Genomic DNA, 144,179 nt, shown 5'->3' on the forward strand with positions numbered 1-144,179 from the left:
ACATTTTCACTTAGGGGTGTACTCACATTTGTTGCCAGCGGTTATACAAGCTGTACACTCACTACTTTACATTGTAGCAAAGTGTAATTTCTTCAAGGTTGTCACATGAAAAGATAGAATAAAATATTTACAAAAATGTGAGAGGTGTACTCACTTCTGTGAGATACTGTATATTGTACATTCACATCAGTCCCTGCCCTCAAGGAGCTTACAATCTAAGTTCCCTAATACTGTATGTACTATATTATTGAAATGTTTATTTTTGTACAGTATGGTTCATGGTCTGTGGATTCTCTTTCACTTCTTTGGTTTGATTAGTGTTGAATTATAGAATATGATCACTGAAACTGTACTTCAGAATTTTATTTTTTGGTTTGGAAACCACTGTGGCCCACCGTAACTGCTTCTAAGTCACTGAGATCACCCATTACTTTGAACAACCAATAGGGAGCTGCAGAAGTGATTGGAGGGAGAGCCATTGACTTTTGCAGAGAAGTATAGATTTGCATATTACAGAGCTCTGGGTTGGAGAGGTCCAGTGAGGGCGTTGACAGTGGCATAACAAAAGGTACGTGCAGAAACCTGAGGGAAAGACTTGCTATCAGCCAAAAACTATACACAATTTCGGGGGCAGACTGACCATTTGGAAACTCGGGCACTGCCCGAGGGCCCAGGACCAGTAGGGGGCCCCATGAGGTGTCCCTGGTTCCTTTTTCATAGGCTTTTTTGAGTTTGGGCAAGGACACAGGGGCCCCATGATCCCCTATTGTCTGGGGGCCCCATGAGTTGTCAATCCGCCCCTGCACAAATTTTAACCACTGGTTTATGTGTGGCATGTCTTATACAGTTTTTTGTCATTGCTAAAGTGACTGGTGATCCTGTGATATATTTATGAGTAATTCTCAAATGACTCAATAAATATAAACAGAAAGAATCATTGGACCACAGTCCATGGACTTTAAGGGCATCACACAAGGTTTTTATAAAAAAAATTTACAATCTTTATCCACAATTAAAACAACATTAAAACTCAATTAAAATACAACACATAGTAGCATCCTCTTATGACGCTTAGGGTGCTCACGTGAATATTTTACATGAACTGCAACTGGGACCTAATACCGCGGCTTAGTTCAGTTTACTTAGAAATGCTAGGCTTAAGAGAATATGATTCAGCAGCCATTTACTAACCAGTTAACAATGTAAAAGTAGCTTTAATGCAACCCGTAAAGCACACTTCAAGTAAACCTGTCAGCAGATTAGTAAAGTGACTGCCATTACTGGCCTTCTTCCAAGAATGCTATTTGACTGGCTGTTATGCTGACCCACTAACTTTATTACTTTATGATTCAATGATCCGTTAAGAAGAGTTATTGAAAAGTCAGAAGTCCTGATTCACATATTTGTTCCAGATCTGTAAATCAATGTATTGAATGCGGTTAGCATTTATGCCTTGCAGCACCAGAATCGTTGGTTTTAATCTCGGCAGGACATTATCTGCATGGCGTTTGCCTGTTTTCCCTGTGCTTTTCTGGGTTTCCTCTCATACTTCAATAACAAGCTGATAGGTTGTCTCCAGTCTAAAATTGGCTCTAGTATTGGTATGTGGGGCTATACAATCCCAAAAGCGGCCTTCTAGGCAGAACCTCACCACAGTTTGTTGAGTAGCTAATGCAACTCTGGTAATTATTTCAATTATAGAATCACAGAATAAGCCCATAAATAAAAACAATGTTCACAATGCAGCCATGGTAGTCGGATAGATGGGAAGCAAGAAGGTCAGCATGAGCCCCAGGCGAGGAGAGACCAGTAAAGGCAGCCCCCTGGCTTCTCCTATGAGTGGTTTACTTTCAGCAACACTCTGGAATTTCTGAAAAAATTGACCTTAAAATGTACCTCTAGCCAAAATGTTTGGGATGGGGGTTAAAAACCCTGTTAGAATTTTTTGTTGTCTATGTCCTCTGTGATAGGAAAGGTGTTCCGACCATCTCCCTTCAGGCAGTTTTATTCCTGTCAATTGGGACACAGCGGCTACATGGGCACAGGCGCTGCTCCCATTTTGACAGCCATATGGGTGAAGGTGCGTGTTCCCGAACATGGATAGTCTACATTCAGGGATCCGCACTTGCATGGATGTCAGCTGTGTCTGTCAGCTGCTAGTGTACATCCCAATTGACATGAGATTGCCTGCAAGGAACTAGGCCTAACTATTTCCCAGCGATACCCAAATATTTCTCAAAAAATTATGCTTTATTGAAAATTATGCACATGTTTAGACATTTAGGTAAATACCACTGCCATGTAGCATTTGTCTCAGAACTATATAAATACCATCAGATGGGAGGTCAACCAGCCACAGCTTAACCAGTTGTCAACCGCAGATAGTCAAATGACAGCTTCACTGAGGTCGGCCAGTTCTGGGAAAGCGTCATATGACATCCTCCCAGAACACGCTCTCCTGCACACCCCGGGGTGCGCACCCGGTGATCTTCGTGATCGCTGTGTCCTACCGACACAGCTGATCACGTGATGTGGTAAAAGGCCAATCACAGCGGCCTTTTACCACGTGATCAGCCGTGTCCAATGACACACTGATTCTTGTGAATTTCTTTTCACATCCCCCCTCTTTTGCTGCTTGGTTTTTGGTTACTTAGCAGATAAAATACATTCAGCGATAGTGATAAATATGTATGGCTTCATGCTCTCTTGTTACTAGTCTATTAACTACTCTATCCAAATCTAAAAGAACTCTGTCTTTAGATATACCTTTATATCTTTATATTCTTAGTCTATAAAATTTCTTAACCTTTTTACCAGGGACCCTAAAATAATTTTTAGGTCTTAAGAAATTCCTACAAAAACCAATTAATTCATGGTAGTCAGCGGGAAGAATTATCCTTACAGTGGTGGTTAGAATGCCACCCTTACAGACCGCTAAAAAGATAATTGGTGTCATACAGCTGGCTCTGCCATGTAGCATTTGTCTCAGAACTATATCGATACCATCAGATGGGAGGTCATCCAGCCACAACTTAACCACTTGCCGGCTGCAGATAGCTGAATGACAGCTTCACTTCGGCCGGCCAGTTCTGGGAGGGCGTCATATGACACACTGATCACCGGGAAATGCAATTGCCAGTTATCGGCTGCACTTTCCTCATGCTGTCACAGCGTGAGGAAAGTACTGCTGAGAACTGGCAGTTGTCAGAGGAGGGATCGGCAGTGTCCTGATGATCAATGCCCAGCAGTGCCACCCTCCAGTGCCGCCCACAAGTGCCCAGCAGTGCTGCCCACAAGTGCCCATCAGTGCCACCCACCTGTGCCCATCAGTACCCATCAGTGCCGCCCAGCAGTGCCACCCATCAGTGCCCAGCAGAGCCGCCAGTCAGTGCCCAGCAGTGCCACCTATCAGTGCCGATCATCAGTGCCACCTCATCAGTGCCAGCTTATCAGTACCGCTTATCAGTGCTGCCTATCAGTGCCCATCAGTGCTGCCTATCCGTGCCACCCCATCAGTGCCGCCTATCAGTGCAGCCTCATCAACGCACATCAGTGAAGGAGAAAAATTACCTGTTTGCAAAATGTTATAATAGAAACAAAGAAAAAGTTTGTTTGTTTTTTAATTTGTTGCTCTTTTTTTGTTTATAGTGCAAAAAATAAAACACCCCAGCGAAAAAAATGATAAATATATCATATGGGTACAATGTTGCATGACTGCGCAATTGTCATTCAAAGTGTGAGAGCACTGAAAGCAGAAAATATGCTTGGTCACGAAGGGGGTATACAGTAAGTGCCCAGTAGGCAAGTGGTTAAGGAGCCCGTAGCACTCTCTGGAGAAACTCTAGTTCCTTAATATTTAAGGTTTTGGGGAGAGTAGTGAGGGATTGGAACCCCTATCAGGTTTTTGGGGTTTCTTTATGTTTTGTTGTCTGTGACCCAGCTATGGAGAGTTACTCTCTTTATTTGCACTGGTAAAAACTAGCACATGTACAAAATATGAATGCAGATCCAAAATGTGGTGTTCTCACTAGAACAGGAATTGGAAAAATTCTCCAATGGAAACATTTGTTCCAGTGATAACTAAGAATGGATTTCCATTGTGTCAATGGTATCAGTGGGACTTCACTTTGAGATGCTTTTGAGATCATTCAAAATTCACTGAAATTTGGAGTTGATCTGCTTCTCACTTGCATTTGATGTGCTTCAACTAGGTTTTGCATCACCCTGAACTTGTATGGGAATGCAGAATCCATCTTGATCCACTAGGGCACAGGCCTAATTTGGCCAGTTTAGCAGGAATTGGACAACTTTTGGTACATGTGCACCGCTGTCTGTTTAACAGAAGCTGGTCTAATGACAGGCTTCTGACAAACAGTTGCAAGTGTTGATCTGTGTATTTTGGCAGAGGGGATTGCCTGTCAAAATAAAGTAAATCAGTGGGAGAGATCTCTGCCTCAAAGCCTGAATTGAGGTTAGTGTTTTCTAAAACATCCTCTCTACATCCAACCGGATCATTTCATTGTGACTGCAACTGCATGCATGATTGTTCAAGCCCTGAAGATGAGGGAGTCTTTACTCCAAAAATGTGTTGGCGGTATCTGTTGTTCCTAATAAAGATTTTAAATGCATTTCATGAGAGACAGATTCTTGTACTAGGTGCTCCTAACCACACACATAGGAGTTGTTCATGGGAATATGGTGATCAGAAAGGCAATAGCCTAAACCCAGAATCAGGTCTTTACCTTCACTATAAACTAAGCTCTAAGAAAAATGCCTCCTATATTTGATGTATTTGGATTAAGCTCCAACCCATGTTAGTTTAGAGCTATCATACACCTATCAGACCTTCACCAGTGAGGATAAAAGAAGGATGGAAGTGAGGCGCTGCACACAGATCCTCAAAGCAGAACTTTACCCATAACAACTTGATCAAAAGCAATGTTCTATAGAAAGAAACACAGTCCATGTTAATAATTCTGCAACCAAAATTAGTGTGTGCTGTAAATTGCAACAAGAACAGCATTGTTCTTATTTCTTCTTGCTGGAGGCTGCCATTTTCCTGAAGCCCAGAGCCCTTGAGCAGCAGTAAATCTTTAGGCTGTCAGCAGATTAGCCTTTACATTTTAGGCACAGTGCCAAAAATAGAGAGCAACTGAGCAGAGCAGGGTGAGACAGTGTATTAGATTTTAAACAGTATAGGCACTTATTTTTAATGTTGTACATAGCTACACCTGCACACGGGGACCAGCCTAAAGTGGTCTAGCAGAACTTAATTTTCTGACTAAAGTTCTATTTTAACCTCTAATGAGGAATCATCAGTTATTCCTAATGGATTAGCTACAGCAGATCTCCACAAGGCAGGGGCCCTCCATAAGTAAGGGGTCACCCAAATTCAGAAGTCCACGTGAAAACACAAGAGCTCTAACCAATTGTCTCAAGATGATTAACCACTTCCCGATCGCCCTATAGCAGAATTACTGCTACAGGGTGGCAGGGCTTCACAAAATCATGTATATACATGTGATTTTGCATTACTGGGTGGGGGGTGCACGCACACGCAACCCTACCCGCGCCGTCATTGGCGGCTACAGATGTTGTTCACTGGGTCCCGGCCGGAGATTCCCCATCGCACCCAGCGATCGGCAAGTATCACTGACAGGGGAGAGTCTTGAGTGTAAACAACACAGGTCTCATGCTAGCAGTAACACGCTGCTGTGTATTTCTCTGCACAGCAGAGAAATACACAGCAGTATGCAGGGGCGGACTGACAACTCATGGGGCCCCCGGGCAATAGGGGATCATGGGCCCCTGTGTCCTTGCCCAAACTCAAAAAAGCCTATGAAAAAGGTACCAGGGGCATCTCATGGGGCCCCCTACTGACCCCGGGCCCTCAGTTTCCCGGGATCAGTTTCCAAATGATCAGTCTGCCCCTGGCAGTATGTTTCCCTAGTAAAACACACACAGCACATTATGTAAAACAGCACACAGTTAACCCTTTGATCACCCCAGATGTTAACCCCTTCCTTCCCAGTGTCATTAGCACAGTGTCAGTGCTTGTTATTAGCACTGATAACTGTGTCATTGGGATGTCAGTGGCAGTTAGTTCTCACCCAGTGTCAGAATGCCTGCCGCAGTCCCGCTATAAATCGCTGATCGCCGCCATTACTAGTATAAAAAAAAATTACAGTATATACACCGCCATTTGTAGACGCTATAACTTTCACGTAAACCAATTAATTTACACGTATTGGGATTTTTTTTAGCAAAGACATGTAGCAGAATACAATTTGGCCTAAATTTATGACGAAATTTGATTTTTTAATTTTTACTGGATATGTTTAATAGCAAATAAGTCAAAAATATAGATATTATTTTCAAAATTGTATATAGCGCAAAAAATAAAAAACACACAAGTGATCAAATACCACCTAAAGAAAGCTCTATTTGTGGGAAAAAAAGGAATTTTGCTTATGTGCAATATTGTGTGACCGCACAATTGTCAGTTGAAGTAACGCAGAGTGTTGCAAAAAATGGCCTGTTCAGTAAGGGGGGGGTAAATCCTCTGCAGGGCAAGTGGTTAATATCACACATAACAGGGAGGCAAAAGAAAGCTAATGCGGTTTGGGGGCCTTTATCAGGGCTTGAATAATGTATAAAAAAGGTATCTATTGGACTCGAAGCAAAAGCTCCTCAATATAAATGTCTGACAGAATTGGGCCCCTATTCATATGGCTGTAATTTACAATGTGTGGGCACAAATAGTAAAATATGTCTGTAGTTGTGGTGCCCAGGAACCATGTGGACTAGTACACGCTTAACCACCAGCAGCAGTGTTTACTCACACGTGCACAGGGGCATAGTTTTCAATGTAAAATATTATACTTTTAAAAATACATTTCTACGCATGTGCATGTAAATGCTAGTAGTTATGTGAGTATAGATGCACACAACGTTTTCTGTGATACATTCCTATGGACAAAATACAGGTTGGGCCTTAGATGCAGGAACCATTGAATATTAAAGTCTTATGCACAGCAGAGCTTTGGCCAGTATGCATCAATTTCCAGAGTTTTTGTGACAGGCTGTAACACACCATGGCTGGATGCTGTACCAAGTGGTACTCAGATTTAGGGCCATATGCATGCAGGGACTTAAGCCCCAAATACAGATTTCCTGCATCCCTGAATCCATTCAGCCCTATATGCGAGTACTACTCAGGATTTGATGCACAAGCATGAGGCCTGATTCTGTCTCCAGTCAGACATTTACATTAAGGCTCATTTACACTTGCTTCAACTTTAACTAGCATTAAAGTGCTTACCACATCACCTTACTTTTTTGATGCTTCTGTCCTGCTTTTTTTGAAGCTTTAATGAAGCTTGGCAAATGCCGTTTATTTTTTGTTGTAAAGGTCCTCAGTAGAATGCTGGTTCATTAGTAGCCCACTCAGCAGATCCCAGCTCATTAGTGTCCTGTTCAGCAGATCACAGCTCATTGGTACCCTCATTCAGCAGATCCCCAGCTTATTAGTACCCTTGCTCAGCAGATCCTCTGCTCAGTAGTACCCTAAGCTCAGTTGATCCCCCACTCAGTAGTACTCCCAGCTTTGCCGATCCCCTGCTTAGTGGTAACCCCCAGCTTTTCCGATCCCTGCTCAGAAGTAATCCCCAGCTCTGCTGATCACTACTTAATAATAACCCCCAGCTTTCCTGAACCCCACTCAGTAGTTAACGCCCAGCTCTGCTGATCCTTCGCTCAGTAGTAACCCCCTGCTCTGCTGATCCCTCACTCAGTAGTGACCCCCAGCTCCACTGATCATCCGGTTTGCTGATCATCCTCTCTCTCTGGTCTCAGTTCACCTTCCACTATATTGCTCCGATTCTGAGCATCATGTGACGTTGCTAGTTTCTCCTGCTCCAGTCTGCCGATCCTTCCCCACTCTGTCCTTTCTTACCTTCTGTTATAGCATTCCCATGTTGCACATCATGTGTGCTGTCTGCTAGTTCCTCCATTCCAGTACAGACCCTACTTACCTTCCTGCTGCTCCATGCTGCACACCAGATGTGAGTCTTCACCAGATACTCCCAGAATACAGTATATACACATGAACTGAAAGTGTCTGCAGATGACGTATTTTTGGTTTACTTGTTGGTTTCCCAGTGCATCATGAGATATATCCTACCATGCCTACAATGCCTCTAAAACAAAGCAAAACTCTAACTAGATAACTCTGAATAAAAGCCCCTCAAAAACTGCCAGTGCTGCTCCTGAGCTTTATCTTAGACTTCTATGGAGGCTTCGGAGATGCTTTTGAAGCAAATCAAGGTGTGAACAGGACTGTAAGCTTACTATTTTATGTTGTGACAGGTGCTTTGATTTGCATTCAGAATGATTTAAAAAAGCGTGTCCAATACTAATTTAAAAGCTCGTGTAAATGAGCTCTTAGGAAGCTTTAGCTTTGAGTCCAATGAACACCTTTGAAATGTGTTGGCTGTCTTTTTCTGGTCTGTTATGTGGATATTAAAGAAGAAATTCACTTAAAAGTGAAATTTCATCTCACTCTTCCCTCCCCCCACCGCCCAATCATTGGAAGTTTTTTTTTCTGAGAAGTCACGGCTGGCTTCCCACAGTCAAGATGGCAGGGCTGGGGATCCAAAGACTGAAGAACCAGCCCAGGTGAATACAGTGCTGGACTCCTTGACTGGTATGTGTCTGCTACTATTTGTAGCTGATGACTATTCATTTTTTTATACCTGACCTAAGCTCCTTGCCTTCTGGACCAATCTTGACATTTCTCACATACATGTTAAAATCAACATTTTTTTTTTGTTGCTAGAAAATTACTTAGAACCCCCAAACATTATATATTTTCTGAAAGCAGAGCCCCTGGAGAATAAAATGGAAAAATTTCAGGAAAAATTATGCCTAAAGGAATTTTAGCACACACAAACACAAAATGATTGGCAATTTTTACGTATAAAAATTATGTTGCAACAGATAGACACTAAACAGGTAAAGATTTAAAATAATTTAAATTAATTTTTTTACACTTTAAATATTTTTAAAATACGACTTTATTGTTATTACAAGGGATGAGCCACATTCCCTATGATAGCTTGGACAGGTCCCTTTTATGGAGAGATTTGGGGTCTATAAGACCCCTGAACCATCCTATACCCTCCAAGCCAGCCAATCAAACCAATATTGGTTTGATCGGGTGCCCCCTTGGCCAATAATGGCAGGATAAACAAAGAACCTAAACCTGAAGTGACTAAATCCTTGTAACTTCCATCCTCATTTGTCACAGAGAGGGAGGAATGGATGTTCCAGCCAACCTGACAGCTTGCACCAGTCCTAGACTCCCTGGTGGGATAGGAGAGCACAAGAATAGCTGTGGGGCCCCTTCCAAGCACTGTAAAAGTGATCAGGTGGCTGTAGGGCTGCTTGGATCATTTTTACAGTAAGGCCCCATTTACACTTCAACATTTTGCAGCTCAAAGCTCAGAAACACTCAACAAGCTCAAACCTATTGTTTTCAATAGCCCTTGTTTACATCTGAGCGTCCTGTCACTTGTAGCTAAACACCAGTCACTCCAGAAGTACATAAGCTTTTTTTCAGATGGAATTGAACATTTTTGTCCCCATAGACTTCAGTGGAAATGCATGAAAAGCGCAACATGATCTAATTTCGAGCATTTTGTTGCATGTTTTCTGCTCAAATGGCAGCTCTCTACTCCTTTATCAGCAGCAATTCACACCTTTTAGTTGAAAAATACCTGACAAAAACTGCAAAAATGCGTAATTCTGCTCCAAAAAAGACTCCGAAAAGCTTGAAAACGTGACGCTTCGGTCCCATTCACACTATGACATTTTAAATTGTGGGCAGAATCACCCTTGATTCTGCCTGTGATTTAAAAACACTTTGCTAAAAAAACAAATCACACAACAGTGTGTTCAGGTACCATTCATATTAATGGCACCTAAAAACAGGGTGCAGTTCTACCGTGATTGTCGTGCAATTGCGGCAAACTGCATGGAGCAAAGTGTGCCACCCAAAAGGAGCTCTTGAACTTATTATGGGCGATACGCTTTCTGCAATGCAGTTCGCCCCAATTTCAGCGCGATTTATCATGACAATTGCAGCAGAATCTCACCACATTTTTGAGTACCATTAAAATGAATGGCACATGAACACACTGTTGTGCAATTTGTTATTTTAGCAAAGTGTTTTGAAATCGCAGGCAGAATAGTGAAAATTCTGCCCACAATTCAAAACGCCATAGCATGAATGAGGTCTTAGGTGTGAATGTAGCACAAAACCCATCCCTTGACATTTGCAAAACAAAAACATTTGTTTTGTTTCTTTTTTAGACTAATTTTGATCATTCGATTTCTTAAGTTCATTTAATTTGTTTTCGGAATTTGCTTTGTTTCGTTTATTCGAATTTGACCGAATTCAAAAATAATTCTAACGTTACAATCCATATGTGTTTTTGATGGTACATTGCTCAGCATAAATGAGTACACCCCTTTTGAAATGTAAGACTTTAATATCTCAAGGAACACAAGAACAATTTCCAAAATTTTAACAAAACTGAGTTTTTTAGAACATTTGTTTAGCTCATTACATGAAAGTAAGGGTAATAATATAACTTAGATTACAAAATCTTCAGTTTTACTCAAATTAGTTGATGCAAAAATGAATACGCCCCACAACAAAAACTACTACATCTAGTATTTGATATGACCTCCATGATTTGTATGGACAGCACCAAGTCTTCTAGGCATGAAATGAACAAGTTGGCGACACATGGCATCATCTTTTTCCATTCTTCAAGAACGACCTCTTTTAGAGCCTGGATGCTGGATGGAGAGTGATGCTCAACTTGTCTCTTCAGAATTCTTCATAGGTACTCAATTGGGTTCAGACCAGGAGACATACTTGGCCACTGATTCACTTTCACCCTGTTCTTCTTCAGAAATGCAACAGTGGCCTTAGATGTGTGTTTTGTATCACTGTCATGTTGGAAAAGTGCACGACGACCAAGCGCACGAAGTAATGGTAGCATCTTCTTTCAATATACAGCAGTACATCTGTGAATTCATGATACCATCAATGAAATGCAGCTCCCCAACACTGGCAGCACTCATGCAGCCCCACAGAAGGACACTGCCACCACCATGTTTCACTGTAGGCACCACGCATTTTTCTATGTACTCCTCCTCTTTGCGATGTCATACTGTTTTGAAGCCATCAGTTCCAAAAACATTTATCTTGGTCTCATCACTCCAGAGTCCCAGTAGTCTTCTTTTTCAGCATGGATCCTGGCAAATTCTAGGAGGGCTTTTTTTGTGCATGGGCTTCAGGAGAGGCTTCCTTCATGGATGACACTCATGCACACACCATTCCTCTGCAGTGTGCGCCATATTATGTCACAGGAAACAATCACCCCAGTTTGGCTTTCTTCTTAAGCTATCTGCAGGGAATTTGCATGGTGATTCTCTTCAAGCCTTCTCATCAGAAGACGCTCCTGTCGAGGTGTTAATTTCTGCGGATGGCCTGGATGTGTGTGTGAGATGGTCACAGTTCCATTTTTTTTGTATCACTTTTGCTATGATCAAATCAAAAATCTCTGTAAATCCCCAAAGAAAAGTAAATCTTTCACCCTTGAAAGTGCAAATATTATAAACCTTTTCTATAACCTTCCCCTAAACTCAAATCCTACCCCTCATTCTCAATAATATCAAAATGTCCATAATAAAGTCCAAAATCAAAAATAGTCCACACTCTCCAATCTTCCAACTGTGAAAAATATCAGATTCTTCGCTCCAATCCAAAATACCTCAAAGAAATAAACTAAATTTAGTGCATTATCTTTCACACTATAATATTAAGTGATATCATGCATAAGCACTAGTGATGTAAAACATAACGTAAACTATATAAAAATTAACACGTGAAGTGGAAATCCACACAACTCCACTAGTGATCTTGTGAAATAATCACTCCACTAAGTGAAAACAGCAAATACAAAGTTTGTGATCAGTGAAAAATTGTGCAAGACCAGATAAGTGCTACCACTCTGCGTTAGGATAACATGCTATTACCCCTTCAGCTTGCACAGGCATTTCACAAATCCCCATATGCCAGATGGCTTCCCTCTCAAGGGAGTATGCAGATGGCTTTCCTCTTATGGGAGTATGCAGTGTAATCCCTGTTCCTCATAAAGCAATGGGCAGTGGGATCCCCGTTCCTCACAGGGCAGAGAAGAGCAAACTCAGTGGAGTAATATGTATAAAACACAAATTTATTATCCGCTTACATTTCAGAAAACACCGTCCATCCTATGCTGAGTCCATCCTATGCTGAGACCATATCCAAAATGGCCACACTGCTCCTTCCGGTTTTGCGTCTGACGTCACGACCCTGACGCATTTTGTCACTTCCGACTTTTGACTGATAAGTAATGCTTTGCTGATCTTCTTGTAGCCTTCACCTTTCTTGTGTAAATAAATGATTTTCTTTCTCAGGCCTTGTGACATTTCTCTTCCATGTGGTGCCATTGCTGACAGAATAAAATGGGAAGGGGTTTTATTTGTTAAATAACACCCTTTTATGATCAAAGGTCTGCTGGACACCTGTTAATTGAATAATTAGACTCACCTGTAATTGAATTCTTGTTAATTAGGATTTTGTTGCCTAAAATTCAGCTTTGCTCCTAAGACTTTCATTGGGGTGTATTCATTTTTGCAACATGGTCTTCAATTTAATTTGTTAGGAAAAATACTATTTGGTGTTTGCAAATTAACAAACATGGTTTGTAACCAATGGCCCGCATTTGTGGGAGTTTTTTGTAGTACAGTGTCCCATAGAAAATATTGACTTTGAAAGGAAAGTAAAGGCTTTCTGACAAATCTGTTGGGGTGTACTCATTTAAGTTGAGCACTGTATATAGGCTATATGAAGAGCTGCGCAACCATTTTGGAAATTTAAATTTTTTCAGCACAATTTTCAGTGCCTTTGTTGTTTATTACTCATGTCACCATAGCGCAGCTCACACTTTTTATTGTTTTGTAAAGTATTCTATTCTTTTATTTTCTATTCTATTTAATTCTATTATTTTCTAAAGTATTGCTTTTGAATTCAAATTCACTCTATTCAAATAGTTATATTCTATTGTTTTTCTATTCTATCCTTTCATTTTTTTATTCTATTTTAATTGATTATATTCCTTTTTATTCTATTCCTTTATTTTGTTCTGTTTAAATCTATTATTTTATTTTCTAGTCTGTTTTTTTACTTTATTCTTTTCTATGTTATTATTTTATATTCTATTCAAATTCAAGACAGTTATACTCTATTTCAATCCATTCTATTGTTTATCTGTCCTGTTCATTGATTTTCTATTCTAATTGTTTCTATTCTTTTCTATCCTTTGATGTGCTATCTTAATCTATTCTAATTGATTCTTTTCTTTTCTATTCTAATCCTTTATTTTCTATTCTATTTTGATCTGTTTTACTCTATTCTTTTTTATTCTGTTATTTTCTTTTGTTTTCAGTTCAATTTTTTTTTTGTTTTTTTTTCCCCACTATTCTTTAATTTCCTATTCTATTCCTTTATTTTCTATTCTATTGCTGTTTTTGAATTCAAATTTGTTTTCTTATTTGGATTGTTTTGAATTTTGGCCAAATTTCATTTTATTTCAGATTTAAATTCGTTATTATTGTAATTTGGATACATCCGAATCTCTGAATAACAGAAAATTTGTTTAAATTCTGATTCGGAACTAAACAAACCGCTCATGTCTACCCATCAGTGGCTGAAGCTTTTGATACCAGTTTCATGATTCCAACAGCACCTATGATCCTGGAATAACCACTTCTCTTTCAGGATGTATGTACAGTATATGTACAATGCAGGGTGGATAAAAATCAATAATTTTTTTTAAAAAATAAAAAAAAATCAGATTTTTTTAAAATAAAATCCTTTTGGGGAAAATATATTACCATCCAAAGGTTATTCCATCATGAAATAAAGATTCATTTTTTAATTATGTAGAATAAGGCTGTATATGTTTAATTTTGTTGGTAAATAAATTCCATTAATCCATTCACAATGTCATGCTCTTCCAGAGGTTTTTGTAAGATTATTGGGCAGTTTCTCTGCCTACAAGATATTATCACAGATGCTTGGTTTACTTTTGCAGTTCTCAAAACTGAATTTGACTCAGCGGAGATCACATGCCTCTTCTTCACAGCAAAAATGTTATAACATGAACAGAGTTAGGAAAAAGACCTTAATCCTAACTTCTACAAACCTATGAATACAGAATCAACCCCTTCAGTGCCAAGTTTCAAGAAGTTCAGTGAATAGAAACAATATTTTTCTGATTGTTTGGAGTGGAATAGATCTGCACAAGAAGAAAGTGAAACTAAGTGTGAGGAGGAAGGGGCTGACAGTCTAAGTTTCTTAAAATATATATATTTTGTTTAGCCAAATTAATTAACAAACATGGATGTTTAAGCAAATAACATATGCTGGAATGTTATTGTTTCAGTTGAATAAATCTATTTAAATTGTTATTATTAAGGTAATGATTATTTTTCTCCTTCCTAAGTACAACAGAAAAGTTGTCCAAATATGAATGATTAACCTATTAAACTGGGGATAAAAAACTAATATGTAAAGTTGTTATTCTAAAAATCTTCATCTACTTGAATATTAAAGTTATACCAGCAAGAATTAGTCTTTATGTAAAAACCTAGGATTTAAATCAAGCCTTACTGACTAGTGATTTAAATCATGATTTAAATCAGTTTGATTTAAATCAAATCCACCCTGGTACAATGGATAGAAAGTGTACATAAAAGTCAAAAAAAGAAGGCGCACTGGCCTAGTGCATTACCTTAAAAATAGGGTTTATTAATAAAGAGTGAATACTCACAAAAACAAAATGGTGTAAAATTAAATAAATGCGGGAAGCATGTCACACTAGATAGCAGTATGGTACAGGAACCCCTGTGGAAGGTCAATAGCTCTGAAGAAGAGGTGTTTTTCCTCGAAACGCATCAACCACCTGCTATCCAGAGGCTTCCAGTCTCCCACCAGACCATCCACAGGGGTTCCTTTTCATTAATAAACCCTATTTTTAAGGTAATGCACTAGGCCAGTGCGCCTTCTTTTTTGTCTTTTATGCACAGTTTCTTTTGGATATCCCTGGTCCGTTGAGGGCAGCAAGGCCTGCATTACATTTCCTTTTCCATGTGGGGACCACCATAGCGGGGAGTCCACACTTCAGCACAGGAGTACATGCATTCGCACATTCCTCTTTAATGGATAGAAAGTGGTTAAGGAGGATTATTGGCCTCCGAAACATGTTGGCTATCTTTTTGGGTCCTGCCGTTAGGAATGATAATAAAGAACTTTAAGCTCCACATTAAAAATGGGGGGACAGGCAGTGCCAAATCTGAGGGAACTCTTGCACATGCGCGGGAGTGACATCATCTCTGCCTGGCCAATGACAGCAGTCGGTGAATGACACCAGGAAGCTGGCTGCCCAAAGATGTCAGCAGCCAGTGGTGGGTGTCGGGGATGTCACATTGCTGGATTCTACACGAGTATAGTTCTGCGCTAACAATGACGGATGTTGAAGACAATTGTTTGGCAATTTCTCCTTTTTTGTTGTCACCGGGGAGGAACTGATGCGTTTGTGATCTGATTCCACAGAATAACTTATGATTGGTAAGTGGTCTGCCGTGATCACGCCTGAGTGTAGCGGGAAGGTGCATTCTTGCTCACTTGTTTGCACATTTTGGAGTGTTTCCACTGTGCCTAGTAAATGGGCGGGCCTACAAGCAACAAACGCCTCGAAGAAGCTTCATAACATTTGTTTTGATGCAGAGCATGGCACATTTTTTAAACGGTGCATCTGCCATGTGGCAAACGCATGCCTGTTACCTGTGCTTGGCGTTCCATTAACAATTAGAGGCACCACAGGTGTGACGTGTTTTATGTGTGCTTTGTCATACAATCCGCAAACGCGAAGCGTGAACTGGGCCTGGGCGACTCCCACAGGCTGGCCATACTCTGTACAACCTTCTGTAGATTCACCCCAGGAATCTGGTCAGGCACTACATAGGAGATTGTACAATCTGATTGCACAGTGTATGGACAGCTTTAGGAGCTCCTAGAAATCTGCTGGCAGCTTGTTGATCCTTTTATTGTGAACGACGTCCAATGCGCCCCCTTCCAGCCTGCCCGAGGCCGTGATGGCGCTGCCCTAGGTGACAGCGCAGTAGGTTGGGGACGGGGGAGGAAGCAGAGGATCAGCTGAGGGGAGGGGGCGGAGCTCACAGCGGCCCCGCAACTTGACTCCAAACAGCTCGGCGCTGCCATGTCTGGATGACGAGAGCCGGATGGAGCGGAGAGCTCGGCCCGTCAGCCGCCACCATGCGGAGGGACAAGGGATGCGGCATGAGGTCGGCAATCGGCTTTCTGTCCCGAAGAGGCCTGCACGGAGAGCCGCTTCTGAAGGAGGACTTCCAGAGGAGGAGGCTGCAGGCCTGTAGGAACCTCTACAAGAAGGACCTGCTGGGCCACTTCGGCTGTGTCAACGCCATCGATTTCTCCAACCACGGGGGACAATTGCTGGTGTCAGGCAAGTCACGGGGCCCCCAACCTCTGCCCGACCGCACCCCGATATCCAGCGCCTCCCGACCCACAACCAATGTTATTACCCGGGGAGGGGGGCAGGGCTAACAGCGAGCCCACCAATCCCAATCAGCGGGTCAGAAATCATGGCAGACGCTGGGCACTCCGCTGCTGCAGAACCTCTGAGGGAGTCAGCTGTCAGTCAGATTTCCCACAACATGGCTGGTCTCCTTACTTCTACATTGTACCAATAAAGTCTACGGGGAGCCCACACTTCCTTGTTTTCATGGTACACCTCCCTGTCAGATCGTTGGGGAGACCTCCCTTCACTTCCTGTCCAATAGAAAACAGGAAGTGGGGATATCTCTCCAGAGAATTCTTCTCAGACCGTTGTCACCACAACAGGAAGTAGGGATATCTCTCCAGAGAATTCCTCAGACCATTGTCAAAACAACAGGAAGTGAGGTGATATCTCTCCAGAGGATTCCTTTCAGATCATTGTCCCCTCAACAGGAAGTGGGGATATCTCTCCAGAGAATTCCTCAGACCATTGTCTCCACAACAGGAAGTGAGGCGATATCTCTCCAGAGGATTCCTTTCAGATCGTTGTCACCTCAACAGGAAGTGGGGATATCTCTCCAGAGAATTCCTCTCAGATCGTTGTCACCACAACAGGAAGTGAGGGGATATCTCTCCAAAGAATTCCTCAGACCATTGTTGCCACAACAGGAAGTGAGGGGATATCTCCAAAGAATTCCTCAGACCATTGTCACCACAACAGGAAGTGAGGATCTATCTCCTAGAGAATGCCTCTCAGATCGTTGTCACCACAACAGGAAGTGAGGCGATATCTCTCCAGAGAATTCCTCTCAGACCATTGTCACTACAACAGGAAGTGAGGAGAAATCTCTCCAGAGAATCCCTCTCAGACTCACATCGCACAACAGGAAGTGAGGTGATATTTCTCCAAGGAATTCCTCTCAGACCATTGTTACTATAACAGGAAGTGAGGCAATATCTCTACAGAGAATTCCTCTCAGACCATTGTCACCACAACATGAAGTGAGGAGATATCTCTCTAGAGTGAGTGTTATTCCTCTCAGACCGTTGTTGCCACAACAGGAAGTGAGATATTTTTTCAGAGAATTACTTTCAGACCGTTGTCACCACAACAGGAAATGAGAAGATATATCTCCATAGTGAGTGATATTCCTCTCAGACCATTGCCACTACAACAGGAAGTGAGGAGATATCTCTTCAGAGAATTACTCTCAGACCGTTGTCGCCAGAGTGAGTGGTATTCCTTTCAGACCATTGTCACCACAACAGGAAGTGAGATATTTCTTCAGAGAATTACTTTCAGACCGTTGTCACCACAACAGGAAGTGAGGGGATATCTCTCCAAAGAATTCCTCTGACCATTGTTGCCACATTAGGAAGTGAGGGGATATCTGTCCAGAGAATTCCTTTCAGACTGTTCCACCACAACAGGAAGTGAGGGGATATCTGTCCAGAGAATTACTCTCAGACCGTTGTCACCACAACAGGAAGTGAGGAGATATCTCTCCAGAGTGAGTGGTATTCCTCTCAGACTATTGTCACTACAACAGGAAGTGAGGGGATATCTCTTCAGAGAATTATTCTTAGACCATTTGTGAGGGACCGCCGAGCGGCACCACTAGCACTCCACTGGTCAGGCGTGCCCAGAGCGCGGAGTCTAAGCCCCAGGGTACTTGTTCACCAGGGCCCCTGATGGTGGGGATGGACTTGTAGTACCCCGAGACCAGGTCGCCTCTACTGAGCACACCTGTCAGTGGTAGGGGTGTTCGCCAGGGGCTCCAACCAGGGAGAGCCAGATGTGAGGAGGTCGGGTGACCCCAATGGGATGGATGGATGGATGGCTGAGCAAGTGCGTAGTCAGACAGGCCGAGTCAGTAAAGTAGAGGACGGTAAGGTACAAGGGAGCAGGCAGAGAATCGTCGGGTCACACGCCAGGTCAGCAACAGGAGGTCAGATCTAATGGGGGGCATCCAGGGAGAGAGGTCAGGCAAGCAAGGGTCTGGGCAGGAGAAATCAGCAGGTCAATAAACAATCCGGGTCAATAAACTTACTAGGCACAGGTACAGGATCACAGGGAGCAGGTAAGACCAGAAGGCAAAGAAATGACAGCTCAGGTACCTTTAAATATCCCGCCCTGCGCTGCCATTGGTGCCCAGTGGGCGGCCGCGGCTTCTACTGCGCATGCGCGAACTCGAACGCCGCGGCCGGCCCGGACCTAGTGCCCGTGTACAGGGCGGAGCAGTGCGCCTGCGCCGGGACCATCGCGGCAGGGATCGAGGAGATCCCTGACATTGCCCCCCCCCTACGGGCAACCTCCAGATGCCCACCCGATCTCTCCACCACGGGTGATCACAAAGAAACCTCCGGACAAGTCTAGGTGCATGGACATTATGGGCTGGTTCCCACGAATTGTCCTCAGGGCCGTAGCCCTTCCACTTGATGAGAAATTGGGTCTGGCCCCCCCTTCGTCGGCACTTCAAGATTGCCTCCACCTCGAATTCTTCTTCCTCTTCAACCGTTACGGCCTCCGGGGGCCTGGATTTCCCGTTCCGGGAAGGCATCAGGGGCTACTGGTTTCAACAGGGACACGTGGAAGACAGGGTGGATCTTGAGTGTCTCAGGGAGAACAAGTTCATAGGCCACTTCATTGACCATCCGTTTGATGCAAAAAGGGCCTATAAATTTAGGGCCCAACTTTTTTGACGGGCAGAGCATCTTCAAGTTTGACGTAGCCAGCCAAACCTTCTCTCCGGGCTGCAACACCAGGTCCCCTCTTCGCTTCCTATTAAAAGCTCTCTTATAGTCTTCTTGGGCTTGACGGATGGCTTCCTGTAGTTTCTTATTGTTGGAGGTGAAGAAGGTCAGTGCATCCTGTGTCGCTGGAATCGGGCATTCCGGGACTAAGTCCGGGAGGAAGACAGGATGACACCCATAGTTGGCGAAGAACGGGGACTGCCCAGTTGCTGAATGGCAAGCGTTGTTGTACGCGAATTCTGCCAAAGGGAGAAGTGGCACCCAGTCGTCCTGAGAGAATGATGTGTAGCATCGCAGGTATTGTTCCAGGGTCTGATTGGTCCTTTCGGTCTGACCATTGGTCTGAGGGTGAAATGCCGAGGAAAGGGACAGCTTGATATCCAGGGCTTTGCACAACGCCCTCCAAAACCGCGAGGTAAATTGCACCCCTCGGTCCGAGACGATGTCTTCGGGAACCCCATGCAGTCTAACGATCTCTCGAATAAAGACTTGCGTCGTCTCGGCTGCTGATGGAGTCTTCCGTAAAGGGATGAAATGGGCCATCTTGGATAAGCGGTCCACGACCACGAGAATTGCTGTGTGGTCCAGTGAAGGTGGAAGCTCGACTATGAAGTCCATAGAGATTTTCTGCCAGGGCCGTTCAGGGATGGGCAATGGACGTAGCAGGCCCCACGCCTTATTTCTTGAAGGCTTGTTCCGCTGGCAGATGGCACAGGAGCCCACGTAGTTCTTACAATCCTTGGCCATGTCCGGCCACCAGAAGGAACGTCGGAGAAGGTCCAGGGTCTTGACCGGCCCAAAATGTCCTGCCAGTGGATGATCATGGCAATGTCCCAGGACTAAGGTTCGGGCATCCTCCGGCACCACAATCCGGTCCTCCCTCCATAGGAGTCCCTCCTTGTTCTGGAGGGGGGCCCCATCGGAGGTAGACATCGCTGTGGACGCTCTCAGGATCTCGGAGCGAAGGTTCGTCTGGAGGGCCAAGAAATTTCCTGCAGGAAGAATAGTGTCGGGTACTGGGATCTCCTTGGTGTCCTCGTACATGCGCGACAACGCGTCAGGCTTCGTGTTTTTCGAGCCGGGCCTGTATGTGATGTGGAACTGGAACCTCGAGAAAAACAATGCCCATCTTGCTTGTCGTGGGCGTAGATGTTTGGCCGTCCTCAGATATTCCAGGTTCTTGTGGTCCGTGAATATCAGGATGGGATGGGAGGCACCTTCCAGCAGGTACCTCCATTCTTCTAAAGCGGTTTTGATAGCCAGTAGTTCGCGATCCCCAATGTCGTAGTTCCTCTCCGCAGGGGTAAGTTTCCGTGAGAAGAATGCTACTGGGTGAAGTAATTCCTTGGCGCCCTTCCACTGGGAAAGGATGGAACCAACCGCGTTTTCTGATGCATCTACTTCTAAGATGTAGGGCAGGGAGGCGTCGGGATGACCCAGAATGGGTGCTGAGGTAAATAACCTTTTTAGTGCTTCAAAAGCTTCCTGTGCCTCGGGCGTCCATCTGAATCGCGTCCCAAGCTTAGTTAACTGAGTGATGGGGGAGACCAGACCCGAGAAGTTCTTGATGAACTTCCGGTAGAAATTTGCGAACCCAATAAAACGTTGGACGCTTTTCCTGTCCGTGGGTTCAGGCCAATCTAGGATCGCTGAGACCTTCTGAGGGTCCATTGCGACCCCCGTGGTGGAGATAATCAGACCCAGAAATGTAACGCTAGCCTGTTCAAAGCAGCATTTCTCTGCTTTAGCGTACAACCCGTGCTGCCGCAACCGCCCCAACACCTTTGTTACATGTACCCTGTGCTCCCCCAGGGAGGATGAGAAAATCAAAATGTCGTCTAAGTAGACGATGACAAAGATGTCCAGGAAGTCCCTAAAGATGTCGTTTACAAAGTGCTGGAAGGTGGCTGGCGCATTGCACAACCGAAAGGCATGACCAGGTATTCAAAATGGCCGAAACGGGTGCGGAAGGCCGTCTTCCACTCATCCCCCTCCCTTATGCGAACCAAATTGTAGGCTCCCCTTAAGTCCAGCTTGGTAAAAACTACTGCAGCTTTTAAGCTCTGGAATAATTCAGGTACCAGTGGTAACGGGTAACGATTTTTAATGGTGACCCTATTCAGCTCCCGATAGTCAATACATGGCCTCAAAGTCTTGTCCTTCTTTTCTACAAAGAAGATCCCTGCACCTGCTGGGGAAGTGGAGGGACGGATGAATCCCTTTCGGAGGCTGTCCTCAATATAGTCCTTCAGGGCCCCTAATTCTAGCTCAGAAAGGGGAAAAATTCGCCCGAACGGAATTTCAGAACCGGGCAACAGATCAATAGGACAGTCATATGGGCGGTGGGGGGGTAGAGCATCTGCTCCCCGTTCACTGAACACATCAAGAAACTTATGATAGGCTGCAGGAATCACTTGTTTTAGACTGTCATCCCCTTCAGAGCACAGGAGGACCTGGGGGACCTCCGGGCCCGAAGTTCGACACAGTTCCCGACAATATGGGGAAGGGAACGAGACAACCCCAGTTTCCCAGTCAATTTGGGGGTTATGGGCCCGCAACCAAGGGAGCCCCAGAATGACTGGGAAAAGGGGTGATGCAATAGCATCCAGGCGGAGGAGTTCCTGGTGCTGACCGGCAATGGAAGTCACAATGGAAGGGGTCTCCTGGTTAACTACTCCTGACTTTATCCGGGAACCATCAGCCAAAAAGATGTGAAACCCCTTCTCCTTTGGGCGGAGGGGGATACCCTGCTGGTGAGCAAAATTGATATCCACAAAACAGCTGCATGCCCCCGAATCAACTATGGCCGTCACCTCCACGGTCCTTTCTGAAAGCTGAAAGGAGAGGGGAACAACTAAGTACTGGGATGGATTCATATTGCCAACAGATAAAGAAGATGAGGTGAACTTACTCAGTTTCTGCGGGCAGGAACGCACCATGTGACCAGCTTCGCCGCAGTACAGACACAGATTCTGGGAGCGTCTGCGCTGGCGTTCCTCAGGCGATAGTTTAGGCCGTGCCAGGCCTAGCTGCATGGGTTCGGGAGCATCTTCAAACGGCAGGTTCTGGATGCTTGGCCTAGTATGTTGACCGGATCCCTGAAATGACCCCCAGGGATTTCCGCGACCCTGACCAGACCTCTCCAATCTGCGCTCCCGTAGCCTACGGTCAATTTTAATGGTGAGTGCAATCAAGTCCTCTAATGTCTCGGGCACCTCCACCCGGGCGAGCTCGTCTTTCAGAGCCTCAGAAAGGCCCATACGAAACTGGTGCAAAAGTGCGAACTCGTTCCAACGAGTGTCACCCATCCAGCGCCTAAAGTCAGAGGCGTATTCCTCAGCCGCCCGCCGACCTTGTCGGAGTGCGTATAATGTGGCCTCGGCCGAGGCCGCCCGTTGTGGGTCATCATATAAGATGGCCATGGCGTTAAAGAAGCTGTCGACCGTAACCAGGTGAGGATCATTGTTTCCCCTTAGTCGGTGGGCCCAGTCTTGGGGTTCACCCTGCAACAGGGAGACAACAAACCCCACTTTCACCGATTCTGTCAAAAAGGTCCGTGGCTGCAGTTCAAAATAGAGCAGACAGGAGTCACGGAATGACCGAAAGCGTGTGCGATCCCCATGGAAGCGCTCGGGTAAGGGTACTCGGGGTTCCGCCATAGGGAGTGATGTGGAAGGCCCAGGAGCCGGCTCGTGGGCTGCTGCGACCGGTGGTGCAGGAGCCGGGGCCTGTGAAACAGGAACAGATATGGTGCAGGCCTGAAACCGATTCTCGATCTGCAGACATCTGTCCTGTAATGTGTTTACTGCTTGCGTCAGGGTAGCCAGGTGCCTGCAAACCTCGTCCAACGGGGAGAGTCCTCCTCGAGGCTCAGTCATGGCCTTCTGGTACTGTGAGGGATCGCCGAGCGGCACCACTAGCACTCCACTGGTCAGGCGTGCCCAGAGCGCGGAGTCTAAGCCCCAGGGTACTTGTTCACCAGGGCCCCTGATGGTGGGGATGGACTTGTAGTACCCCGAGACCAGGTCGCCTCTACTGAGCACACCTGTCAGTGGTAGGGGTGTTCGCCAGGGGCTCCAATCAGGGAGAGCCAGATGTGAGGAGGTCGGGTGACCCCGATGGGATGGATGGATGGATGGCTGAGCAAGTGCGTAGTCAGACAGGCCGAGTCGGTAAAGTAGAGGACGGTAAGGTACAAGGGAGCAGGCAGAGAATCGTCGGGTCACACGCCAGGTCAGCAACAGGAGGTCAGATCTAATGGGGGGCATCCAGGGAGAGAGGTCAGGCAAGCAAGGGTCTGGGCAGGAGAAATCAGCAGGTCAATAAACAATCCGGGTCAATAAACTTACTAGGCACAGGTACAGGATCACAGGGAGCAGGTAAGACCAGAAGGCAAAGAAATGACAGCTCAGGGACCTTTAAATATCCGCCCTGCGCTGCCATTGGTGCCCAGCGGGCGGCCGCGGCTTCTACTGCGCATGCGCGAACTCGAACGCCGCGGCCGGCCCGGACCTAGTGCCCGTGTACAGGGCGGAGCAGTGCGCCTGCGCCGGGACCATCGCGGCAGGGATCGAGGAGATCCCTGACACCATTGTCACCACAACAGGAAGTGAGAAGATCTCTCTCCAGAATGAGTGGTATTCCTCTCAGACCATATCAGATGTCCAGCATTATCCTACTTTAATTATAATACCCCACCAAGTCACTTTAACCGTCCTTCCCCTGAAGTACATACATAAATCAATCAATCTTTAAGCACACTTGGTTACAGAAAACTCAATATTAGTGTATAAAATCCCAAAATCAGTCCCAAAAAATGTATATTAGTGTATAAAGTCCCAAAATAAGAGTCCAAAAATCAAAGTCCAAATAAATCCCAAAGAGATTATCTCTAAATCAGTACTTTCTTAAATCTTCGTGTCTCCAAACCTCCTTTTTGGTGTACTCCAAAAATAAATCTTCATATACCTCAAAGAAAAAAACTCAACATAGTGCTTTATCCAAATAATATAAAAAATATAATAAAAGTGCCACACGTGTTACATGCAAAAACACTACCGTGCCACAGCAACCGTGAGATCAAATACCTCTGCCTTAAATGTTATTCACTGCACACAAATAACAGAAGTGCATAATTACCCTCAAGGTAGTAACACAAGCCATAGATGAGATTATTTCCAACCTTTTTCCTTCAGCCTTTCCAACCACTTCCCACAGACCTCATAAACAGACCAGGGATCAGTGTATATAATAAATAATCACAGTACTTTATTATAGCAACTTACATTAAAATAAGAAGAGATCAGCTTCCACACACAAAGCGATTGATTCCACAATCGAGCCTCTCCTCAGTGGTGTTAAAATATCCTCAGCATACCACTGCAGAGAAGGGATAGGTAATTGGTGATAAGTTCCCCACTACCCATACACCTGTATGGAGGATTCCAGGGCATACACAGCCGCGTGTTCCAGGAACAAAAATGGCCGCCACAGCACTTCCGGAAGAGCGTCAGAACGTCACGTGCCCCGGACGCGTTTCGTCACATCCGGACTTTGTCAACAAGGATACGGAAACTCTATTTATAAATGGCAAGGAATAGTTGACACTAATCCCCAATCTAATATGTCATCTCCTGCTGTTTCAATGAGAGAGGTGGGAACAAAAGGAGTGGTGTCACCCCCGGGTAACAATACAAAGAGTAAAGTATCTGCCCCTAGAAAAATAGGACAGGATCATGGATCCGGGAATCTGAATAATACTTATTCGAAACCATCTAATTCGCCTTATCAGTCCTATAATATTCCAACCCAGAATCGGTTTCAACCGCTATCAGGGTGGAATAATGGTTACTATAATAGTCCTAGGAATTTTAGAGGGAGAGGTGGGCCCCAGAGGAATTTTTTTCAGAGGAATCCGAGAGGCAGGCCCCCGGGTCCCCCTGAGAGGGAACCATATTACCCCCAACAATGGGGGAATCAGGGTTCTTGGAATCCCCCTTACAGAAGAGAGGGAGAATATGGCCCACAACAGAACAGAGAGGAAGAAATCCCAATACAATGTCAAAGGATGGAGGAGTGTGCTCCACAAGGGGAGAACTTAAACAAAAGGAAAAGGAAAGACGTATAGGGGAGGGGATTTATAATTTGAGCTCTGTGGATTTTACGGATAATGAGATTCAATTACTGGATAAGGGTTTAAAGTTTGCGCCGAAAGGAAATCTGAATAAGTTTGGAACATTTATAGATATTAATAAATTTATTAGGAAATTAAATATTAAAAAGTATTTCTCTTCCCTCCCTGGCCCGACTACCGCAGGCAACTGTATGAGTAGGCCGATGTTTGTTCACAGCAATCTTAGGAATAGATCAACCTTTAATCCTATAAACTCTAGGAACCAATTTATTGAGATATTTAAACGTATGACGATTGGTGATCTATATGTATTAGAATATGAGAAGGCCAAGGAAGAAAAAGCAATATATCAGGGCATAAGAAGTTTGAAGAAGAGAAAGGAAATTGTTATCAGACCGGCGGATAACGGGGGTGGAGTGGTCGTGATGGATAGAGTGCAATATGAGGAGGAGATGTGTAACATATTGAAGGATTCCACTACATATTGTAAGATCCCCAAAAATCCTACTTTAAAATATAGAAAGGAGTTGAAAAAAAATAATTAAAATGGCAAGGGATGATCATATTCTAAGTGAAAAAGAAGCACAGTTTGTAGTTCCATCGGTTTGCCGTATTCCTTTTATGTATATCCTCCCGAAGATCTCACAAATCCTCCGGGTAGACCTATCATCAATGGTATTGGCTCGGTGCATTCTAGGATAGGCCAATATGCAGATTTCTTTCTACAGAATATTGTTAAACAGATGCCTTCATTTGTTAAGGATAGTCAAGATATAATAGAATTGTTAGAGGGAATGGAGGTTACGGAAGATACTTTGTTGGCTACCATTGATGTTAATTCCCTTTATACCAATATAAAACACTTAGATGGTCTGGAAGCCATCAAATGGGGTTTACAGGTTTTTTCTGAGCTCCATAGAAAACAAAGGAAATTTATTATACAGCTATTGGACTTCAGCATGAGGAACAACTATTTTTGGTATAAAGGAGAATTCTTCATCCAGCAGAAAGGCGTAGCAATGGGGGCGAAATTCGCCCCCAGTTTGGCCAATATTTTTTTGGCCAAATGGGAGGACTCCGAGATTTTTGGAAAAAACTGGGGAGGCCTGAAAGTGTGGAGGCGATATATTGATGACATCTTGGTAGTTTGGGACGGTACCGATACAGAATTTGACATCTTCCTAGATCATATCCGTATGAATAAATATGAATTAGGGTTTTCGATCAATAGGAGTAAGGAATGGGTTAATTTTTTAGATTTACATATGTTTAAATTTGGAAATAAACTGTGTTTCAAAACTTTCTTTAAAGACACCGATAGGAATGGGTTCATTCCTACCAATAGTTCTCATCACCCTTTGTGGATTCAGGGAATCCCAAAGGGTCAGTTCATACGTGTTATGAGGAATTGTTCAAGATTGGACGATTATATCATACAATCGGAGTTGATAAAAAATCGCTTTGTGTCTAAAGGATATGATCCTATGAAATTGGAAAGAATCAGATACAAAGTAAGTCAGAATTATATAGGGGATGGGAAAAAAAAGGAAATTAAGAATAAGAGAAATCATGGAGTTGAGGAGAATAAGGGAGTAGACTATGCTTTCATCTCCAAATTAAGTTGTCAGTACAAAGGAGTGGAAAATATTATTAGGAAACATTGGCCTCTATTGCAAAAAGATTTTACTCTGGGAAAGACCTTACCGGAAAAACCTCGCTTTATCTATAGAAAAAGTGAGAATTTGCGTAATCTGCTGGTAAGGGGAGTGATTTCCCCTCTTAGTAAACCCAGGATGTTTGGACTCCAAGGTTTTTTTCCATGCAAAAAATGTAAGATCTGTAAAAGTACAGGTATAAAAGAGAGGAAAATTACAACATTTAAATCATGTGTTACGGGAGAGATCTTTATAATTAATAAATTTATTACCTGTAATATGAAATATGTGACCTACGTATTAGAATGCCCTTGTAAAATCCAATATGTTGGTAGAACAAAAAGAGATTTAAAAATCAGGCTTAAAGAACATGTTGAAAATGTGAAAAAAGGGAAGAAAGAACACAGTGTATCCAAACATTTCCGTGAGTTTCATGACTCAGATCCAAGCCTTTTGAATTTTTGCGGTATTGATGTTTTGGAATCTCATTGGAGGGGGTGTAATAGGGTACAGGAGATATCTAAAAATGAAACTTTTTGGATTTATAGGCTGAACACTTTGAAACCCAGGGGTCTTAATATCGAGTTAGATCTCAATTGCTTTATCTCTGATCAGTAAATTGCATTGTCAGAGGGAATATATATTTGGGTTTGTAGGGGTTGTGTAATATTTCTAATTTTTTAATTCTTTATTATTATTTTTTTTTATATATATTTTTTTAATTTTTATTTTTATTATATTTTTTTAATATCTTATCCTGGGTTAAAAAAGTTATTGTTTGTAACTTGATTGAAATAGGGTATATGGTAACATTATGTACTCTAATATACAGTGGGGATCGAAAGTTTGGGCACCCCAGCTAAAAATGTGTATTAATGTGCATAAAAAAGCCAAGGAAAGATGGAAAAATCTCCAAAAGGCATCAAATTACAGATTAGACATTCTTATAATATGTCAACAAAAGTTACATTTTATTTCCATCATTTACACTTTCAAAATAACAGAAAACAAAAAAATGGCGTGTGCAGAATTTATAGCATGCACTGCCCCCTTTGCAAAGCTGAGACCTGCCAGTGTCATGGATTGTTCTCAATCATCATCTGGGAAGACCAGGTGATGTCAATCTCAAAGGTTTTAAATACCCAGACTCATCTGACCTTGCCCCAACAATCAGCACGATGGGTTCTTCTAAGCAGTTGTCTAGAAAACTGAAACTGAAAATAGTTGATGCTCACAAAGCTGGAGAAGGCTATAAGAAGATAGCAAAGCGTTTTCAGATGTCAATATCCTCTGTTCGGAATGTAATTAAGAAATGGCAGTCATCAGGAACAGTGGAAGTTAAAGCAAGATCTGGAAGACCAAGAAAAATATTAGACAGAACAGCTCGCAGGATTGTGAGAAAAACAATTGAAAACCCATGTTTGACTGCACGATCCCTCCAGAAAGATCTGGCAGACACTGGAGTTGTGGTACACTATTCCACTATAAAGAGATACTTGTACAAATATGGCCTTCATGGAAGAGTCATCAGAAGAAAACCTCTTCTACGTCCTCACCACAAAAATCATCATTTGAACTTTGCAAATGAACATATAGACCAGCCTGATGCATTTTGGAAACAAGTTCTGTGGACCGATGAGGTTAAAATTTAACTTTTTGTCCAAAATGAGCAAAGGTACGTTTGGAGAAGAAGGGGCACAGAATTTAATGAAAAGAACCTCTGTCCAACTGTTAAGCATGGGGTTGGATCAATCATGCTTTGGGGTTGTGTTGCAGCCAGTGGCACAGGGAACATCTCACGAGTAGAAGGAAAAATGGATTCAATAAAATTTCAGCAAATTTTGGATGGTAACTTGATGTCATCTGTGAAAAACTGAAGTTAAAGAGAGGATGGCTTCTACAAATGGATAATGATCCTAAACACACCTCGAAATCCACGGGGGATTACATCAAGAGGTGTAAACTGAAGGTTTTGCCATGGCCTTCACAATCTCCTGACCTCAACATAATTGAAAATCTATGGATAGACCTTAAAAGAGCAGTGCGTGACAGACAGCCCAGAAATCTCAAAGAACTGGAAGACTTTTGTACGGAAGAATGGGCAAAGATACCTCAAACAAGAATTGAAAGACTCTTGGCTGGCTACAAAAAGGGTTTACAAGCTGTGATACTTGCCAAAGGGGGCAGTACAAGATATTAACTCTGCAGGGTGCCCAAACTTTTGCAGACGCCATTTTTTTGTTTTCTGTTATTTTGAAAGTGTAAATGATGGAAATAAAATCTAACTTTTGTTGACATATTATAAGAATGTCTAATCTGTAATTTGATGCCTTTTGGAGATTTTTCAATCTTTCCTTGGCTTCTTTATGCACATTAATACAAATTTTTTAGCTGGGGTGCCCAAACTTTCGATCCCCACTGTAGGGTTTTAGGTTTTTTAGTATATTTTATAAAATATGTGTATGTATATTGGGCTGATATTGACTTATCATGCTATTATTTTATGTTTCATACGATAGGGGGTGGAGTAGGAGTATGCAGGATAAGTTTGATCTCCATCCCTTTTTGTGAATGTTAGGGATTTTTCATAATATCTGATGCATGGGGCACCCTCTGGGAGAAATGGCCACTATTGAAATATATAGGATTTGGGGGATGATTTTTTAATTAAATTTGTATTGGTATAATGTGAGTGCACAAGGTGGCCAGTATGGGATTGTTTTCCCGGTGCTCTGCTGGTCCAGGTGCAGCTTGTTTGTATGGGTAGAGATGTCCGGGCTTCCAGGTTGTAAAATGGCCGCGGCTGTATCCTCACCTCCTTGGTTAGTGGTATTTAAGGAGAGTGAGGAGACACGTCCGTATCCCTGTTGACAAAGTCCGGATGTGACGAAACGCGTCCGGGGCACGTGACGTGGTGACGTTCTGACACTCTTCCGGAAGTGCTGTGGCGGCCATTTTTGTTCCTGCAACACGCGGCTGTGTATGCCCTGGAATCCTCCATACAGGTGTATGGGTAGTGGGGAACTTATCACCAATTACCTATCCCTTCTCTGAAGTGGTATGCTGAGGATATTTTAACACCACTGAGGAGAGGCTCGATTGTGGAATCAATCGCTTTGTGTGTGGAAGCTGATCTCTTCTTATTTTAATGTAAGTTGCTATAATAAAGTACTGTGATTATTTATTATATACACTGATCCCTGGTCTGTTTATGAGGTCTGTGGGAAGTGGTTGGAAAGGCTGAAGGAAAAAGGTTGGAAATAATCTCATCTATGGCTTGTGTTACTACCTTGAGGGTAATTATGCACTTCTGTTATTTGTGTGCAGTGAATAACATTTAAGGCAGAGGTATTTGATCTCACGGTTGCTGTGGCACGGTAGTGTTTTTGCATGTAACACGTGTTGCACTTTTATTATATTTTTAAAATTATTTGGATAAAGCACTATGTTGAGTTTTTTTCTTTGAGGTATATGAAGATTTATTTTTGGAGTACACCAAAAAGGAGGTTTGGAGACACGAAGATTTAAGAAAGTACTGACTTAGAGATAATCTCTTTGGGATTTATTTGGACTTTGATTTTTGGACTCTTATTTTGGGACTTTATACACTAATATAGATTTTTTGGGACTGATTTTGGGATTTTATACACTAATATTGAGTTTTCTGTAACCAAGTGTGCTTAAAGATTGATTGATTCCTCTCAGACCGTTGTCACCACAGGTGTCCCCATTGGAATCTTTTCCTCACCCTGATAACACAGACATTCCCCACTTGTCTACCAAGGTATGTTCCTGAACAGCATGGGAGACAAGTGGTAAAATCACGGTGACATCAGTGAGCATGGTACGGGCTGTAGAGGGTTAGTTCACCTTTACCAATAAGCTGCCTATAGAGAAGGCAGGGGAGCTGTAGATAAGAACACACTGAGTTGCTTTAGATTTAGTTTGTTCTAACAGAGCGCTACACTTATTGATTAATAAAAACAAAAAACAACCAAAAACTTAAGTGTGGGGTCCCCCCAAAAATCCATATCAGACCCTTAACCAAACATGCAGCCCAGTAGACCAGGAAAGGCGAGACAGATGAGCCAGCCCCCCCCCCCCCCGAACCATAACAGACTGCAGGCCTTCAATATGGGAAGGTGCATATCAGAATCTGGAAGCCCTCTTTAACACCCAGATCCCACCCCATGCTGAGGGCATGTGGACTGGTATGGTTTAAGAGGGGGGTGCTCGCTCCTCTGTCCCTCCCTTTGCTGGCCTGCCCGAGCAGCATGCTCAGATAAGGACCTGGTATGGATTTGGGAAAGGGGGGGGGGCATGCTGTTTTTGTTTTTAAATGCCAGTTAAAAAAAAAAAAAAGGAAGAAAGAAAGAAAGAAAAGAAGAGGTATTTTACTGCAGTTATTAAAGTGGTAGATACCCATACATCTACCCCTTCCCCACTAGGACATTATATCCAGACAGCAGCACCATCAACTTGATTGAGGGAGAAAGAAAAATAAATCTGTCCCTCTGACAGTAAACAACTGCCCTCTAAACTGTTTTTCATGAAATCAGTTTACTGTGGTTTCCCTGCCCACTTGTAACTTCCTCTATGAGATCCTGAGCCTCTTCTCCTCCCTCTCACTTACATTTGAAACCACCAGTGCACAATATTTCAGATTATATGCACTCCTCTACACACTACAGATCCCATAGTCCAGGGGTACTGAATTAAAATTCATGGAGGTCCGGTTGGTAACATTTTCTTTCTGCAGAGGTCCAAAACTAATTTTTCTTCTATGACTCAAGTCTTTCACATCACAGCCCCCTTCATATTAATGTCTTCAGCCCCCCGTACATCACAATTCCCTTTCACATCAGAGCCCCACAACATAACCCCACTTCCATCACAGCCCCCCTTACAATCACAACACCACCACATCACAGCTCCCCCTCTCCTGACATCACAGCTCCTTCCTCTCACATCAGAGTCCCCCATATCACAGCTACCACCTCTCACTTCACAGCCCCCCCCACCCCATAATCTTCCCCAAACCTTAACACATTATGGAGGGCTGGAGGAATGGCGGGGTGGACTCCTGTTCTGTATGTACTCATCTGCCGCCGCTGCTGTTGAAGTCGCAGTAGGGAAGAGGGCAGGAGGAATGGAAGGAAAGACTCCTCATCTGAATGTACTGGCCTGCCGCTGCTGAACTCAGAGCAGGTGGGAAGATGTCAGGCATAGGTTTCCACTGAGGGTGGGAGCTGCCCAACTCTTCTTGGTAAAAAGCAAGTGACTCGCATGAAAGGTTCGCTCCACTTCCCCGCTCCTCTGTAGACCTGCTGTGTTTCCCACCCTCCTCCCTGGTCTGAGTTCAGCAGCGACAAGCAGGTACATTCAGATGAGGAGTCCTTCCTTCCATACCTCCTGCCCTCTTCCCTGTTGGAATTCAACAGTAGCTGCAATGACAGCCGCAGCAGAAGAGTACATACAGAACAGGAGTCTACCCTGCCATTCCTCCCAATTACTAACAGCTGCAGCAGCGGGAGGAGAGGAGTCCACTCAGGCTGCTAAGTGGTGTGGCTGTGGTCCGGACAGGACTGTCACTCGGTCTGTATTCGGACTGCGGTCCGCCATTTAGTAAGGCCCGTCATAGTCCATCCCATCAGCAAGCGAGGGTGAGTATGTCCCTCCATGCAGTGGGACCATGGAGAATGAACATAACCACCCTTTAAGAGGAAGCTGGACCAAAAGAAAGGGAGTTTGACGATTTGGGGGAGGCCAAGATGTTAGTGCCAAGACCGGTGACATCTCAGGGCTGGAGAGCTCCATTTTAAGGCCTCATGCACACGGCATATGACAATGCTCCAAATACACTGCCAGAAATAATGCCACTAAGGCCACATTTTTACACCCATATCGCATTCAGATGCACATGAGCATAAACTCATTCTATGGCCTAGAAGGCCAGATACCCTTAGCAGCAGCATTTTTTGACCTGTGCATGAGATATAAAGGGAAGTGTGTCATAATGGGCAGCACAATGGCTAAATGGATAGCACTTCTGCCTGGCAGTACCAGGGTCGCTGGTTCAAATCCCAACCACAGCACCACCTGCCTGGAGTTTGCATGTTCTCCCTGTGCCTGTGTAGGTTTCCTCCGGGTACTCCGGTTTCCTCCCACACTCCAAAGAAATGCTGGTAGGTTAATTGGATCCTGTCTAAATTGGCCCATGTATGTATGAATGCAAGTTAAGGACCTTCGATTGTATGCCCCTTGAGGGTTAGGGACTGATGTGAATGTAATATATATGTGTGTGTGTGTGTGTGTGTGTAAATTGACAGCGCTATACAAGTACCTGAAATAAATATTGTACTAGTGTGCATTAAGACCTCATTATGGCCATAAACTATAAATACGCATCTGCTATATCTATCATTATGGCCCTATTATATGTACATGTAAATTGGTTCTTCATCTTGTTCCAAGAAATGAATGTGGAAGTAAAGTCCACTTTGCAAGTTGTACCTACAGGTAAGCCTATAATAAGGTAGGGTGAATATCTCCTACAGGTGCACGGTTTAGGAGATATTCACACCCCATGCAGCTGGTGATGGCATACGGGCCGGCACAGCATGGTAGACCTTCAGAGAGCTCTGAGCTGCAACTGAGGTCTTCCACACACATGCACAAGAGAGACGTCATAGCGGCTCCGGCCATTCATACCGCAGGAGCTCATGAACCTGGAAGTAAAACCGGATGAAAATGGTGCTGGTGAGCTGTGACAGCGCAGCGCTGGAGGGTTCTGTGTACAGATAAGTCATAATGTATGTGGTGCGGTGCATACTAGTACATGATGACCTAGACCTGTAGGGGCCCATTGTATTTTGTTTTCGCGTGATTTACTACGCTTTAAAAGCCAGTAGCTACAAATACTGTAGCTGCTGACATTTAATAAAAGGACACTTACCTGTACTGCTTCTTCACCAGACTTTGGGTCCCTGGCAGGTTTACTGTGGGAAACCAGCTGTGATTCCATGCTACTTCACAGCCAGGTTCCCATTGAGGAAGCACTCGCTGCACTTTGTGAATGGTTCTGCAGCCTTCTGGGATCTGTGATTTGTCCCAGAAGGTTGGGGGGACAAGCGGAAAAAAAAGGAGGGGGGACATCTAGAACTTCTGGTGGATTCACTGTGGTAACTCCACCAGAAGTGGGAGCAGGTACCTGTCAAAACCAGGTAGCCAAAGTGACAAAAAATAGAGGGGGGGGGGCACCTTAAAGTAGAAGGGTAGGTAGGGTAGTATTAGAAGGGGGGCATAAAGTAGAAGGGTAGTAGTAGGGGTAGGTAGGGTAGTAGTAGGGGTAGGTAGGGTTGTAGTAGAATGGGGGGGCATAAAGTAGAACTCTTTTAGGGTGAAGTTTCACTTTAAGGCATCATACACACGTGCAGGGGCGGACTGACAACTCATGGGGCCCTCGGGCAGTAGGGGATCATGGGGCCCCTGTGTCCTCGCCCACACTCAAACCACACCCCAAAAAAGCCTATGAAAGGTACCAGGGACATCTCATGGGGCCCCCTACTGACCCCGAGCAGTGCCTGAGTTCCCCAATGGTCAGTCTACCTCTGCACACATGTAAAAAACGCTCCAAATATGCTGCTGGAATAAAGTGCCTCTAACACCAGCTGTTCATTTATTCCAGCCACGATGGGTGTTAATCACAATGGAAATCTTATCTGAATTTAGGTTCAAGGATTTTTTTTTTTAATCCCACTGAATACGGATCTGAAAATACAGCTACAAACGCCACAATACCGATACACACATTAGATCATCTAGAGATGCAGTCACCAGACATCCTTGGCAGTGACATGGCTTTAATGCCTGTGTGAATGAGGCCTATGGCACATCACTGCAGATGGCTGGGAAAAAAAAAAAGGGAAGAGGAGAAAGAAATAAGAGTTACTATTGCTTTAAGCGCCCCACTCACACAATCGGATTGTACAATCTCCTCCAGATCTAACAACCAGCACATGATACAAGGGTCAGCCAGATCACATACACATGGACTGGATATATTAGGCAGCTCCTCGTATTAGAGTCATAAAGTGGATTTTACAATGTATGGGCAGTCTGAAGAAGATTGTACAATCAGATTGGAAGGCAGACACATGGCTGGAGCAGAACTCCAGGTCCCCGCTGTCATACTACAGACATGGATGCCGGACAGCATGCTGGGAGTTGTAGTTCATCTTACATTACAAGCCTTAGCCTGGTGATCAGGAGAATCAGAGGCTTCCGGATGACACTGGGATTGTCAGAGAGAACAATGACAGCCCAGAGAGAATGAGACACAGCCCGTGTGAACTGAGGGAGCCCAAATGACAGCTCACCCTGTGCACCCCAATCATCGCCTCCCCACCAGGGGCGGACTGACAACTCACGGGGCCCCCGGGCAATAGGAGATCATGGGGCCCCCGGGCAATAGGAGATCATGGGGCCCCTGTGTCCTTGCCCAAACTCAAAAAAGCCACCAGGGGCATCTCATGGGGCCCCCGGGCAGTGCCCGAGTTTCCAAATGGTCAGTCTGCCCCTGCCCCCCACACAGCACCATTACCAGAGAGCAGCTTCCTCCGCACAGCCGGCCACTCCGAGACCGAAGAGATTTCAAACCAGCCGCGCAAAGTCTGCATGTGTAGCAGCAAGAGGAGTTCCTCCATGAACAGGTGTCCCTGACGCATCTGCGCATGTCACAGTTTCAGTCACGATCAATCGATGACTAAACTGCTGCATCCGACTTTCTGCAATTAACCCCTTCGTGCCAATATCTTTTCTTAACTAATTAATTCATAATAATGAATTAACTGTGCCAGTTCTGCACTATGGATGGCGATCGGCGATCGTCTACTGCTGCCGAAAACTGTGACATGCTCAGATGCGTCAGGGACACATCTTCATGGAGGAATTGATTCTGCCCCTACGCCTGTCTCGTCCAATCACGGAATTCAGTGGACATTCAAACCACCTGAGCGCGGCGATGACGGCGCCAAACATGCTCGGAAGGGCGGGGGAGGAAGAGGCTGCGGGAGGGACACGTCCAGAGTTTGTCTTGTGGTTGTCGGTATGATATTCTATCAGTAATACATGCGGGCGGTGTGTATAATAACTAAGCATTCAATGAGCCTCATTTCCCCAAAGCTGAGCCCTGCTGTGTGTGGGGAGGGTCAGTTGTCTGTCCTACACAGGAATCCATGGGAAGACATTCACAAGACAGCACAGTCATGTTTTAGCTGTGTAAGGATCAGCAGCGGACTGACAACTCATGGGGTCCCCGAGCAATAGGGGATCATGGGGCCCCTGTGTCCTTGCCCAAACTCAAAAAAGCCTATGAAAAAGGTACTAGGGGCATCTCATGGGGCCCCCTACTGACCCCGGGCCCTCGGGCAGTGCCCGAGTTTCCAAATGGTCAGTCTGCCCCTGGTAAGGACTTATTCAGGCCAGAAACTGTGTGTTTACTGCGATTTTCTGCAAGCGCATTGACTTGCATTTGATGTACATTTTTATACAGATTTGCGGTGCCGCTTTCCTAACCTTGCATTCTTCTTTGATCCTTTATGTACGCGGCCCTGCGTTATAGTGCGTATTTATGCGCTTAAATGCGTTCGCAGTACACAGAAATGGAGCTTGCCCTGTATGTTTTCACTGCAACATAATGGTGTGAACTATGCTCATAGGAGAACATGGACTATCCATGCCAGGCGTTTCTGAACACAGTTTACTGTCCTTCAGGCTTTAGGAGGCCAAACAGTGGCCTTCGGGAGTAGAAAATATCAGTGGGAGGAAACAATTCTATCATTGGTGTCAGTGAGAGGAATAGTGCCCCATCACTGGTGTCAATGGAAGGAATAGTGCCCCATCACTGGTGTCAGTGGGAGGAATAGTGCCCCGTCACTGGTGTCAGTGGGAGGAATAGTGCCCCATCACTGGTGTCAGTGGGAGGAATAGTGCCCCATCATTGGTGTCAGTGGGAGGAATAGAGCCCCATCATTGGTATCAGTGGGAGGAATAGAGCCCCATCATTGGTGTCAGTGGGAGGAATAGAGCCCCATCATTGGTGTCAGTGGGAGGAATAGAGCCCCACATTGGTGTCAGGGGGAGGAATAGTGTCCCATTTTTGTTTTCAATGAGAGGCATAGTCCCACATCGTTGGTGTCAGTGAGATGAATCGTGCCCCACGTTGGTGTCAGTGAAAGGAATAGTTCCCCATTGTTGTCATTGAGAGGGCTAGTGCCACATTGTTGGTGTCCGTGAGAGGAAAAGAACCCCACAGTGGTGTCAGTGAGAGGAATAGATCCCCATTTTTGTCATTGAGAGGACTAGTGCCACATCAAGCCCCCGTGACGTAGTTTGGAGATTGGAATGCATTCAAAAATGCATCCAAGTGAATCTGGTGTGAATGTGCCTTGTTTTCAGAAATGCACAGAAAAGCCTGTTTCAGCTTCAGGGTATGTACACCCGGATGTATATAGGCATAAAATACACCTAGCGTAAAAACCTCGAGGGGGCCACCCTGTCATAGAAGTGAATGGCTGTATGTCCCTGTACATTCACAAAAATACGCTGAGAACAGGGCTGCTGTTAGGCTTCATGCACACGGGCAGCTGCTAAGCATTTTTTTGCCAAAACTCCTAAACTCAACTGCATAAGACTGATGTGAATGTACAATATACTGTATATGTAAAGCACTCCGTACATTGAGTGCCTGTAATAAATAAATACCACATGGATGGGGGAGTTTGCTTTGAATATTAAAATGGATTGAATAGTGTTTTTGGTCTGTGGTGCTCAGATACAGTGTAGGTCTGTTTTTACCACTTGCCCTCCAGAGGACCAGGCCATTTTTTGCGATACGGCACTGCATTACTTTAACCCACCTCCCGTCCAGCAATTGTATATAAACGGCCAGACGGTGGCAGTGCAGGATCGGGTGACTGTTTATAAACGGCCTCCCCGCCCCCTGCTTGTGCACGCTCCCTGGGAGCGCGCAGCACCGCGATCCGGTGCCTACTGTGTCCTCCATACACAGTGGAACACCAATCGTCAGACGGGACCTCTGTGCGAGGTCCCGATCATGTGATCACTGATTGGCCAATCAGTGATCACATACACAGTAGTAAGCAAGATGTCACTTGTGACATCATTGCTTGCTACGTGTGAAATCTGAATGATCACAGAGGTCACATGGTACAACAGCCTTGTACCATGTGACAAGCTGTGACTAATCACAGCTCACACAGTAGTTCTCAATGGCTGCAAGAATGCAGTCAGAGAGAAATTATTGCTTTTACAGCCTTTATGGGTGTAAAAGCAATTAGTGTAAAAAAAAAAAAAAATCTTCATCACCCCCCACATGTAGTACAGTGTCACCATGGTGGCACTGTACTGCTACGGTGATAGTATGTAAAAAAATAAATTAATAAATATAAAAAAAAGGTTTAAAATTATACGTTTTGGTTATGGACTAATTTGGGTTATTTTTTTTACTAAAAAGATAACAAAATACATTTTGGCCAAGATTTATGATGAAATATTATTTATTTGCAAAGGGCAAAAGACTGAATTTGGAGAGTAGTGGTTATTGATTCATACTCTGAATGGTCTAGGGTTGTTAGTGGTGTACCCCAAGGTTCAGTGTTATGACCCTTACTTTTTAACCTCCCTGGCGGTAATCCCGAGTGTGGCTCGGGGTTAATTTTCAGTACCAAGAGCAGTAACCCCGAGCCACACTTGGGATTACACTGTAGTGTGATTTACCTTGTCCTGCGATCCCCCGATGTCCTCCCACTGTGTCCTCCAGCCGATGCCAGCATCCATCTTCTGGGTACCCTTCCATGCGAGCGTCAGGACGCAGGGGGGCACAACCGGCTGGAGATTAAAAAAAGTTAAAAAAATGACATACACACAATACATTGTAATCTGTTAGGATTACATTACTGTATCAAACCATTTCCATAAATTTTGTCCCTAGTGCTCTGTCCAGTGCCCTGCCTGCACTTTTACTGTTCTTTCTGCCTGGAAACTGGAGAACATCCATAGCGTCCAAAAAGTGTCCCTTTAAGTCAAAAGCGGTTTTAGCCCAGCTAGAAAACAGCGATAGTGATTTAGAATCACTTGCAGAATTGAACAATAGTGATTCGTGGAGAAATTCGTCATCAGATACTGAAAGTGACGACAGCGACAATTCTGCGACTAAGCTCAGTGATGTGTGAACTTGGTGCTCTATTTCACATTTCAGTGTTTTTGGTTTGATTACATTATTGAATTACATTTATTATTATATTATTTTTTTTTTTTGTAATTATTTATTATATTATAATTTAATGTTTCAAACTTCATCATACCCGGGAAGTTTACTAGACTCTTGTTTGGACAGATTTAAGTGAGTTGTTCCTTAGAATTACAGGTCTACAATATAAAACAACAAATTTCCATGCAAAACAATGCACCGCTTTGACAATCAGACCACCATGGAGGTTACTATATTTATAAATGATATAGGGTATGGGATTAGAAATCCCATTTCAGTCTTTGCAGATGACACCAAGGTGTGCCGTGGACTAACGTCCTTACAAGATGTCTCCAACTTACAAGCCGACCTCAATGCTCTGTGTAATTGGGCAACTATGTGGCAAATGAGGTTTAATGTTGATAAATGTAAGGTTATGCACTTGGGGGGCTAAGAATATGCATGCATCATACATACTAGGGGGGGGGGGTACAACTGGGGGAATCAATGGTGGAGAAGGATCTGGGGGTTCTGGTAGATCACAAGCTTAATAATGTCATGCAATTCCAAACTACGGTTTCTAAAGTGAGCAAAATCCTCTCTTGTATTAAAAGAGGTATAGACTCCCGAGAGACAGATATCATATTACCCCGGTGCACATCATTAGTAAGATCTCATCTGGAATATGCAGTTCAGTTTTGGGCACCAATTCACAAAAAGAACATTGGAGAACTGGAAAAAGTACAGAGAAGGGCAACCAAACTGATAAGAGGCATGGAGGAGATCAGCTATGAGGAAAAATTGGAGGAACTGAATGTATTCTCTCTTGAGAAGAGGAGATTAAGGGGGGATATGATCTCCATCTATAATACATAAGGGGGGATATGATCTCCATGTATAATACATAAGGGGGGATATGATCACCATGTATAATACATAAGGGGGGATATGATCACCATGTATAATACATAAGGGGGGATATGATCAACATGTATATTACATAAGGGGGGATATGATCAACATGTATAATACATAAGGGGGGATATGATCAACATGTATAAATACATCAGTGGTTCATATAGTGAACTCGATGTAGAGTTATTCACCCTGAGGTCATCACAGAGGACAAGGGGGCACTCTTTACGTCTGGAGGAAAAGCGATTTAATCTCCAAATACAGAAATGTTTCTTCACAGTAAGAGCTGTGAAAATGTGGAATAGACTCCCTCAAGAGCTGGTTCTGGTCAGCTCAGTGGATTGCTTTAAAAAATGCCTGGGTTCTTTCCTAGATACACAGAATATAACTGAATACTAACATTTATAAGTAAAGTTGATCCAGAGAATATCCGATTGCCTCTCGAGGGATCAGGAAGGAATGTTTTCCCCATGCAGGAGTAAGTTGGATCATGCTTTGCTGGGTTTTTCTTTTTTTTGCTTTCTTCTGGATCAACTGTGGGTGTAGGATTATAACTTTTTTTTTAATGGTCGAACTAGATGGACTTTTTTCTTTGTCTTTTTTCAGCCAGGCTAACTATGGAATTTACCCATTTGAAGACCATAGGCTTGTACCCCTTAGAGCAGGGCTTCTCAATTGGGATTCCGCCATTGCTGTGGATTGATATCCACCCAACTGTGGCTTCACTTTTTCCCATGCAGCTGCTGCTAATAGTTCCAGTATAGTTCTGCAGGAGGCAGAATGAGAAGAGCAGGCTGCACGGGGTGCAGGGATACTGACTGGCAGCTGGCAAGTATAGGTGTGTGTGTGTGTGTGTGCAGGGGCGTATTTACCACAAGGCAAACAAGGCATTTGCCTAGAGCGGCATTTTTTTAGGGGGGCAGTAGGGGCGGACTGACCATTTGGAAACTCGGGCACTGCCCGAGGACCCGGGGTCAGTAGAGGGCCCCATGAGATGCCCCTGGTACCTTTTCCATAGGCTTTTTTGAGTTTGGGCAAGGACACAGGGGCCCCAAGATCCCCTATTGCCTGGGGGCCCCATGAGTTGTCAGTCCGCCCCTGGGGGGCAGCACTGCCCCCTGGAAGAAGGGACATGTGCGGCATGGGGACCAGGTGGGATCTGAGAGAGGCTGCGAGCTGCTTGATGGTGCATGCACAGCCCAACTGTTGTTCCCGGGGATGTCCAGAGCTGTGAAGGTGAGTGTCTTTCTCTGTCGCCTTGGGGGGGTGGGGGTGTTAGTGGAAGGCTCTCTCAGAGGGGGGGGGCATGGGTGTTGATCACTGTCAGGTTCTCTCTGTGGGGGGGTCTGGTGTTGGTCGGTGTCAGGCTCTCTCTTTGCCGGGGAGGGGGGGTCTGATTTTTATGTTGCCTAGGGCAGCACAAAACCTAAACACCAGTGTTAGTGTGTGTGGACCAAGGAGAGCACATCGTCTATAGCTATGGATTTCCTGAGGCCTTGTTTACTCTTGTGGTTAGAGGGTGGTAAGAACATGCAGTGCATCCATGTTTTATTACTGCTCCCAGCCACTCTCCCAAAGGCAATGTTGCAAAGGCAGTGAACAGGGGCTTACACATGTGCTGCATTAAAAGCCAATATAAAAGGTGCAAATAGATGTAAAAAAGATCTTTTTCTTATACAACTCCAATTTAAGTCAGGGGTTCCACAAGGTCTTTAAATATATTCAAGGGTCTCTTGAGAGTAAAAATGTTGAAAAGGCTGTCTTAGAGAATCACAGTGTTACATTTTTTTCAGAGATGTGATGATTTCTCTTTTATCCCGGATTCACACCAGCGGGAAACGCTGCAAATCCTGTGCATTTCCCGCACCGCATTGCAATCACATCACATTCATGCAATCTGCTGCTGGTGTCAATGATAAATTAATCACACCCCGAAACAATGCAAAATGCGATGCGATTGCCATCCCATGGATGAGAACACCCACGCGATGCGATTCAGGTGTGGATTTATAAAAGGGTCCTGCACAAAATGTATGGCTCCTCCTCAGCCCTGCCCACTGGTTCTAGAATCTTCTCCAAGATTCTAGAGAAAGGGGAGGTATCAGGGAACTGACCTGCAGCGCCTCTCAGCCCTGACCTAAAATAACCCTCTTCTAGGGTTTCTGGCTGAAAAAAAACCTAATCTAGCTCCCCCTAGCTACTTAGGAGGGTGCTACAATTAGAAATATTTATTGTCCATTACCAAGTACTGGGTGCCTACAAAGTTCTTCTATCAACCTTTAAATATCTGTGACTGTTCCTTTGCAACAAAGAAAAGTAAATTTTGGTGCAGTTGCATTTTTTGTGTGTTGGACACATTGCTGATGTGTATTTCATTAATACTAATTTTATATGTCTGGCTTTTTGGATCCAGCTTAGGCCAATGTAAGTACTGTATATATGTACCGTACTTGTGGGATCCACATGAAAGCTGGAAATCACTGCAGTAGGCACCACTACTACACTCATCAATGTTCTGCACTGAGCGGCTGCTCTGCTGCACTGTGAACACAGGGGGTCACTTGCTTAGCACTGGCGCTATTCTGGGAACACTTTGTATTCTATCAGCAAAATATTTTCTAATTGGACAAGGTGAGGGGCAGAACAGTGATGTCAAAATCTCCTCCTCATCCAATCAGAGTTCAGTAAGTTCATAGTTCCTGAATTCAGTAAACACAGGTTCAGAGACTCAGAAGCTAGCAGCAATCACTGGTAGTGGTGCCGACTACAGTGTAGCTATGTAAAATATGTCATACCTGAAATTCAGCTTAAAATAATCAGCAAGTTCAGCTTACAATTAGGGGAGAGCAGAATGTCCACTCCTGAATCTCCAGGCACTATCTCACAGCTTACTTAAGTTGGGTAAGCAGGAGAAGGTCACTTCCAAAGTCTAAGGCTTCATGTACACTAGCCTACTCTGACCGGAGGCCACTGGGAAAGACAAATCGCAGTAAAAATGCGGTACTGCGGTTGCCGCGTTTTCCCAGGTCAGCGGTCAAAATGTTCCTACCCTGAACACCATTCTTTTGTGTTCAGGAGAGGGAGGTTTACCCTCACCTATAGGTGGCAGCTCTTAAACGCTGCTAAAAGTCTATGTGTACATGAACACATAGGCTTTTATGGAGTTGAGTTTAGGAACTTTGGAAAAAAAATGCCAAAAGCTCCTAAACTCGAGTTTAGAAGCTGCTTGTGTAGATGAAGCCTTACTCTTGTTTGAAAATTACTGTTTCTTCAGGTATGGTTCCTTTTCTTTTATGGAACAGATTCTACCAGTAAATTTTTAGCAACATTGTTACACTGAGTTTTCTTTTTCCCATGGTTGTAATACATTCCTGTTACAATGATTTCCCCTAGTGGCAAACTCGCAACATGTTGTTTCTTTTCATATTTCAGAACTCAGTGGTTTAGGTTTTCCAGAGTTTTTATTATTATTTTATACATTAGAGTAATTCATAATATAGAGGATTTTTTTTTCCATTAACGCAGTAATGAAAGTGAATTACCCTACTTAAATTTGCAGAAAAGCCTAACATTATTCTTCAAAACATTCCCTTCCCCCTCCTACCTATCCTTATACCCCATGTAAAAAAGATCTCTGTACTTTTTTATTCATAATCTGGTCATATGATCCTGTAGCTCTGGCTTCCCTATGTAAGGAAACACTCGAAAACCGCTGTGAATTCCAGGCCCTGTGATGTCACCCATAGTCTCCCATTGGCCTGCCCTTGTTGGCGCTCCCTCCTCTTTCTCCAGCCACTCACTGATGCAGGGGAGCTGGAGGTGCAGGATAAAGTGCCTGGACCAGAGTGGATCAAAATTAGGCAAGTACACAGATCTTTTTTGTTTTTGTTTTTTTACACAGGATAGGTAGGAAGAATGGGGAGGGTTAGCATTTTTAAAAATAGTTAGTATTAAACTCTTCTAAACACTTAAAAGTATAACTAAAGTCAAAACTTTTTTTTCATTAGTTTTGAATAGAATGGAGATGGATTTGAATGCTTGTCAGTTTTTATTGCTATATGTGCCCCTGTTAAGGAGATTCACCCTATTTGTCCTGTTCACCATTATCATTGAAAGTAAAAAAATCCCAAATTTTGGGTTGTTCTCAGGGTGATTGTAGCCGTATTAGTGCATTTGCGACAGATACAATTACTGGGTGGGTTGTTCTCAGAAAACTAATAGTTTGGGAAATCTCCCAATGGAGACACTAGTTCTGGTGACTTTGGGGGTCCTGGGGGGCAAGGGATTCACCTAATTTGCAGGGATTTCCTCTCTCTTCCTGTTTGGCTGTGGGACAGGAAGTAAAGGGAAATCTCCAAAATAGGACACAGAAGGCAAAAAAAAAAATCTTACAGGGATTATAACACTCCCTTGCTTTATCCAAAAGGAAACCAAAAGTTTTGCCAACAGTTCTACTTTAACCCCTTCAAGCCGGTGCCTCCCGGCCCTTTAAGGGGTTTCTGATGCCGGTAGGCGGGGTTTAGGGTCATGTGACTGCTGTGATTGGCTGTCATGTCAGTCACATGATCGGAAAGATCCCAATCACAAAGACAGCTCGGGACCTTTCCGCGTGATGACACGTGCTAAGAGCGCACAGGGAGCCAAGAGGCCGCATATTTGTGTACTGTCGGCGTGAAGAGGTTATGCCGGTTTCACATGTTCCCATTAATGTCTATTAGGGAACATGTGAAACCATCCTCTGGAACTCACTGCCCCAATCCATCAGACTGTCGCCTTCCCTATTCACATTCAGGCGCTCCCTCAAAACCCATCTCTTCAGGGAAGCCTACCCCACCCTCACCTAACGGCCATCCTCCCTCATTCCTCCCACCACTTCATCCCCCTCAGCCACTTCCTACTGTACCTTTTACCCCCTCCCTCCTAGATTGTAAGCTCGTAAGAGTAGGGCCCTCTTACCCCTCGTACATTGTTTGTTGTTGTTGTACTGTGCCATGTATTGTCCCCCCTTATTGTACAGCGCTGAGCAAACCCTTTGGCGCTATATAAACTCGTAGTAATAATAATAATAATAATATTAGGCCTCTTGTTTGTGCCACATTTTCTGAAAGAGCACCAAAGATGTGTCATGCAGGAAGGTTAGTGTGCTTTCAGAAAACAAGGCAAAAACTTTTGACCCAATAGAACTTGAGGAGACCTCAGCTTAAAAAAAAACAAAAAAAAAACCCCAAAAAAACCAACCAAGCAAAAAAAAAAACACCACACAGGTAAAATGCTGCCAAAAAACAGCACACCACTGTGAACCCAGCCCAATTGTACATGGCCTTTTTTTTATAAAATTAAACAGGAACTGTGCATGCGTAGCCCAGCCAGGACACTTTTCATGAAAAGGCTGTGAGGATCCAAGCAGACCACACAGTGAAGATCCAGAAGAATCTGAGACAGGTAATTGTAGGATTTTGTGGCTTACAATTTAACCACTTCAGCTCTTGTACCTGTTTTCCCCTTCAGGACCAAAGCAATTTGCACTATGGACTTGTTTACTTGGCAACTGTAATTACTTATGACAACAAATACATACATTGTTTTATTCTTTTGGCAGTCTTGTTTTGAAAAACTTATTTTCTATGGAATCTATAGGCAAAACATGTAAAATGTGAAAAAATTAAACTTATTTTTGTTTTTGACCAGTGTTTGCTTAATAAAAGAAAAAAAATGTTTTACTGTAAATAGAAAGTATACATTTTAATCTATCAGCCAATAAATGCCGCAGTGGGGAGTGGAGAAGAGAAAGAGAGAGATGGATTTAAGATGAATTCTAAAAACTTTGTTGAAGTGTTTTGGGATGCATCTCTTATGTTGAAAATACTCAAGGCCCCTTGCACATTTATAGCCTTGTAGCTTTTTTTTCTATTATTATTATTTTAAAGATCTGAACACAGGTGCATTTGTCTTGGAAATTCGCTTTTAAACGAATTTCTCCTTACCATGAGTACTTGCAGTTGGATGCGCAGCAATTCCCCATAAAGCTGTGCGAATCTCGCTTACCACGATTGCAGCTAAACGCCACGATTCCTGCACCTCCAACTGGGTTAGCTATCTCGAGATGTGGGGAAATGGAGCTCCAGTTACCTAGGAATGATCAGGCGACACTCTCAGATTGCTGTTGGAATTCACAAAGAGACGGATCCAACCCCAGCCTCCGATTTTTATTTACAAGCAGACACACGCCCCCCACATGAATAAGGTCAATCCCCTCCCACAGAACAATGCATGGGGAATGCCTATACACAGGATGTACATTCCGATTGGAGCGTAGCCTTTCCTCTTATCTATCACCGGTCCTCCCCCCATGAGCCCTCTGAGGTCAGCAGACTTCCTCCCCTCCCCTCATGAACTCTCTATGGAGAGCATACTTCCTGTCCTAGCTCCTAGTGGTATGTAAATTCTCTGTACGAGCATCCCCTAGATTAAACATCAGTCTGTATCTGAATGGGCCCGATACAATCTTTATTAAAACACATCCATCCAGATACAGTTCAGGTCGGTAGTGGTTGTAGAGATATCCATGAGCCTACATGCGGAGTTCGCATTGCCTGTTGACTAGACATACGAAGTCCACGTGGTACTATGTTGTTGATATGTGGATACAGGCCCGCGGCCTACCGCCGGCGGCATTCGCATCGAATTCCGTGGCGGTATACACGCCGGTCTATAAGCGCAGATCTGCCATCTCATCCATTACCGAGCTGAGTAATGTAATACATACATTGCAAATGCGCATGGCCCAATTGCAGCCTTCAGAGCTTTAATTAAGCCACACGAGAGACATATGAATAACACTCATATATGACACATTTAAAGTTCAACCAAAAATACAAAATTTCCATGACATTCCCTCCTGTTTTATCATATTCTCCTCGTGTCCCTTCTTGATCTCCTTCAGCTTGATGGGTGTAGTCTCAAAACCTCAAAGAGTTGGTCTTAGACCAGAGTTCCTGTAGTTGTCCCTGAGAATAAAGCTCCACGGGGTACCTGAAACAACAAGACTCGACGCAAACAGGCTTGATTGAAGCGATGATCCTCAAGAGCGTTGGAACCTTCACTACAGGAAGGCTCTTGCAAAAATCACAAACAGACTTGTGGTATGAATAAGGCTTGTGATCCCACAGTGGTCTGGGGAGATCCAGCAGCAGATTCTCAAATTGCCCCTGCAGACGGGGCCACACAAGGCTGGTCTCGACCCAGACAGTTTTCCAAATTGCAGACACAAACCATGATGAGGCTTGAAGCTTGCTTGGAGGTCTTGGAGAATGTGGTCTTCAGGGAGATAAATTAGAGGGAAGCCAGGACGTAATCTGCAGAGAAGGTGGTTGGTTGGTGAGGTCTTCCTCCCATCAATGGCTGGAGTGGGATCCCAGGAGCGGGCATGGAGATGTGGTCGTCTGCCCGAGCTTGGTTTACACGGTCGATGAGGCAACAGGAACATCTCACCGCGGCATATAAGAGGCAGAGGAAAAAGAGAAGCATCAGAACATACACTCCCACTTCCTTCAACCAAGATCCGATGGAGAACAAGAAATCTCCCAATCCTCCCAAACCCTTGAACAGATTCCAACCCTCACTAGCTATAGCTCTAGGTTTTCCCTGTAGTTCACTAACTTTGTCCATATGGGCCTGGACCTTGTCATCGGTGTCTTCTATCCAAGTACAACAATCCTCTCCGATGAACTCACAGAACCCCCCTTTGGCGGCTAAAAGGTAATCAAGGGCCATCTTCTCCTGAAGCACTAAAATTCCCATCTGCCGTTGTTCTTGGCCAATTTCTCTGACAGCCTCTACGGTCTCGTTAAACATACTATCCACGATGACAGAAAAATTGTTCAGGCGCTTCATAAGTTCTATTCCCTAACCTGTCCATGAGGGAAACCAAGCCCATGCTTGGTCGCCCTCAGAGAACAGCTCCCTGCAAACTCTCCCTGCCATCCTTATCTTCTTGTGGACCATCAACTCTTCATGATCCATCACTACATAGGATGCGGGGACTAGCTTTATGAGGGCACACGAACCTTTTGCGTTCTGGGGAAATGTTCTATAGGCTGCCGAACCACACAGAAAATAGTATGGACCTGTCAGAGCAGAGCAGGAGGAGTTCCTCGTTTGGCCTCTGGCACTGAGCAACAGTTGCACAGAGTGGGGGATTGCTCCCTCAGTCTGCACATCACATCCGTCCTTCCAACAAATGTGGTCTGGTCGTTCAGTGTGGTTACTCAGAAGGGAAGTCTGGTTAGTCAGATTGACAGTTATACCTCCCTCACAGGTGGTAGTCCCAACAAACTTGTTACCTGTGCCAAAGCTGATGTTAAAGCACACCTGAGGGCTGCCTAGCTGTCCAGTTACCCATAATGGACTAATGAGTGCCCTACAGGAGCTAGAGCTAATATTGGTGCTAAAACTGATGTTACCTGCTAAAAATGTGTCATTAAGTTCTACTGACAAATGTCTACGTGTGGGCTGACCAGGGGTCCCTGGCTTTTTCATGCCGACGCGGATGTCATATAGGGCATGAACAGCGGCCATTGCGGACATGTGATGACTGGGTGGGGGATTAGAGCATACGCAACAGTTGGTTTTGTTGGCGGTTCTGGCTAAACACAGATGCATTTTAAATAAAAGGTTGGGGTATATGCCGTCTTTTCCTCCGTTCACACACGTGAGACATACAAACAAAAAGAAAAAGGAAAATGACACCCCTCATTCTCTGGTGTAGCTGAAAAGCTTCTTGCAGTGGCTTGCGTGCACCAGTTGTCTCGTCCCTCGAGCTTGAGTGAGGTAGGTGTCGTCAGCTGGACTTGGTATGGTCCGGTGAACTGTGGCTCGAGTCCGGTTCTTTGATGTTTCTTTATGACAACCCAATCACCTGGCTCAATAGAAAGAACACATGTTATTGCATTTGGATCGGGGAGCGATTCGCGAACCCGATGGTGTATCTTCTGCAGCTCCCGTTGCAGAGATTGCACGTATTCTGTTAGTTGTGAATGTAAGGACGACAACTGTTGAGGAAAGTACAACACTGTTTTGGGAGGTCCCCCAAACAACACCTCATAGGGTGACAGCCCATGTGGTTGCCGAGGGGCATTCCGGATGGATTAGAGGGCAATGGGGAGACACTCAGGCCAAGGTTTTTTGGTATCGGCCATGATTTTGGAGATCCTGTTTTTAAGGATTCCGTTGAGACGTTCAACCTTACCGCTACTCTCGGGGTGATACAGGGTGTGTAGCCCTTGGTTGATGTGAAGGGCTTTACATACCTCTGCAAAGATCTGTCCAGTGAAGTGTGACCCCCTATCGGACTTGATGGTTTCAGGTAGACCCCAGCGGCACACAACCTCAGACAGGATTTTCTTTGCCGTGGTACTAGCGTTGGCACACGTAACGGGCCACGCAACTCCCATGCCCTGGCTAGTGCCCACAGCTCAGCTTCCTGAGCCAACATATGTGCGTTCAAAGAGCCCTTTTCCACAACTAGTGTGTGGCTTACCGTCTTGGGTGTAGTACCTGGACCCATCGACAAAAAGATTTTTCGCTTCCGGTAGTGGCGCTTCCTTCACTGGGCTGATCACCGCTGACTCCAGTTCCATCAGAGAAATGCAGTCATGTCCTTTGGAAGAGAGATTAGTAGTGGACACAGAAGACATGTTAGCAGAAGAGGTGTTAGTATCGTTAGTCAGGTTGCAAAATTCAGCACTGTCGTTGCTGTCCTCCCCCCCTTCTCATCTTCCAACACAGGAAGAAGAGAAGCTGGGTTAAGAATAGTGCATCGTTTGATAGTGAGGTTAGTATGGGTTAGGAGGGCTTTCCCCTGAGAGGGGTACCTTGCCTTGGATGTCCTGTTTTTTTGCAAGACCGTTCTGGCTGCACTGGTGTCGGTGAGGCAAGGGAGGGGGTTTTTAATTCCTCTAGAAAAAGATGGACCTGGGCCGACACCGATTTGTCAACTTCCTATGAAAATTCATAGGAGTTACTTACCATGGTGGTGACAGGGGCGGAGGACTCATCAGGAATGAACTGCCACCGACCTTTAGGTAATTGGGGACAGCTCCTCCTAATGTGCTCCGCTTGGTGGCACTGAAAACACCTGGGAGGGGACCTATCCTTCCTGTGACCCAGATCCCTTGGTTTTTCGTGTGGGGTCTGGGACATAAGAACTTTGGCCTTGTCCTGTTTTCTCCTATCCATTTCCCTCTCTATTGCCGCAAGAATGGAAAGGATAGCAGGGATAGACATCTCATTATATTCGGGTCGGGCTAGAACCAGCCTTTCCCGAATTTTAGTATCGATACCTTCCAAAAATTTGGCCCGCAACAGAATGTGCATCGTGGTCACCTTTACCCCGTCAGTTGGAGCATCAGGTCCAACTTCCAGATCCGCATCCAGTGCCGTCTGCTTGAGACGTCGCCAGAAGCAGGCGCTTTCCTCATTAGGACCCTGGGTGAGCTTCATCATGTCCGTAGTAGAGGTAGCACCATACATTTCTGGAAGCTTTGCCTTTAGTTGTGCACAAAACTCTTTGCCCCCTGAAGTCATCTCCTCATGAGCACCCTGCAATCACTGCACTGGCCACTTCCATGCCCGCAGGATCTGTGCACAATCTGACCCGCTCATACCATAGCTGAACTGGTTTTGTCCAAACATTCGAGCAAATCCTCCCGGATTGACTCGATAGTCCGGGAGCTCAGCCAGAATAGTGCGGATCTCTGCCGGGGTGAAGGGGACATGCCAAACTACCCGTTCCCCTAAAGTTCGCTCCCCCTGTGCATTGGGAGGACCTTCAAATTGCTGCACCCTGACTGGATAGGCCTCGGTCCGGGAAGAGTGCAACGGCTGGCCCAGCTTCATCGGTGGGCTTAGATTAACCACCTTGCTTACTGCACCTTCAGGTTTGAGGTCCCTCAGATCAGGGTATAGCTGGGGGGGCAGGGGTCTGATCAGTGGCTCGTAGCGCTTTGATGCAATCCGCCCTGTTTCTTAACTGGGTGTCTATTCCCCTTGATTCGCAGATAGTCTGCAAATCGGTTGTTGAGAAGACTTCGTAGTTGGAAACATAAGGAGCTGGGGTGAAGCAGGGAGAAGGGAGATGTAGAGGTAGAGGCTGAGGCATAGATATAGAAGACACGAAAGGTACGTTAAGAGTGACGTCACTAGCAGAAGAGACAGGTGCAGTTATACTTATCTCAGCAGACCCTGACCCTGCCTACCTTAGTAGAGTCAGCCCTGAAAGAGCTTCCTCCACCTCTGACACCGGATCCTCCTGTTTTATTCCCTCTGGAGGCCAGGTATACCTCACCTGGTTCTTCCGGACAGACACCAGTTTATGTATGCCCTGCTTCCCTAATCGGATTGACCTGTGAAGCCATAGCTGTGCGATCTCTAGTTCTGACGCCTGCATCCGTGGTTCAAATTCAGAGATGAATTTTTCCCACCTCCATGCGTCAAATGTACCTTCCTGGGGAATTTCCCATCTGGTACCCTTCGACCATTTATTCCACCTTTTGAGGGGTTCTGTAGACTTCCCCCCCAAACTCACCTTCATCAGTTGTGCAGCTGTCCTTACCCTGAAGAGGGCTGGTTCCCCTCTCTCTCTTCATGGACTGACTACTGCCCATCATGACTAGTCACTGGTATATATCCCGCGTCCGGGTACCTGTTTACCCCCTGGAGCACTCGGTGGGATCCTACCGAGAGGCCTGATTCCACCACTTTCCCAGCACAGCGTAATTTATGTGATTCTTATCGATCACCCAAAGCGCATCAAGTGGCGGTCAGACTGAGAGCACACCTCCCACAGCGCAATTTATGTGATCCTGACCACCCGAAGTGTTTGTGGTAACCAGGCTAAGCGTTACACTTCCCTGGACCGCCCACTCGCACAGCGCAATTCATGTGGTTCTCATCACCCACTGTGTTTGGCAGGGCACACCGCACAATGATGAAAGTGGCTTTTCTCTCCCTGCACACAGTAGCTAACACAAGTCAAACCAAAAGGAGGGGTTCTTGGATGTTACTTAGGGGTCACTGGTTGCCCGGGAACCTGCTAACTGACCCTTTAGGAAAATTGTGTAAAGAAAAAAACTTCCCTAATTACACAGAAAAACCCCTTTTCAACTTGAAAAACCGTTAAAAAGGACAAAGTGGAGCCTGATGGAAAACACGGGACATTTTGCAGTAAAACAATTACACAGAGGTGAACCGAAAAACTGCTCCAAAAATAACCCCTGTCGCTGACGCGAGAATCACTCCTACTAGCGCCGCTAAACGATCCGCACTACACCTGCGATCTTCGCTGCAACCACCTAAAACCGTTTACACAAAAAGTCTGCTGGATGCGAAACACGCAACGCAGCAACTTTAAAACAAACCCGCTTTACAATAAGGAACTACTTTTAACAAGAAGAACACAAGAAAAACATAATCACTATACAAGAAATCTATGTGCAAAAACCCAGACTTCACCGCGCTCACTAAATGTGGAACACGTGAGGGAAAAACTCGCTTAACACACTTTAAATTGGCTGGCAATACGCAAATTTAAAGCTAAAAGCAAACAAATTAAACTGTAAAAATTTGGATTAAAAACATAAAATGGGTCAAATGCATATAGAAAACTACATATACATTGCACAGAGATTGCTGCACATGTGGTAGTCAACAAAATGGCCATCAGAGAAAGCACATGGCAGTCAGTAAAATGGCCACCAGAAAAAGCACATGGCAGTCAGTAAAATGGCCACCAGAAAAAGCACATGGCAGACACTAAAATGGCCACCACCAGAGAAAACACACGGCAGACACTAGCCTCAAAATTGCCTCTAACCTCTTACATAAAACAGACTTTTGGACAAAACATACTCTGGACAATTACACAACAATATGCAGTACACATACAACACAATTTGGCACAATCACAGAACAGACATAAAACACCTACATATCACACTAACATGCACATGTAACAGGACCCACTGCTGCATGCTTGCTGGGAGCAGTAGTACAGACAAAACACGGCACAGACTATATACACACAAAGATCTTACAACAGTTAATGATTAACCTAAACCTTTCAGCACTGTAATAATTACTTCACGTGGAGGGAGGTAAAGCAATTACCACAGTACCTACAACCCTCAAATACTTACCTAACACTATGCAAAAAAACTTTTACCCGCTAAAACATATACCCGTTTAATTTTTGGTTGAAAGATTTTTAAACTTGACCAAATCCAGCCAACCAAACCCACCCCTCTGCTGCTCTCAGCAGAGAAAAACTCTTGTCTTTCACCCACAAATCAAGATTTTAGAACAACTAGGTCCTTGCTAAGTGGAATTCACGTTAGCTAACAGAGAGCGAAATCAGCCACACGAACACGCAACTTCCCCCCTCAAACTTGGTTAGCTATCCCAGAATTCGCATTAGTATCCACTGGCTCGCCAAACTGTCTTGGAAATTCGCTTTTAAACGAATTTCTCCTTACCGTGAGCACTCGCAGTTGGATGCACAGAAATCCCCCATAAAGCTGTGCGAATCTCGCTTACCATGACTGCAGCTAAACGCCACAATTCCTGCGCCTCCAACTGGGTTAGCTATCTCGAGATGTGGGGAAATGGAGCTCCAGTTACCTAGGAATGATCAGGCGACACTCTCAGATTGCTGTTGGAATTCACAAAGAGACGGATCCAACCCCAGCCTCTGATTTTTATTTACAAGCAGACACACGCCCCCCACATGAATAAGGTCAATCTTCTCCCACAGAACAATGCATGGGGAATGCCTATACACAGGATGTACATTCCGATTGGAGTGTAGCCTTTCCTCTTATCTATCACCGGTCCTCCCCCCATGAGCCCTCTGAGGTCAGCAGACTTCCTCCCCTCCCCTCATGAACTCTCTATGGAGAGCATACTTCCTGTCCTAGCTCCTAGTGGTATGTAAATTCTCTGTACAAGCATCCCCTAGATTAAACATCAGTCTGTATCTGAATGGGCCCGATACAATCTTTATTAAAACACATCCATCCAGATACAGTTCAGGTCGGTAGTGGTTGTAGAGATATCCATGAGCCTACACGCGGAGTTCGCATTGCCTGGCGCCTAGACATACGAAGTCCATGTGGTACTATGTTGTTGATATGTGGATACAGGCCCGCGGCCTACCGCCGGCAGCATTCGCATCGAATGCCGTGGCGGTATACGCGCCGGTCTATAAGCGCAGATCTGCCATCTCATCCATTACCGAGCTGAGTACTGTAATACATACATTGTACATGCGCATGGCCCAATTGCAGCCTTCAGAGCTTTAATTAAGCCACACGAGAGACATATGAATAACACTCATATATGACACATTTAAAGTTCAACCAAAAATACAAAATTTCCATGACACATTGTTGTCTATAGGACAATGCACACAGCTGCAAAAAGCTCCATAAAACGTTATACAGCAAAAACATTGGGGTGAATGTACTAAAGGCAAATAAACTGTGCACTTTGCAGATGCAGTTGTTCCAGAGCTTAGTAAATGAGATAAAGCTCTGCTGACTTCCATCATCCAATTATGTGCAAGGAAAAAAAATGTTTTTATTTTCCTTGCACATGAAACTTCATCTCATTACTAAGCTGTCAAGCAAGTGCACAGTCTATTTGTCTTTAATCCTATTATGTAGCACTACAATGCAGGAAGCTTGTGTATGCACTAAGCAAATCTACCTTTTACCATGTTCATTTCATTACAACCTATACATTGATACATACTCATAAGATCTACATGAATCAAATCTCTTTAACGTGTATCTAAACAAAAGTATTGAACTATACCGTGGCTTTAAAATAATTTTTTTTCTCCCATGTTCTTTATGTTCACTGTTATCTGTGCGCCAGCATTGAATGCAAGAAAACATGCACTTTCAAAGAAATTTCTTTGTTCACATCCTCACTGTACTTTATTTGCAGCAAATATCACACATAGGCTATATAGAGCTAAAAACTAATGGCAGAAAAATAAAAATTCTGTGAAAACAGGTAATGTTAGGAGAAGTAGCCTACACTTGAAAATGCTAGATCCATGTCATCCATATCAGTGTCTGACTTCACTACCTTTAAGTCTCAGAACAAACATGATATACATTAGTGCCAGTAAAGTTTCAGAAAGCCTCATTTGTAGCTGTTCCAAGTTAGTGACTCAAAGTCAAAGTATCAGAATCACAGCCAGGAAATATTCTAATAAACTAAAAGGAGAAGTCAGCAATGGCATCCTCCATTATTCATACATGACTGTGTCCCTATAAATGTTAACAAGAAATAGGTCAGTGCAGATCAACTGAAATGCAGAATAAAATGGCCTAATTATTCCCAATTACTGGTCAGTGCATTGGGATTTAAAATTAACCGGAGAGGCGAGAAAATCCAGAGGAACACAATTAACTGCTGATACAAAGCCATACTACTTTTTTATTTGAATGATTATTATTATTACTACTACTCTTACTACGCTGGGCACACTGATGGAAATACGAATGGTAAGACTGCGAATGAGGAGGTGATAATTGCTCATCAAGCATTTACATTTTACCATTTTTTTAAAAAGTTATCTAAAGTGGACTTTTTAGCAACTTTTCAGGTCTGCATATTAAAAAAGGTCCACTTTAAAGATGAACTCTAGAATAGCTGTCAATTTACTTCATTGAAGTAGGAAAAGCTACAATAAACATACATTAACCACTTGCCTACTGGGCACTTCTACCCCCTTCCTACCCAGGCCAATTTTCAGCTTTCAGCACTGTCGCACTTTGAATGACAATTGTGCGGTCATGCAACATTGTACCCATATTAAATTTTTATCATTTTTTTCACACAAATAGAGCTTTCTTTTGGTGGTATTTAATCACCACTGGGTGTTTTATTTTTTGTGCTATAAACAAAAAAAAGAGCAAAAGAAATGTGAAAAAAATGTCTTTGTTTCTATTATAAAATTTTGCAAACAGGTAATTTTTCTCCTTCACTGGTGTGCGTTGATGAGGCACTGATAGGCAGAACTGATGGGCACTGATGAGGTGGCATGGATAGGCGGCACTGATGGGCGGCATTGATAGGTGGCATATGATTAGCTGGCTTTGATGATGCTGCACTGATAGGCAGCACTGATGGGTGGCACTGAGGGGCGCAGGTGGGCGGTACTGATCAGTGCCGGTCCCTTCGCTGACAATTTCTGGTTCTCGACAGTACTTCCCTCATGCTGTGGCAGCGTGAGGAAAGTGCAGCTGATAACCGGCAACTGTATTTACCGGATGATCTGCTGTGTAATTGGACACAGCTGATCACGTGGTAAAAGGCCACTTTGATTGGCCGTTTACCGTATGACGTGATCAGCCGTGTCCGAAGGACACAGCGATCACCGGCGGCACTGGGAGGCGCGCATCCTGGAATGACGTCCATAGAAATTGTCCCAGAACCAGACAACCGCGCTGTAGCCGTCCTTCAGCTATAGTGCGGTTGGGAACTGGTTAAAATGGTGCTTACCCTTTGCCCTGTATGAAATGTACCATAAATTACAATGTAAATGCCTTTAAGCTTTTCTAAGAGGTTACGTGACCTCAAAGCTCTGACTCCTTAGTGTAAACCTGCATTTGCTGCACATTAATGCTCTATCTCGCACAATGGCTAGAGCAGTGGAAGCCCACGGGTGACATCATTTAGCCCTGTTGTCCGTTTGCACATTTACATTGAATTACTGAGGTACAGCTTTGCCACCCAGTAGTTCATGGATATGCTCTTTATTCTTAAATTAGAACTATATGCAACCTTCCCCCCCCCCCCCTTTTGGATAGAGTAAAAGAAACATTATAACCCCTAAAAGTTTTTTTTATGCCATTTGTATCCCATTGGGGAGATTTATCTTCACTCCTTGTCCCATAGGCAAAACAGCAAGTGAGAAGAAACCCCTGCAAATTAAGGGAATCCATTGGGGGTCACCAGAACTACTAGTGTCCCCCTTGGAAGATTTCCCCTCTGTTATTGATACGGGGACAACCCATAGTTTGGGATTTGGTTTTTTATTTCACTTTTGATGATAACGGTAAGTAGGTCAAATAGAGAGGGTGAATCTCCCTGAGGTCAGAGGTAGCAACAAAAAAATATATATATATATATGTGTTCTAATCCCTCTCCACTCTATCCAAAACAACAAAAAGTGTAGCCTTTAGTTATACTTTAAGCCTGACCTCTTCCTCCTGTGTGTTGGTTACAGCTCTGCCATCCCTGCCAATGTTTGAATAGGGTAGGCAGAGCTGCTGTTAGAAACCCCAATACAGCCAACCTGACAGCCCCCCCCCAAAAAAGCACAGTTTATTATGCTTCAGTTATGAATGGACACAGTGAATGGTCAGTACTGATCAGTCATTGTGTTCATTCAGGAATGAAAGGGACTGGTAAATGTGACATATTTACTGGACCCTTCCCCCACTCTCCATCTTGAAGGATCCTATTGTGTGCTTCCAGCTGCCGGTGGGAAGGAGAGGAGGAAAGCCAGCAGTGCTGCGGGAGTGGGAGCATACAAGGGCACCTGGACAGCAGGTGGAAACAAATGGTGCACAGGAAGAGTGATGGGTGGGGCGGGGTGGGCAATTCAGGAACTGATCCCCTGCATGGCTCTCTGCAGCAGCTAAAAGCCAGCGGGAGGGATAGAAGAAGCCAGCTTTCAGCTGCGGGGGAGAACCATACAGGGGATAGGTTCCAGTAATTGCCCCCCTGCCGTGTCAATTCCCCTCTCCCTGCCCACATCCAATTCACCTAGCTGCCTGGGCCCCCCCTGTTGGCCAGGGACTAGTACAGGAGGACTGGTAGTACCTTATCCACAGTCCTGAGAGTAAGAGTTAGGAGTGTGAGCCAAACTCACACTCCTGCCGCTACTGCTCAGCAGGTCTCGATGGTGCTTGTGCCATCATTGCCAGGTGACAAGGACAACACTCCTCACTTTGAACCAATTGGCAGCTGACATGTTCATGGTGCTAGGCAGTGGCTAGGTTCATCTGCTTAGCCTTCTCTTTCATTTAATGGCCAGTGGCCACACCCCCCTGCTTCTTTTTGCAATGCCTGGATTGGTCGCCCTTATTTGGCACCTTATATAAGCATCACAAGTCCTCTGGCTTGTGATAGCGCTCCTGCTTCCTGGCTCCCTACCTGTATCTCTGCCAATCCCTACTTTGGATTACTCTTTCTGACCCTTACTCGGATTACTGACTACTGAACTTCCACACCTGCTGCTGTATTTAAAGTGGTTTTAAAGTCAAAAGTATTTTTTTTTAATCCTAATGCAATAAAGCGGAACTTCACTCTCAGTGAGCAAGGACAATGTGTGACCCTTAGGCTGCTAGCATTAGTAAATAGATAGGAAAGTATATCATATTTACTTGTTTTAAATAGTTTTTACATTTCTTTAGTTACTTCCTGGTTTCCATGCCTAGGCAAATGATGTCATACATCCCAGGAGTCTTCAGGAGGGGAGCGTTCTCAGCTCAGCCAATGCCTGAGCTAAGGGCAGATGGATTCCAGAAAGTAAATGCTACATGAATCATCTACCCTTTTTCAAGATGGCCACAGCCAGAATTGCTAGGGGGTGTTTTTCAAATGATTTCTCAGCAAAATATAGCATTGACACATCTTAGATTGTAAACTCCAAGGAGCAGGGCCATCCTAACCCTCTTATATTGAACTGCATCATTGCTGAATTGTCTCCCTTTATATTGTAAAGCACTGAGCAAATTGTTGGCGCTGTATAAATCTTGTATAATAATAATAGATGGATGGGGGAGTTTGCATTAAATATTAAAATCGAATTAAATAGCATTTTTTGTTAGTGGTGCTCAAATCTTCCTATATCATTCCTGCCCCCTCCTCCTAAACACTTACTTACCTCCTTTCTTTATCCATTGCTGTACACATCTGCACCGGTACTGGTCCCTCTTCCTGCAATCACAGGAGGCTCTGAGAGTAGCGGGACCATTGGCCCTTGCTGCTGTCAGCAAATCCTGAGAGGAGGGAGGAGCGTGGTCGAACTATGCTGTGTGTGTCTATGGACATTGTCATGGAAATTTTGTTTTTATAGGTTGAACTTTAAATGTGTCATATATGAGTGTTATTTATATGTCTCTCGTGTGGCTTAATTAAAGCTCTGAAGGCTGCAATTGGGCCATGCGCATTTACAATGTATGTATTACAGTACTCAGCTCGGTAATGGATGAGATGGCAGATCTGCGCTTATAGACCGGCGTGTATACCACCACGGCATTCGATGCGAATGCCGCCGGCGGTAGGCCGCGGGCCTGTATCCACATATCAGCAGCATAGTACCATATGGACTTTGTACCGCCAGGCGCCAAGCAGTGCGAACTCCGTGTGTAGGCTCATGGATATCTTACAAGCCATTACCGACCTGGACTGTATCTGGATGGATGTGTTTTAATAAAGATCGTATCGGGCCCATTCAGATATAGACTGACACTGTTTAATCTAGGGGATGCTTGTACAGAGAATGGACATACTAGTAGGAGCTGATAGGATGGGAAGCCTGCTCTCTACAGAGAGCTCACCATGGGAAAAAGGGAGGGGAGAACTGGTTTCCAGTATAGATAAAAGGAAAGGCTATGCTCCAATCAGGATGTACATTCTGTGTATAGACACTCCCCATTGCATTGTTCTGTGGGAGGGGATTGACCTGACCCCCCCCCTTGAGTGGGGGGGGCGTGCGTGTGTTTGTAATAAAACCAGAGGCTGAGAATGAAAACGTTCTCTATGTGAATTCCAACAGCAACCTGAGAGTGTCGTGTGATCATTCCTAGGTAACTGGAGCTCCATTTCCCCACATCTCGAGATAGCTAAACCAGTTGGAGGCGCAGGAATCGTGGAGTTTAGCTGAAGTCGTGGTAAGCGAGATTCGCACAGCTTTATGGGGGATTGCTGCGCATCCAACTGCGAGTACTCACAGTAAGGAGAAATTCGTTAAAAGCGAATTTCCAAGACAGTTTGGCGAGCCAGTGGATCCTAACATGAATTCTGGGATAGCTAACCGAGTACGAGGGGGGAATGAGCTATCATGAACTAGCAAAAAGTATGCCGGCACATTTCAGGTCTCTCTACCGTTAAGAGGATCGCTTTTTGCACGTTTGTGTGGCTAATTTCGCTCTTTGTTAGCTAACGTGAATTCCGCTTAGCAAGGACCTAGTTGTCCTAAAATCTTGATTTGTGGGTGAAAGACAAGGGTTTTTCTCTGCTAAGAGCAGCAGAGGGGTGGGTTTGGTTGGCTGGATTTGGTCAAGTTTAAAAATCTTTCAACCAAAAATTAAACGGGTATATGGTTTAGCGGGTTAAAAGTTTTTGCATAGTTTAGGTATTTGCGGGTTGTAGGTACTGTGGTAATTGCTTTACCTCCCTCCACGTGAGGTAATTATTACAGTGCTGAAAGGTTTAGGTTAATTGTTAACTGTTGTAAGATCTTTGTGTGTATATAGTCTGTGCCGTGTTTTGTCGGTACTACTGCTCCCAGCAAGCATGCAGCAGTGGGTCCTTTCTGTTGCATGCGCATGTTAGTGTGATATGTCGGTTTTTCTATGTCCGTTCTGTGATTGTGCCAAATTGTGTTGTATGTGTACTGCATATTGTTGTGTAATTGTCCAGAGTATGTTTTGTCCAAAAGTCTGTTTTATGTAAGAGGTTAGAGGCAATTTTGAGGCTAGTGTCTGCCATGTGTTTTCTCTGGTGGTGGCCATTTTACTGACTCCCATGTGCTTTCTCTGGTGGCCATTTTGTTGACTACCACATGTGCAGTAATCTCTATGCAATGTGTATGCAGTTTTCTATATGCATTTGACCAGTTTTGTGTTTTTAATCCAAATTTTTACAGTTTAAGTTGTTTGCTTTTAGCTTTAAATTTGCGTATTGCCAGCCAATTTAAAGTGTGTTAAGCGAGTTTTTCCCTCACGTGTTCCACATTTAGTGAGCGCGGTGAAGTCTGGGTTTTCGCACATAGATTTCTTGTATAGTGATTATGTTTTTCTTGTGTTTTTCTTGTTAAAAGTAGTTCCTTATTGTAAAGCGGGTTTGTTTTAAAGCTGCTGCGTCGCGTGTTTTGCATCCAGCAGACTTTTTGTGTGAACGCTTTTAGGTGGTTGCAGCGAAGATCGCGTGTGTAACGTGGATCGTTTAGCGGCGCTGGTAGGAGTGATTTTCGCATTTGCAACAGGGGTTATTCTTGGAGCAGTTTTTCGGTTCACCTCTGTGTAATTGTTTTACTGGAAACGTCCCATGTTTTCCATCAGGCTCCACTTTGTCCTTCTTAATGGTTTTTCAAGTTGAAAAGGGGTTTTTCTGTGTGTATTAGGGAAGTTTTTTCTTTACACAATTTTCCTAAAGGTCAGTTAGCAGGTTTCCGGCCAACCAGTGACCCATAAGTAACATCCAAGAATCCCTCCTTTTGGTTTGACTTGTGTTAGCTACTGTGTGCAGGGAGAGAAAAGCCACTTTCATCATTGTGCGGTGTGGCCTGCCAAACACAGTGGGTGATGAGAACCACATAAATTGCGCTGTGCGAGTGGGCGGTCCAGGGAAGTGTAACGCTTAGCCTGGGTACCACAAACACTTCGGGTGGTCAGGATCATATAAATTGCGCTGTGGGAGGTGTGCTCTCAGTCTGACCGCCACTTGATGCGCTTCGGGTGATCAGAATCACATAAATTACACTGTGCTGGGAAAGTGGTGGAATCAGGCCTCTCGGTAGGATCCCACCGAGTGCTCCAGGGGGTAAACAGGTACCCGGACGCGGGATATATATCAGTGACTAGTCACGATGGACAGTAGTCAGTCCATGAAGAGAGAGGGGAACCAGCCCTCTTCAGGGTAAGGACAGCTGCACAACTGATGAAGGAGAGTTTGGGGGGGAAGTCTACAGAACCCCTCAAAAGGTGGAATAAATGGTCGAAGGGTACCAGATGGGAAATTCCCCAGGAAGGTACATTTGACGCATGGAGGTGGGAAAAATTCATCTCTGAATTTGAACCACGGATGCAGGTGTCAGAACTAGAGATCGCACAGCTATGGCTTCACAGGTCAATCCGATTAGGGAAGCAGGGCATACATAAACTGGTGTCTGTCCGGAAGAACCAGGTGATGTATACCTGGCCTCCAGAGGGAATAAAACAGGAGGATCCGGTGTCAGAGGTGGTGGAAGCTCTTTCAGGGCTGACTCTACTAAGGCAGGCAGGATCAGGGTCTGCTGGGGTTCCCGAATAACCAACAGTGGCTGAGATAAGTATAACTGCACCTGTCTCTTCTGCTAGTGACGTCACTCTTGACGTACCTTTCGTGTCTTCTATATCTATGCCTCAGCCTCTACCTCTCCCTTCTCCCTGCTTCACCTCAGCTCCTTCTGTTTCCAACTACGAAGTCTTCTCAACAACCGATTTACAGACTATCTGCAAATCAAGGGGAATAGACACCCGGTTAAGAAACAGGGCGGATTGCATCAAAGCACTACGAGCCACTGATCAGACCCCTGCCCCCCAGCTATACCCTGATCTGAGGGACCTCAAACCTGAAGGTGCAGTAAGCAAGGTGGTTAATCTAAGCCCACCGATGAAGCTGGGCCAGCCTTTGCACTCTTCCCGGACCGAGGCCTATCCAGTCAGGGTGCAGCAATTTGAAGGTCCTCCCAATGCACAGGGGGAGCGAACTTTAGGGGAACGGGTAGTTTGGCATGTCCCCTTCACCCCGGCAGAGATCCGCACTATTCTATCCGCACTATTATCGAGTCAATCCGAGAGGATTTGCTCGAATGTTTGGACAAAACCAGTTGAACGTCTCAACGGAATCCTTAAAAACAGGATCTCCAAAATCATGGCCGATACCCAAAAACCTTGGCCTGAGTGTCTCCCCATTGCCCCCTATTCCATCCAGAATGCCCCTCAGCAACCACATGGGCTGTCACCCTACAAGGTGTTGTTTGGGGGACCTCCCAAAACAGGGTTGTACTTTCCTCAACAGTTGTCATCTTTGCATTCACAGCTTACAGTTTACGTGCAATCTCTGCAACAGGAGATGCAGAAGATACACCACCGTGTTCGCAAATCACTCCTGGATCCAAATGCAATAACGGGTGTTCTTTCTATTGAGCCAGGTGATTGGGTCGTCCTAAAGAAACATCAAAGAACCGGACTCGAGCCACGGTTCACCGGACCATACCAAGTCCAGCTGACGACACCTACCTCACTCAAGCTCGAGGGACAAGACAACTGGGTGCACGCAAGCCACTGCAAGAAGCTTTTCAGCTACACCAGAGAATGAGGGGTGTCATTTTCCTTTTTCTTTTTGTTTGTATGTCTTACATGTGTGTGAACGGAGGAAAAGACGGCAGATACCCCAACCTTTTATTTAAAATGCATCTGCGTTTAGCCAGAACCGCCAACAAAACCAACTGTTGGGTATGCTCTAAGCCCCCACCCAGTCATCACATGTCCGCAATGGCCGCTGTTCATGCCCTATATGACATCCGCGTCGGCATGAAAAAGCAAGGGACCCCTGGTCAGATCCCTTGTGAAAAAGTCGGAAGTGACGAAACGTGTCAGGGTCGTGACGTCGGACGCTGAGCTGGAAGGATCAGGGCGGCCATTTTGGAATTTCTCACAACAGTGAACGGACTAGAGCGAGGATGGACGGTATATTTTAAGATGTAAGTGTTGAAATAAAAGTGTGAATTACTTTTTACTCCACTGAGTCTGCTCCTATTTTCCGGTGAGGAACGGGGATCCCGGTACCTATGACCTGTGGCTATATGGAAAAGAGATCCCATGGTATATGACCGAGAGGAAGAGGCACCTACTAGGAATGTTATCTTGTGGCATAAAGGAATCCTATATGATTTGATTTAACAGCAAGAGGGTAATTGCATTCTATCCCCTAACAGAGTGTGGCACTGTATTTGGCACTACTGTCACGGATCATTGTCTCACGGATCACGCTGTGTGTTTTGTGATATGTTTCACGGTTGCAGTGTTGTCTCACTGGACCACTAGCGTTATGGTGTATTCACTTTAATTTTGTATACATTATTTATATCACGAGTGTGATTGCATGGTACCACTTGTAGTAATTTTGTATTTAGGATAATGCACTATATTTTACTTTTGTTTTTTTGAGGGTCTTATGGATTGAACGGGAAGATTTGGACACATTTGGAATATTGTTGTTTATTTATTTTTTTTGGTGACTTTGGACTATGGACTATGGTTTGGACAATATATGAGTAGTATAAGACTGTGGGAGAGGGTATTTTTGAGATTTTATGAAAAGGTTTATGTTGCTATTTTCTGTGTAGTTCGGCAGCCTATAGAACATTTCCCCAGAACGTGAAAGGTTTGCGTCCCCTCATAAAGCTAGTCCCCGCATCCTATGTAGTGATGGATCATGAAGAGTTGATGGTCCACAAGAAGGTAAGGATGGCAGGGAGAGTTTGCAGGGAGCTGTTCTCTGAGGGCGACCAGGCATGGGCTTGGTTTCCCTCATGGACAGGTTGGGGAATAGAACTTATGAAGCGCCTGAACAATATTTCTGTCATCGTGGATAGTATGTTTAACGAGACCGTAGAGGCTGTCAGAGAAATTGCCTAAGAACATTGGCAGATGGGAATTTTAGTGCTTCAGGAGAAGATGGCCCTTGATTACCTTTTAGCCGCCAAAGGGGGGTTCTGTGAGTTCATCGGAGAGGATTGTTGTACTTGGATAGAAGATACCGATGACAAGGTCCAGGCCCATATGGACAAAGTTAGTGAGCTACAGGGAAAAGCTAGAGCTATAGCTAGTGAGGGTTTGAATCTGTTCAAGGGTTTGGGAGATTTCCTGTTCTCCATCAGATCTTGGTTGAAGGAAGTGGGAGTGTATGTCCTGATGCTTCTGTTTTTCCTCTGCCTCTTATATGCCACAGTGAGATGTTCCTGTTGCCTCATCGACCATGTAAACCAAGCTCAGGAAGACAACCACATCTCCATGCCCGCTCCTGGGATCCCACAATCACTGATCAGAGGAAGACCTCACCAACCAACCACTTTCTCTGCAGATTACATCCTGGCTTCCCTCTAATTTATCTCCCTGAAGACCACATTCTCCAAGACCTCCAAGCAAGCTTCAAGCCTCATCATTGTTTGTGTCTGCGTGTTGGAAAACCGTCTGGGTCGAGACCAGCCTTGTGTGGCCCCGTCTGCAGGGGTAATTTGAGAATCTGCTGCTGGATCTCCCCGGACCACCGTGGGATCACAAGTGTCAGAGCCTGGGATCGAACCTGGTCCTTCTGCAGTGAGAGGCAATGTCTCTTCTCACTGAGCTATCTGGAATGCTGGACAGCTCCCTTGACAATTCTTGGATAATCCTGCCTTGTGCCTTGATTACTCATGAAACTTGAACTCCTTGCTCCTCCCATGAACTTCCTTATAAAAGCCATGTTCATGCACTTCCTCCTTGCCAGATTATTGTGCCTTTCCAGCCAATATCCCGCTACTGTTCCTGCTGCTGTCTACACCTCCGCTACTGACCTTCGGCTTGTTCCTGACCAAGATTTCGTCTCATCCTAACGTACTACGATTGATCTGATACCATTTGTGACCGACCCTTGGCTTGTGACTGACTCTGCTTTCGTCTGATCCTGTCAAGGTCCTACCTTTTCCCTGAGGTTTTGTTACTCCATGTGCTGGTGTCCATCTTGGATTCTGCTGTGCATGGTGGGAATCCTTTTATGCCTTCAGGTCTCTGAGGTCCATCCCCCAGAGGGGTGTGGCTGATGACATATAAGCCTGTGGCCCGCACATGCTCTTTGCACTTGTGTCTTTGTCTTCCTACAGCTCTGTGTATATGCTCGTGACTCTTCTGGTATTCTGACTCGGCTTGTGATTAAGACCATTCTCTGTGTTTTCCTTCGATCTGACCTTCCGTTGCTGAACCTGGCCCGTGACCTGTGATTCTCTGTCTACTGTTCTGTACCGTTTTGTCCCGTTGTTGTCGACCCAGCTTGCCTGACTACGCTATTGTCATTCTCACCAGCTACACGCCATTGGCGGCGGCCATTACCGCAGCCGGGGTGTCTCGGGGGCCGCGACCTGGTTCCTGGCTGCGTCAAGTCCATCCCCACCATCAGGGGCCCTGGTGAAGGGCAGCCTGGGACTTAGACTCCTGAGGGACTTCGGTCTGTTGGTGGTGGTTGTCGTCAGCCAGTTCGTTACCCTGCCACTAGGCCTACCTGTCTGTTCCACAGCCCCGCCCTGACAGATCCCTAACCTGTTGATCCGCTATTGGTTCCCAGTCTGCTCATTCCCTGGTGGGGTGATCCTGAGATCTGCGACCTGGTATTAACACGCAGCCCAATCCATCTCCACCATTAGGAGCTCTGGTGAATACCGGTTAATACTTAGACCCCGCACCTCAGATGAGCCTGCGTCATTCCCAGGGGGATCCGCTGGTGTACCTATACTGCTGGTTTCAGGTAAGCCTTTTACTGCTATAGCAACTGGTCTCTGAACCTGACCTTATATCGTGACAACAAGCCTTATTCATACCACAAGTCTGTTTGTGGTTTTTGCAAGAGCCTTCCTGTAGTGAAGGTTCCAACGCTCTTGAGGATCATCGCTTCAATCAAGCCTGTTTGCGTTGAGTCTGCGTCGGGTTTTGTTTTTTCAGGTACCCTGTGGAGCTTTATTCTCAGGGACAACTACAGGAACTCTGGTCTAAGACCAACTCTTTGAGGTTTTGAGACTACACCCATCAAGCTGAAGGAGATCAAGAAGGGACACGTGGAGAATATCATAAAACAGGAGGGAATGTCATGGAAATTTTGTATTTACAGGTTGAACTTTAAATGTGTCATATATGAGTGTTATTCATATGTCTCTCGTGTGGCTTAATTAAAGCTCTGAAGGCTGCAATTGGGCCATGCGCATTTATAATGTATGTATTACAGTACTCAGCTCAGTAATGGATGAGATGGCAGATCTGCGCTTATAGACCGGCGTGTATACCACCACGGCATTCCTGTATCCACATATCAGCAGCATAGTACCACATGGACTTCGTACCGCAAGGCGCCAAGCAGTGCGAACTCTGTGTGTAGGCTCATGTAAATCTTACAAGCCATTACCAACCTGAAACTGTATCTGGATGGATGTGTTTTAATAAAGATCGTATCGGGCCCATTCAGATACAGACTGACACTGTTTAATCTAGGGGATGCTTGTACAGAGAATTTACATACCACTAGGAGCTAATAGGAGGGGGAAGGTTGCTTCCCTCAGAGAGCTCATGGAGGGAGGGGAGGACTGGTGATAGATAAGAGGAAAGGCTACGCTCCAATCGGAATGTACATCCTGTGTATAGGCACTCCTCATGCATTGTTCTGTGCGAGGGGATTGACCTGACTCATGTGGGGGGGCATGTGTGTGTTTGTAATAAAAATCAGAGGCTGGGGTTGGATCGGTCTCTATGTGAATTCCAACAGCAACCTGAGAGTGTCGTGTGATCATTCCCAGGTAACTGGAGCTCCATTTCCCCACAATTCTGAGATAGCTAAACCAGTTGGAGGCGCAGGAATCGTGGAGCTAAGTTGCAGTCATGGTAAGCGAGATTCGCACAGCTTTATGGGGGATTGCTGCACATCCAACTGCGAGTACTCAAGGTAAGGAGAAATTCGTTAAAAGCGAATTTCCAAGACACTACTCTAGTATACATTTGGTATATGGTTGGGTGCTAGCAGACCCCCCCCCCCCCCCCCATTCGGCAGCATTGTTCATTTAGTAGCGCAGGAGGCTTATACTGTAGTTGAACGGCCATGTCTTGGTAAGTTTTCAGTTGTGCCATACTCTATAAAATTTTCGGATGATGGATTGAACAGTGCTCCGTGAGATGTTCAAAGCTTGGGATATTTTTTTATAACCTAACCCTGCTTTAAACTTCACAACTTTTTCCCTGACCTGTCTGGTGTGTTTCTTGGCCTTCATGATGCTGTTTTTTCACTAATGTTCTCTAACAAACCTCTGAGGGCTTCACAGAACAGCTGTATTTATACTGAGATCAAATTACACACAGGTGGACTCTATTTACTAATTAGGTGAAGGAAATTGGTTCCACTAGATTTTACTTGGGGGTATCAGAGTAAAGGGGGCTGAATACAAATGCACACCACACTTTCCAGATATTTATTTGTAAAAAGTTTTGAAAACCATTTTTCATTTTCCTTCCACTTCACAATTATGTACCACTTTGTGTTGGTCTATCACATAAAATCCCAATAAAATACATTTTTGGTTATAACATGACAAAACGTGGAAAATTTCAAGGGGTATGAATACTTTTTCAAGGCACTGTACTTTTACATTATGACAAGAGCTGTAGAGATCCTCTTTATACTCTCATTAGTTAGGAAGCTACAGTCTTGCAATTACAGTATATCCAGTTCCTGATTGCCCCATGCAGATATTCTGCTGCAAGGCAGCCACTGTGTCCTGGATCATGTATCTGATACTGTACATAATCAGCGGTTCCGGGGGGGGCGTGCACATGTGATTTGTTACAGCACAAGCCGATCAGTGGATCCCAGCCAATGACTAATTGCCAGAACCCGCTGATCCGTTTAGTGATGTGCGGAACAGAGCTCTGTGATTGTAAACAACACAGAGCTCTGTACAGTAACGGGATCTTGCTGTCTTTTTATTCCTGGCTAAGCAGGGAAATAAAACAACAAGATCCCTTAGAAACCCCCCCCCCCCATTTTACACACATTAACACTTGTTAGGCACAGTTAAACCCTTGATTGCCCCTAGTTGTTAACCCCATCCCAACCAGTGTCATTAGTACAGTGACAGTGTACAGTGTATAGTATTGGCACAGATCACTGTATTACTGTCACTATTGATGTCAGTCAGTCAATCAGTTAGTGTACCTTCCAGCCATTGTCAGCTAGTGTCAGATTGCCCACCGCAATATCACAGTCCCACTATAAATCGCTGATCGTTGCCATTACTAGTATAAAAAAAAATACATAAAAATTCCAGTATATATACCACAGTTTGTAGACACTATAACTTTCACAAAACCCATTAATGTATGCTTATTGGGATTTTTTTAACCAAACACATGTAGCAGAATACATTTTGGCCCAAATTTATGAAGAAATTAGATTTTTAAAATGTTTTATTGGATATGTTTTATTGCAGTTAAAAATATTGTTTGTCTCCTAGATTTTTTTTTTGTTTATATAAAAACAAATAAAAACCCCAGTGGTAATCAAATACCGCTAAAAGAAAGCTCTATTTGAGTGAAAAAAATGATTTGTCAGTTTAAGTAGCGCAGTGCTGAACAGCACAAAATGGCCTGGTCATGAAGGGAGGTAAATCTTCCGGAGGTCAAGTGTGTATAGGAAGAATCATTATCTGCAGTGAGCATGCACTTGTATATCTGTGTTTCCTACAAAGAGTTGTTAGTGGTCTGTTGACACAAATTGAACTCAGCAGTTGTTCTTCCAATTTAGGCCTTAGACTAGTTTCACACCCATGCAGGTTGTGTTTGAGCCCTTTCTGCATTGCGTTTTGCCGCGTTTTGGTTTTTTTTTTATTTTATTATTTTTCTTGTTGCTAGGCAAATTTAAAACACAAAACATATTAAAAAAAACATCAAAAACATGGCAAAAACGCATCAGAAATGCACTACATGCTTTTCTGCAGCATTTCCATTGAAGTCTAAAGAACCAAAAACGCAACTTTTTGCGTTAAAAAAAAAGTCCCTGACCCATTCCAAAAAACACATCAGGTGAAAATGGGGAGATGTGAACATGTCCCATAGGAAATCATATTAAATGGACTGTACTGCGTTTCTGCAAAACGCTGCAGAAAACGCTTAAGTGTGAACATAGGGTTATGGCTTGTTCACACTGCTCTGCAGTTCAAACCGCTGCTGTCTGCACAGCATTTAGTGCTGGAAGGCCGTGCAGCTAGGGGCACACTGCTCTGGATTGCTGTGCTCAGCCATCCAGAGCAATGTGCTTACAGTGAAGCATCAACACACTGTCCCCTAGTAAAACACTCCCTGCACACAGTTAACCCTTTGATCTCCCCTCATGTTAACCCCTTCCTGCCCAGTGCTATTAGTACAGTGTCAATGCTTTTTTTTAGCACTGATCACTGTATTGGTGACACTGGGGATGTCAGTGACACCAAGTCAGTTGCACCCAGTGCAGGGGCGGACTGACCATTTGGAAACTCGGGCGCTGCCCAAGGGCCCGGGGTCAGTAGGGGGCCCCATAAGATGCCCTTGGTACCTTTTTCATAGGCTTTTTTGAGTTTGGGCAAGGACACAGGGGCCCCATGATCCCCTATTGCCGGGGGCCCCATGAGCTGTCAGTCTGCCCCTGCCCCAGTATCATAGTGCCCATAGTGTTTTGCAGTCCCGCAATAAGTCGTTGATCGCCGTCATAAGTCGCTGATTGCTTCCATTATTAGTATAAAAAAAATGCCAGTATCTATACTGTTACTTTCCGCAACAGTTGTTTCCTATACTGCCATTTGTAAACGCTATACCACGTAAACCAATTAATTTACACGTACTGGGATTTTTTTTTAAGCAAAGACATGTCACAGAATACAATATGGCCTAAATTTATGACGAAATTTGATTTTTAAATTTTTTTTACTGGACATGTTTAATAGCAAAAAGTCCAAAATATTGTTTTTTTCTCAAAATTGGCAGTCTTTTTTTTTTTTCATAGCACAAAAAATAAAAAACACACAGGCAATCAAATACCACCAAAAGAAAGCTCAATTCGTGGGAAAAAAAGGACGTAAAGTTAATTTGGGTGCAGTGCTGCATGACCGCACAATTGTCAGTTAAGATAACGCAGCACTGTAACGCAAACTGCTTCTTTAATATTGCACAGCTCTGGAATGCAGTGAAACACCATGTTCTGGTCTGAACAGGACACACAGAAAACTATTGTTGTCTGTGTGTCATTGCAGTTACCTGCATTTTTCCAGGAAAACTGCAGATAGCAGCACCTAGTGTGAATGGGCTACTTTGCATATGAGTAGAGAAAAGCCTCTTTTAAAGGCATTTTTCATTTTATTTATTTTACCTCTGAACTCTGTTTCAGTTGAAGTGTCCACATAAATTGCGGTGTTTAGATTCATATATAGGGTGTTAAATAATGCCACAAACCTGCGTTCACAAAGTAGCTTACTGGTATAATTTATGCATGTAAACATGAGCAAATAAAATAATTCTAGTGGCCAGAACAAATGAATATTCTAGCCAACACAATAAACTGTCATGCATGAGCTTCTAAATTCTATAGACCAATGGTCTCCAAACTGTGGCCCGGGGGCAGGATGCAGCCCTTTGCTTGCCTTTATCCGGCCTTTGAGGCAATTATTCCTTTCACTGACACCCACACTGGGGCACTATTCCTTCCACTGACAGCCACACTGGGGCACTATTCCTTCCACTGACCCCAACAATGGGGCACTATTCCTTCTAGTGACCCCAACAATGGGGACTATTCCTTCCACTGACCACAACAATGAGGCACTATTCCTTCCACTGACCCCAACAATGGGGCACTATTCCTTCTAGTGACCCCAACAATGGGGCACAATTCCTTCCACTGACCCCAACAATGGGGCACTATTCCTTCTAGTGACCTAACCAATGGGGCACTATTCCTTCCACTGACTCCAACAATGGGGCACTATTCCTTCCACTGACTCCAACAATGGGGCACTATACCTTCCACTGACCCCAACAATGGGGCACTATTCCTTCTAGTGACCCCAACAATGGGGCACTATTCCTTCCACTGACCCCAACAATGGGGCACTATTCCTTCTAGTGACCCCAACAATGGAGCACTATTCCTTCCACTGACCACAACAATGGGGCACTATTCCTTCCACTGACCACAACAATGGGGCACTATTCCTTCCACTGACACCAACAATGGGGCACTATACCTTCCACTGACCCCAACAATGGGGCACTATTCCATCTAGTGACCCCAACAATGGGGCACAATTCCTTCCACTGACCCCAACAATGGGGCACTATTCCTTCTAGTGACCCCAACAATGGGGCACTATTCCTTCCACTGACCCCAACAATGGGGCACAATACCTTCCACTGACCCCAACAATATGACACAATTCCTTCCACTGACCACAACAATGGGACACTATTCCTTCCACTGACCACAACAATGAGGCAATATTCCTTCCACTGATCTCAACAATCGGGCACAATTCCTTCTAGTGACTCCAACAATGGGGCATAATTCTTGCTACTGACATCAACAATGGGGCATCATTCCTGCCACTGACACCAACAATAGTGAACTATTTCTTCCACTGACACCAGCTATGGGATATAATTCCTCCCACTGACAGCAACAATGGGACACTATTCCTCACAATGACACAAATGATAGGGCAACAAACCTTGCACTGACACCAACGATGGGGCACTATTCCTCCCACTGACACCAACAGTGGGGCCCTGTTCCTCCCACTGACACCAACAGTGGGGCACTATTCCTCGTACTGACACAAATTACTTCTAACCCTAATACCAAAGATAGGACATTGTTTACTCCCACTGGGCACAGTCTGGCCCCCTAAAGTCTGAAAGATAGTAAACTGGCCCTTTGTTTAGAAAGTTTGGAAACCCCTGGTTTAATTACCTTTAATTACACACAACAAACTTTTTTCAAGGTGGATTTTTTTTTGCCAGCCCCTGGCAGAATGATGCGGTGTAGATAGGAATATTTTGATATTCCCCGTTGTTGGATTTTAGACACATACAATACTTCTTTTAGTATCTTGAGGCAATTATGAATGAAAGAGCCATTGAAATAAAAAATGAAGTGTGATTTTATTCTATCACACAATGGTATAAAATAACAATGTAAAGCGTATTATGAACAGTTCCATGTAGATAAAACTACTGTAGAAATAACAAGCAAAAGTTGAAAGATAAGTCACCATTATTTGACATAGAAGTCCAGCCATGTGCTGTTCTGTCTTCCATGTTCTTGTCCTTCGAGACTTTGTTGAAGAAGCCGGAAATAGATGGAAGTGAGGAACTTTGACTTCAGTAAGCACCTGTTCCAGCTTCTCATACGTGTGTGTGCATGTGTGACAAAGTGTCAGTGTTATTGTGTGAGTGTCTTTCTTGTCCGTTGTCTCATGGTCTTTTATGAGGCAAATTTACATCATAGTTAGTGATCTTAATACCTTCTATGGAAATTATTACTGTTTAGCAAAGCCATTTCATAAAAGGAAGGGGATGCTATACATATGATGTTTTTGATGGACAGGAACCTATGTTTGCTGATGTACATAATATTGTAAGCAGATGATGTAACCCTCAGCTATATATTTAAAGAATAATATAGCTTAAGAACATATCAATGTATAATCACTAAACTATATATGTATCAATGTTAGAAACGTATACTAAATACACACAGATACTATTAAAATACATAATGTAATAGTAAGTCACTTCTAATACCTTTGACATTATACTACCAGATACTTTTAGTTTAGCTAGTCTCAGCTAACTCATTCATATTTACTGTCTCAGCTTAACTTATATATCTTTTAGTCTCAGTTATTTTATTGAAGAATTAAATAATATCATCGGTTTAAGGCAACAATTCACACATATTAATATTAATTATGATTAATCATAAAAACCAAATATTTTGCAAGCTTGCCATCAATATAAGTGCCGAATCATAATTTTGATTTCTTAACACCCGTGCATTATTATTAAATCATCCAACAGAATATTGATGCATTCTTTTTGACCTTGCAGGTCATTTCTGTTAGGATCCATGACTGCCCTCTAGTGTCAATTTAGTAAAATAACTAATTTTTACGAAAAGAAAAGCTAGAAATGTTGCATAGATATACAGTGTGGTTTGATTGGTGCGTAAGACTATTGTTTGTTGTCAGGATGAGAATCTCAAAAATGAGTATTCACTGTCAGGCAAAAGATGAAAAACTATTGCTCATTGTGAGGAACATGGCGTCCAACCCCTGCCCTTCTCACAAACTCGTGACAAAGGACCAGCCAATCTCACATCGCTCTGTCACTTGCATAACAATGCCACTCTCAGTTTCACCCTGCACAAATATTTTCCAGCTTGCGGGACCACAGTCTATGTGCTTCCAGCCTGAGAGCAATTGTCACTGGGTTAAGTTAATTAGCAATTAACCGTTTGAACTGCCACCACCACCTTTTTGCCAAGAAGGAGGAAACTCACAATCTTAGCAATAACAACTATAATTTTAGCATCAAAAATATATATCCCAGCGCCAAAAAGAAAATACTAAGTGATTATGCAGCTGTGCAACAGTGAAAAACACCAATAATAAACAACAAAAAAAACAGCGCAAAATCTACAAACAAAATTACACAAGTGAACAAAAATAAAAATAACAATAAGTGTCCATGTGAAAATAAGTCCTTATTCCCATCAAGACCAATAGTAAATTATTCAAAATGTGCTTCCACCTGTCCACCACGTGAAAAATAATATTGACCGCACTCATCAGATAGAGGTGAGTAATGAGCCTTATAGGAAATAAGGGATCCTATAACCCCTCCACAAGAGATCAAATCTTCTTTTTCACCCTGATTGGGAATATTAATCGCCTCCAGTTTATTCCTCCATGGAATCCTCAATGGTGTATAGAGAAAGAAACTACATAGTGTAATACTGCCACTTAATATAGAATATAAAGATAGAATAAGGCCACTCACATGTTAAATATACTTAAAAGCCTTGTTTAATAGCCTAGATGGCTTCAAGATAACCAATTTCCACAATTGCAAATATAGGGATCTCATGCTTCTGTAGTATCTGCAGAGGATGAACAGCCTTCCACCACTAAGATGGCCTCTTGAACCGCATCACTCAGCGTGCGTTCCAAACACCAGAAGTGACGTGAGCCAGAATGACAGTGGACCGGAAGTGCGTCAATGCGTTTCGCCCCACCCACAGGGCATACAGAAGCGTGAGATCCCTATATTTGCAATTGTGGAAATTGGTTATCTTGAAGCCATCTAGGCTATTAAACAAGGCTTTTAAGTATATTTAAACATGTGAGTGGCCCTATTCTATCTTTATATTCTATATTAAGTGGCAGTATTACACTATGTAGTTTCTTTCTCTATACACCATTGAGGATTCCATGGAGGAATAAAGTGGAGGCGATTAATATTCCCAATCAGGGTGAAAAAGAAGATTTGATCTCTTATGGAGGGGTTATAGGATCCCTTATTTCCTATAAGGCTTATTACTCACCTCTATCTGATGAGTGCGGTCAATATTATTTTTCACGTGGTGGACAGGTGGAAGCACATTTTGAATAATTTACTATTGGTCTTGATGGGGATAAGGACTTATTTTTACATGGACACTTATTGTTACTTTTATTTTTGTTCACTTGTGTAATATAATTTTAGCATAAACGTCTGCAACACACACTGTCACCACAGACAGGTATATTCAGAGGAATTTTATATACAGTAGCTGTCACGTACCTGATAGAAGTCTGAATTGACGAGGTCAGCCTCTCTTGTATCTCCAACCCAGGCCCCACTGAAGGTGAAACAGATGGTGCCGAGGGACAGGAGGAACACGAGTGCCTGTGGATATTGTTTGTGGAACTTGCAGCTGGTGATGTAACCTCGGTAAATCAGACAGGGCATCCAGTCAGGAATAGAGGAGATGCCGGAACGGCAAGTTGAAGTTAAGGAAGCACTCCACTGGAACAGCAAGATCTGGGTACGTGGTTTGCCGGAACTTCTGATAAGCATGAGACCGGAGCACACCGTGACAACCGGAGCTGATGTAATGACAGCCAGGACAGGCACTCGGCAGGACTGTAGAGCCAAAACTGGAACCAGAAGCATAGTCAGAGTAATAGCCAGGGTCAGCAACGAGCAGGCAATGAGGTACTGGAACATCAGACAGGGATGTGGTCAGGAGGAAGCCAGGATCAGAAACCGATGAGCAGAAGCATAAACAGGATCCAAGAGCAGGTCAATGGCAAGCCGGGTCAGTAACTGATACACACAGGATACAGCAGGACACAGGAAGTTAGCTGAAGACCAGTCAGCACTGACAGAGAGTAAAAGCTTCCTTTTAAATAGTCCGTCTTGTGGCAGAAACAGTGGGCATGCTCCCGCATGTGTTCGTGTCTTTGCTCATTTCTATTAGCCAGTTGCCGTACAGGAATTCCCTTACAGTAGCACTCTTCAATAGACAGGGATTCTTTAATTTGCGTTAAAAGCCTTAGAAATAGTTTTAACACTTTTCAAAATAGGGTTTGTTAATGAAAAGGTCAAATGGTGCAATTAAAATATTTACAGAAAGGATGTTACAAAGGCATAAAGAGAGCAATAATGCAACAGATACATAAAAGGAGGTGAAAATGGAGAATACTTGCAAAGTCCTTGGTTTTAGCAGAGTCCAATTGTCCAAGCAAAATCGTTGCTGTGGCTTTCTTGGGTATTCCCTGGTTGATATTAATATGAGAGCTTCATTACCAGCACCTCTCATCCCCTTTTCTGTGATATCAAAGGGGTGTTGCCCGAGAACAACTGACCAATCATTCGGTTTAAGGGATGCGTGCTGGGAGGCCACCACGTTTATGACCAATTCTCAAATATAGTTTTACATCAATATGAATAACTTCCAATACGTGCAGGTGGTATTCTAGAGAATGGCAGATTAATATTTCAGAATTATATTTTGAACCCATTGATGCCAAACACAGCGTACCTTTGTCACCCAGGAGGCAGGACGCTGCTTTCTCCCCTTTTGTATGTGCTACCATAGTCAAATATGACCTTGATTTGTTCAGTATGATATTTCCTATTCAAATATATACCTAATATTAATGTGTCCTGTTCCTGTTGAATTCTGTGAATTGTATGTGGAATTGTTACATGTGGAATAGACGTTTTATACCACGCTCTGCATTCCTAGAGCTTTAATGGCCTTACAGATCATGTGTGACAGGCTTGACTGAGTTATTATGGTTTTACGATAAGGCAAAGGGAAGAGTTTTTTATGGTTGTGGAAACAGACATCCTACCAAGACTAATTAGCTGTTCACAGCTGGCATCCAGGCCTGGACTCTGGCATCTATTTTGTATTAGTTAAGATAAGATGCTCTTTTGAAGTTCTTTAAAACTTACAGCTACAAATTTGATACTTTTCAAGAGAAGGGAGGGGAGGAAGGTCACTGCTCATGAAAGCAAAATGGCTGAGACCTCAACAAGATGGCTGTTGCGTACAACTTCCATGTCCCTATTGCGTACAATCATTACAATCATTGCACTTAAAGTGGGATAAACTGCAATACAAAAATATTGCAGCATACCAATCATTAGATGTAGTGGTTGTATTAGTTTTATTTGTTTTTTATTTTTCTTTCCCATACTTCACCAGTGATCATGTCAGTAACATACTTCCTGTGTTAGGGTGCCTGCAAGAAGTAGTAAAGCAGCACTGTAAGTCTGGGGGGGGGAGTGTTAGGCTTGCAGATTTAGGTGGACATGACTAACAAATTGAAGCTGATCTCCAGCTTTATAAGCAGCAACATTTTTTTTCTTTTTGGGATAAAAGTTTAACAAAATTTAAGGTGGAACTACACTGTAACTGAGCACCACAAACCAAAAACACCATTTCATTCACAAGAGCATGGCAGTTGTCAGGGACTAGCTTAAGGAAATCAGCCCCAGGAACAAAGTGAAACTAATTCTGAGAGGGAAATTGAAAAGTCTTTTTTGGATAATGAAAATAGCAGCAATAATAAAATAAGTTGCCCCCGTTACGGATAGCATTAGCATCAGTTACATGTAAATGATATCTTGTTTTTAGTTTCGCTTCTACATGGTGACATCCTCTAATCACGCACTGATGCATTACGTCACTCTACTGCGACTTTTTCAAAGGGAATCTTACAGTTTCTGTTTTTTCTTACAGGGAAAACAGATTCCCTTCTGGATTGCACATTAATTTAGAACTTTTTCATGAAGTAGGTTTCGTCCAGTAAGTAATCATGGACAATATGATATCAACTTACATCACAGCACTGTTACAGGTTGTATATCTCTCCTGTCAGAGAATTTATAAAATTCCTGGGAATAACTTTTTCTCACAGAAAAAATCCACATTCATCTATGTGGATGTAGGAATTGTGGGAACATTCATTGTTTTCACAACAGAGGCACCAACAGCTTCAGCTTCTTTAATATTTCTTCCATTACGCCAGAATCTTGGTAGTCAGCCAGTCCCCTAATGTAAACACACATCAGATGTTTTGAAGCTGTCAGAAACTAACAGAGACCAAACTTTAACGCCTTTTTTGTGATCTTTGAGAAAAATTGCTTCCACTACATAGGTAAGGGAAGGTACACTATACTGCAGAAAATATTAGGATCCCCCTCCAAATCACTAAATTCAGGTGTTCCAATCACCTCCATGGCCCTGGGTGTATAAAATCAAGCACCTAGGCATGCAGACTGCTTCTGCAAACATTTGTGAAAGAATGGGTCACTCTCAGTGAATTCAAGCATGGTACTGTGATAGGTTGCAATAGGTCCATCCATGAAATTTCCTTGCTACTAAATATTACACGGTCAACTGTTAGTGGTATTATAACAAAGTGGAAGCAACTGGGAACAACAGCAACTCAGCCACCAAGTGGTAGGCCATGTAAAATGACAGAGCGGGATCAGCGCTTACTGAAGAGCACAGTACACAGAAGTCGCCAACTGTCTGCAGAGTCAATAGCTAAGGACCTCCAAACTTTGTGTGGCCTTCAGATTAGCACAACAACAGTGCATAGAGAGCTTCATGGAATGGGTTTCCATGGCCGAGCAGCTGCATCCAAGCCCTACATCACCAAGTGCAATGCAAAGCGACCAATGCAGTGGTGTAAAGCACGCTGCCACTGGATTCTAGAGCAGTGGAGACGTGCTCTCTAGAGTGCCATATCCTGCTTCTCTATCTGGCAATACGATGGATGTGTCTGGGTTTGGCGGTTGCCAGGGGAACGGTACTTGCTCGACTGCATTGTGCCAAGTGTAACGTTTGGTGGACGGGGGATTATGGCGTGGGGTTGTTTTTCAGGGGTTGGGCTTGGCCCCTTAGTTCCAGTGAAGGGAACTCTTAAGGTGTCGGCATGCCAAGACATTTTCATGCTCCCAACTTTGTGGGAACAGTTTGGGGATGGCCCCTTCCTGTTCCAACATGACTGCACACCAGTGCACAAAGCAAGGTCCATAAAGACATGAATGAGTGAGTTTGTGCAGGCCAGTCAAGTTCCTCCACCCCAGACTCCTGACCTCAAACCAATAGAACGCCTTTGGAATGAATTAGCGTGCAGACTGTGAGCCAGGCCTTCTCGTCCGACATCAGTGCCGGACCTCACAAATGCACTTCCGGAAGAATGGTCAAACATTTCCATAGACACCCTCCTAAACCTTGTGGACAGCCTTCCCAGAAGAGTTGAAGCTGTTATAGCTGCAAAGGGCAGCCAACTCAATATTGAACCTTATGGACTAAGACTGGGATGCCATTAAAGTTCATGTGTGTGTAAAGCAGGCGTCCCAATACTTTTGGCAATATAGTGAATCACATACTGTACCTGCCTAGAGGCCAAAGTGACAAAAGGGATTCCCTTGCACCCAGTGCCGGGACAAGGTCATCTAGAGCCCAGGGCAAACATGCCGAATTGCGCCTCCCCCCCCTCAAGGTGTATGAGCAGTATGTGTCTCCCCCCCCCCAATAAAATTGAGCACTAATCTGCATGCCTATCCCCTAAGCATAAATTCCCCCTCTTGTCAGTGCAAATCCATTCAACTGCTGAAATCCCCCCTCCCAGCACAAATCTGTGCCCCTCCCTGGCCCTGCTTACACCTTTGGTCCAAACACCTCTCCAATGGAGAACAGGGGATGAGAGGGCACAGATCTCATTCAGTGGTTGAATGGGGCTGGTGCCAAGCAGGCAACATAAAGTATTCAAAATGCAGCAGGGCAGCCACTTGGGTTGGGATCCAGAAGCAAGTGGAGATCACAGAAGCAGCGGTCTGTCTACAGTGATTTCCAGCTTCCAGGGGTATCAATTATGGTATATACATAGTTGCATTCATCCAAGCTGGACCAATGTAATGATGTATTACATGCCAATACCTGGAATTATTGTTTAATACAAATCTCAAAGCAGTGCTATGGGACAGATGCTAATATGCCTTCTTATTTATTGAAGTAGATAATACAGCATACAAATGATTGAGTATCTATGTTTAACTGTACTTTACAATTAATATTTTTTTTCTCTTGATGGATTAATGCCCATTAATTGCGAGTGAAATTATAGAAAATATCATGCCATTTATCTACATATTGAACCATATATTATTTGTTCTTTCAAGCATGTTATAATATATTTGATGTTTAATTTCAGGCCTGTTGCCATAATATTGAAATATTAACAATGACTACTTCAAGTGGAACAAAACTTTCTATGGCCAAATGTTGACTTTTTTCGACAGAAGAGACTGTATATGTATCTTTTCCCATCTTTATGTTTCTCCCTGTCTCCTAGCATTTTTATGCATACTTGCACATTGTGGCAAATAAAATATTTACTGTGGTTTGGTGGTTTAAGGCCAATTGATTGTGTTACTGATAAACAAATAGTTTGGTTTTAGACCCAAATCTTATGATAGACTTTTGAAAATTATAGTGAAAGGAAATTCCAGGCATCAGCTTCTTTTCATGTGGCTTAATTAAAGTGCATGTATAGCTAAAATGATTTTCTTCATTGTTGAATAGAGTAGAGAAGGTTTAAAGTGTATTTCTTTATTTGCTAATTTGGTATTGTCGCAAACGCGCGCATCCGAGATGGACGCGGTTCAACCATTTTGGTTTCAGACTCCATCTTGCTAAGGGTATCCATTTCTCCCTCAACCTTCTCCTTCCCCCCCCCCCCCCTTCCTGAGAGGCACAGTGCCAGATGTGTGTGTAATGGTTATGGGTCAATGGCAGGCCAAGACATCCCTAGTTCAGTGCCGAGCGGTTTGTGGCAGTTGTAGCCTTTCTCACCTAAGCCAAGATAAAGGCAGCTTTTCCCAGAGAGTCAGAGTCTCTCTGTCCAAGAACTTGTGTAATTTCACACCTCGTAAGGAGATAAGGCAGCTCTCCCAGGAATTGAAAGAATTGTAACCTCATAAAACCTAGCTCAGCATAGGTGACAGGATCAGATAACTTCTGGTAAAATCAGTTTTTCCCCTATGTCTCATATCTTGGAATATGGAAGACTACATAAAAACCGAGCACCTCGTCAGATGGCCAATGAGCAGACAAACATTTTGATGGGCCACTCGTCCACCTCAGACCATCAGGGGAGCCAAAACATAGAACTTGTACACCATGTAACGTACAATTTTATAATTCTTATCTATATGATCCTCAGGCTTATCTGCATAATAAAATACCCACGGGTGGACTGTAGCTTGTGCAGATAGGAAATTATGGAACAGAATATGAATTACGAAAAGATACTGGCTCCAGTTTAGGGTCCCGCCTGGCGACCCCTCCCTGCACAGTGGATCGGTTTGTTACTTCAGAACCACCCCCTGCCGGGAAACTTTAAAACAGGCTGTCAGCCTAAGTAAGTGGAATTAAAGACATCTCCCATTTTTCCATTGTAACAGCGGGAGATCAAAGCACCATTCTGCTCTAAAAAACTTGCATCTGCTTACATCAAAGGCTTAAATGGCAAGTACCTTAACCCCTTAACTTCTCCCTGTTATCTCTTTGCTGTGCTGTGCTGTTTTCTATGTATGTATGTATATATATATATATATATATATATATAAAATCTTAGTTACATCTTCTCTGTAAATATTTGTATTGTATTGCACCTGTTTGACCCTTTTAGCAATAAATCTTCCTTTCTGAAAGTGTTGAACTGTTTCTATAGCCCTTAATTGCAATTTACGAATTCCTGCCTTTTGAAGAGATGCTACTGTTGGTTTAAACCTCTGTATAACCAGCCTGCGGACCGTTTTATACAGATGATTATTTCAATTATTATAGTATTATAACTGATGTCGCCAGTTTCCTCTTTCTCTGTACAAAAAGGAGGTGGTGGCAGTGTAAAAGGGGTTAATTGCGTAATTAACCTAACCCAGTAACAGCCGCTCAGGTCGCAGGTACATAGATTATACCATTAGCTGGAAAATATTTGTGTAGGGTGAGGCTGGGCGTGGTATTGTTCCGCACGTCACATCGCGGTTTGGATCGGCCAGTCCTTCGGTCACGAGTTTGGTGAGAAGGTCTGGGGTCTGACGCCACGATTGTGACATATTGGACGTCACGATCGTGAGATTGTCGCAATGTTGGTGGCGGCAATCTTGCGATCCGTGACAGGTATACCTACTTTATTGTGAAATAAGTAATCTCTGCTAGGTCAAAAAATATTATTATAGATAAACAGTTGTTGGGCAATTATGATACTAGTTAGAAGACAAACAGAAAACAGCAGCGCTAAAATATTACATCCCTTCAATATTATGACTGTGAATAAATATAAAAAAAACAACAAACACTTATCAATGTGTGTACAAGTGTTCACACATACACAGACATTATACCATGTGATTCCAGTTAAGGTTATAATATAAATAAAAAATAAATAAGTGTATTTATGTATTACAGGTACTTATATAGCGCTGTCAATTTATGCATCGCTTTACATATATATTGTATATTCTCATCAGTCCCTAACCCTCAAGGGGTGCAATCTAAGGTCCCTAACTCTCATTCATATATGCATATACTAGGGCCAATTTAAACAGGATCCAATTACCCTACCAATATGTCTTTGGTGTGTGGGAGGAAGCCGAAGTACCCAGTGGAACCTGTGCAAGTATGGGGAGAACATGCAAACTCCAGGAAGGTGGTACCATGGTTGGGATTCAAACCAACGACCCTAGTACTGCCAGGTGGAAGTGCTAACCATTTAGCCACTGTGCTGCCCAGTCCAACTGAGTATATCCAAAATGATCCAGTCCTTAAGTGTAAGTGACCAACCACATATATTGTATATTGTGATCCACCAAAAGAAATCCGCCACCCAGTGCAATAGTTAGATATGGTGGACCATTAGATTATAGATGGTCAAAGCATGCTTGATGTCAATGTCCAACAGTAACTCAACCAAGGATCCAGACGCTCACCCCAGCATCCATACGAAAGGCACAGTGGGAAAACCACTTGCCCTCCTGAGAATTTACCCCCCTTCCTGACCAGGCCATTTTTTGCATTACGGCTCTGCATTATTTTAACTGACAATTGCGCGGGCATGCAACGCTGCACCTAAATGAAATTTACGTCCTTTTTCCCCACAAATTGAGCTTTCTTTCAGTGGTATTTGATCGCCTGTGCGGTATTTAATTTTTTTACGCTATAAAAAAAATCCAACAATTTCGAGAAAAAAAAACCCAATATTTTTGACTTTTTGCTATTGAACATGACCAGTAAAATTTTTTTTTTAAAAATCTAATTTTTTCATAAATTTAGACCAAAATGTATTCTGTGACTTGAATTTGCTAAAAAAAGAATCCCAATACATGTAAATTAATTGGTTTATGTGAAAGTTATAGCATTTACAAATGGCGGTATAGATAATGGAATTTTTTTTTTCTACTAGTAATGGCGGCGATCAGCACCTTATAGCGGGACTGCATAACTGAAGTGGAAATTCTGACACTGGGAGAAACTGACTTGGTGTCACTGACATCCCCAATGACACCAATACAGTGATCAGTGCTAAAAGAAAGCACTGGCACTGGGCAGGAAGGGGTTAACATGAGGGGCAATCAAAGGGTTAACTGTGTGCAAGGGAGTGTTTTACTAGGGGACGGTGTGTTGGTGCTTCACTGTAAGCACACTGCTCTGGATAATTAAAATTGAAATATCCTCCTGTGCTCAACTATGAAATTACCTAATAAATAGCCAGGTGCTATCGCCTATTCCCTATACCTCAGGATGTGTAAATTATAACAAAAAATGCTGAAGCGCTATACAAATGCAACAAATCAGTGTATATACACACAAATATAGGTGAATAAATATACATTAATAAGCAATAATTAAAACGTGAGACTCCAATCTTTTAAATAATATAAAGTGACACGTGCTTAAAACAGCAACACACTGTGCAAAAACAAGTGCCTGGTCTGCCAATCAAAATATAAACACACCAGGTTAAATGAAATATATACCCAAAATAGATATATATATATATACATAAATAATATTAACGTGAGACTCCAATGCTTGAAATACAAAGTGACCCGTGCTTAAAAACAGCAACATACTGTGTAAAAAATGCCTTCTCTGCCAAACAATATGTACAGTATACACACCAGGTAATGAAATATATACCAAAAATTAGATATCCATTATTAATATATCAAGTGATAGGTGCAACAACACAAATGGGAAAAAAAAACAAAAACAACAATTTAATAAAATCGTTCAGTGTAAACATCGATAGTGACCAGTCCAACAAAAAGTGCTCTCAGTGACACTCTTTGTGACTTATCCTGAGGAAGCCACGTGTCCTATTGTGGTGTAACGCATAGAGAGCATGTGTGGTGACGCACTTCCGGTTTCAGCGGTGACGCATTCCGCTTTTGACGCCATCTTGGTACACCCGAGTCCCCTAGTACACCCATAGCACATGGGAAACTGCTGTACTAATAGGATTTTACTGTGAGTGTCCATTTATTTGGCGTTTTTTCATTAATAAAGCGGTATTACACTATGGAGGTCTTTCTCTTTACCCCTGTCATGCATGCCTGAGCCTATTGTGTGAAAGGGATATTTGATGCGCTGAGTTATAATCGGAGCCTGATTGGAGTCAGTGGAGTTGGTGGAGCCATAGTGTGGGAAGCCTTCTGATGTGAGGATTACCCAAGGTGTTGTGGCCCTTAAGGGTCGATGTTAGGAGGTGAGGAGGCACTTTAGCCACTGTGGGATAAGTCACAAAGAGTGTCACTGAGAGCACTTATAGTGTACACTGAAGATTGAAGCACTTTTTGTTGGACTGGTCACTATTGATGTTTACACTGAACGATTTTATTCAATTGTCGTTTATTTATTTATTTTCTATTTGTGCTGTTGCACCTATTACTTGATATATTAATAATGGATATCTAATTTTTAGTATATATTTCACTCTACCTGGTGTGTATACATATTGTTTAGCAGAGCAGGCATTTTTTACACAGTGTGTTGCTGTTTTTAAGCACGGGTCACTTTGTATTATTTCAAGGATTGGAGTCTCACGTTAATATTATTTATGTATATATATCTATTTTGGGTATATATTTAATTTAACCTGGTGTGTTTATATTTTGATTGGCAGACCAGGCACTTGTTTTTGCACAGTGTGTTGCTGTTTTAGGCACGTGTCACTCTATAATATTTAAAAGATTGGAGTCTCACATTTTAATTATTGCTTATTAATGTATATTTATTCACCTATATTTGTGTGCATATACACTGATTTGTTGCATTTGCATAGCGCTTCACCATTTTTTGTTATAATTTACACTGTGTGCCCCTAGCTGACAGGGAGGAGAAATGTTTGCAAACAAAAGTGATTGACAGCCGCGGCACGGGTAGGGCGTGCATGCAGCTCGAGTGCTCCCCCTATCCGGAAATACAAAATCACGTATATATATGTGATTTTGTGCACCCCTGTAATAGAATATCTGCTATACGGCAGTCAGGAAATGGCTAAAAAGGCTGCAGGGATGTGAGTAGCGCTGCTTAAGAGCTCCGGTGGCACTGCTACTTTCTATCTGATCCTGAGGACACAGCAAGCCCGCTAACCTCTCTGTTCTAGGGAATCCTGACTACTGCCACCCCGCTGCCACCTCTGATATGGTTAAAATTGGATACAGCTCCTCCAAACCCTCTGGGGATCACTCCCCACGGCCTTCCCCAGGCTTCTTCAAAGATGGCGGCGGACCGGTGGCTCCATGTGCTCTCCCCCAGCAGGAGAAGCACAAGAAGATGGTGGTGAGGGATCTAACTAAAAAGCCTTGAAGGCCAAACCTCCCAGTACCATCAGGGACCACTTTGTGGAGCAGATACCTCCCCCCCTCGATCCACGGAAGAAAAGTTTGAATATCCTCCTAGGTATTCAGGGGCTTTAGTGGGGGGAGGAAGGGGGAAGCCATTCTTTTACATGCAGCGCGGCTGTTGTTTCTCCTGATGGGACACCTGTCTCTCCCTCACAACAGCCAACAGAGGAGGAATTATCACTGAAACATGTTCTGGAGGCTACCCATACATGCCAAGACATTCTTACCACCCAGATTTATTCAGTGAAAGTGACCCTGTCTCAAACATGATATGCAAAAAATGAAAAGCCGGCTGTCTACAGCAGAACAACATATCAGCGATGCAGAAGATGCTGTGGACCCCTTGCAAGGTGATGTCCGTTCCCTACAACAGTCTGCCATGGATCACTCTGCTAAGTTGAACAATCCTGAAGAAAGACTACGCTGTAACAATTTGCGCTTTATTGCCTTCCCTGACAGGTCGGAGGGCATGGATTCTGAATGTTTTATGGAAACTTGGCTCAAATCTGCCCTACCTGCGGACACTTTTTCTGCACTCTTTACTATCGAAAAAGCCCATCGTGTACCACTGCACCCCCCCCCCCCCCCGCCTTCTGGAGTGCCAATATGACCTCTCCTCATCAAACTTCTGCATTTCAAGGATAAGGAACAGATCCTGAGAGCAGCGCGTACTGTTGTTGCTACGGGAAGGAACAATATCTCCATTTTCCCAGATTTTTCTGCTGCCATGCAGAAACAGCAGGCTGCTTACACCGCAGTTAAGAGGCTGCGTGACTAGAATCTGGCCCATAATATGCTTTATCCGGCCAAATTACGTGTAGTTCATGGTGGCAAAGCACAATTTTTTTACCTCCCCTGGGGATGCCTCTGTGTGGTTGGATGGCCTCCCTTGAACTTTTGCTTTTCATGGCTGGAGTCCATATAAATGATGGCTTGCTATGTCAAATATATCTAGTCGTATGTGCCATCATGTCTGTGTGCTCTGTCTAACATGGCTTTTGATTATAGTTTTTACATATTGACCTTTTGTGAGTATTGTAGTTTGATTTCCCTCTGTTCTTACCCAGGGATTGTTCGGGCCACGCCCCCTACAGGCTGTTCATGTTTGGGGAGAAAGCCTGCTATGTTGTTCTTTTTTGGACCGGGAGGGGGTGGCGGGGTTTCTTAGTTTTGGCATCCCCGGTATATTTAACTTCTTTCACCTACTCATTCTACTATTAGTGTGGGTTCTGGAGGTCGCAACTGCAGCTAGCAATTTGGGATATGATACTCCGGCCCAGTCTGTTGATAATTCCCTCTTTCTCTAACTCATGCAATTTACATTGGTGTCATGGAATGTAGGGGTCTTAACTCTAAAATCAAACGCTCACTGGTTTCTACCCACTTAAAGAAAACAGGAGCACAGATAATTTTCTCACAAGAGACCCATTTAGTAGGATCCACAGTGATGACCATTAAACACCCGTATATTTCCCATGCTTTTCACGCTACCTATTCCTCTTATTCCAGAGAAGTTTCTATTTAGATCACTAAAGCTCTACCTGTCCAGATTGAGGAGGTATTTGTTGACCCTCAGGCCTGCTATATTATATTAAATATTATATTAATCCTTTTTCATTGTGATATACATTATACTTTGGTTAATGTGTATTTACCCCCCTCCTTTTGATACTCAAAGGTTGTCTGCCTGTACTTCTAAAATACTTCGTTACAAAAGGTACTATTGTTATAGCAGGTGACTTTAATGCTGTTAAGAACCCTTCTGTGGATAGGTTGCGGGGTTCCCATACCTCTTCCTCAGCCCTTCGGGACTGGGCAGACAGTAATGGGTGGGTTGATGTGTGGCACTGGATGCATCCTGATCAGAGAGGTTACTCTTGTCACTTTGAGTCTTATGGAACCCTTTCAAGACTTGATAGGGTTTTTACTACTACTGCTTACCTCCAACAAGTTATACCAATCCATTACCTACCTAGAGCTATTTAGGATCATTCCCCATTGGAGCTTCAGTTCTGGATGGCTGTTACTCTAGGGCTGCGCACATGGAGGATGAGTCCTATTTCGGCTCTCAGACCTTATGGGCCTTTACAAGTGCCGTGATGATATGAGCAATTATTGGCAGAAGGCTGATCTGACAACATCCTTGGGCCTCCAATGGGATGCTTTTAAGGTTGTCATGAGGGGCTCTTCTATGATTGGGGTAGGGGTACTAAAGAAAGCCAACGCATCCACTCTGATGCAGCTATCCCAGAAAGTAACAGACATGGAAAATCAATATGTTGCCCATACCTCATCTCATACCTAACTTCAATGAAAGGAGGCTCAGAGAGCTTATAATACTGCCCTGATAGGACCCAGAAGAAATTGCTTTACCAAGCACAACATATCTTTGATTCAGGTGATAAAAATGGATGTCTTCCTACTCTTTCTGTGGAGGATAGGCTGTCTTTAGATAGTCCAGTTACCCCTGAAGAGTTAGATAAAACATTGGGCCTATTTGCTAAATATAAAACTCCAGGTATGGATGGCCTCCCTATTGAATGGTACTTGGCCTATAGGGAGTATCTTATACTTCAGTTAACTGCTCATTATACAGCCATTAGGAAGGATGGAATTCTACCCCCTCTAATGCATGAGGCTTTGATGGTGTTAATCCCTAAACCTCATAAACATTTGAACCTTTGTCAATCGTATCGGCTGATATCTTTAATTAATACAAAGACCTCAAAATTCTCTCCAAAATCCTGGCTTAATACTGTTATAGCCTCTCTTGTAAAGTCCAACCAAACAGGTTTATTTCTGGCTGCTCTACTTACACTAATCTCCATAGACTGTTTACAAATCTTCAGATGCCGACTGCCATGGATTCCCGTAGGGAACTGATATCTCTTGATACTCATAAGGCGTTTGACTCTATAGAATGGCCCTATCTATTCTTGGGTCTACAGAAATATATGTATCTTGTATAACCAACCAAGAGCTCTAATCAGGGTTAACGGTCTAATCTCTGAATCCTCTCCAATATGTTGGGGCACGAGGCAGGGGTGCCCACTCTCACCACTGCTACTTGCACTCGCTAAATAACCATTGGCGGAACTCCTCTGGACTTCCTCTCTGATTCGGGGAATTCCAATTGATACTCTTGAAGAACGGGTTTCACTTTATGCTGACAACATGGTATTGTATATCTTGGACCCTCAGACCACTGCACCGAATGTTCTTTCCCTAACTCAACAGTTTGGGGAATACTTGGGTTTTAAAGTGAACTGGTCTAAGTCCAATTTGTTCCTCATAGGCGAGATCCTCTCCTTTAGTTTGCCCCCTTGTTGCAGGGGGCAAACTAAAGGAGGGGATCTCTCCTATATATATATTTTTTTTACATTTTTGTTATTTATTAGGTATGCAATGTAAATTGGAACATATAACATACAGTGGGAGTTTCTTTTTGACTGCAAAAGTGCAGTACAGTTTAACACCCATGCAACTTTTTTTGCCGTTTGTATGCCACTTAAAAAATGTCCTTTCACTTCCTGTCCAGTTTTTTGAACGCTAAACGCTCCTAAACACTCCTAAATGCTATTAAAATGCTCCTAACAACTTTTTTTGAAGACTTTTTTTCTTCATCTACTGTAAAAACGCTAATAAAATGCTAACACTCCAAAACTCTTCTAAACGCATACTAAAATGCTACTACAAACGCACAAAAACGCTATTGAATTTATAGAAAATGCTAATGTGCATGGAGCCAAAAACTTTGACGTTCTATCAGCTTATAGCCATGTGCTAAATACAATTTTCCACAAGGAAGTTCTTGTGATGCGCAAGCAATTTTTTTTCCTGTGATTATATGCAAATCCAAACAGTTTTGCAATGCAACATCATATATTAGATCCTGATTTGTGTTTTTATCAGTTGGTGAACTCGACACATTTTTATATTTCTGAAACAAACTGAACATTAATATTTTACAAGATAATTATGTAATGACCAGGTACACAAGGCAGTAAAACTCTTTTTGCTTTTGCTCGTTGGACTCTGGAACTACATACAAACCCAAAGATGAAAGCAAATATAACTTTACCGATAAAAAAAGCATAACCAGGAAATAACACAGCATATGAGCAACATGAAGGTGCGGTTTATACAAAACATGGCATAAAGTGATTGCGCACCTTGCTTTTTGATTTTTTTTAAAATAACAAACATGCTATAAGTACCTGCGCTGTATAACGGTTTTGCACAGAGCAGCCTGATCCTCCTCTTCTCGGGTCCCCCGCCACCGTTCCTGGCTCCTCCTCTTTTTGGTGTGCCACCCTAGAAAGCCACTTCCCATAATGGCACACTTGCTTGCTCACTCCTGAGCTGTCTCTGTGTGTCAATGAGACACACAGAGCGCGGCTTTGCCCTTCCCCCTGCTCCCTCCTCACTGGCTGTGATTGACAGCAGAGCGAGCAAATATCTCCTGCAGTTGTGTCTGAGCCAGTGAGGAGGGAGGGAGCAGAGAGAGCCTCTGCTCATGCGCATAGTGCTGGTTCGAGATCAGGCTCAAGTAAACATAAGGGGAGCTGCATGTAGAAGGTTTTTACCTCCAGGCATAGCATGCATGAAGGTAAATATACATCTGCCTTTACAACCACTTTAAAGGCTTCCTCTCACACACTGTATTTGCAGGTCATCTCCATTAAAAGGGTAGCAAACAGTCTTAAAGTAGAACTTTACCCATAACAATGTGATAAAAAATAGTTCTTAGCTAAAAGTTCTTTAGCAAGGAACATACATTCCACATGAATAAATGTGCTACCAAAATTAGTGTGTGCTGCAAATTGCCTCCTGCATTGCTCCTGTTTCTTCTTGCTGGAGGCCGCCATTTTGCATAAGCCCAGAACCCCTGAACAGCAGCAAATGTTTAGGCTGTCAACAGATCGCCCTCTAGTGGCTCTGATTTTCAGCACAGTGCCAAAAATGGAAAGCAAAGGAACATGTGCATTAATGCTGTTATTAATATAGAGAATGATATCCGACAGGTTGAATTTTTCCATCCACAGCTTGATATAACTGGAGTAATAGCTACATCTATTAAGCTAACAGGACTAGCTATATTTTTATTCGCAAAGATCAAGAAATTGTATAATTAGTTTAGATTACTAGAGTTAACTGTATACTGTATTTGTTATTCCAGCAGCTGTGAAAATATGGAATAGACTCCCTCAAGAACTCGTTCTGGCTAGCTCAGTAGATTGTTTTAATAAAGAGCTGTATGTATTCTGATTTCATGAATATTCTAAGCCTTTTACATATAATTCAGTTTATCAATATTTTAAATACTGGTTAATTTTCAAATCCCAGCTTTGTGTGTTTGCATTATTATACTCTTCTAAACCACAGCTACTTTGGTGCAAAAAGTAACATGTAACTGCTGGGTTATTTTATTTTTTTATTGAAATATCAGTACATCTGTTTGATACTTTACATTTATAGACGGCATTGTGCTTTTCATGTTACATAATTATTCGGATTGAAAAGGACATAAGTCCCTCTAGACCCATCTACATGTTATCTACCTGGCACTGGCCTCGTGAAAAATAGCGGTCTGTACTATGTATCTGGACTTTGAAAGCAATTAGCCACAGTTTATTAGAAATCTTTTTTGGCTGAAAATCTTACATTTACAACATGCTGAGTTCTAAATTTCAATCTGTGTGATAACAAGTTTTTTTTTTTTTTTTTAATCGTAATTTTTCAATACAATAGCATATTTAGATTTGGTCAAATACAGTACATATGCAGTTTATCTCTGCTATACATGCATATTTACCCATATTTCATCTTTTTAAAGACCCTGTTTGTGCAGAAAAATACCCGTTGATCTGCCAGAAACGCACTCAGATCTTAACTTCCTATTGTGGGCTGACAACACACAGCATTTTTGTCCACCAAGATGTCCACCTAAGGAAATATGTAAGTGGGATTTTGTATATGCCGTTGGGAGTAAAAAATACATAATGCAAATAAAAATAAGCAAACATTTTATTACAGACAATATTCACAATTTAAAATCGATCTCAGAAATTAACCAAAAAAAGTGGTATAGCACAATCTCACTCCAACAATACACAAACTGTTTGTGATGCTACGAAATCCCAAGTGCTACAGATCTATTCTGATGAATATTGTTTTAAATGATCAAATATGAAAAAATGAATAAATAAACATAAATTCAATAGACACAAGTGGCAGACCAAGCTCCAGCACTGAACCCTGTCCTGCATCCTTCCCAGCTGCCAGTAGAGTTACCCAGTGCACCATGAAGGAAATGTAATATCCCTGACCATGCCTGCTGGACCACATGTCAGCAGTAATGTGGATCTTGCTGCTGACTGCCCTGTCCAATGAGGCCAAAACATTGCCTTACGTTTTTTTCGGAACCTGCCACTGTGGTACAACACATGCCACAAATTCATGTGGAGCATGTGGATGGGTGGGTATTTATTTTTATGGTTCAGATACTCGGGTAGTGAAATTTGCCTGGTGAAATCAACAGGTGTACTGCTAAAAGATTGGGTGCAAGGACCTGTGGCACCCATTGCTTTACCCTCATCCCTCCCAGTGGAGGCAGTTGAGAAGAATTGAGGTATAGTAGGGGTAGAGATCCCAGATGAGGAACAAGGAGAAGTCTGCACTCTTTTATGATGTGGGTCTTTCAGGTGCTGGTGCCATCGGGCTGCATGGCAGGTCGTCATATGTCTTGGCAAGCATGTGGTGCCCAAGCGGCTGGTGTTTTGGCCATACTTGATCCGCTTCAGACAGAGACTGCAAACAGCAGCACTGTGGTATACTTCACATGTGTTGAAAAAAGCCCACACCAATTAAATTTTGGAAGTCAGCGGGGAGTCAGCAGTGCCCTGCACCTGTGGAGCTGTTGGGTGATACAATAGGGTGGCTGCCCTTACACCTGCCCCTGGAGGGCATCCTGCCTAGTTGGAGTTGTGCCTATTCCTCATTTTCCTCCTCTGCTCAGGCACCCAAGTACAGTCAGTGACCTCATCTTCCCCTCCCTCCGCATCACTGGAGCCAACTTTGTAGTATGCTGTGGCTGGGGGAACATGACGGCCAATTTCTTGCCCGTCACTGGCACCCCCTCTCTCTAGGCTCATATCATTCCCTTCCTCAACCTGTGAACCAACATATGAGCACTGAAATTGCTGCGCATCGTCCAGCATCATGGGACTGACACTATGTTCAAATAATTCAGCTGATGAGCTGACGTGTAATACCATCGGTATAAATTTTATAAGCATTCTTCAGGCTGGTGACATTCCTAGAGCTTTTAGAAAGTGCCAAGGTTATGATCTGCCAATCCTCTGGGGCCAACACCACCCCTAAGTGATCTTTATAATCCTATGTGGAGACCAGGGGCGGACTGACGACTCATGGGGCCCCTGAGCAATAGTGGATCATGGGGCCCCTGTGTCCTTGCCCAAACTCAAAAAAAGCCTATGAAAAAGGTACCAGGGACATCTCATGGGGCCCCCTACTGACCCCGGGCCCTCGGGCAGTGCCCGAGTTTCCAAATGGTCAGTCCACCCCTGGTGGAGACTGTTTATTCTCCACCTGTTTACGGAAGCCTGCATGCTTCTACCTGATAGGGTTACAGGATCCTCAGCAGATGTAGGTCATGTTATTGTTTTTATTCTTTTATTAAATATTTTTGAGATAACAGCTATATCTGAATCACTTACTATGGCTCTCCTCCCTCTTTCTTCTCTTTTCTAGTGAACACGCCGAGTTGCCCCATGGGTCTATAACCAGACCTTTGCAGCCGAACCCTGAAGACCTACATGGACCATCATACTCCAAATCTCGCAGATTCCAGGTACAGCTGTCAATACAAATGACCAACTGTATGTGGCTGAACATGTATAAATGCCAATCACTTCTGAAGCTCAGGTGCATATGTTGTATTTTCCCAAACGCTGCACTTTTGTCACATAAAGTCTTATAGGTATATATAACATAGCGCCAAACCACTGGGGGGGATGTTGGGGGCAGGAGGGGATGCAGGATAAATACAATAAACATGACTTTCATATTTGTTCTACAGGTCATCATGTGTCAATATGTGACTGAAAATTTCCCGAGGAGGAAATATTTTATCAATTAATATTGCACAACAGTTTATAATAGTAAGTATAAAACCACTAACATTAATTTTTGGTCAGTAAACCTAAATACGTAATGAATAGCATATCAATAAAAATTTATTTGTAGTGAGATAAGGATGTTGGAACGATATAAACTTCCTGGATGTTCCTGGAAATAATTTTTATAAGCATCAGCAATATCTCACTAATAAAACGTTATCACTTTTTATTATATAAGGAGTCCAGTTTTAGGTGGTTTACACAAAGAAAATTTTCTAGAGCCATTGACATCTATACCATTCACCGTGCAAGGTAAGATTATATTTAATGAAGTTGATTTACAATGTAGAATGTTCAGTTACCAAAATGAATAAGGTAAGACTATGCTCACTTCATTTATCTAATTCAACTCTAATGTTTCCTTTGTATTATTAATACATACATCCAACTACAACCTTGAAGGTAAGTGGGACATCGTTAGAACTTCTGTCAGGTTTTTGATTAAAGCTGGCTATAGATGGATTGAAATTCCTTGGGTTCAGCAGGGACTAGCCAAATTTCATTCCATCTATGGCTGCTCCCTTTTGAGAGCAGTTGATCTAAGGACTGACCAGGGGCGGACTGACAATTCATGGGGCCTCCGGGCAATAGAGGATCATGGGGCCCCTGTGTCCTTGCCCAAACTCAAAAAAGCCTATGAAAAAGGTACCAGGGGCATCTCATGGGGCCCCCTACTGACCCCGGGCCCCTTGGGCAGTGCCCGAGTTTCCAAATGGTCAGTCCGCCCCTGGGACTGACTGATCTTGAACGGGCTTGTTGGGACATTTTGCTTTGATTAGCTCTGTAGCCAACTTTTATGTTGTGGCATCCTTATGTTACACACTTGTGGCTACAAGAAAGCCCCCAAGACCTCCACTGGGGAAGGTGTAGAAGTTCTATTCCTATTTTTTGCTGCTATGAATAACCATCCAATAGCATATCCCAATCTAGCTATAGTATTGTGATTTAATATGGTTACAGAATGTCACCTTTACATTTGCAGGCATATAGGTTTCACAGTATAAAAAATCACCAAAGCCGTACATGTTTCAAGCATGTATAAAGACTTAATGCTTTCATGGGGAGCCAATCTGTACGACAGAGGATGTGCCCTGGTAAGGTGTCCAAAGGACTGCTTTACCACATCTCAAAGAATGGATCAATTAGCCAGCAAATCATCCATGATGATCAGTCCCTTGCAGTAAAGTGATAAAAAGTTGGTCAACTTCTGTCAGCTTTTTGATTAAAGCTGGCCATAGATGGATTGAAATTCATTGGGTTCAGCAGGGACTAGCTAAATTTCGTTTCATCTATGGCTTCTCCCTTTTGGGAGTAGTTGATCTAAGGTCTGACTGCTCTTGAACGGGCTTGTTGGAAAATGTTGCTTTGATCAGCTCTGTAGCCAACATTTATGTTCTGGCATCCTTATTTTACACACTTGTGGCTACAAGAAACTCCCCAAGACCTCCACAAGGGTAGGTGTAGAAGTTATATTCCTATTTCTTGCTGCTATGAATAACAATCCAATGGCATATCCCAATCTAGCTATAGCCTTGTGATTTAATATGGTTACAGAATGTCACCTTTATATTTGCAGTATAAAAAAATCACTAATGCCGTACGTGTTTCAAGCATGTATAAAGACTCAATGCTTTCATGGGGAGCCAATCTGCAGGACAGAGGATGTGCCCTGGTAAGGTGTCCAAAGGACTGCTTTACCACATCTCAAAGAATGGATCAATTATCCAGCAAATCATCCATGATGATCATTCCCTTGCAGTGAATTGATAAAAAGTTGATCAAAGCCAATTTAAACATAAATCAATCTATTTATTACCAGATGGATTTTTTGTGTTTTTAAAATTTGAGAACTAGAAATAGGAGCATAATAATGAACACTTGCAAGGACGTTCAAGCTTCCTTAAGACAGCTCTTTTGGAACTCTTGCAAATAAGCGGCTAAACCTGCTGGCATATTTCTTCCATCCAAGAAGGCCAGATGCAGTGTACGTGTAAAAGAGCAAAGGGCATCACCTACAGGATTTTTGGGCTCTATGCCTGGAGATGTTACACTGATGTTACATGCTGAATGCGTTTATGTGCATATTGTGCATAAAGTGTGGTGTCAAATGCACCATACAGCCTTCCATTGGCATAAATAGTTGTGTGTAGTTACACTCATACATGTAGCAGTGTTATCATAAACATAAGTACAGCGTAAAGGCATATGGAAAACAATAGAAAGTGTTCTATTTTTTGCATACGTCCATATGCTGTATCATGTACAAGAGCCCTAAATCTGAATGCAGGCCCTCAACTTCACTAAATCCTCAGTATGATTTATTGAACCAAGAAGACGAGTGAAATGTTCACTTTAAACATCTGATCATGTGGCAAGAAACTAAAGAAAAAGAACTTCTGCTACATATGATTGGATGGCTGTTAGTTCTAGTTCATATCAGATTTAATTTGTGTTTAACCACTTCAATACCGGACACTTTCACCCAGGGTCGGACTGACAACTCATGGGGCCCCCGGGCAATAGGGGATCATGGGGCCCCTGTGTCCTTGCCCAAACTCAAAAAAACCTATGAAAAAGGTACCAGGGGCATCTCATGGGGCCCCCTACTGACCCCGGGCCCTCGGGCAGTGCCCGAGTTTCCAAATGGTCAGTCCGCCCCTGCCAGTTTCACCCCTATCCTGCCCAAGCCAATTTTCAGCGTTCAGCACTCACACTTTGAATGCCATTTACTCAGTCATGCAACACTGTACCCAAATGAAATGCTTTTCAACTTTTTGAGACAGGTAGAGTTTATAGAGATATTTAATCACCTCTGGGTTTCTAATTTTTTTGGTATATAAATGAAAAAATACCAAAAATGTTGAAGAAAAAATATGTTTCCTCGTGTCTGTTATAAAATGTTGCAAATAAATAATCTTTCTTTAATAAAATTAGGCCATAATGTGTTCTGATACATTTCTTTGGTTATAAAAAAGAACTCAAAACAGTGTATATTATTGAATCTGTGTGAAAGTTCTAGTGTCTACAAACTATGGTATATACATTTAAAAAATTAATCATTCATGATGTACTGACTGCCTATCTCATTTCTTGAGGCCCTAAAATGCCAGGACAGTACAAATACCCCCTAAATGACCCCTTTTTGAAAAGTAGACAGTCTGAGGTATTTAGTAAGAGGCATGGTGAGTTGTTTGAAGTTGTACATTTTTGTCACAATTTTTAGGAAAATTAAGAAATTAAATAATTTTTTTAAACTTTTTTTTTCCACATAATGTCACTAGAACAGTACAGTGTCATCATATTTCTGGTGTTGTGGTGATTAGGGATACTGACTGGTGACAGTATGTAAAAAAAATAATGCTAATCATTTTTTTCAATTCAATTGTTTCAATTTTTCTTTTTTTACAATTTATTTTACATACTGTGACCCGTGCAGTGTTACTATAGTGACACTGTACTACTCTGGAGAGGTGATCAGGATTTTGTTTCACTATGATTGCTTATAACAGTTATGTTCACTATTTATAAGCAATCATTTTCCTGAATGGTATCTATTCATTGCCACTGTGTACTGTTTTGATAGCTGTGATTGGCCACAACTATTACATGATACAGATGTGCTGTGAATGGCCCTGTCTGTATTATGTGATCACTGTGAATAATCAAAGAGATAATCACAATAGTACACAATGAATGGCAATGAATGAAAGCCATTCATTGTGTACAACTGTCATATGATCGATATGGCTGGTCATAGTGATCACATGGTACCGGGACCAGTCTGGTAAAACGATATATCATCAGCTGGGTTCAGTGGACACAACGGGTGACAGAGTGAGCTGCAGAATGGCTGCTAGGGCACGCAAGGTACGCAACTAGGAGGATGTCATATGATGCCCTCCCCAGTTAAGAAAGCTCCTGCTCAGACGTTTTTTTACTAAAGGCTAGCCAGGAGATAGTTAATATTCAGAGATTATAGATTTTTAAAGTGACACTGTTGTGAAAATGACACTGACTAAAACAGATCATTCTTCAAAGTCTTCCTTGAAGTCTGTTGACAAGCCAAGACTTTTGGGAGTGTCAGTCTCCACTGTCCAACAAAGTTTAATTCAGTCCAGAAACCCCTTTTGATAAACTATTGCTGGTAATGGTGATAGACTTAGAAATAGCAATGCATAGCAGAAATGCTGAAGAATCTTGTTTTTATTTGTTATATATTTGTTGGTTTCCTTCCACAGATGAAGGTACACTTGCTATGTATCTTTATAACCATCAACTGGGCACTAATATTTGCTGATTCGCTAGCTGTTCCACTAAATGATGAAAAGCCAGCTGAAAAATCCGAGAAGGAAACACCAGGTAACTAGTGCAATATCTTTCTGCATGATGTACACATGAGGCTAGACAAAAGAAACATAGAACAGGTGACAAAAAAGAAGAGAATTCATATGACCTTTAGGCTAATAATATTTATCAGAATGGTGTCAAAAACTAGATCATTTATTCAGTGTCTGTACAATATGTTTTAAATGTAACATATTTGAGCAAACTTTATATCTGAAAGAACATCTGATCATTCAACTGGACATCATGTACAAAATGCTCATACAAAAGGCCTACCCTGGCACAATTTTAAGAAGATTGGCCACAATCAGAGCTGCTGTTGGAAACCACAGGGCCCCATACAGCCAACCTGACATGCCCTCCCGAAATAAATAAAAGTTTACTATGGTTCAGTTATGAATAAACACAGTGAATGATCGGTACCGATCACTCATTGTATTCTTTTAGGAATGGAGGGGTGTGCTTGCAGCTGCCAGTGGCATAGAGAGGAGGGAAGCCAGCAGAATTGTGGGGGTGGGGGCACACAGGGGGACCTGGACAGCAGGGGGAATGTATGGTGCACAGGGAGGGAGATGAGTGCGGCGCGGGGGGGGGGGACAATTACTGGAACTGATCCCCTGTATAGCTCTCTTTGCAGCAGCTGAAAGTCAGCATGAGGGAGAGGAGAAGAAGTCAGCTTCCAGCTGCTGCAGAAGGAACCGTACAGGGGATCGGTTCCAGTAACTGCGCCCCCCCTGCAGATCACTCTGCCTGCCCACAACTGATTCACCCAGCTGGCTGCCTGGGCCCCCCTGCTTTTCTGGGCCCCGTACAGGTGGACTGGTGGTACTCCCTTATCCACGGCCCTGGTCACAATATTGGTCCTTGTTGTAACATATACCACTGATCAATTATAGTAACAAAAATGGGTCATATGGAATCATTACATGAACTAACGGCAAAAGTTTTTTTGGTAGGTACCCCAATACTCCCTATGGAACCTTTTTGCCTGTACAATCTGCTTTAGATCTAACAAAAACACATATGTAATGCAAGGGCCTACTTGTCTGGATCTAAATGGAATGAACCTGTATTAATAGGTCTTCATTTTATATAGTTTTGGTAACTCTAAGTAAATTGTGAAAAGATTGCACAGACGTGTATAGTAAACGTAAGACACAGGAAAATTTTGGAAGGAAAAGACCTTGGGGGTTATTTACTAAATACAAATTTGCAGGGTACAAACTCTGGTGTAGCTCTGCATAGAAACCAATCAGCTTCCATGCTTTATGGGCAAAACTTAAAGGATAAGTTCATCTTTCCTAGTATGTTACATGTTACACCTATATTCAGGGTGTAACATGTAACATGTTATGAATTGACCGCCTCCTGCTCCTCCCCGCTCCACATTGTGACAGTTAACGGGGGATCTTCTCCCTGCTAGCTGTCACAATTTATAAAAAAAAAACATGTCCTCCCAGTCGTGTCATTCATTCACGGTGTTCTGTGAATGAATTAACCACAAGACCAACAGTCTTTGCAGCTGTCAGCTTGTAGTTCTCAATGAACTACCACAGTGCTGTGGAGCACTGTGGTAGTTCATAAAATCTTCCTGTCAGTATATCTGCTTGCCTGTACATCCCGTATGGGCAAACAGATATACTGACAGGTCTGCAGGAGACCTGCATGGCATCAGCGATCTACTGTTCACTGGGGCAATGCTTCAGAGGCTCCAGAAACAAAAAATAATAATTGCACATTTTTTTTACCTACAAAGAAATGTGCATTTATAATTTTTGTAAAAAGGTGAACTTATCCTTTAATTGAACAAGCTGAAGTTAGAATCTGATTGGCTACCATGCACAGCCGCACCAGATTCTGAGTGCTCCAGTTTTCGTAAATCTCCCCCCTTGTGTGTGTGTTTTCTTTGCAGCAAACAGATAAAATAGCAGCTGCTTGATCAATTTAACAGCAATTATTTATGAGATTATTAGAGTTAAATTAAATTTCACTTTTTCCACATTTCCAGCTCTACCAAACGACAAAGGCAGTGCACCTGCTGCTGAGGAGCAACACAATGTAGACCTTTCGAAAACCCCAAAAGCTAAAAAGGAAGCAGCGGAGATGGAGGAGAAAGAGGAACCAGCTTTGTATAATGTCCGTCAGGCTCCATTTAACGGCCATGAGAATCTTAAATGGATGGACTGGACTGGCTTTGTTCCTAGTGGTGCAATTTCCACATACAATCAGTTTGCAGGGCGCACCGATTATATTTGTTCTGTCTCAAATTGTGCTACAGGGTTCTACAGCCCCAACAAAGGTTCTTATTGTTACTATTCTAATGCTGGTCAAGAATTTCGTACACCCACCTTTAAAATTCTTGTAAATGACCAGAATTTTGAGATTTTAGAGTGGCAAAGGCATAGTCAAGGCGCAGTCCCTTCTAATCCTGTTCAGAGGTGCCAAGAAATTTATGTTGGGAAAAATGAATATGGGTTAGGTAAAGTTATACCATCTAGGGGTGTTCTTTCTGTACCTTACAATGGGTATGAATACCTTTATGATACATATGAGGTCCTTCGCTTGTACCCAGACTACCACTCACAAACAGTAACCAGTTTGTCATACGATATTAACAGGATATACTATGAAGAGGATAATAATATTAACTTAGCCTCTCAACTGGTGGTGAACAGAGGCTGCCGTACATTGTCCACAACTGTTAGTCTGACTGAAAGCACACAGATTACTAAGTACTGGGACATCGGACGTGCAACTAATAGAGGTGTAACCACATCTTTCTCCGGTAATATGCCTATATTCTCAGGAAATTCAATCACCTACTCTAATGTGCCAAATTTTGAATGGCAAGAAGGATTTCCATACATACAATCTAGGACACACTCGTATAGTCTGCAGATAACTGTGAAGCCAAATCATGAGTGTGAGGTTGTGTTGCAGGGAAGAAACTTACATTTGAGAATGCCAATGACAGGTACTCTGTCCCGAAGCTATAACAATGGCCAAAGACGCACAACCAACTTCCAAGGCACATTTTATAACATACAGACAGATGATGTGGTTATTTATTCAAAGCCATGCAAACGCATCATCAATGTCCCACCATGTCCTTAAGACGGTAAGAAAGAAACCCCTACCTATGAGACTATTATTTTAAATTTGCCTTTATTGTGATTGCAAATGTAAAACCAAAATGTAATCATGACTCATTTGATACTGTCAGTCTAAATTTAATGTGTGTTGATTTTTGCTGCACATATCTCTAGTCTTCAAATTAAACATGTCTTCTTGCAGTGGAAAACTTGCATTGATTTTTTTCACATTCAGAATTTAAAGTGGTATTAAACTCAAAACCAAAAAAGTAATATATTGCAGCTCATCAATCATTAGATGTGGTGGCTGCATTAGCTTTCTTTTTTATGCCTTTTCCTGTTTTCGACTGATGATCTGGCCAGTTACACATCTCCTGTATTAGAATGTTTATACTCTGGAGCACCAGAGACACCTTTTGGCAGCAGCATTGCCTATTGGGGAGAAGGAAGTGTTAAATGCACTAGCAGATTTAGATACACTAAACAAACTGAAGCCAAACTCCAGCTAACACTTTATATGCAGTTATAACAACAGCTTTGTTCTTTTTGGGATAAAGGTTTTACATAACAAAATAAAAGCTGATCATTATAAGCACATCTGCAGGATGACTGGGTGAAAACGAAGGAATGAAAGTCTAAAAAAGAAAACAAATGCAGCCATCACATCTAAGAAATGGTAAGCTGCAATATAACAATTCTATGCCTTTGGGTTCAACATTGCAGCAATACTGACTATTATAGGTTTACATTGGCTCCTAGCTGGACATTTTTCCATCTTCAGAGACATGCTGGTAGGTTAATTGGATCCTGTCTAAATTGGCCCTTGTATATGAATGTGAGTTAGGGACCTTAGATTGTACATCCCTTGAGGGTTAGGGACTGATGTGAATGTACAATATATATGTAAAGCGCTGCGTAAATTGACGGCGTTATATAAGTACCTGAAATAAATAAATAAAAAAATATATGGCTGTTCCCATATCCTAAACTGTCAGGGACACAAGTAAAACTCATCTTGTGCTTTATTTCATATCAGTATGATAGCTATTATTTGAATTATTAGCAGTAATAGCAGATGAAGTCCGGGCTGTATTTAAACATCATTTTCCTTAGGTACACTTGAATAATTATATATTATTTTGTAAAGCTCTTCCCCAAGTATCATGTTAATATTTTAGTAAATATCGATGCTAGAAGCATGGTTTATATGCAGAGCCATTTTTAAATTTTACAGATTAACAACTGACTTCTCTCAATATCCGTGTACCCCATTACCTCCGCAGCCGAATTTAGCCACAGATGTCCAGAGATGGACAGAACAGCTAAACAAAATACGGAAAATGTTATCACAATGGGGAGATTTATTAAAACTGGAGCATGCAAAATCTAGTGCAGCTCTGCAAAGAAACCAGCTTCTAGGTTTTATTGTCAAAGCTTAAAGAAGAACTCTGGGATAGGCAAAAAAATCACCCATTAGTACACCCCCCTATCCAAAACACTAAACAGTTAATACAATTTTGAAAATCCTTATCATTAAGAAGAAAAGTCTAATTGAATTTAATGACCTCATCTCTGTAATTCAAAAGATAACAGAATCTGTTCTGCCAAGGAGGAGGTGTAACAGCAGGGATATCCTCTCCTCTCTCTCTCTCTTCTGTAAAAAGAAACTACAATTCCCATCAACTACAGGGAATTGCAGTGAATGTGGGTGGGTACTCTAGGCCTGTATATGTTGAATGTGTCTGAGGGTCCCGGTCTGCCCACCACTGCAAGTGGGGCTGAATTACATCACTGCTTCCTGGAGAAAGAACTACAGAAGGGATGAGACAAGACCAGTGGGTGGGGCAATAGGAGGCATAGCAGCCACTGGTCTTACAAACAGGAAACCAAAGAGAATTAATGGTTTGATCTGAAAATGAATAGGCTATTTCAGAGCAATACTGACAGGTCTTCAGGAGACCTACATGGCACCAACGATCTGCTGGATCACTGGAGCAATGCTTTACAGACTCCTGCAACCAAAAATAATAAATGCATATTTTTTTTACCTGCAAAAAAATGTGCACTTATTAGTTTTGGTCAAAAGGTGAACTTATCTTTTAATCCTTTGGCACTGGCGCTTCACAGCGGTCACATGATCAGAAAAGTCCTGATTGCAAGTAGAGATCAGAAGCTTTCTGCTAGATGCCAAAAACTGTGCCGGGAGCGCACTGGGCGTATGCTCTTGGCACAGCGTTGTTTATCTTTAGGTACGCATATATGCGGCCTCTCTGCATTAAGGCCCACCTGCCGAGAGGCCACATATAGATACGGCCGGTGCAAAGGAGTTAATGACTCCAGCTCTCACTCCCTCTCCTGAGAGTACCAGCTCCTCTCACGCCGGATACGTCTACCGTCCATGTACATGCAGCAGCGGCGCTCCCATTCTGGCTGCTTTCTCTGGCAGGTCTTCAGGTCCCACAACTCTGAAGTGTCAGATAGCATGCCTCTGGAAGAAAGAGGAGTTTTGACTCATCATCTGCTAGACAGGAAAGCATTTAATTATAAGCGAACCCATTTTTACTTTTTCAGCAAGTTAACAGAATCACTTTAACCACTTCCAGACCGGACACTTTTACCCCCTTCCTGACCAGGGCAATTTTCAGCTTTCATCGCAATCACACTTTGAATGACAATTGCGCGGTCATGTAACACTGTACCCAAATTAATTTTTTACCATTTTTTTGAGACAGATAAAGCTTTATTTTGGTGGTTTTGATTATAATTTTGATAATAAATATTTTGATAATAAATGGATTTTGATAATAAATATTTAATCATAAATCTTGGCCAAAATTTATTCCGTCATCTTTTTAGTAAAAAAAAAAAAAACCAAATTAGTTTAGAACCAAAAATTATAATTTTTAAACATTTGTTTTTACATTTTTATTTTATTTTTTTATATTATTATTTGTTTGTTTTTTTTTTACATACTGTCACCCTAGCAGTACAGTGTCACCATGGTGACACTGTACTACTTGTGGGGGGTGATGAAGATTTTTTTTTTTTTTTTACACTGATTGCTTTTACACCCATATAGGATGTAAAAGCAATCATTTCTCCTTCTCTCTGGCTGCATTCTTGCAGTCATTGAGAAGTACTGAATGAGCTGTGGTTGGTCACAGCTTGTCACATGGTACAAGGCTGTTGTGAATAGCCTTGTACCATGTGACCTTTTCACACATAGTAAGCAATGATGTCAGAAGTGACATCTTGCTTACTACTTTACATGTGATCACTGATTGGCCAATCCGTGATCACATGATCGGGACCTCGTACAGAGGTCCTGTCCGACGATCGGTGTTTCACTGTGTCTGGAGGACACAGCGGGCACCGGATCGCGGTGCTGCGTGCTCCCAGGGAGTGCGCACAAGCAGGGTGCGGGGAGGCCATTTATAAAGTCCACCCGACCCTGCAGTGCCACCGTCCGGCCGTTTATATACAACGGCCAGCCGGGAAGTGGTTAATGTATGTTTTAAACTACTTCTCATTTTTAAATTTCATTGACATTTTGGTGTTTTACCACTTACAAAATCAATTCCTGCAGCTCCTGTGCCCAAAAATGCAACGCCTGATTAGAAATGTCAAAAGCAAACATATTGCAAATATATGGATGCTGTGCAAGCAGAAGGCTGTTCTCAACATCCACTAGAGGGCAGACACAGGTTGATTTACTAAAACTGGAGAGTGCAACATCTGGTACAGGTCTGCATAGAAACCAATCGGCTCCCAGTTTTTATTGAAGCTTAAAGCGGAGCACCCAAAAGGGGAAGTTCTGCTTTAAGCCTTTGTCCCCCGCTCCCCGTTAAGCCCCCGTGCACACTTGACGTTTTGATAACACTAGTAACGTTAGCTTAGAAAAGTCACGTTAAAAATGTGAGGTATTTCAGCTTTTCTTTAGGGTTTTTGCATTAGCGTTTAGCAGCTTTTTCCTACATTTTTCCATGTTTGCATTTTGTAGCTGTTTTTTACCCCAAAAAAATGGGGGGGGGGTCAAAAAAACCTCCAAAAACTCCACGGTTTTCAGCGTTAGAGCGTTTTTGCAGCTAAATATCTCCTCTAGAAACCGACTAGTCCTGGTTTTTTTTTTCCAGCCAAAAAACGTTGATTACAGTCGGTGTGTGCATGGACACATTGGATAACATGCTGGGGGGTTTACTAGCTGTAGAAAAAAACATCAAAAGCCAAAAACAGCCGCTCTAAAAATGTCCAGTGCGCATGAGGGCTAAGGATTGGCATGTTTGAGGGAGCAGTGTTTAGGAGATATTCAAGTTTTTTCGCAGCCGGCGCATGTGTTCTGAAGGGCATACCCATGACGTACCTTCAGAGCACTGTATCGTGTCCTGAGACTCCCGTGCGCATGAGCAGGAGTGACATCATCATGGCCCAGCCAGTCAAATGGATGGAGCTTGCGAACCCGGAAGGAAGACCGGGTGAAGACAGTGCGCTGGAGGGCTTCATTTTAAGATAAGTTTTGCATAATGTGCTAGTATGTTATGCATACTAGCACATTATGCCTTTACCTTGCAGGGGATTTTTTCATTTTTTTTTTAATGGACGCAGTTTACTACTGCTCTAAGAGTCTTGAGGCAAACTATTTACCACTGACAGGGGTGCTTTCAGTGATCATCTTTTATTTATTCATGTAAAACCTTTATCCCAATGTGGCTTCAATTTGTTAATGTAGGTATATCTGCTAGTACATCTAACATGCCTTTCCCCCGACTGACAATGCTGCTGCATGCTGTGCCCCCTGTGTGCCTTCATCCAGAGTGCTGGCACTGTAATACAGGAGGTGTTTTACTGGCCAGATCACCAGGTGAAAACAGAGAGACAACAGCCTAGAAAAGAAAACTAATGCAGCCACCATGATTGCTAAGATGCATTATATTACATTTTCAGTTTTGGGCTTAATACTGCTTTAAAGTGGTTCTAAAGGCAGAAAGTTTTTTCTTACTTTAATGCATTCTTATCAGTAAGGTAAAGAACCTTCTGGGTGCAGCCCCCTCCCCCATATACTTACCTGAACCCCATTGAGATCCAGTGGCAGCTTGAGAGCGTCAGCTCTCTCGGATCTCTCTCTCTCCTCATTGGCTCACATAGTAGAGGGAGCCAGTGAGCCAATGAGGAGAGATTGGGGGCAGGGCTGAGCCACGCTGTGTGTGCGAATGGACAATGTCCATTCACAGGAGCACAGCTCGGAAGTGAGCCTTCTCAAGTGCCCCCATAGCAAAAGGCTTGCTACTGGGGGCACTTGGCAGTGGGGGAGAAGCCAGGACACTGACCACCAATATGAGGGAACACTACACTGACCACCAATATAAGGGGCATCAAAATAACCACCAACGTAAGAGAACATTCTTTTCAAGCACGTTGGCAACTGATAAATCTTCAGGATCTGACACATTTCTGGAAATGTGTTAGATGCCTGCCCCCCTTCCCCGTGTGCACTGTGGTTCCTCCCTTGGGACTCTACTTCATTTCTTTTGTATTAATTTTTATTCAATTATCATTAAAAAAAACCCATGAAACTGCGGTACAATTGCTCTCAAACAGATATCACAAGTAGAAGGGAAAAGGGAGGGGGAAAGGTTATTAGAGAGCCCACCCACCGATATATAACCAATAAAGTGCATATAAATGGAAAAGCCCTACAAAAATAAGTGAGGTCAACCATTTACATAAAAAAGGAGAAATCAATTAGCAATATAATTCTGAGTGACTGCCATGTAGAGGGTGAAGTAAGAGTACAGAAAAAAAAGAGAACAAGGAAAAGAAAATAAAAAAAAAAGGGGGGGGGGAGAAGAGCTGAGATTTGGTCGTCCCCAGCCACAAAGCATCTAGGTGGCCTGAAGGTATGCAATCCATGGGTTCCATACCTTCTCAAACCTGGTTTGTTTGTCTCTGAGGATGCTGGTCAATTTTTCATTAATCATGATCCATGAGATTTTATGTTTGGCTAGAGTAATATTGAGCACAGGAGACTTCCATGCTCACACTACAGTTATTTTGGCAGCTGAGAAGATCAAGAAAATGAGAGTTCAGAGGTGTCTGGGGATCTCATCAGAGATGTAAGCGAATAGTGCAGTTTTGACGTTTTTAGGGATATCTGTCCTGTTAGAGTAAACAAGACTAAATATTCAGATCCAGAATGGTTGGATCTTTGGGCAGGACCACCAGACATGGTACATATCACCTACCTGCCCACATCTCCACTTCATTTCTGTGTCCTGTAGTGGTATAAAGGCTGACAGAAGGAACTAATATTATTATACAGTATTTATAAAGGGCCAACAGTTCGCTCAGCGCTGTACATTACAATGGGAGACAACTACAACTACAGCACACAGAGGGTATCAGGATTCCCACACATTTAGAGGTCTATGGGATGCTGAAGATTCTACAGTTGCCCCAGCTCGGGAGCTTCCCAAGACTGGCCCCCCTCCACCTGCACCCCAGCAGGCTAAGGTCCTCTGATGTCAAGTCCAGTGCAGGGATCATTGATCAGCATTGGACGTGAGGACACCTAGGAATAGTCCACTGCTTGAGCAGAGGGGAGTGCCATTTGCCAATTGAGCGGAGGATCAGGCACCTAAAAATGCTTTTTATGTCCTCTTGACTAAATGAGCAGGTAGCCATTGCAGTACAGGTGCACTCCCACTGCAAGGAAGGTCTGGCTGTGACCAATGTATGTTAACACATTCCATTTCTGATAGATCACAGTGGAAGCAGAGAATCACTGCAGTAGCCAGGTGCTTGGCTAGAGGAGCCATTTTAAAGACATTGTACAGCTGCTTTGTGTGCCTCTTAGACCTCATGCACACAGGACATTTATTTAACTCTCCTAGAAGCCAGCAATGTTTTTGCTGAAAAAATGCCCGACGCTTGTAGACATGTGCAGAACAAAAAAAAAATTTCACTTTGTTTAGTTACTTGAATAATTTCAATTAGTTAAATTTGTTTAATTTGTTTTTGGAATTCATTTCACTTTGCTTATTCGAATTTTAAGAATTCGATCGAATTGGCATTCAAAGTTATTCTATTCGAAATGCGAATTTCGGAAGACGGTAATATTCTTTGTATTTGATTCTATTCTATATTTTTTTTCTATTTTTATTCTTTTATATATCTTTTCTATTCTATTCTTTTATATTCTATTCTATTCTAATTAGATTTTTTTCGTTTTAAAATTCAAATTTTGGCAGATGGTTATGCTCTGTTTTTTATTCTATTTTCTAATCTCTTCTCTTTTATTCTATTATTTTCTATTTTATTCTTTTCTGCTCTATTCTAATCTAAACAAATTTGAATGTATTCTATTTGAAATTTGAATTTTGGAAGATTGTTATATTCTTTCTATTTCATTCTATTCTGTTCTATTGAAAAAAGGAAAAAAAACCTGCGCTATACCCCAGGCAATACAATGTGTAAATAAATGTGTGAAAAAATATATATTCTGAAACAATAGTGAAACAATAAGTGAACTGCTGCTACTCTTTCCCTGAACACCAGAAAATGCAAAACATTTAAAAAATGAGTGCGCTGTACATTAAACAATCATAAACAAATAATCAAATAAATGCTGCTACATGAAAAATGTGCATAAATTAATTGAAATGATATAAGTCCACATTCATATATTAAATAATGAAAAGTCCCAAAATCCAATAACACAGTGCTGTGTGCTAAAAAAAAATCCTCCAACGGAAAGTGCATAGGTGTCCACAAATGCTTGACACAAAAGAAAAAATCATCCTCTTACCAGACACTTTGATCTCCAATCAAGAAATCAAACGAGCAGATGGTGTAAAGGCAGTGTAAACATTTAAAATTCCCGTGGTGTCAAACCACCGGGCGGAGCTTTCTGTGACGTACAATACACACACTCTTCAAAGGAAATCAGCAATATTCAAATTTGTTTTTGAAGCTGAATTTCGGATGAAATCTGTTCTATTTTTTTTTCTATTTTGTTCTTTTGTTGTCTATTCTATTCTACTCTATTCTTTTCTAGTTTATTCTATTCTTTTCTGTTTTTTTCAATTATATCCCCTTATTTTCTATTCTACTTTATTCTATTCTGTTTTTCTCTCTTCTATTATTTTCTTTTTTATTTTATTCTATATTTTATTTTCTATTCTATTTGTTTTACTCTATTCTAGTCTATTTTATTCTATTCTGTTTTATTATATTCTATTCTTTTCAAAATTTTAATTTCGGAAGACAGCTATATTTTCATTTTATTCTATTCTATTTTTTCTATTCTATTATTTTATGTTTTATTCTATTCTTTTATTTTCTATTATTTTCTTTTATATTCTGTTCTGTTTTATTCAAATTGAAATTCGAATTTCAAAGACGGCTATATTCTAACACTAATACACACAGTCTTTGAAGGAAATCAGCAATATTTGAATTTCAAATTTGAATCCAAATTTTGAAGGAAATTTTGTTTCGTTATTTCAGATTCGTTACTATTGTCATTTGAAAATTCAGATACATTGGCCGAATTACAATTCGGAACGAAACACGTCTAGACACTTGTAAAAGTGTCTAAAGCTTTTACAAGCTTTAAGGAACATTTACAGGTGTCATGCTCTTGGGCGTTAATAATTTCATTGGCCAGAATAAATAGAAATTAATGCTCAAGCTCTAAATGCTTAGCTTTTAGTAGTGTCAAGCGTTTTTTCTGCTGAAACAATTCTGTTCTTGAAGGCACTGGCAGAGGGATTTTTTTCCTGCCACTAAAAGCTTCTAAAAGTCTCTGTGTGCATGGACACGGGATAACTTGTAGGGTCATTTGAAAGCAGTAAAAAATTGCCTGACACCCCTAAAATATAGGCAAATATGCCCTGTGTGCATGAAGCATTATGCTAGCTTTCATTGCCATTCAGCATCTATCCAGCAGAAGGAGCTAGTGTGCTTGAAGGACTTGAGAGACTTGCAGGCCACAATGAACTTTGGGAAGTGTGGAAAAAGAATCTTGCATAAGAGCAGATAGGGTGATGGACTAAAACTCCCAGATATAGACTCTTAATAAGAGGGGAAAAGAGCATTTTTTTCCATGACTTAGAGAAAGAACTTTGTCTTTCTGCAAGGAGACTGGAGCATGTACATTGCTGTCCCTGAGTGCACACTATCCTGCTACAAGTCTGTGTCCTGAGACCGAAATGGGAGCACTGTGAACCTATGTGCTCAGGACCCAAGTCGCTCCAGGCAGATCCAGAAATGAACACCTGAACAGCAGGACCAAAGTTGGTATATCACTGGGACTGGTGAGAGGGCACGACTGCCATTAATCTATTGTTGCCAGCAGAGACTGAGTCCATAGGGCCTGGCCATCTAATGAGCAGTCTTATTCACTGCATGCAGATTTTATTGGAACTGTACTTATGTGCACCACTGTAAAGACTTGGCCCCAACACTAGGCAGCTGAAGAACTAGTGCAAAGGACTGCTCAGCCAGATAGTTGCTTCACAAGAACTTTGCCTATTGTCCACAGTAAGAGATGACTTTCTAGGGAGCCTTTATATTTCATTATCACCGTTCATATAGAGTGCACTAGAGAGCAGTTATAGCCTGCAGGTTACAGAGGAGTTATAGTAGTATTGATCACCATTGCTAGTACTGCTTACCAATGCTACTGCTTATTGCTGATTTTGTGGGTTACTAGGTTTAATTTGATCAAGTAGTACAGAAATCTATACCAAGCTACTATAACATAGTGATTACATTGTCTAGTGAGCCGTGATTGAACTAATTCTGTTTGCTCATTTATGCTTATACTGCCATTTACTTGAACTCGTGACAATAAGTTGAGTTTCTTTACCACTTCGGCCCCTTTCAGACAGGCGGATCTGTGAGTGTGATCCGCCTGTTAGCAGGGGATTTCTTCGCTGATCCCTGCTGAGCAGATGACAGGTCTCTGTCAATTCTGTCAGAGTGGACACAGACATTGCTCACTGATTTCAATGGAACGGTCGAGCACCTGTCCATTTCCACCTGATTGTCATCTGATCCACCGGATGGACGGGGAACGGATCCCTGTCTGTTTTTGGCATACAGAATCGGATCGGATGCCGGCGGGTGTCAGCAGACTATTGTCCACTGACACCCGCCAGTCCATAGAAGTCTATGAGATAGAAGTCTGAAAAACGGACAGACGGACCCCATTGGTTCGCTCATGTGAACAGGGCCTTGGTGTTTGTTTTATGATATTGAAACACTATTGTGTGCAGGATATTCAGAGCTGCTGTTAAAAACCATTGGGCCTCATAAAGCCAACCTGACAGGGCCCCCTGCAAAAAAAAACAAAAAAACCCCCACAGTTTACTGTGCTTCAGTTATGAATAAACACAGTGAGTGTTCAGTACCAATCACTCATTGTGTTCATTTAGGAAGGGGCTGGTTAATGTGACATAATTATCGGACCCTTCCCACACTCTCCATTATGAAGGATCCTGTTGTGTGCTTGCAGCTGCTGGTGGGAAGCTGACAATGTAGGGGCCCAGACAGCTGAGTGCACAGGGAAGGTGATTGTCATGATGGGCAGGGGGGAGGGGCAATTATTGGAACCAATCCCCTGTATTGCTCCCTCTGCTGCAGCTGATAACCAGCGAGAGGGAGATGAGAAGAATCCAGCTTTCAGATGCTGAAGAGAACTATGCAGGGGACCGGTTTCAGTAATTGTTCCCCCCACTGTTCTGATCACATTCCCTGCCCACATCCAATTCATCCAGATACCTGGGCCCCCCTACTGGCCTGGGCCCCATACAGGTGGACTGGTGGTACCCCCTTATCCACGGCCCTGAGGATATTTATAATTGTGCTTCTAATAGTATTGTAGTAGGTGCTGAGGTTTTTCAGAGTTGAGGCAAAAGAACAAGGAACAACCCAATCTACTAAGCAGCTTCTGTGGAGGTAGAGCTACAGCTATGGCAGTGATCACCAAGGCCTCCTAAGTCCTGTGCCATGTGACTACCCTGATCTTCAGGGGGTCACTTGCTTAGCATGGGTGTCAGTCATAGAACAATAGATTTTACAAGGTGGAGATCAAGATGTCACTGCCCCACCTTGTCCAATCAGAGAATGTCTTGCATTCATTGAGAAAAATATGGGCAGCACAGTGGCTAATTGGTTAGCAGTTCTGCCTGGCAGCACTAGGGTCGTTGGTTCAAATGCCAGCCACGGCACCACCTGCCTGGAGTTTGCATGTTCTCCCTGTGCCTGCGTGGGTTTCCTCCGGGTACTCCGGTTTCCTCCCACACTCCAAAGACATGCTGGTAGGTTAATTGGATCCTGTCCAAAATTGTCCCTAGTATGTGTATGTATGAATGTGAGTTAGGGATCTTAGATTGTACACCCCTTGAGGGTTAGGGACTGATGTGAATGTACAATATATATTTGTAAAGCGCTGTGTAAATTGATGGTGCTATATACAGGTGAAACTCAAAAAATTAGAATATCGTACAAAAGTTTATTTATTTCAGTAATGCAACTTAAAAGGTAAAACTAATATATGAGATAGACTCATTACATGCAAAGCAAGATAGTTCAAGCCATGATTTGTCATAATTGTGATGATTATGGCTTACAGCTCATGAAAACCCCAAATCCACAATCTCAGAAAATTAGAATATTGTGAAAAGGTGCAATATTCTCGGCTCAAAGTGTCCCACTCTAATCAGCTAATTAAGCCATAACACCTGCAAAGGGTTCCTGAGCCTTTAAATGGTCTCTCAGTCTGGTTCAGTAGGAATCACAATCATGGGAAAGACTGCTGACCTGACAGTTGTGCAGAAAACCATCATTGACACCCTCCATAAGGAGGGAAAGCCTCAAAAGGTAATTGCAAAAGAAGTTGGATGTTCCCAAAGTGCTGTATCAAAGCACATTAATAGAAAGTTATGTGGAAGGGAAAAGTGTGGAAGAAAAAGGTGCACAAACAGCAGGGATGACCGCAGCCTGGAGAGGATTGTCAGGAAAAGGCCATTCAAAAGTGTTGGGGGCTTTCAGAATGAGTGGACTGAGGCTGGAGTCAGTGCATCAAGAGCCACCACACACAGACTGATCCTGGACATGGACTTCAAATGCCGTATTCCTCTTGTCAAGCCACTCCTGAACAACAAACGTCAGAAGCATCTTACCTGGGCTAAAGAAAAACAGACCTGGTCTGTTACTCAGTGGTCCAAAGTCCTCTTTTCTGATGAGAGCAACGTTTGCATCTTATTTGGAAACCAAGGACCCAGAGTATGGAGGAAGAATGGAGAGGCACACACTGCAAGATGCTTGAAGTCCAGTGTGAAGTTTCCACAGTCTGTGTTGATTTGGGGAGCCATGTCATCTGCTGGTGTTGGTCCACTGTGCTTCATTAAGTCCAGGGTCAACGCAGCCGTCTACCAGGAGATTTTGGAGCACTTCATGCTTCCTTCCGCAGACAAGCTTTATGGGGATGCTGACTTCATTTTCCAGCAGGACTTGGCACCTGCCCACACTGCCAAAAGCACCAAAACCTGGTTCAATGACCGTGGGATTACTGTGCTTGATTGGCCAGAAAACTAACCTGACCTGAACCCCATAGAGAATCATGGTGATGGGCATTGGCAAGAGAAAGATGAGAGACATGAGACTGAACAATGCAGAAGAGCTGAAGGCCGCTATTGAAGCATCCTGGTCTTCCATAACACCTCAGCAGTGCCACAGGCTGATAGCTTCCATGCCACGCCGCATTGAGGCAGTAATTGCTGCAAAAGGGGCCCAAACCAAGTACTGAGTACATATGCATGGTTATACTTTTCAGAGGTCCGATATTGTTCTATGTACAATCCTTGTTTTATTGATTGCATGTAATATTCTAATTTTCTGAGATGGTGGATTTGGGGTTTTCATGAGCTGTAAGCCATAATCATCACAATTATGACAAATCATGGCTTGAACTATCTTGCTTTGCATGTAATGAGTCTATCTCATGTATTAGTTTCACCTTTTAAGTTGCATTACTGAAATAAATGAACTTTTGCACAATATTCAAATTTTTCGAGTTTCACCTGTAAGTACCTGAAATAAATAATAAATAAATATGTGTTCTATGAATGGCAGCTGTGCCAAGCAAGCCACCTGTGTTCAATATGCACCCGTGTTCAATATGCACCCGTGTTCACTGTGTACCCGTGTTCAATATGCACCGCTGTGTTCAATATGCACCCGTGTTCATTGTGCACTCCTGTGTTCAATATGCACCCGTGTTCACTGTGCACTCCTGTGTTCAATATGCACCCGTATTCAATATGCACCCCTGTTCACTGTGCACCTGTGTTCAATATGCACCCGTGTTCACTGTGCACCCCTGTGTTCACTCTACGGAAAGACCAACGCTGGGCACAAGGTCCAGAAGACCGATCACTGTAATAATGGTGACTGCTGAATGATCTCCCCAATGTACCCTGTATGAGCCATACCTGGAGCACACAATATCAATAGACTCTCAGCAACATTCTCTGATCCACCATTCATGCCAAGCCAGCACAGGACGTGTCATACTGAGGTCTGGTGTGTATTGGTGCATGACACACAGTGCACGGCACGGCACAGGATGGATGGATGGATGGAGGACTTTGCTCAGACCTGCACACTGTCCTGTCTGGGAGATGTTGGTCCTGGAATGTGCCGGTGGGCGGGGTTTGTTTTGAAAGAGAGTTGATGGATGGACCGGGGGCGTGGTTTCTCCAGGAAGGCGGTGAGCTCTCATGTACGTTTGTATAGGAGTGGGCGGGATCTGACCCGGGAGCATGCCCGCGGTGGGTGTGGCCATATGTGTCAGGCAGACTCGTGGTGAGGGTGCGGTGTGTACAGAGAGATCGGAGGACCGGAGGAGGATGGACGGTAGGTGAGCGGTGAGTAGAGCCGGCTGTAATCCGGTAATCCTGGCCTGTCACAGTGCATGGTTTGGGGCTCTGTGAGAGGGATGGGAGCCTGCTCCGTGTATGGGACGAGCGGGGACATTCCTCCACAGCACTCTGCTGTCATGTAACTCTACGGGTCGGGCTACAGACATGCCGGGTGTATGGAGGGATCGGTCCCTGCAATGTGTCTGTATTGTACGGGAGGAGAGATGAGTGATGGCTCTCCGGGAGATGTGCTGTTCTGTCACCTCTGATGATGTTCCTGTGTATTCCGTGTGTGAGCTTCATTTGGTGACCTGCCGGATTTTTTCACAGAGAATAGGTGCAGGTACACCCACCTCCAAATTACCCCTTGTCTCCGCCCCCTACCCACCTCCGAGCGCCGTCCCTTATCTCCGTCCCCTACCCACCTCCGAGCGCCGTCCCTTATCTCCGTCCCCTACCCACCTCCGAGCGCCGTCCCTTATCTCCGCCCCTACCCACAGCCGAGCGCCGTCCCTTATCTCCGCCCCTACCCACAGCCGAGCGCCGTCCCTTATCTCCGCCCCTACCCACAGCCGAGCGCCGTCCCTTATCTTCGCCCCTACCCACAGCCGAGCGCCGTCCCTTATCTCCGCCCCCTACCCACCTCCGAGCGCCGTCCCTTATCTCCACCCCCTACCCACCTCCGAGCGCCGTCCCTTATCTCCGCCCCCTACCCACCTCCGAGCGCCGTCCCTTATCTCCGCCCCCTACCCACCTCCGAGCGCCGTCCCTTATCTCCGCCCCCTACCCACCTCCGAGCGCCGTCCCTTATCTCCGCCCCCTACCCACCTCCGAGCGCCGTCCCTTATCTCCGCCCCCTACCCACCTCCGAGCGCCGTCCCTTATCTCCGCCCCCTACCCACCTCCGAGCGCCGTCCCTTATCTCCGCCCCCTACCCACCTCCGAGCGCCGTCCCTTATCTCCGCCCCCTACCCACCTCCGAGCGCCGTCCCTTATCTCCGCCACTACCCACCTCCGAGCGCCGTCCGTTATATCCGACCCTACCCACCTCCGAGCGCCGTCCCTTATCTCCGCCCCTACCCACCTCCGAGAGCCGTCCCTTATCTCCTCCCCCTACCCACCTCCGAGCGCCGTCCCTTATCTCTTCCCCTACCCACCTCCGAGCGCCGTCCCTTATCTCCTCCCCCTACCCACCTCCGAGCGCCGTCCCTTATCTCCTCCCCCTACCCACCTCCGAGCGCCGTCCCTTATCTCCTCCCCCTACCCACCTCCGAGCGCCGTCCCTTATCTCCTCCCCCTACCCACCTCCGAGCGCCGTCCCTTATCTCCACCTCCGGGCGCCGTCCCTTATCTACTCCCCCTACCCACCTCCGAGCGCCGTCCCTTATCTCCGCCCCTACCCACCTCCGAGCACTGTCCCTGACAATAGATTCCCCAGCAGCCACCATCAAGAGACCCTCCAGTTGCCAGCAACATTAGACCCCACCCAAAAAAGTAGACCCCACCCAAAAAAGTAGACCCCCTCAGCAACAGTAGACCTGTCCACATCATAAGACAGACCCTCCCACCCCCCCCCCAAAGGAACAATAGATTTCCTACCAGCAACAGTAGACCGCCCCTCCCTTTATCAACAAACTCCCCCCCCTTCCCCAGTAACAATAGATCCCACCCGCTGCATCTTTCTGAGACACTGGCATTGAGGATTGGACAGTCGTTCTGGCTGCGCAGAGATACATACATCCACCCCCTCTGTCAGATTATCCTATAGAATTCATGGGCCCCTGTGTTTCATGTTTAGCACTGAATTGCCCTGCATGGGACTTTATTATGAAGGAATATACAAGACTGAATATACCAGCAATGTCGGTGTTGATGCTCTTTGGGGTGGTGGGACTCCCAGGGGATGCGTACTTTGCTCCAGGTGTTCTGCTCTCCTCTTGGACCCCTTTGACATGTATTTGCCATCTTTTTCTCTCTCTTGGGTCCCAGAGGTGTTTCTTCACCCCTTTTATTGGCCCCTGAGTGAAGTGGATTATATCCAGGAGACGGGTCGAGCCCATCATTATTATTATACAGCTCTTCTGTCTGAATATGGTGGTTGCTCACCAAGCTTATATGAGAATATATGGGGGTGGAAAAAAGGATTGCACCAATACAGGTTATTTTTTTACTGACGAGTTTGAGTTTTTTTGGTCAAGTGCTTGCCGATACGAAGTACCTTTTGTGGTGCGATTTGAGCCCATACAAATTGAATGGTTTAAATCGCATTGTATGCAGTGTGATTCCTGTCCGAATCGCTTGTGCTTTCTCGTACAGCTCCTGTGTGTGCCCAGGCTTGTCATAGTGACTTTGAGCCTGAGTTCACATGTGAGCGGTGCAGGACACCTCCCTGCATGAAGAGTTCCACCACTGAAGCTCCTCCGCCAGCGGCTGTGGCTTGGGCTCCTCCTGCCTCTCTCACAGCTTTGTTGTCCGCATCTCCAGTGGCTGTCTATCCCTAGCCTCCAACGGTTCAAGGACCACTGGACCACCTCCCCATCCTCCCAGGTCCCGCTGTACCAGATTGCCATGATCCCCTGCTGTCACACTGAAAAGCTGCTTTACCGGTCCGGGGATTTAATATCCCTGCGGCTTTCTCTCCTTACAGTGTTGACAGTATGGGCTGAACGTCTTTTGATTGGTCAGTGCTGTCCATGTGAAAGGAATTCACCCCCCCTCCATCTAGACAGATCGGATTGGATGGCAGTCTGATATAAACGGACAGCCGATCCATTTACACCCAGCTGCCCATAGAGCAGGCACAGAGTCCGCCCTGTGTGAAAGGGGTCTAAAAAAAAAAGAAAACGAATGCAGCCATCACATCTAAGAATTGGTAAGCTGCAATATAATAAATGTTTGCTTTGGTGTCACTGAAATCAGAGTTTGCAGCATTTCAGATCTATCATATTTTATACCATCTGTCTGGCAGAAGGGGGTTCATTTTGGTTAATTTGTGATTCCACGTACACTTTACACACCAGAAAATGACAGTGTAGCTGTCAGGTGTACTCTTTGTGCATGCACTGACCTGTGAGATAGGTAAGGAAACACTTCAGGCTTGTCACCGTGTTGCATGAAAAGTTCCATCGTGCCATTACTGGTAAGACTTTGAAATGTAAGGAGAAAAACATATCAGGTGTTAGAAGATTCTTGATCTGAATGTGACCTATGAATAAGTGTAAAAGAATGTATAAATGGGGCCAGATATAACAAAGATGTGCAGATAAAAAAATAATGCAGATCTACAAGTACAGGAATGTTCAATTTATATCGCCCAAAGCCCGGGACATGTAGTTCCGGGCACAAGGCAGGTAGTTTTTTTTTTTATTTTTAAGGTTTAGCCCCGCAGATAGCAGGGCTCACTTGTCAGAGGAGACATGCAGGGTTTTTTAGACTCTGGATGTCTCAATAAAGAGAATCTGTCACCAAAAATCATGACATAGGGGACTTTGTGTCCCCATGTGATGGAAGAAAAAAGTTGCGTAAAAAAATTTTTTTTTCAATTGGAAAAAATTTAAGTTACACCCAGGGCATATCGTGTGACATAACAAATTGAAGCTACCCTTATTTTATTCTCTAGAGTGTCTGCTTTCAGTAAATACAATGTATTGGCAAAATTATTTGGACACCCATCCAAATCATTGGATTCAGGTGTTCCAATCACCTCCATGGCCACAGGTGTATAAAATCAAGCACCAAGGAAAAAGGGGTAAAGGATAAGTTCACCTTCTGGAACATGTTATATGTTCCACCTGTGTTTAGGGTAGATTATGTAACATGTTCCTGCTCCTGCAGTGGCTTGGCTGTCACTTTTTGAAGACCGTGGCCCACACGGTCACATCATTCACAGTCCTGTGAATGAATCAGTTATGAGTACCAACAGCCTTTGCAGATGTCTGCTAGTAGTTCCCAATGAACTACCACAGCGCTGTTGAGTATTGTGGTAGTTCATTGATTCTTCCTGTCAGTGCAAAACTGCCTGCTCATACGATGTACGGATAGACAGATTACACTGACAGGTCTGCAGGAGTCCTGCATGGCACCAGCGATTTGCTGAGCGCTCTTGCAATGCTTTCCAGAATCCTAAAAGAGAAAAAAATTTTTTTTTTACGTGGAAAAAAAATGTGCCTTTTTTATTATTTAAAAAAAAAATGTGAACTTGGAGTGGACACCGGAACTTGATTTGGCTGCTCATCATGCACTTGTACTGAGCACCCAACTGCTTCCATGTGTGAGGGTAACCTGTAGGGATAAAATGTTTTTTTTTTTTTTTCTCCTTTGGGCTGGCACTTTATTTACTCTCTCAGCATATGCGCTTCTGCTAAGTGTTAAGAGAGCCTGATGCTCCCTTTTCCTGATGATCACCCAATCGGTGCTCATTACACTGCAAGGTCTCTGCCCTCCCTGCTAGTCCCCTGGTGTGGTGCTGGAGACAGGCAGGGAGGTGAGTAGGGGATAAACCGTGCAATGCTAAAAATATTAAGCATTTAAGTTGCCCCTTTAATTTTTAAAAGCTCCATACATTCCTAAAAGCACTTCATATTTAAATATGGTTTTGGTTAAAATTATTTTTTTTTTTTATTTATCTGGACAAGTAGATTATCATGAGGGACAAGCAGATTTATGCAGGCCATAGACGGGGAGAAAAACGGCCGATTTTTCTTTTAAAAAAACGAAAAATCGGTCGTTCAAGCGGCCGACGTTACCATCAATGATAAAAAAAATCGGCCGATTTTCATCCCGTCTACAGCCGGCAAAAAGTGTCCCTGCAGAGAGCTCCGCTATTTCTTTGACAGTTCCTTGACATTTACAGCGGTTGCAACATTGTATCTATTTGTTTCCATTTAGGATACAGATGTTTTTATTTGAAAACAAATAGATACAATGTTGCAACCGCTGTAAATGTCAAAGAACTGTCAAAGAAATAGCGGAGCTCTCTGCAGGGACACTTTTTGCTGGACTGGAATTCCTCTTATTCTTCTTCATCTTCTTCCTCTTCTTCCTCTTCTTCTTCCTCATCCTCTTCTTCATCCTCATCCTCTTCTTCTTCTTCTTCTTCTTCTTCTTCCTCATCCTCATCCTCTTCTTCTTCATCATCCTCTTCTTCTTCTTCCTCTTCCTCCTCTTCTTCTTCCTCTTTTTCCTCTTCATCCTCATCCTCATCTTCATCTTCTTCTTCATCCTCTTCTTCTTCTTCCTCATCCTCATCTTCCTCATCCCCATCCTCATCTTCATCCTCATCCTCTTCTTCATCCTCATCCTCTTCTTCATCCTCCTCCTCTTTTTCTTCTTCCTCTTCTTCATCCTCATCCTCTTTTTCTTCTTCCTCTTCTTCATCCTCATCCTCTTTTTCTTCTTCCTCTTCCTCTTCTTCCTCTTCTTCATCTTCCTCTTCTTCTTCCTCCTCCTCTTCCTCCTCCTCTTCCTCCTCCTCCTCTTCCTCCTCCTCCTCCTCTTCCTCCTCCTCCTCTTCCTCCTCTTCCTCCTCTTCCCCCTCCCCCCTCCATCCTCATCTTCTTCCTCATCCTCCTCCTCATCCTCCTCCTCATCTTCCTCATCCTCCTCCCTCTTCCTCTTCTTCATCCTCTTCCTCTTCTTCATCCTCTTCCTCTTCTTCATCCTCTTCCTCTTCTTCATCCTCCTCCACCTCCTCCTCCTCCTCCTCTTCTTTCTTCTTCATCCTCATCTTCTTCCTATTCCTCTTCTTCCTCCTTCTTCCTTCTTCTTCTTCTCCATCTTCTTCTTCTTCTTCTTCTTCCTCTTCCTCCTCTTCCTCCTCTTCCTCCTCTTCCTCTTCTTCCTCTTCTTCCTCTTCTTCTTCTTCTTCTTCTTCTTCTTCTTCTTCTTCCTCCTCCTCCTCCTCCTCCTCCTCCTCCTCCTCCTCCTCCTCCTCTTCTTCTTTCTTCATCCTCTTCCTCTTCTTCTTTCTTCATCCTCTTCCTCTTCTTCTTTCTTCATCCTCTTCCTCTTCTTCTTTCTTCATCCTCTTCCTCTTCTTCTTTCTTCATCCTCTTCCTCTTCTTCTTTCTTCATCCTCTTCCTCTTCTTCTTTCTTCATCCTCTTCCTCTTCTTCTTTCTTCTTCCTCCTTCTTCCTTCTTCTTCTTCCTCCTCCTCCTCTTCCTCTTCCTATTCCTCTTCTTCCTCCTTCTTCCTTCTTCTTCTTCCTCTTCTTCCTCTTCATCCTCTTCTTCATCCTCGTCCTCGCCCTCTTCATCTTCATCCTCGTCCTCGCCCTCTTCATCTTCATCCTCGTCCTCTTCATCTTCGTCCTCGTCCTCTTCATCCTCGTCCTCGTCCTCGTCCTCTTCATCCTCGTCCTCGTCCTCTTCTTCTTCGTCCTCTTCCTCTTCTTCCTCCTTCTTCCTTCTTCTTCCTTCTTCTTCTTCCTCCTCCTCCTCCTCCTCCTCCTCTTTCTTCCTTCTTTTTCCTATTCGTCTTTCTTTTTCCTCTTCTTCTTTTTCCTCATCTTCTTCTTTTTCCTCTTCTTGTCTTCCTCTTGCAGGTCACTGCTCATGCGCAGATTTTTTATCGGTAAAAATTCGGCCGATTTGCCCATCATTGCCGCGAAAATCGGCCGATCGGCAAAATTGGCCGGTTTTTTTTCCAACTTTACCGATAAAAAGAATCGGCCAAAATACCGAAAAACGGCCGAACAAATGGCCCACTAACAATCTGAAAATCGGCCGATTTTATTTTCGGCCTAAAAATCGGCCGATTTTTGACCCATCTATGGCCTGCATTAGTCCATGGAAAAGTAGTTTTTTTTTTTTTTTCTCAAAAATGTCCACACCCCTGAGGTCTGAGAGAAGGTATGAGGGCTGGTTTACACCAGATGCTTTCCAGTCTGTTTGAAATGCCTCTGGAACAGGGGCCGACTGACCATTTGGAAACCCGGGCACTGCCCGAGGTCCTGGAGTCAGTAGGGGGCCCCCATGAGATGCCCCAGTACCTTTTTCATAGGCTTTTTTGAGTTTGGGCAAGGACACAGGGGCCCCATGATCCCCTACTGCCCGGGGGTCCCAGGAGTTGTCAATCCGCCCCTGCTCTGGAATGCATGTACAGTAATTACCATGTACAGGCAGTCCCCAGGTTACTAACAAGATAGGATCTGTAGGTTTGTTCATACGTTGAATTTGTATGTAAGTTGAAACAGGTACATTTTATTATTTATTTTTTTTTAATTGTAACTCCAGCCATGGCACATGTTCCACTTGTTTTTGGGGTGGAACATGTAACATGTTCCCATAGCCGCAGCCGCGCACGCCACCCCTCCCTCTGACAGTACATGGGGACGTCCCCCCGTACTATCTGTCAGATTTAACACAGAGCGGCCGTGCGGGGCTCCGCCCACACGGCCACGTTACTCATTCACAGTGTTCTGTTAATGAGTGCCTACAACTCCCAGCAGCCTTAGCTGTAGGCTTGTAGTTTTCAATGAACTACCACGACACTGCGGAGCGCTATGGAGTTAATTGAAGCTTCCTGTCAGTATATCTGCTTGCTGGTACATCCCGTACAGAAAGCAGATATTCTGACAGGTCTGCAGGGGACCTGCATGGCATCAGTGATCTACTGATCGGTGGTGCAATGCTTTCCAGGCTCCTTTTGGACAAAAATATTAAATGCACATTTTTTTACCTGCAAAAAAAATGTGCATTTATTATTTTTGTCCATTTAAAGAAGAATTCCGGGCAAAATTATTTTCCCATGCAGTGCAGCCGTGCCCACACTGCATGGGTTAAATGCTCATTTTTGGCTATTGGCTCAGAAATCTAAGATATACTTACCTAATCTGGCAATCCTCCAATTGCAAGACTGGACCTCACCACTCCTGTCCCCCCCGCATGCTAGTGGTCTTGTGAATGGGCTGGTTCTGCCGTCATAAGGCCCATACACCAGCTCTGAACAGGAGGATGACAGGAACAGTCCACTGCCGGATGTGGGAGAGCACTTTTTTTGGAGGATAAGAGGAATGGGTAAGTCCTGAGCCCTTGAAAAAACAAGCACTTAAGACTTAAAGCAAAACTCCAGTCAAAGCTTTTATTTTAAGTATAATTTGTATGTAAGTCAGATGTTTAACTTTGGGACTGCCTGCATTCCTGTGGCTCTAGTTCACACCAGTGCGGTTACTTTTAGTGCTTTCAACAAAAGTAGAACCTGTTGCATTTTTTCTGTCCGGAATGTCAAAGCATGTGTAAACCTATTGGAATGCACATAAGAAACCATTGTCTTAAGATTTCCCAAGTGTCAAAATAAAAAGTGGAAAAATATGCACTGGAGCGATTTCAACTGCACATGCAAATCCAGAACACTGAAATTATGATGTGAAGTAGCTCTTAATGAATTCAGATATACAAGTTTGAGAAGGTATAAAATGGGCCAAATATAGAGGTCTCCGAGGAGGTATAAATAGGGACAGATATACAGGTCTGAGAGAAGAGATAAATGGGGCAAATTGAGTTCTGAGAGAAGGTATAAATAAGACCAGATATATAAAGATCTGAGAGAAGGTATAAATTGGGCCAAATTTGGAGGTCTCAGAGAAGACATAAATGAGGCCAGATGCACAGGTCTACAAAAAGAAGGTATAAGTAGACCAGTTCTATTGGTCTAAGAGAAAGTATAAATCGGACCAGATATACAGGTTTGAGAAGGTATAAATTGGGCCAAATGTGGAGATCTTAGAGGAGGTGTAAATAAGGCCAGATATAAAGGGTTGGAAGAAAGGACAAGTGGGGCCAGTTATGGAAGTCCAAGAAAAGGTATAAATGGAGCCAGATTTATAGGTCCAAGGGAAGGTATAAATTGAGCCAGATTTATAGGTCCAAGAGAATGTATAAATGGGGCCAGATTTAAATATTTATTTCTGGTACTTATTTAGCACCATCAATTTACGCAGCGCTTTACATATATATTGTACATTCAAATCAGTCCCTAACCCTCAAGGGGCGTACAATCTAAGGTCCCTAACTGACATTCATAGATACACATACAGTCAGGTCCATAAATATTGAGACATCAACACAATTCTAACATTTTTGTCTCTATACACCACCACAATGAATTTGAAATGAAACGAACAAGATGTGCTTTAACTGAAGACTGTCAGCTTTAATTTGAGGGTATTTATTTACATCCAAATCAGGTGAACGGTGTAGGAATTACAACAGTTTGCATATGTGCCTCCCACTTGTTAAGGGACCAAAAGTAATGTGACAATTGGCTTCTCAGCTGTTCCATGGCCAGGTGTGTGTTATTCCCTCATTATCCCAATTACAATGAGCAGATAAAAGGTCCAGAGTTCATTTCAAGTGTGCTATTTGCATTTGGAATCTGTTGCTGTCAACTCTCAAGATGAGATCCAAAGAGCTGTCGCTATCAGTGAAGCAAGCCATCATTAGGCTGAAAAAACAAAACAAACCCATCAGAGAGATAGCAAAAACATTAGGCGTTGCCAAAACAACTGTTTGGAACATTCTTAAAAAGAAGGAACGCACCGGTGAGCTCAGCAACACCAAAAGACCCGGAAGACCACAGAAAACAACTGTGGTGGATGACCGAAGAAATCTTTCCCTGGTGAAGAAAACACCCTTCATAACAGTTGGCCAAATCAAGAACACTCTCCAGGAGGTAGGTGTATGTGTGTCAAAGTCAACAATCAAGAGAAGACTTCACCAGAGTGAATACAGAGGGTTCACCACAAGATGTAAACCATTGGTGAGCCTCAAAAACAGGAAGGCCAGATTAGAGTTTGCCAAGCGACATCTAAAAAAGCCTTCACAGTTCTGAAACAACATCCTATGGACAGATGAGACCAAGATCAACTTGTACCAGAGTGATGGGAAGAGAAGAGTATGGAGAAGGAAAGGAACTGCTCATGATCCTAAGCATACCACCTCATCAGTGAAGCATGGTGGTGGTAGTGTCATGGCGTGGGCATGTATGGCTGCCAATGGAACTGGTTCTCTTGTATTTATTGATGATGTGACTGCTGAGAAAAGCAGCAGGATGAATTCTGGAGTGTTTCGGGCAATATTATCTGCTCATATTAAGCTAAATGCTTCAGAACTAATTGGACGCTTCACAGTGCAGATGGACAATGACCCAAAGCAGACTGCAAAAGCAACCAAAGAGTTTAAGGAAAAGAAGTGGAATGTTATGCAATAGCCAAGTCAATCACCTGACCTGAATCCGATTGAGCATGCATTTCACTTGCTGAAGACAAAACAGAAGGGAAAATGCCCCAAGAACAAGCAGGAACTGAAGACAGTTGCAGTAGAGGCCTGGCAGAGCATCACCAGGGATGAAACCCAGCGTCTGGTGATGTCTATGCGTTCCAGACTTCAGGCTGTAAATTGATTGCAAAGGATTTGCAACCAAGTATTAAAAAGTGAAAGTTTGATTTATGATTATTATTCTGTCCCATTACTTTTTGTCCCTTAACAAGTGGGAGGCACATATGCAAACTGTTGTAATTCCTACACCGTTCACCTGATTTGGATGTAAATACCCTCAAATTAAAGCTGACAGTCTGCAGTTAAAGCACGTCTTGTTCGTTTCATTTCAAATCCATTGTGGTGGTGTATAGAGCCAAAAATGTTAGAATTGTGTCAATGTCCCAATATTTATGGACCTGACTGTACTAGAGCCATTTTAGACAGGATCCAATTAACATACAAGCATGTCCTTGGAGTGTGGGAGGAACCTGGAGGAAACCCATGCAGGCACAGGGAGAACATGCAAACTCCAGGCAGGTGGTGCCGTGGTTGGGATTTGAACTGACAACCCTAGTACTGCCAGGCGGAAGTGCTAACCACTTAGCCACCGTGCTGCCTTGTGTTCATATTAACTCTGTCCTCTCCTGTGTTCATATTAACTCTGTCCTCTGTCCCCTTCTTTTCTCCATCTACACCTCCTCCCTCGGCAAACTGATACACTCCCACGGCTTCAACTATCATGTCTACGCCGATGACATGCAAATTTACCTCTCCACCCCTCACCTCACCCCTTCAGTCTCCGCCCGTATCACCCACCTACTGAACGACATATCAGTCTGGATGTCGCTCTATTTCCTCAAATTGAACCTTTCCAAAACCAAGCTCCTAGTTTTCCCCCCAGCCCGTGCCCCCCGCCCATCCTCTCCATCACGACCAACAATGCCACCATCAATCCTACCCCGCAAGCCAAAGTCCTAGGTGTCACTCTAGACTCAAACCTATCCTTCCAACCCCATGTCCAATCGCTGGCAAATTCATGCAGGCTCCACCTCCGCAACATCTCAAAGATACGTATATTCCTAGCCCCAGACACTACTAAACAACTCGTTCACTCCCTTATCTCACGCCTGGACTACTGCAACTCCCTTCTCACCAGCCTACCCCATCACAGACTATCCCCGCTTCAGTCTATCCTGAAGTCAGCGGCCAGACTCCACCTTACCAACCGCTCCGCTTCTGCCACCCACCTCTGTCATTCCCTCCACTGGCTTCCCATTGCCCAATGCATAAATTTCAAACTACTAACATTAACATACAAAGCCATTCATAACACTGCCCCAAACTACCTCACGGACCTGATACCCAAATACCACCCAACCTGTACTCTTCGCTCCTCACAAGACCTCCTACTTTCTAGCGCCCTGGTCTCCTCCTCCCACGCCTGACTGCAGGACTTCTCCAGGACTTCCCCCATCCTCTGGAACTCTCTACCCCAATCCATCAGACTGTCACACCCTCCTCACCTTCAGACGCACCCTGAAAACCCATCTCTTCAGGGAAGCCTACCCCACCCTCACCTAACAGCCGATCTCCTCCACTCCTCCTACCACTCCATCCCCCACAGCCACTTCCTCCTGTACCACTATCCCCTCCCTCCTAGATTTTAAGCTCGAAAGAGCAGGGCCCTCGAACCCCTCATGTCTTGTATTGTTACTGTATTGTCTCATGTACTGTCTCCCACTATAATGTACAGCGCTGAGCAAACCTTTTAGTGCTATATAAATACTGTATAATAATATCACATTAAATTTTTATTTTTTTTTGCTATGCACTGCCCTACCCTGTTCTTGGACAGTTAAGCTCCAACAAGATGGATCCACTCTTCATCTGTTCCTGCATAAGGGATCACCACTTCTACCAAAAATAGAGGGCTGATACCATCACCAGAGGTCCATACTAGACATTCTATTGGCTCTATTCACTCCCCCTTCCATTAATTTGGGTGGTCCCACCACTCCTTTTACCTCCGGTGCTAGTGGTGTCTTGCATGACACACTTCTGACCCCGAACTTCCGGTGCATTCTCTTTTATGTTTTTAATAAAAGGGGCCAGATATACAGGTCTGAGAGAAGGTATAAATTTGACCAAATATAGTGGTCTAAGATATTAATGGGGGCCAGATATGCACGTCTGAAAAAGGTTTAAATGGAGTCAGATAAACAGGTCTGAGGGAAGGTTCAAATGGGTTAGATATGCAGGTCAGAGAGAAGGTAAAAAAAACTGATCCAAATTTGGGAGAGAAGGTTTGCATGTGGCCAGATATACAGGTCCTCCGCACATATCATAAAACAATCTCAGATGCTGTGTACACTGCATTGGGTATATTCAGTAAATACTGTCACTCTAGACAGCTACAGTCCATGTAGACGTCATGTCTGCTAGTGATGGGATCAGCCTGTGTTTCATATGTTGTGTTGGTGTGCGGAGGAAACCTACGTAATCACTGCAACCTTGTGCTTGCAGCATTTCAGATTTATTATATTTTATATTATCTGTCTGGCAGAATGAGGTTAATTTTTGTTTGTGTTTCTACATACACTTTACACACCAGAAAATGACTGTAGTTTTCAGGTATGCTGTTCCTGCATGCACTGACCTGTGGAATTCGTAAGGAAACACTTTAGGTCTTTCATCAGTTTGCACAAAAAAGTTCCATCATGGCATTATTGTTAAGACTTTGAAATGTAAGGAGAAAAACATATCAGGTGTTTATTAGGAGATTCTTGATCTATACATGACCTATGAATAGGTCTATAAGAATGCATAAATGGGGCCAGATATAAAGGTTTGAGAAAAGGTATAAAAGGGGCCAGATATGGAGGTCTGAGAGAAGGTGAAAATGGGGCCAGTCTGGAGGCCTGATAAAAGATATACAGCGGGTAAAATAAGTATTGAACACATCACCATTTTTCTCGGTAGATATATTTTTAAGGTGCTATTGACATGAAATTTTTGCCACATGTTTGAAAAAACCCATGCAATCCATACATACATACAAAGAAACCAAAACAAATAAATTCAGAAATTAAGTTATGCGTAATAAAATGGAATGACAAAGGGAAAAAGTATTGAACACTTTAAGAAAGGGAGGTGCAAATAATCATGGAAAGCCAAGACACCAGCTGACATCTATCAGTAATTAGAAAGCAATCCTGCCCCTTGTCAGTGCAAATTAGTATCAGCTAGTTCATTGTCAACTGATGGCCAATAAAAAGGCGCACACAAAAAACATCTCATGATGGGTAAAAGCAAAGAGGTCTCTTAAGACCTTTGCAGTCTTATTGTTGGAAAACATACTGATGGCATTGGATACAGAAGGATTTCTAAACATCAGAATGTTCAAGTGAGCACTGTTGATTCCATAATCCAGAAGAACATCATTCCACCATAAACTACCATTGACCAGGTGCTCCTTGCAAGACTTTTGACAGGTACAATTGTTTCAAAGAACACAATAAGTAATGCACTCAACTGCCATGGCCTGTATGCACGCTCACCACGCAAGACTCCATTGCTGAAGAAAAAGCATGTTAACGCTCGTTTAAAGTTTGCTGTACAACATTTAGACAAGCCTGTGAACTACTGGGAGAAGATAGTCTGGTCAGAGAAGACCAAAATTAAACTGTTTGGATGCAGTAATACACACCATGTTTGGAGGTCGAATGGCGCTGCACATCACCCCAAAAACACCATACCAACAATGAAGTTTTGAGGTGGGAACTTCATGGTGGGGGGCTGTTTTCATACTGTTCTGGCAATCTTCATATCATTGAAGGAAAGATGAATGAAGAAATGTACGAAGACATTCTTGATAAAAATATGCTGCCATCTACTAGGGTGATGAAGCTGAAACGAGGGTGGACATTCCTGCAAGACAATGATACCAAACTCAAAGACAAGGAATCGTTCAATTGGTTTCAAAGAAAGGAAAATAAAGCTGCTAGAATGGCTCAGCCAATCACCTGACTTGAATCCAATGGAAAATCTATGGAAAGAACTAAAGATCAAAGTTCATAGAAGAGGCCCACAGAACCTTCAAGATTTAAAGACTGTGTGGAAGAATGGGCCAAAATCACACTTGAACAATGTATGCTACTAGTTTCTCCATACAAGAAGCATCTTGAAGCTGTCATTACCAACAAAGGGTTTTGTACCAAGTATTAAATGAATTTCAGTTAGTGTGTTCAATACTTTTTCCCTGAGTCTTTCCATTTTAATACATATAACTTAATTTCTGAATGTATTTGTTTTGGTTTCTTTGTATGTATGGATTGCATGGGTTGTTGACGACATGTGGTGAAAATTTCATGTCAATAGCACCTTTTTAGAAATCTATTTACCGAGAAACATGGTGACGTGTTAAATACTTATTTTACCCGCTGTAAATGGAGTCTGATATACAGGTCTGAGAGAAGGTATAAAAGGGGCCAGATTAGAGGTCTGATAGAAGATATAAATGGAGTCCGATATACAGATATAAATGGTTCCAGATAACATTCTGTGAAGAAATCAAGTGCTTTTCACTGGCTTAGTTGTTTTAAGGAGGGGTCAGGAAGATGTCCACAATGATGCAAGAAGTGGGCACCCAAAAACGCAAAGGACAGATGCAAATGTGGACAGAGTGTGAACCCTTGTTTGTACGCTCCATGCTGGTGTGCTCTTTTGATCACAAGGGAATAGTTCACTACGAGTTTATAGAATATGGTACATCAGTCAACCAACTTTTGTTACTTGGAAATTCTGAAAAGGTTATGGGAATCTGTACTGAGGAAAAGACTGGAACTCTGGCCTGACAAGTGGATTCTCCCCCACGACAATGCTCCTGCACAAGTGGGTTTTTTTTACATTCCATTCCAGGAATTAAATTGTAGCACCTCATATAAATGGGACCAACTGTACAGGTCTGAGGGAAGGTATAAATGGGGCCAGATATGGAGAGCTGAGAGAAGGTAAAAATAGGACCAGATGAGATCTGAGAGAAGGTAAAAAAGAGGGTGCAGATTTACAGATTAGGTATAAATGGGTCAAATATACAAGTCTGTGAGATGTGAGCAGTTATTTCGATCTTAGTGAAGGTATAAACTGGATCAGATATACAGATCTGAGAGCATGTATACATGGAGCAAGGTATACAAGTCTGAGAGAAAGTATACATGGGGCTAGATATACAGGTCTGAGAGCAGGGATACATGGGGCTACATATTCAGGTCTGAGAGCAGGGATACATGGGGCTAGATATACAGGTCTGAGAGCAGGTATACATGGGGCTACATATTCATGTCTGAGAGCAGGTATACATGGGGCTACATATTCAGGTCTGAGAGCAGGTATACATGGGGCTAGATATACAGGTGTGAGAGCAGGGATACATGGGGCTACATATTCATGTCTGAGAGCAGGGATACATGGGGCTACATATTCATGTCTGAGAGCAGGTATACATGGGGCTACATATTCAGGTCTGAGAGCAGGTATACATGGGGCTACATATTCAGGTTTGAGATCAGGGATACATGGGGCTGGATATACAGGTCTGAGAGCAGGGATACATGGGGCTACATATTCAGGTTTTAGAGCAGGGATACATGGGGCTGGATATACATGTCTGAGAGCAGGTATACATGGGGCTAGATATACAGGTCTGAGAGCAGGGATACATGGGGCTACATATTCAGGTTTTAGAGCAGGGATACATGGGGCTGGATATACATGTCTGAGAGCAGGTATACATGGGGCTGGATATACAGGTCTGAGAGCAGGGATACATGGGGCTACATATTCAGGTTTTAGAGCAGGGATACATGGGGCTGGATATACATGTCTGAGAGCAGGTATACATGGGGCTGGATATACAGGTCTGAGAGCAGGGATACATGGGGCTACATATTCAGGTTTTAGAGCAGGGATACATGGGGCTACATATACATGTCTGAGAGCAGGTATACATGGGGCTACATATACATGTCTGAGAGCAGGGATACATGGGGCTACATATACATGTCTGAGAGCAGGTATACATGGGGCTACATATACATGTCTGAGAGCAGGTATACTTGGGGGCAGAAATAATACAGATCTGAGAGAAGATAGTTGGGGCCAGATTTTACCTGGGGAAGATGGAGTGCAGAGGAATACAGTTCCAATGACAGTTTTATGATGTGTGAATTGAAGCCCAGACAGCTTGGCAGTCAGTCGCACTCTGAATGTCATTTACCCACTCAGCTTCAGAATATTTGGGAAACTTCCTAGTAAAACAGACTTTCCGTAATGGCCGTATAGGACTACACCGACTAGTTCATTTCTGTGACTGGGTAAAATAATCCATTTATCCAATGCTTGTGGCAATTAGAAGTATAGTTTCCTTTATCTGTGATCTATTATGAATGATAAATTACTACTTTTCACATTCCCTTCAATAATACACATTTTACAAGTTTACCCGTGTCTATTTTTCTGATTTTGAAGTAGTGAGTTGTGTGCAAAAATAATTTACATGTACAAGGAATGGGAAATTCTGCACACGTGATACAGCTTACCTGCCATCCATCATCAGTATCTCCTCTGGGGAGATTTGCTTCTCTATTTGTACTGGTGATCACCTAGAAAACGATAGGCAAAATGGACAGCTGTCTAGCAACAGAATTCCCCTCAATGTGGAAGATTTCTGCCAACTTCCAGCATCTCCGGAACAGGAAATAAAGGGAAATTTCTCCAAATGTACACAGACTGCAAAAAATAAACTTGACAGTGGGTTTTAATGCTTTTAATTCTATACTGAACTAAAAAAAAAAGGCCTATCCTTTCTTACCAAAATTCTAATAAACTAAGCCATAACTTATTCTTAAAGGAGAAGCATGGGAATGTACACTATATTGCCAAAAGTATTGGGACGCCTGCCTTTACACCCACATGAACTTTAATGGCGTCACAGTCTTATGCAGGTCATAGACGAGGAGAAAACTGGACGTTTTTTTAACAAATAAAAACGAAAAATCGGTCGTTCAATAGGCCGACGTTACCACCAACAGTAAAAAAAATCGGCTGATTTTCTTTCCGTCTACGGACGGCATTTAATTACCGTATTTTTCGCTCCATAAGACGCACTTTTTTCCCCCAAAAAAAGGGGGGAAAATGTCAGTGCGTCTTATAGAGCGAATATGGAGCGGCCGGTCCGGTATTTCCACTGCCGCCGTGTTAGAATATCGGGCCGGCCGCTCAGCTCTACAGCGGGACCTTATAGAGATGACTGCTGACCTTTGGGGAGGGAGGGGGAGCGGGTACCTGAATTTGACAGGTACCCGCTCCCACTTCCGTGGAGTTGTTCTTTCATCTTACCCGTTCCTCTATCCAGCGACGCGGTCTTCCCGGCTTCTGTAGTGTGGGCATGACAGCCGGGTGCCAAGTGCGCATGCGCAAGAAGCGGTGCTTTTTGTGAATGGTAAGGCGGTACCTGGGACACATGACAGATCCCAGAAGCCGCCGGACCAATCACAAAGCGCAAGTGCTTCTCGCTCATGCGCACTGGGCACCCGGCTGTCATGCGGAGCGCCATTACAGAAGCCGGGAAGACAGCGCGCGGCTGGATAGAGGAACAGGTAAGATGAAAGAACAACTCCGCGGAAGTGGGAGCGGGTACCTGTCAAATTCAGGTACCTGCTCCCCCCCCCCTCCCCAAAGGTCAGAAGTCACCCCTGTACTATCCACAGTCTCTGGTCATCCCTGTGCTGTCCGCAGTCTCTGGTCATCCCTGTGCTGTCCGCAGTCTCTGGTCATCCCTGTGCTGTCCGCAGTCTCTGGTCATCCCTGTGCTGTCCGCAGTCTCTGGTCATCCCTGTGCTGTCCGCAGTCTCTGGTCATCCCTGTACTGTGTCCGCAGTCTCTGGTCATCCCTGTACTGTGTCCGCAGTCTCTGGTCATCCCTGTACTGTGTCCGCAGTCTCTGGTCATCCCTGTACTGTGTCCGCAGTCTCTGGTCATCCCTGTACTGTGTCCGCAGTCTCTGGTCATCCCTGTACTGTGTCCGCAGTCTCTGGTCATCTCCTGTACTATGTCTGCAGTCCATTAGTTCAGAATTTTTTTTTTCCTGTTTTCTGCCTCTAAAACCTAGGTGCGTCTTACGGTCAGGTGCGTCTTATGGAGCGAAAAATACGGTACTTCTGTCCCTGCAGAGAGCCCTGCTATTATATTTAACATTAAAAAGTATTGCGGTTGCAACATTGTATCTATTTGTATACATTTTGGATACAGATGTTTTTCGGATAAAAATAGATACATTGTTGCAACTGCAATACTTTTTAATGTCAAATATAATAGCAGACTGGAATTCTTCTTCTTCCTCTTCTTCCTCCTTCTTCCTCCTCTTTGCCCATCATTGCCGCGAAAATAGGCCGTTTTTTTTCCCCAAACTTTACCGATCAAAAAAATCTGACAAAATCCAGAAAAACGGCTGACCAATTAACCCATTAACGGTGCGAAAATCGGCCGGGTTTTTTTTTTCCCGAAAAATTGGCCGATTTTTCAACCCATCTATGGCCTGTATTAGTCCGTAGGGTTCACAAATGTTTGTAGAAGCAGTCTGCATGCCTAGGTGGTGATTTTATACACCTGTGGCCATGGAGGTGATTGGAACACCTGATTTCAATGATTTGGAGGGGTGTTCCAATACTTTTGGCAATATAGTGTATGTTTTAAAAATAATCAGGTTAATACTGCAGCTGTCCCCTGCTGGCTCTAAGCTTGAGAACTGCGAGATCACATGACCACTGACTGCTCAGTTCTCTGTCTTCCCAGAGCAGAGAGCAATGGGTGTCAGTTACCGCTCTCTGCTCTGTCCCTACAGCGCTTACTGGAGGACCAGGCTTGGGAGGGGATGGGAGTGGCGGGTTCAGGCTGTCAGTGGCACCGCTAAAAGGCTGTACTAGCTGCTGACCAAGCATCCAGATGGGTGGATTGTCAGGATCCTTCCAGAACCTGGGGTCACTCTTTGATATCCGCTGACAGCAGGTTGTGCCCTGCTGTTGGCTGATTCTGAGTCAAAGTAGAGCACAAGTAAGTGTACTCCTGTGATCCACAAAAGAAGTATGTCCCAAAAATCTTTGACCTTACTTTTTTAAGCTGTCTATATACCTATTAAAATTCGGCTGGTTCAGCAGTGACTTGCTGAATTTCGATCAGTTGTGGCCCTATCTACTCAACAGAAGATCATAATTTGATCGACTTCTGATGAAGGAATATGTTGGAAAATAATTTTCTCGATCAGCTGATCTTTCTGTCAGAATACAACTTTGGACCAAGCTGGAGTCTTACTATTGATTGAGAAAGAAAATTGTGTAGGGTAGCCATTCTCAACCTTTTTCTTAAAAAAACAAACCTTTTGAAAAAGTTTTCAGGTCTCAGGAAACCCCCTTTAAAATTTAAATCTATAGCTCACAGTACATATGCGTGATCAGTAGGTTGTAGAAAGTTTTAAATAAAGAATGGGGTGTATGTAAACCCTCCTATCTTCAGTGATAATATGAAATGAAACAAATAATAAATATAGCCAGAAAATAAACACAGACACTGAAAATTGCAGCGACCACTTACATTAGTGGTCAGCCTAGGCGAGAGATCAATATCCCACTGCTTTCTTTTCAAGGGGCCCCCAAAAACTTCTGAAATAACCCCAGAATTCCACACAAACCTGGTTCAGAAATGTTTGTCCAAGGAAAAGCTCTACTTGTTGGCACTAATAATTAGAAGGTGGACAGCAAAGTCTAGTCAGTGGTTCTTGTACTTGAAACCCAGGATGTAGGACACTAATGTATTCTAAAAAGGTTCTGTATGAAAGTTTATTAGCGATTCTGTAGCAGGTTTTGTGTATCTTTTGACAAGGGAAAATGAGGGGTACAACTGGTGGAGCCAATGTTTGATTAGGATCTGGGTATTCTGGTAGACCATAGACTTAATGACATGCAATGCCAAGCTGTGGTTTCTAAAGCTAGCAAAATACTTTCTTGTATTAAGAGGTATGGACGAGAGAGAGGGAGACATAATTTTACCCCTGTACAAATTGTTACACCTCATCGGGAATATATAGTTCAGTTTTGAGCACCAGTTCACAAAAAGGATAGAAAGTGCAAAGAAAGGCAACCAAACTGATAAGAAGCCTTGAGGAGCTCAGCTATGAGGAAAGATTAGCTGAACTAAATTTATTCTCTCTTGAGAAAAGGAGATTAAAGTGGTTCTAAAGGCTCAAGGTTTTTTACCATCATGCATTCAATACATGAAGGTAAAAAAACATTCTGTGTTCAGCAGCCCCCCCTAAAACTTGCCCATCTCGATCCAGCAATATGTACGAGAGCCTCAGCTTTCCCAGGTCTCTCCATCTTCATTGGCTGAGACAGCAGCGGTAGCCAATCACAGCCATTGAGCCAATGAGTGGAGAGCGGGGGGTGGGGCTGAGCCATGCTGCGTGTGAGTGGAAACGCAAAGCAGCTGGTTGGGAGCCCCCATAGCAAGCACTTGGCAGGAAGAAGGCGCCAGAAGTGCCTCCGAGGGACCCGAGAAGAGGAGGATCCAGGCTGCTCTGTGCAAAACCACTGCATACAACAGGTAAGTATATACCATGTTTGTTATTTTTAAACAAAAAAAAAAAAATCTGCCTTAAAGGAAGGATATGATCAGAATGTGAAAATACATAAATGATCCATAATATAGCTGGATCCTAGATTGTAAGCTCCAAGGAGCAGGGCCCTCTAATCCCTCTTGTATTGAACTGTATTGTTACTGTATTGTCTCCCACTATAATGTAAAGCGCTGAGCAAACTGTTGGCGCTATATAAATCCTGTATAATAATACTAAAATGTATAGGTCATAACCCCAGGGGTATTTGATCCAGGCAATGTCTGATTGTGTGCGTCCAGGGCTGATCATTCGAATGTAATCGATGCACGAGTGAATACATGCGAATGTCCATGAATTGCTTGGATCGGGGATTCCCTCCCACACCTGAATGCAGACAACACCCCGCTGGGTCTCCTATAGTTAACTTATATATTTTCTATTTGGTTGGATTAGATCAGTGTTTCTCAATTCCAGTCCTCTTGGACCCCCAACAGGTCATGTTTTCAGGATTTCCATTATTTTGCACAGGTGATTTGATCAGTTTCACTGCCTTAGTAATTACCACAGCTGTTTCATCTGAGGGAAATCCTGAAAACATGACCTGTTGGGGGTCCATGAGGACTGGAGTTGAGAAACACTGGATTAGATGCACTGCCTTTTTCGTACCTAAGTATATAACGAACTATGAGGGCTTTGTGAAGTACAGATTGGTCAAACACACCAGAGACTCGGAGATGGATAGGTTGCTTGAAAGATTTTGTAGTAGAGATATAGCGTGCTATAACGTATCTAAAATTTGAGACCTTCCTTGCAGCTCATTGTGTCACAGCCCTCAGCATGCCATGGAGAGTAAAAAGCCAAGGTCTATAGATCATGGAATTGTCTTCACTGGCATAGGTAATGAGAATGTTGCTCGTTCCATTAGAATGTCTTTACTATGACAGTAGAGTTATAAACTCAGCAATTAATGGGAAGCAGCGCCTAAGCTAGACTTCATTGTGCCTAAACGCTATGTTACTAGCCAATGCAGCTCATAATATATGTTGAGCTTGGTGAATATTATTTATCTGAGCCAACACCGCAGAAGACCCTATCGTAAGGGGACGAAAACCGTACATTGCCACTAGTGATAGAAGGGTTATCCAAGGACTGTCATGTGCAGACACCACCTGCAGGCACTTCAGTCTGTTGGAAAGTCCATCAACACAAATGGTTTCTCTTATACACTTTTTTTTTTTTTTTGCTAGTTGAACAAAGGAGCCAATTTATAGCAGAGAGTGGACAACGGGGATGGGAATGAGTGATGCAGACCGATGCGGTCTGTATAACTTATCTTGTGGTTAAAAACAATTAGGGTTTCTAACCTGCCCAGCAAACTGTTCTCCCTATTCTGGTCCACTGATGGCTGTTCACTGGACCCATTGACAAGATACCATTGTCTGATGCCCTAGGGTGGCTTTAATTACTAGACAAATTCTTCGATTGTAAGCTCCAACAAGCAGGGCCTTCCTATCTCTCTTGTATTGAACTGTATTGTTGCTGTATAGTCTCACGTTATATTGTAAAGCGCTGAGCAAACTATTGGCGCTATATAAATCCTGTATAATAATAATTCTAATTGTGTCAATTTACTGAGCTTGAATACATTTTATCTTAACACATCTGTGTCGGTAGGTGCAGCGGAGTTGCAAAAACAGAACTTGTATTAAAGTCAAAACTTCAATTTACAAACAACCTGGTGGGAAGGTGCCCTACTGGCAACACTTATGGGATTAATGGCAATAGAGGACAGAGCAGGTCTTGAGTGTGCCAACAGCATCTGTCTCAGAGGCGGAATGCAGCCCAGTCAGTCTGCATCCAAATGGAAGGATGGCGTGTCCCTGTCCTGTCACTACTCCTCTGGAACCTTTCCCTACTGCTATTCACTTTCCCTGACATATGGGTGACTTGCCCTTATGCTACCCACTCGCAAAATGTGTGCCAAGCCCGAGACCCAGGGTCTTAAATAGACTCTGTCTGACGCATGAGCCACCAGAGTCACATGGGGCAGCTGCATTCAACCATATCCCTTCCCCAGTGACCCAGGAGACCATAGAGGAGTATCTTCCTCTTGACTTCCTCTACGTCTGTAATGCCACTCTGGTTGAGCGCCACCTGCAGTGGAGAAAGTAGACTGCACGTGCCTACACACTGAAAGCCTTTATTTCTCAGGAATCTCTATTTTTATCTTATGAAATCCATTATCACCAATGGCTCCATGATTTGATCCCCTTTCACACAAACGGACTGACCTTGTCTGCCGGTCCATTTTTCTGGTGGACCTGATCGGATACTCCATTATCCTCTATGGAGTGGCAGGTGTAAACCGTTTATATCCTTCTACATCTGATCCGCTAAAAACAGACTGATGGGGATCAGTTTCCCATCCATCTAGCAGGCTGGACGGCACTCGAGCGGAAAAGGAAAGGTGGTCGGTTTACATCCAACTGCCCATAGAAGAATGGAATGTGTCTGTGTCCGCTCTGCAATGGCAGAGTAGACACAGACCAGCCATCTGCCTGCTCAGTGGGGTTCAGTGGGCAGATCCCCCGCTGAGCAATTGGACTCCAACAGAGTCCACCCCGTGTGGAAGGGGCCTTGTTCTCCTCAAGAGAACCTCCTAAGATTCCAAAAGCCTTAAGGTAGTGGTAGTTTTAATATCAGGCAGATAAAAAGGACACACATCAATGAAGCTCTGTAATTATTAATACATTATTAAATGAATTTTGTAAAGTGGAACTAAACCCTACAAACTGTCTCCTCCTCAGTGATCCGACAGCCTTGAGGTATCTTGCCCTGATTACTTCTTGGTGTCAGGTCTTCCTTCATCCTACTCAGCCGGACTTCAAAGGAAGGAACTCTTGCATACGAGTTATTTGAACCCACAATTAACTTTTGTAGAATTAGCAAATTGGGAATTTGCATGGGAATGAAAATACTGCATGAACTCATTTGTACAAAATTGAATCATTTTTCTAAATGTAAAAACAGAATGCTGCTATTTTTCTTGGTTTGTGATGTAATAATTATTTTAGAGAATTCATACTATGAAAATTTGTGTCAGTCTATGGGTTTTACCGCAAACAGTTGGAGCACAAGGTTTGCTATGGTCTGCACACTATGGAAATGTCTGCGATCTGGGATCTTGTACAACTTTCCATCGTCTGGCTTTGCTGCTGCATCTGGTTGTATAATTATCTTGGCTCATGTGAATATCTTCTACAGTTGTGACCAAAATTATTCAACCCCCAATGCTGTAAAGGGGTTTAGGGACTATAGTGTACATTTGGAATTGTATTCAGAATCAAATCCTACAAGGACGTTGTAACTACCCAAATGCAACTAAAATGACATCAATTGTTTATGTAATACAGTAGTAAATGGTTCTTATGTGGTTTCTTCATTGCCACAATTATTCAACCCCTTAAAGACTACCACTCTGAAGAACAGAGGTTCATACAGGTGCTTTCCATCAGGTATTGAAAACACCTGTGGATGTCACCGAGCAGCAATCAAGCATAATAAGCACCAATTAGGCAGCTTTAAAATGACTGTGATACTCAGCTCCTTCTAGACATTTACTGGTGTGGTTACAAACATGGTGAAGGCAAGAGAATGGTCCAGGAAGACAAGAGAAGAGGTGATTTCTCTTCACAGGAAGGGCAATGGCTATAAGAAGATTGCAAAGATGTTAAACATACCAAGAGACACCTTAGGAAGCATCATTCGCAAATTCAAGGCAAAGGGCACTGTTGAAACGCTACCTGGTCGTGGCAGAAAGAAGATGCTGACTTCGACTGCTGTGCGCTACCTGAAGCGTAGAGTGGAGAGAAGTCCCCGTGTGACTGCTGAGGAACTGAGAAAAGATTTGTCAGATGTGGGTACAGAAGTTTCAGCCCAGACAATAAGACGCACACTGCGTAATGAAGGCCTCCGTGCCAGAACTCCCAGGCGTACCCCCTTGCTGTCTCCAAAGAATAAGAAGAGTCGACTGCAGTATGCCAAAAGCCATGTGGACAAACCACAAAAGTTGTGGGATAGTGTTCTGTGGACTGATGAAACAAAATTAGAACTGTTTGGGCCCATGGATCAACGCTATGTTTGGAGGAGGAAGAACAAGGCCTATGATGAAAAGAACACCTTGCCTACTGTGAAGCATGGTGGAGGGTCAATCATGCTTTGGGGCTGTTTTGCTTCTGCAGGTACAGGGAAGCTTCAGCGTGTGCAAGGTACCATGAATTCTCTTCAGTACCAGGAGATATTGGATGGAAACGTGATGCAGTCCGTCACACACCTGAGGCTTGGGAGACGTTGGACCTTTCAACAGGACAATGATCCCAAGCATACCTCCAAGTCCACTAGAGCATGGTTGCAGAGGAAAGGCTGGAACATTTTGGAGTGGCCATCGCAGTCACCAGACTTAAATCCGATTGAGAACCTCTGGTGGGACTTAAAGAAAGCAGTTGCAGTGCGCAAGCCTAAGAATGTGACTGAACTGGAGGCCTTTGCCCATGAAGAATGGGCGAAGATACCCGTAGATCGCTGCAAGACACTTGTGTCAAGCTATGCTTCACGTTTAAAAGCTGTTATAACTGTAAAAGGATGCTGTACTAAGTACTAAGATTGAATGTCACTTGGGGGTTGAATAAAACTGATAATGCTGTGAGCACAGAAAAGACATTTGTGGTTATTTCATTATAACTGTTATGTTATATTTGTCTGACCTACAAGTGCCTCTTTAATGTAAATGTAAGCAAGATGACTGAATGATCAAAAGCAATGTCAAACTGGCCAAAACACTCAATTTCAGTGGGGGTTGAATAATTTTGGTCACAACTGTAGGTACTTCCCAGCTTCCTAATATCAGATTCTAAGACAGAATTGTGAAGCCTTGCCAGCACCACATGCACACCTGTGACGTGTTCATTAAAAGGAATATGAAGTATTTTATATGAACATTATTCATTATATTAAGTTCTAAAATATTTTTTTCATGACCTAATGACAAAGTGGAAGCAGAATTTTAGAAATATTTGCAAATGTATGAGTAAGGAAAAACTGAAACATCACATTGGTATAAGTATTTGGACCCTTTGCAACAACACTTGAAATTTAGCCTACGTGCCTCCTTTTTCTCTTGATGTTTCTATGCCCTGATTGGTGTTCACTTGCGGTAAATTTCAATTGATTGGACATCATTTGGAAAGGCCTCACAGCTCACAATGTACACTGTGTCTGAGCAAAGGCCGTGAGGTCAAAGGAACTGCCTGCAGAACTCAGAGACAGGATTATTGCAAGGCACAGATCTGGGAAAGGCTGCAAAAAAAATTCTGCTGCACTGAAGGTTCCTAACCATACAATGGCCTCTATAATTCTCAAATGGAAGAAGTTTGGCCCAACCAGGTCTCTTCCAGGAGCTGGTTGCCTAGCCAAACTGAGCAACCAGGAGAGAGGTGACCAAGAACCTGATAGCCAACCTAAACAAGGACATGCAGCCACTCCCTAAACAAGGACATGCAGCCACTCAGGGCTGTATACATGCTGTGCCCACAATTAAATGGCATGTTACATTCAGCAGGCCAAATGAGTGGGGCCATGCTGCAACTGCCCTGTAATGCATGTGGTTGCGGCACAGTGGGTGGCATTTTCAGGGTTAAAACAGGTAGTGAGGAGGCAACACATTGCCTCCTCACCACCTGTCAAATGGCTCTGAAAAGTGATCCACTGTCAAGTGCTTTTCAGAGGGATGGCAGAGTTGCAGCCCGTATGAACGAGCCCTAGGAAAAAAAACAGTCAAAGGTATTTCAATGGTTTTCTGCTAAATGTAATACCTTGTGTTACGGTGATCACAATAGTTTAACATCTTCAATTCAGGCATGTTTGACCCCCCCCCCAGCTCAGTGTGTGAAACAGTCTGGGAAAAGGTCTTTTCAGCAGTTTTCAGCTCTAAGAAGTTGACATTTTTAGCTCACCATTTGGCAAGGCATAATACATTGTTTTCTTTATGTGGGAAGCTGATAATAGAACTTGAGGTGTTGTCATTGCCTTGTTTGCATTGCACTAGATCTTCACATTTTACAGATCTATTTTTACAGCATTTGGTTTTTCCCACTTGCCATTTCCCGGTGATGAATTGGTAGAAAACACAGCAAGAAACATGGCAAAAAGCCTATGAGATCTTGCAGATTTTGCTGGCTACTTTATAAATAATGCCCTACCCATGAATTACAGCGCCCAGGGACTAGACCAGGGGTCTCCAAACTTTCTAAACAAAGGGTCTGTTTACTGTCCATCAGGCTTTTGGAGGGTCAGAATGTGGCCAGTAGGAGTAGACCATGTCCCAGCATCAGTAGAAGTACACTATGGGGGTGATTTACTACACGCAAAAATACTGTGTACTGCAAGTACATTTGCTCCAGAACTTAGTAAATAAGATAAAGCTTCACTTTGCAAAGAATACCCAATCACATGCAAGGAAAATAAAAAAACAAATTTTTACTTGCAGATGATTGGATGATAGAAATCAGCAGATCTAGAGCAACTGCAATTGAAGTGCACAGCCTATCTACCTTTAGTAAATCAACCCCTATGTCTCAGGCTTGGTGGCCAGCGGGAGTAAAGGCTAGTACACACGTGCTGAATATTGGTCGGTTCAAAAGGCCCGTGTGTACAGTAGCCTGCCTGTTATTGGACAACCAGCATCTGAGCTTGAGCTTGTGTTCTGATAATGGGGGGGGGGGGGGGGGCTTGTATAGGAATATGTGACAAAGCATTGATAACCCATGGTGCACATACAATCGAAGCTCAAAGATCAATAAGGTGCATGGGCTTCTGTACTATGATGGTCGCATGTAGGGAAGCCGTTTCAAATGAATTGGCCGCATTATTGCGTTAAAACATGCATATGTGCAATG

The 144,179-nt window shown here is 43.5% G+C and overlaps 2 protein-coding genes across 2 annotated transcripts in view; both read left to right on the top strand.

Annotated features, from left to right (window-relative positions):
* The first annotated feature begins 16,405 nt into the window (after positions 1–16,405).
* DCAF5 (DDB1 and CUL4 associated factor 5) lies at positions 16,406–102,571 on the top strand. The gene is made up of 4 exons (XM_089671341.1): positions 16,406–16,661; positions 92,595–92,701; positions 99,183–99,303; positions 101,297–102,571. The coding sequence occupies exons 1-4, from the start codon at positions 16,406–16,408 to the stop codon at positions 102,400–102,402; spliced, it is 1,590 nt and encodes a 529-aa protein (XP_089527467.1). The 3' UTR covers positions 102,403–102,571.
* Positions 102,572–116,223: 13,652 nt separating this feature from the next.
* The window catches only part of PLEKHG3 (pleckstrin homology and RhoGEF domain containing G3), a 218,170-nt gene continuing 190,214 nt past the window's right edge, over positions 116,224–144,179 (top strand). The window contains exon 1 of the mRNA XM_089671342.1: positions 116,224–116,308. The gene's annotated coding sequence lies outside the window, so the exon portion shown is untranslated. The remainder of the gene's footprint in view (positions 116,309–144,179) is intronic.

This window comes from Staurois parvus, unplaced genomic scaffold, assembly GCF_062004578.1.
Source record: "Staurois parvus isolate SC_StPar_1 unplaced genomic scaffold, SC_StPar_1.0 ptg000104l, whole genome shotgun sequence".
Classification (NCBI taxonomy): domain Eukaryota; kingdom Metazoa; phylum Chordata; class Amphibia; order Anura; family Ranidae; genus Staurois; species Staurois parvus.

What these genes read in the sequence shown, in the direction of transcription:
- DCAF5 (XM_089671341.1), top strand. Translation starts at nt 16,406, where the DNA reads ATGACGAGAGCCGGATGGAGCGGAGAGCTCGGCCCGTCAGCCGCCACC. An exon ending in ATGTCCACCTAAGGAAATAT is followed by an intron (nt 92,702 to 99,182) that starts GTAAGTGGGATT and finishes TTCCTTCCACAG; the next exon opens with ATGAAGGTACACTTGCTATG. An exon ending in ATCCGAGAAGGAAACACCAG is followed by an intron (nt 99,304 to 101,296) that starts GTAACTAGTGCA and finishes CCACATTTCCAG; the next exon opens with CTCTACCAAACGACAAAGGC.